Source organism: Coregonus lavaretus (assembly GCF_964263955.1).
Source record: "Coregonus lavaretus genome assembly, chromosome: 5".
NCBI lineage: Eukaryota > Metazoa > Chordata > Actinopteri > Salmoniformes > Salmonidae > Coregonus > Coregonus lavaretus.
In genome coordinates this window covers 11,370,631-11,513,652 of record NC_139992.1, presented here as the reverse complement: position 1 = coordinate 11,513,652, position 143,022 = coordinate 11,370,631, and the positions used below count along the sequence as shown (strand labels likewise).

Genomic DNA, 143,022 nt, shown 5'->3' with positions numbered 1-143,022 from the left:
TCCAAAACTATTGAGCGTGCCGTCTCTAGCCAACTCTCTTGCTATCTATCTCAGAATGATCTTCTTGATCCAAACCAGTCAGGTTTCAAGACTGGTCATTCAACTGAGACTGCTCTTCTCTGTGTCACGGAGGCTCTCCGCACTGCTAAAGCTAACTCTCTCTCCTCTGCTCTTGTCCTTCTAGACCTGTCTGCTGCCTTTGATACTGTGAACCATCAGAACCTCCTCTCCACCCTCTCCGAGCTGGGCATCTCCGGCGCGGCTCACTCTTGGATTGCGTCCTACCTGACCGGTCGCTCCTACCAAGTGGCATGGCGAGAAGCTGTCTCCGCACCACGTGCTCTCACCACTGGTATCCCCCAGGGCTCAGTTCTAGGCCCTCTCCTATTCTCGCTATACACCAAGTCACTTGGCTCTGTCATATCCTCACATGGCCTCTCCTATCATTGCTACACAGACGACACACAACTAATCTTCTCCTTTCCTCCTTCTGATAACCAGGTGGCGAATTCGCATATCTGCATGTCTGGCAGACATATCAGTATGGATGACGGATCACCACCTCAAGCTGAACCTTGGCAAGACGGAGCTGCTCTTCCTCCCGGGGAAGGACTGCCCGTTCCATGATCTTGCCATCACGGTTGACAACTCCGTTGTGTCCTCCTCCCAGAGTGCGAAGAGCCTTGGCGTGACCCTGGACAACACCCTGTCGTTCTCCGCTAACATCAAGGCGGTGACCCGATCCTGTAGGTTCATGCTCTACAACATTTGGAGAGTACGACCCTGCCTTACACAGGAAGCGGCACAGGTCCTAATCCAGGAACTTGTCATCTCCCGTCTGGATTACTGCAACTCGCTGTTGGCTGGGCTCCCTGCCTGTGCCATTAAACCCCTACAACTCATCCAGAATGCCGCAGCCCGTCTGGTGTTCAACCTTCCCAAGTTCTCTCACGTCACCCCGCTCCTCCGCACACTCCACTGGCTTCCAGTTGAAGCTCACATCTGCTACAAGACCATGGTGCTTGCTTACGGAGCTGTGAGGGGAACGGCACCTCCGTACCTTCAGGCTCTGATCAGTCCCTACACCCAAACGAGGGCATTGCATTCATCCACCTCTGGCCTGCTGGCTCCCCTACCTCTGCGGAAGCACAGTTCCCGCTCAGCCCAGTCAAAACTGTTTGCTGCTCTGGCACCCCAATGGTGGAACAAGCTCCCTCACGATGCCTGGACAGCGGAGTCACTCACCACCTTCCGGAGACATTTGAAACCCCACCTCTTTAAGGAATACCTGGGATAGGATAAAGTAATCCTTCTACCCCCCCAAAAAAAAAAATTATATATATATATATATATATACTTGTAAAGTGGTTATCCCACTGGCTATAAGGTGAATGCACCAATTTGTAAGTCGCTCTGGATAAGAGCGTCTGCTAAATGACGTAAATGTAAATGTAAAGCACCGCCAGCAATTCAAAAGTGACCAAAACATCAGCCAGGAAGCATAGGAACTGAGAAGTGGTCTGTGATCACCACCTGCAAAACCAGTCCTTTATTGGGGGTGTCTTGCTAATTGCCTATAATTTCCACCTGTTGTCTATTCCATTTGCACAACAGTATGTGAAATGTATTGTCAATCAGTGTTGCTTCCTAAGTGGACAGTTTGATTTCACAGAAGTGTGATTGACTTGGAGTTACATTGTGTTGTTTAAGTGTTCCCTTTATTTTTTTGAGCAGTGTACTTATTATGGACACAGTATGCTTACATTATTAGTTATCTTGTTGTTATTAGTTGTTGTTAGTTGTTATTAGTCCCATCCTTCAACTCCATTCAACACCACCCATCTATCTCTTAACACCATCCATATTGGATTTCTATTTGCCATATATTTGTACTGTGATGCTTTACAAAAATTCTGAACCTTTCTATTCTCATTGTTTCTACAGATTGTAAATTGAAACTAAACATTTTTGCTAAAAGTATTATTATATTATTGATAAATTGACTATAACTTTTCAGATCACCCAGTAATGATATCTGCAGAGTTAGCTCCAGGTAAATATTGCAATCCTTTAGCCATTCCTGGACCTGTGTCCAAAAACAAGCTACAAATGGACAGTACCAAAACAAATGATCTAATGATTCTGTCTCTTCGCAGCAAAATCTGCAGAGCTGGGAAGATTGTATCCCCCATATAAATAACATTCTATTGGTAGCAAGAATTTTATATAATAATTTAAATTGAAAAATTATAAGTTTTGAATCCGCCATCGTTTTGCGTATCAGTTCATAAACACTATGCCATGGGATCGGTACGTCAAAATCTCTTCCCAACTATTTTGCAATCTATATGGGACGGCTGTCAATCATTTTGTCCTTAAATGAAACTGGTATACTTTTTTATTTATCACAGTTTTCTTTAACCAATTATGTTCTTCAATGCAGGGCCGACAGACAAGTTCCTTACATTTTCCCACTTCCACTTTCCTCTTCCATTTTTGCGGTAATGCTGCAATTATTTGGTTGTAATTTTGGGTAGAGCAGACATTTCCATATGTTTTTTAATGAATTTATTTGCAAATTATGGTGGAAAATAAGTATTTGGTCAATAACAAAGGTTTCTCAATACTTTGTTATATACCCTTTGTTGGCAATGACACAGGTCAAACGTTTTCTGTACGTCTTCACAAGGTTTTCACACACTGTTGCTGGTATTTTGGCCCATTCCTCCATGCAGATCTCCTCTAGAGCAGTGATGTTTTGGGGCTGTCGCTGGGCAACACAGACTTTCAACTCCCTCCAAAGATTTTCTATGGGGTTGAGATCTGGAGACTGGCTAGGCCACTCCAGGACCTTGAAATGCTTCTTACGAAGCCACTGCTTCGTTGCCCGGGCGGTGTGTTTGGGATCATTGTCATGCTGAAAGACCCAGCCACGTTTCATCTTCAATGCCCTTGCTGATGGAAGGAGGTTTTCACTCAAAATCTCACAATACATGGCCCCATTCATTCTTTCCTTTACATGGATCAGTCGTCCTGGTCCCTTTGCAGAAAAACAGCCCCAAAGCATGATGTTTCCACCCCCATGCTTCACAGTAGGTATGGTGTTCTTTGGATGCAACTCAGCATTCTTTGTCCTCCAAACACGACGAGTTGCGTTTTTACCAAAAAGTTCTATTTTGGTTTCATCTGACCATATGACATTCTCCCAATCCTCTTCTGGATCATCCAAATGCACTCTAGCAAACTTCAGACGGGCCTGGACATGTACTGGCTTAAGCAGGGGGACACGTCTGGCACTGCAGGATTTGAGTCCCTGGTGGCGTAGTGTGTTACTGATGGTAGGCTTTGTTACTTTGGTCCCAGCTCTCTGCAGGTCATTCACTAGGTCCCCCGTGTGGTTCTGGGATTTTTGCTCACCAATCTTGTGATCATTTTGACCCCACGGGGTGAGATCTTGCGTGGAACCCCAGATCGAGGGAGATTATCAGTGGTCTTGTATGTCTTCCATTTCGTAATAATTGCTCCCACAGTTGATTTCTTCAAACCAAGCTGCTTACCTATTGCAGATTCAGTCTTCCCAGCCTGGTGCAGGTCTACAATTTTGTTTCTGGTGTCCTTTGACAGCTCTTTGGTCTTGGCCATAGTGGAGTTTGGAGTGTGACTGTTTGAGGTTGTGGACAGGTGTCTTTTATACTGATAACAAGTTCAAACAGGTGCCATTAATACAGGTAACGAGTGGAGGACAGAGGAGCCTCTTAAAGAAGAAGTTACAGGTCTTTGAGAGCCAGAAATCTTGCTTGTTTGTAGGTGACCAAATACTTATTTTCCACCATAATTTGCAAATAAATTCATTAAAAATCCTACAATGTGATTTTCTGGAGAAAAAAAATCTCAATTTGTCTGTCATAGTTGACGTGTACTATGATGAAAATTACAGGCCTCTCTCATCTTTTTAAGTGGGAGAACTTGCACAATTGGTGGCTGACTAAATACTTTTTTTCCCCACTGTACATTATATAATTCCTATATGTCTCACCCATATAAGCTGCCCAGTGCAAGGCACGGCCATCTTTCTTATCGAAGGCATTGATGTTGGCTCCCTTAGCCAGTAGCAGGTTAACCATCTGAAATAGAGGGGAGAAAGAGAGTGAAACAAAAGAGAGCGGGAAGGAGGAAGGAGGGAGGGAGGAGGAAAGAGGGAGGAGGGAGGGAGGAGGAGGGAGGGAGGAGGAAGGAGGGAGGGAGGAGGAAGGGAGGAGGGAGGAGGAAGGGAGGAGGGAGGAGGAAGGGAGGAGGAAGGAGGGAGGGAGGAGGAAAGAGGGAGGAGGAAGGAGGGAGGATGGAGGAAGGAGGGAGGAGGAAGGGAGGAGGGAGGAGGAAGGGAGGAGGGAGGAGGAAGGGAGGAGGAAGGAGGGAGGAGGGAGGAGGAAGGGAGGAGGGAGGAGGAAGGAGGGAGGAGGAAGGAGGGAGGGAGGAGGAAGGGAGGAGGAAGGAGGGAGGAGGGAGGAGGAAGGGAGGAGGGAGGAGGGAGGAGGGAGGAGGGAGGAGGGAGGAGGGAGGATGGAGGGAGGAGGAAGTGTGTGAGCGTTGTGTGTCAGTCTCAGCAAGCAGCCGGTGGTGACTCAGGTGTGTGTGTGTATGTGCGTGCGTCCATCGTAGGGGCCAAGTGTGGGCGAGGCTCTTTATATAAGCATTCTAAATACGACGTCAATCTGACTAGTGTTTAAGCTAAAACAACAATTATTCCAGTATATGCCTGTATGACTTTACATCTACCACCTATCATGACGCTTGTGTTGGAGTGTTTATTTCTGGACACAACAATATTTTAATACAGTTGTCATCCCTCACTAGTGTACCTAGGTGATAGTCTCAGTAAGGGTTGATTTGGGACTGAGCATGTGAGTGTCAGGGTCAATTGCATTTCCAATTTCGAATTGGAATTTCAGTTCACTTCCTGAATTGGTCCTGGGCCTAACGGGGTAGATGTATGGATGTAAATAAGAGATGTAAATAAGAGATGTGACCCCGTCACCTGTAGTACCTCAGTGTGCCCGTTGAGGGCGGCGTGGTGCAGGGCAGTGCGCCCCCCGCGGTCTGACACGTTGACGCTGCTCAGCAGGGGGATGATGACCTCAGCGCAGCGCAGGGCCTTGTTGGCCGCGGCAACGTGAAGCGGCGTCTGCCAGTTCTTATCCCGCGCGTTCACGTCAGCAGAGTGACGAATCAGCACACGAACCGCCTCCTGAAGAGCAGTGTGTTAAAACAGCACGAGACACGTGTGAGGAGAGTAGAGACTGTGTGTGTGTGTGTGTGTGTGTGTGTGTGTGTGTGTGTGTGTGTGTGTGTGTGTGTGTGTTTGTAGGAAACGTGTGTAAGCAGCATAGACAGAAGAACATGTGTACAGGAAATGCCTCTAAACACTCATGAATGTACAGGTAACTTCCAAAATAAAGGAAACACCAATATAAAGTGTCTTAACAGGGCGCTGGGCCACAAGCCGCCAGAACAGCTTCAATGCGCTTTGGCATAGATTCTACAAGTGTCTGGAACTCTATTGGATGGATGCGACACCATTCTTCCACAAGAAATTCCATCATTTGGTGTTTTATTAATGGTGGTGGAAAACTCTGTCTCAGGCGCCGCTCCAGAATCTCCCATAAGTGTTCAATTGGGTTGAGATCTGGAGACTGAGACGGCCATGGCATATTGTTTACATTGTTTTCATGCTCATCAAACCATTCAGTGACCCCTCGTGCCCTGTGGACAGGGGATTGCCATCCACTCCCATCAGGATAGAAATGATTCACCATAGGTTGAAGGACCCTCAGAATGTCTGTGTATTTACTGGCGTTTACCTTGCCCTCTAAGTGGTTAAGTAGATTAGATTAGAGATTAGATTGAGTTTATTAGTCACATGTACAGGGATGCAGATGTAACTGCAGGGTACAGTGAAAATCTTATGCACAGTGCTGGTCAAAATATGGATAGTAACAATAATAATAATAATAATAATATATACACATTTGCAACTGTAGCAATGGTAAATGACCGTTGGGTGGTGGGGGTAGGGGAAGAGTTGGTTGGGGAACGTCCATAGGGGGAGCAGCAGGGGGGGAAGTGAGAAGTGGATGGAACAGTAATAAAAAAGGAAGTCCGGGGGGCAGGGGGACAGGGGGAGCAGATAGCTAGCTGCCTAGTGGCTATTCAGCAGCCTGGGTCTGGGGGAAGAAGCTATTGGCCTGTCTTCCAGTTATCGCCCTGATGCTCCTGTACTGCCTGCATCGGAGTGAAGGAAGCGGGGAGAACAGGCCATGGCTCGTGTGGCTCAGGTCCCTGATGATCTTCTTGGCCTTCCTGCGACACCTGGTGGAGGGCAGGCAGTGTGCACCCATAGGTGCGCTCGGCCGAGCGCACCATCCTCTGTAGCGCCTTGAGGTCTGCGACGGTGGAGTTGACGTACCAGGCCATGATGCAGCCCGACAGTATGCTCTCGATGGTGCTCCTGTAGAACACTGTGAGGGCCCTCTTGGACAGGCCGAATTTCTTCAGCATCCTGAGGTTGAAGAGTCGCTGACGTGCCTTCTTCACCATGGTGTCCGTGTGGTTTTACCATTTCAGCTTCTTGGAAATGTGAACGCCGAGAAACATGACATTTTTGACCATCTCCCCGTTGATGAGGATGTGGTAGGCGAATTGGAGAGGGTCGAGTGTGTCGGGGAGGGAGGAGGTGTTGTGGTCTTTGACTAGCCTCTCGAAGCACTTCATGATGACGGAGGTGAGTACTATGGGACGGTAGTCATTCAGTTCAGTTACTTTCCCTTTCTTGGGCACGGGGATGATAGTGGACACCTTGAAGCAGGCGGGGATAACGGTCTGAGCTAGAGAGAGATTGAAAATGTCAGAAAACACAACAGCCAGCTGGTCTGCACATGCTCTGAGGGCGCGGCTAGGGATGCCGTCTGGGCCAGCAGCCTTGCGAGAGTTAACAAGTTTGAATTACTTACATACAGTCGATCCTAAGCTATTCTAGTTTGAATCCAGGGGACTGACACAAGGTATTGTGTTGGCTGTGTTGACAGATTGCTATGGCTCTGTTAGGGGTCTGGTTCTGTGTTCAATGCTGTGTGCTACTGCCACTGCATTCCTAACTGACTGGCACTCAGAGCAGAGAGTGGTGGACGATGGTCAGACTGGTGATTATAGCTGAGTGTGCTCTCCTCTCAGCTCCTCTCCTCTCAGCTCCTCTCCTCTCAGCTCCTCTCCTCTCAGCTCCTCTCCTCTCAGCTCCTCTCCTCTCCTCTCAGCTCCTCTCCTCTCAGCTCCTCTCCTCTCAGCTCCTCTCCTCTCAGCTCCTCTCCTCTCAGCTCCTCTCCTCTCAGCTCCTCTCCTCTCCTCTCAGCTCTTCTCCTCTCAGCTTCTCTCCTCTCAGCTTCTCTCCTCTCAGCTTCTCCCCTCTCAGCTTCTCTCCTCTGCTCTCCTCTCAGCTCCTCTCCTCTCAAATCCTCTCCTCTCCTCGCCTCTCCTCTGCTCTCCTGTGCTCTCCTATGCTCTCCTCGCCTGTCTTCTCCTCTCAGCTCCTCTGCTCTCCTCTCCTCTCCTCTGCTCTCCTCTCCTGTCCTCTGCTCTCCTCTCCTGTCCTCTGCTCTCCTCTCCTGTCCTCTCCTGTCCTCTCCTCTCAGTTCCTCGCTTCTCCTCTCAGCTCCTCTCCTCTCCTGTCCTCTCCTCTGCTCTACTCTCCTCGCCTCTGCTCTCTTCTCCTCGCCTCTGCTCTACACCCTCTCCTCGCCTCTCCTCTCCTCGTCTCGCCTGTCCTCTCCTCGCCTGTCCTCTCCTCTCCTGTCCTCTCCTCACCTGTCCTCTCCTCACCTCGCCTGTCCTCGCCTCGCCTGTCCTCGCCTCGCCTGTCCTCTCCTCGCCCGTCCTCTCCTCTCCTGTCCTCTCCTCGCCCGTCCTCTCCTCTCCCGTCCTCTCCTCTCCCTGCCTGTCCTCTCCTCTCCTTGCCTGTCCTCTCCTCGCCTGTCCTGTCCTCTCCTCGCCCGTCCTCTCCTCTCCTCGCCCGTCCTCTCCTGTCCTCTCCTCGCCCGTCCTCTCCTGTCCTCTCCTCGCCTGTCCTCTCCTCGCCTCGCTGTCCTCTCCTCGCCTGTCCTCTCATCTCCTCGCCCGTCCTCTCCTCTCCTCGCCCGTCCTCTCCTCTCCTCGCCTGTCCTCGCCTCGCCTGTCCTCTCCTCGCCTGTCCTCTCCTCTCCTGTCCTCTCCTCGCCTGTCCTCTACTCGCCTGTCCTCTCCTCTCCTCGCCGTCCTCTCCTCGCCTGTTCTCTCCTCTCCTCGCCTGTCCTCTCCTCGCCTGTCCTCTCCTCGCCCGTCCTCTCCTCGCCCATCCTCTCCTCGCCTGTCCTCTCCTCGCCTCTCCTCGCCTGTCCTCTCCTCTCCTCGCCCGTCCTCTCCTCTCCTCTCCTCGCCTGTCCTCTCCTCGCCTCGCCGTCCTCGCCTGTCCTCTCCTCTCCTCGCCTGTCCTCTCCTCGCCTGTCCTCTCCTCGCCCGTCCTCTCCCCTCCTCGCCCGTCCTCTCCCCTCCTCGCCTGTCCTCTCCTCGCCTCGCCTGTCCTCTCCTCGCCTCGCCTGTCCTCTCCTCGCCTGTCCTCTCCTCTCCTCGCCTGTCCTCTCCTCGCCTGACCTTTCCTCGCCTGTCCTCTCCTCGCCTGACCTTTCCTCGCCTGTCCTCTCCTCTCCTGTCCTCTCCTCTCCTCGCCTGTCCTCTCCTTGCCTGTCCTCTCCTCGCCCGTCCTCTCCTCTCCTCGCCTGTCCTCTCCTCGCCTCTCCTCGCCTGTCCTCTCCTCGCCTGTCCTCTCCTCTCCTCGCCTCGCCTGACCTCTCCTCGCCTGACCTTTCCTCGCCTGACCTCTCCTCTCCTCGCCTGTCCTTTCCTCTCCTCGCCTGTCCTCTCCTCTCCTGTCCTGTCCTCTCCTGTCCTCTCCTCGCCTGTCCTCTCCTGTCCTCTCCTTCCCTCGCCTGTCCTCCCCTCGCCTGTCCTCTCCTCTCCTGTCCTCTCCTCTCCTGTCCTCTCTTCGCCTGACCTCTCATCTCCTCGCCTGTCCTCTCCTCTCCTGTCCTTTCCTCTCCTCGCCTGTCCTCTCCTGTCCTGACCTCTCCTCTCCTGTCCTCTCCTCGCCTGTCCTCTACTCGCCCGTCCTCTCCTCGCCCGTCCTCTCCTCTCCTCGCCCGTCCTCTCCTCTCCTGTCCTCTCCTCTGCTCTACTCTCCTCGCCTCTGCTCTCTTCTCCTCGCCTCTGCTCTACAACCTCTCCTCGCCTCTCCTCTCCTCGTCTCGCCTGTCCTCTCCTCGCCTGTCCTCTCCTCTCCTGTCCTCTCCTCACCTGTCCTCTCCTCACCTGTCCTCTCCTCGCCTCGCCTGTCCTCGCCTGTCCTCTCCTCGCCCGTCCTCTCCTCTCCTGTCCTCTCCTCGCCCGTCCTCTCCTCTCCCGTCCTCTCCTCTCCCTGCCTGTCCTCTCCTCTCCTTGCCTGTCCTCTCCTCGCCTGTCCTGTCCTCTCCTCGCCCGTCCTCTCCTCTCCTCGCCCGTCCTCTCCTCTCCTCGCCCGTCCTCTCCTGTCCTCTCCTCGCCTGTCCTCTCCTCGCCTCGCTGTCCTCTCCTCGCCTGTCCTCTCATCTCCTCGCCCGTCCTCTCCTCTCCTCGCCCGTCCTCTCCTCTCCTCGCCTGTCCTCGCCTCGCCTGTCCTCTCCTCTCCTGTCCTCTCCTCGCCTGTCCTCTACTCGCCTGTCCTCTCCTCTCCTCGCCGTCCTCTCCTCGCCTGTTCTCTCCTCTCCTCGCCTGTCCTCTCCTCGCCTGTCCTCTCCTCGCCCGTCTTCTCCTCGCCCATCCTCTCCTCGCCTGTCCTCTCCTCGCCTCTCCTCGCCTGTCCTCTCCTCTCCTCGCCCGTCCTCTCCTCTCCTCTCCTCGCCTGTCCTCTCCTCGCCTCGCCGTCCTCGCCTGTCCTCTCCTCTCCTCGCCTGTCCTCTCCTCGCCCGTCCTCTCCCCTCCTCGCCCGTCCTCTCCTCTCCTCGCCTCTCCTCGCCTGTCCTCTCCTTGCCTCGCCTGTCCTCTCCTCGCCTCGCCTGTCCTCTCCTCGCCTGTCCTCTCCTCTCCTCGCCTGTCCTCTCCTCGCCTGACCTTTCCTCGCCTGTCCTCTCCTCGCCTGACCTTTCCTCGCCTGTCCTCTCCTCTCCTGTCCTCTCCTCTCCTCGCCTGTCCTCTCCTTGCCTGTCCTCTCCTCGCCCGTCCTCTCCTCTCCTCGCCTGTCCTCTCCTCGCCTCGCCTGTCCTCTCCTCGCCTGTCCTCTCCTCTCCTCGCCTCGCCTGACCTCTCCTCGCCTGACCTTTCCTCGCCTGACCTCTCCTCTCCTCGCCTGTCCTTTCCTCTCCTCGCCTGTCCTCTCCTCTCCTGTCCTGTCCTCTCCTGTCCTGTCCTCTCCTCGCCTGTCCTCTCCTGTCCTCTCCTTCCCTCGCCTGTCCTCCCCTCGCCTGTCCTCTCCTCACCTGTCCTCTCCTCTCCTGTCCTCTCCTCGCCTGACCTCTCCTCTCCTCGCCTGTCCTCTCCTCTCCTGTCCTTTCCTCTCCTCGCCTGTCCTCTCCTGTCCTGACCTCTCCTCTCCTGTCCTCTCCTCGCCTGTCCTCTCCTCGCCCGTCCTCTCCTCGCCCGTCCTCTCCTCTCCTCGCCCGTCCTCTCCTCTCCAAGCCTGTCCTCTCCTCTCCTTGCCTGTCCTCTCCTTGCCTGTCCTCTCCTCGCCTGTCCTCTCCTCGCCCGTCCTCTCCTCGCCCGTCCTCTCCTCTCCTCGCCCGTCCTCTCCTCTCCAAGCCTGTCCTCTCCTCTCCTTGCCTGTCCTCTCCTTGCCTGTCCTCTCCTCGCCTGTCCTCTCCTCGCCTGTCCTCTCCTCGCCTGTCCTCTCCTCGCCTGTCCTCTCCTCTCCTCGCCTGTCCTCCCCTTGCCTGTCCTCTCCTCGCCTGTCCTCTCCTCTCCTTTCCCATCCTCTCCTCGCCTGTCCTCTCCTCGCCTGTCCTCTCCTCTCCTCGCCTGGCCTCTCCTCGCCTGTCCTCCCCTCGCCTGTCCTCTCCTCGCCTGTCCTCTCCTCGCCTGTCCTCTCCTCGCCTGTCCTCTCCTCACCTTTCCTCGCCTGACCTCTCCTCTCCTCGCCTGTCCTTTCCTCTCCTGTCCTCTCCTGTCCTGTCCTCTCCTCGCCTGTCCTCTCCTCGCCTGTCCTCTCCTTCCCTCGCCTGTCCTCTCCTCGCCTGTCCTCTCCTCTCCTCTCCTGTCCTCTCCTCGCCTCGCCTGACCTTTCCTCGCCTGTCCTCTCCTCGCCTCGCTGTCCTCTCCTCGCCTGTCCTCTCATCTCCTCGCCTGTCCTCACCTCGCCTGTCCTATCCTCTCCTTGCCTGTCCTCTCCTTGCCTGTCCTCCCCTCTCCTTGCCTGTCCTCTCCTCGCCTGTCCTCTCCTCTCCTTTCCCATCCTCTCCTCGCCTGTCCTCTCCTCGCCTGTCCTCTCCTCGCCTGTCCTCTCCTCTCCTCGCCTGTCCTCCCCTTGCCTGTCCTCTCCTCGCCTGTCCTCTCCTCACCCGTCCTCTCCTCTCCTCGCCTGTCCTCTCCTCGCCTCTCCTCGCCTGTCCTCTCCTCGCCTGTCCTCTCCTCGCCTGTCCTCTCCTCGCCTGTCCTCTCCTCGCCTGACCTTTCCTCGCCTGACCTCTTCTCTCCTCGCCTGACCTCTTCTCTCCTCGCCTGTCCTGTCCTCTCCTGTCCTCTCCTCGCCTGTCCTCTCCTCGCCTGTCCTCTCCTTCCCTCGCCTGTCCTCTCCTCTCCTGTCCTCTCCTCGCCTCGCCTTTCCTCGCCTGACCTCTCCTCTCCTTGCCTGTCCTCTCCTCGCCTGTCCTTTCCTCTCCTCGCCTGTCCTCTCCTCTCCTGTCCTCGCCTGTCCTCTCCTCGCCTGTCCTCTCCTCGCCTGTCCTCTCCTTGCCTGTCCTCTCCTCTCCTGTCCTCTCCTCTCCTCGCCTGACCTTTCCTCGCCTGACCTCTCCTCTCCTCGCCTGTCCTCTCCTCGCCTGTCCTTTCCTCTCCTCGCCTGTCCTCTCCTGTCCTCTCCTCTCCTTGCCTCTCCTGTCCTGTCCTCTCCTTCCCTCGCCTGTCCTCGCCTGACCTCTCCTCTCCTTGCCTGTCCTCTCCTCGCCTGTCCTTTCCTCTCCTCGCCTGTCCTCTCCTCTCCTCTCCTGTCCTCTCCTCTCCTGTCCTCTCCTCGCCTGTCCTCTCCTCGCCTCGCCTGTCCTCTCCTTGCCTCGCCTGTCCTCTACTCTCCTGTCCTCTCCTCGCCTCGCCTGACCTTTCCTCGCCTGACCTCTCCTCTCCTCGCCTGTCCTCTCCTCGCCTGTCCTTTCCTCTCCTCGCCTGTCCTCTCCTCTCCTTGCCTCTCCTGTCCTGTCCTCTCCTTCCCTCGCCTGACCTCTCCTCGCCTGTCCTCTCCTCTCCTGTCCTCTCCTGTCCTGTCCTCTCCTCTCCTCGCCTGTCCTCTCCTGTCCTGTCCTGTCCTCTCCTCTCCTTGCCTCTCCGCCACAGATCATAATGGTATTTTTAGGCAGTTTAGCTTCTTACCACCTGTGTCTCAGCATGAGGCCCTAAGAATGTGTCGCCATGCTGTTTGCTGCCTGTCACTGTGCGGCATGAGGTGTGTGTGTGTGTGTGTGTGTGTGTGTGTGTGTGTGTGTGTGTGTGTGTGTGTCAGGGCCACAGTATGCATGAGTAGATCCTGTGCAGTGTGTGTGTATCAACTGACCCACCTCACTACAGGATGCCACCGCGCGGTGGAGAGGGGTAAGCCACATATTGTCTTTGGCGTTGACCCGTGCCCCTAGAGAGAGATGGAGAGAGAGAGTGAGAGAGGGATAGATGGAGAGGAGAAAGAGGGATAGATAGATGGAGAGAGAGACAGAGAGAGAGGAAAATGGAGGAAGAGAGAGAGAGACAGGGAGAGAGATGGAGAGAAGGAGAGAGAGTAAAGGAAAGATCTTGGAGCCACATTGTCCAAACAATCTGTGATAAAAGCTACTTTCTACTCCATCAATTTAAACTGTATTCTGTTATTATAGCTAAGGCTGTAAAGCAGGGGATAGAGTGTGAAGAGAAAGACGGGGGGAGGAGGTTGGTTTACCGGAGAGGATGAGAAGCTCAGTGATCTCAGCATCACCCAGGAAGGCTGCAGCGTGGAGCGGGGTGCGCTTCTCTGCATCCTGACGGAGAGAGAGAGATGGAGAGAGAGATGGAGAGAGAGAGTTTGCCACATGTGCCGAATACAACAGGTGTAGACATTACCGTGAAATGCTTACTTACAGCCCTTAACCAACAATGCATTTATTTTTAATTAAAAAGTAAAATAAAACAACAAGAACAAAAGTGTTGAGAAAAAAAGAGCAGAAGTAAAATAAAATAACCGTAGGGAGGCTATATACAGGGGGGTACCGGTGCAGAGTCAATGTGCGGGGGCACCGGCTAGTTGAGGTAGTTGAGGTAATATGTACATGTGGGAGTTAAAGTGACTATGCATAAATAATTAACAGAGTAGCAGCAGCGTAAAAAGATGGGGTGGGGGTGGGGGTGGGGGGGCAGTGCAAATAGTCAGGGTAGCCATGATTATCTGTTCAGGAGTCTTATGGCTTGGGGGTAGAAGCTGTTGAGGAGCCTTTTGGACCTAGACTTGGCACTCCGGTACCGCTTGCTGTGCGGTAGCAGAGAGAACAGTCTATGACTAGGGTGGCTGGAGTCTTTGACAATTTTGAGGGCCTTCCTCTGACACCGCCTGGTATAGAGGTCCTGGATGGCAGGAAGCTTGGCCCCTGATGTACTGGGCCGTACGCACTACCCTCTGTAGTGCCTTGCGGTCGGAGGCCGAGCAGTTGCCATACCAGGCGGTGATGCAACCAGTCAGGATGCTCTCGATGGTGCAGCTGTATAACTTTTTCAGGATCTGAGGACCCATGCCAAATCTTTTCAGTCTCCTGAGGGGGAATAGGCTTTGTCGTGCCCTCTTCACGACTGTCTTGGTGTGTTTGGACCATGATAGTTCGTTGGTGATGTGGACACCAAGGAACTTGAAGCTCTCAACCTGTTCCACTACAGCCCTGTCGATGAGAATGGGGGCGTGCTCAGTCCTATTTTTTTTCCTGTAGTTCACAATCATCTCCTTTGTCTTGGTCACGTTGAGGGAGAGGTTGTTATCCTGGCACCACACGGCCAGGTCTCTGACCTCCTCCCTATAGGCTGTCTCATCGTTGTCGGTGATCAGGCCTACCACTGTTGTGTTGTCGGCAAACTTAATGATGGTGTTGGAGTCTTACCTGGCCATGCAGTCATGGGTGAACAGGGAGTACAGGAGGGGACTGAGCACGCACCCCTGAGGGGCACCCGTGTTGAGCATCAGCGTGGCAGATGTGTTGTTACCTACCCATACCACCTGGGGGCGGCCCGTCAGGAAGTCGAGGATCCAGTTGCAGAGGGAGGTGTTTAATCCCAGGGTCCTTAGCTTAGTGATGAGCTTTGAGGGCACTATGGTGTTGAACGCTGAGCTGTAGTCAATGAATAGCATTCTCACGTAGGTGTTCCTCTTGTCCAGGTGGGAAAGGGCAGTGTGGAGTGCAATAGAGATTGCATCATCTGTGGATCTGTTGGGGCGGTATGCAAATTGGAGTGGGTCTAGGGTTTCTGGGATAATGGTGTTAATGTGAGCCATGACCAGCCTTTCAAAGCACTTCATGGTTACAAACGTCAGTGCTACGGGTTGGTAGTCATTTAGGAAGGTTATCTTAGTGTCCTTGGGCACGGGGACTATGGTGGTCTGCTTGAAACATGTTGGTATTACAGACTCAGTCAGAGACATGTTGAAAATGTCAGTGAAAACACTTGCCAGTTGGTCAGCACATGCTCGGAGTACACGTCCTGGTAATCCGTCTGGCCCTGCGGCCTTGTGAATATTGACCTGTTTAAAAGTCTTACTCACATCGGCTACGGAGAGCGTGATCACATAGTCATCCGGAACAGCTGGTGCTCTCATGCATGCTTCAGTGTTGCTTGCCTCGAAGCGAGCATAGAAGTGGTTTAGCTCGTCTGGTAGGCTTGTGTTACTGGGCAGCTCGCGGCTGTGCTTCCCTTTGTAGTCTGTAATAGTTTTCAAGCCCTGCCACATCTGATGAGCGTCAGAGCCGGTGTAGTACGATTCAATCTTAGTCCTGTATTGACTCTTTGCCTGTTTGATGGTTCGTCGGAGGGCATAGCGGGATTTCTTATAAGCGTCCGGGTTAGAGTCCCGCTCCTTGAAAGCGGCAGCTCTACCCTTTAGCTCAGTGCGGATGTTGCCTGTAATCCATGGCTTCTGGTTGGGGTATGTACGTACGGTCACTGTGGGGACGACGTCATCGATGCATTTATTGATGAAGCCAGTGACTGATGTGGTGTACTCCTCAATGCTATCTGAAGAATCCCGGAACATGTTCCAGTCTGTGCTAGCAAAACATTCCTGTAGCTTAGCATCTGCGTCATCTTTTTTATTAACCGAGTCACTGGTGCTTCCTGCTTTAGCTTTTGCTTATAAGCAGGAATCAGGAGGATAGAGTAATGGTCAGATTTGCCAAATGGAGGGCGAGGGAGAGCTTTGTATGCGTCTCTGTGTGTGGAGTAAAGGTGGTCTAGAGTTTTTTTTCCTCTGGTTGCACATTTAACATGCTGGTAGAAATTAGTAGAACGGATTTAAGTTTCCCTGCATTAAAGTCCCCGGCCACTAGGAGCGCTGCCTCTGGATGAGCGTTTTCCTGTTTACTTATATCCTTATACAGCTCATTGAGTGCAATCTTAATGCCAGCATTGGTTTGTGGTGGTAAATAGACAGCTATGAAAAATATAGATGAAAACTCTCTTGGTAAATAGTGTGGTCTACAGCTTATCATAAGATACTCTACCTCAGGTGAGCAAAACCTCGAGACTTCCTTAGTATTTGATTTTGTGCACCAGATGTTGTTTACAAATATACACAGACCGCCACCCCTTGTCTTACCGGAGTCAGCCGTTCTATCTTGCCGATGTAGCGTATATCCCGTCAGCTGTATGTTGTCCATGTCATCGTTCAGCCACGACTCGGTGAAACATAAGATATTACAGTTTTTAATGTCCCGTTGGTAGGATAACCGTAATCTTAGGTAATCTAATTTATTCTCAAATGATTGAACATTGGCTAATAGGATTGATGGAAGAGGCAGTTTACTCGCTCGCCGTCGGATCCTTACAAGGCACCCCGACCTACGTCCACGATATCTCTGTCTCTTTCTCCTGCGAATGACGTGGATTTGGGCCTTGTCGGGTGTCTGTAGGATAACCTTTGCGTCTGACTCGTTGAAGAAAAAATATTCTTCCAATACGAGGTGAGTAATCGCTGTCCTGATATCCAGAAGCTTTTTTTGTTATAAGAGACGATGGCAGAAACATTATGTACAGAATAAATTACAAATAACGCGAAAAAACACACATAATAGTACAATTGGTTAGAGGGCTGTAAAACGGCAGCCATCTTCTCCGGCACCATCAGTTTAACGTTGTGAACAGAGTGCCCCATGGTGGCGTTGGGGTTATGGTATGGGCAGGCATAAGCTACGGACAGCGAACACAATTGTATTTTCTCTATAGCAATTTGAATGCACAGAAATACCGTGATGAGATCCTGAGGCCCATTGTGAGGCCCATTTTTTAAAAGATATCTGTGACCAACAGATGCATATCTGTATTCCCAGTCATGTGAAATCCATGGATTAGGGCCGAATGAATTTATTTCAATTGACTGATTTCCTCATATGAACTGTAACTCAGTAAAATATTTGAAATTGTTGCATGATGCGTTTATATTTTTGTTCAGTATACAATGGCGAGGGAAACACTGCCAGAGGCAATGGATAGGACAGTTAGCTCAGAGTGGACACAGAGCTGGCCTAGCAGAGAAGAGGCTCTAACAGTCAGTATCCTATGGGATGAGCTAATCTAATGGCTACTGGCTGTGTTACAGCGCTGTGCCAAAACATCCATTGTCCTGGTGGCCACTTGCCAGTTAGCACACAAAACAACTCCTCAAATCCATCTGGCCCAGCCCTCCACTGCCTCTCAAACAAAAAAACACATCTAAACTGGACAAAGACAGAGTTGTCGTTGTAGTGCCTCTGATAGCAGCCAACAGTCCGTAGAGGAGACTAAATACCCAGAGAAGAGAATGAAGGTTGGAAACAGCCTATGTCCTGTCCTGCTGGAGCCGCTAAGAATATCTCTGTGCTGTTGTAAATAAACATAGGTTTGACCTTTTGCCCATACTGACCCCTGGGCCTTGGCCCACACAGGAAGTGCACAGAGAGAGGAAATAGTAGGGCTGTTTTATTCAGCATTCCCTCTGCTCTGGAGCATGGAGGTACGGTGAATGTCTAGTGGTCTTACCAGAGCGTTGATGTCTTCTGATTTGTAGATGAGCATGCGTATCTCCTCAGGGTCTCCATTGAAGATGGCCTGAACCAGAGGAGGCTGAGACAGAGAGAGGAGAAAGGGTCAGAGCCTGGGGTCGTTCACTAATCCTCCTCTATAGACCCTGGGGTCGTTCACTAATCCTCCTCTATAGACCCTGGGGTCATTCACTAATCCTCCTCTATAGACCCTGGGGTCGTTCACTAATCCTCCTCTATAAACCCTGGGGTCGTTCACTAATCCTCCTCTATAGATCCAAGGTCGTTCACTAATCCTCCTCTATAGATCCAAGGTCGTTCACTAATCCTCCTCTATAGATCCAAGGTCGTTCACTAATCCTCCTCTATAGATTTTACATTTTAGTCATTTAGCAGACGCTCTTATCCAGAGCGACTTACAGTTAGTGAGTGCATACATTTTTTTTTTATATATATATTTTTTTTTTTTCATACTGGCCCCCCGTGGGAATCGAACCCACAACCCTGTTGTTGCAAACGCCATGCTCTACCAACTGAGCTACATCCCTGCTGGCCATTCCCTCCCCTACCCTGGACGACGCTGGGCCAATTGTGCGCCGCCAAACCACCCGGTCACGGCCAGCTACGACAGAGCCTGGATTCGAACCAGGATCTCTAGTGGCACAGCTAGCACTGCGATGCAGTGCCTTAGACCACTGCGCCACTCGGGAGGTATATATCGATCCAAGGTCGTTCACTAATCCTCCTCTATAGATCCAAGGTCGTTCACTAATCCTCCTCTATAGATCCAAGGTCGTTCACTAATCCTACATAATAGAACAGTAAAGGAAACCTTCATTGCTCTCAGATGACATTCAAACATCAGCACAAGTGGATACATGTCTCAAACAGAAGCAGGGCTAATGCAAGTCTCCCTAAATACTGATCAAGTCTATCTTCAATATGTGTCTAAACAATCACCCTGAAATAAATCTCAAGGTATCAGATTTATCAGCTGTATGTGTGTTAACAAGGAAAGAGGAGGAAAGAGGGGAGAGGTCCTTCACATGGAATTAGAGCATTGCCAGCATTAGCAGCTGTGTGACCCTTCACTCTGCTTAAAAAAGCTGGAGAAGTGAGTGACTGAGTGAGACTCACTGTAGGCCTACATCTGGTATAGGCCTAGTGGTGTAGTTAAGACTGTTGTGGATTTAATAAGACAACTGTATGAGGTTATTTACAGAGGGAAATAAAGTCCTCCAACTCTACAAGGGAACAGCACAGCAGCATATAAACATTAATCTTAGTCTCGTGTAGTGAGTGAAGTCACAGTGCTCTCTCCAGTCTCTCTCGCAGACCTAAATAAAGGTCCCGGACATCGCTGGCATGCAGGCACAAACTTTCTTTGTCAATCAGTACTAGGCTTTAGATCAGCAGGCTCAGTCAGCTTTCTGAGAAACACACTGGACTGACTGACTGACTGGATACGACATGGGGGTAGACAGGCCGACTATAATGAGTCTGGTCATGTCCACGTTCCAATACTTCTAAAATGGATCCTTCCTCCCTTTCAGTTTTTGATAGGTGATAGCAATGTAATGGAAACTCTGCCTTCCTTTATCCAAGAACACCCAGATCAGCGATTACCTCACAGAAGGGAGAAAAGAAGGGTGCCTTCTAAAAGTATTTGAACAGGACCTACCTAGCCCCAAGTCTTTGTGACAGACAAGGGGAGACATGATTCTGAGAGCGAGAGACTGGGGTCATGGCTAGAAGAGATACAGCTTTTGTCAAATTAATGTCAAAAGTTGACATTTTTGGCATTTCTAGCTAACCCTAACACTTTTCCTAACCTTAACCTAATTCTCTTAACCTGCTGCGTAAGTTCTCCTAACCTGCTACAAAAAGTCAAATTTGACAAAAGCTGTATCCAATCAAGTCACAACCACAGACTGGTCCCATATGGAAGCTGCTTCTGGGTGCTGCAGAGCAGTGGCCCCTGACTATCATCATGTGATGATGACTGACAGGAAAATTGTTTCCACAGCCTGTCAGTTACATACAACATAAAATTCAATGATGACAGAGAGGAAGACAATTGAGTCAGAGCCCTGACTGACTGAGCCCTATGCACCACAGAGTCAGGCCAGAACATGTTGCTGCTTCTGAACTTCCTGTCCCTCCTCCAACTTACCGCCTCACTTCCTGTTACACTCTGTCACCTTCTCAGAGTTTACACGCAGAGGAAGCCTAGCTCAGACAACATTTTCAGTTCTGCTTGTGGGCCACACACACACACTGACTAATCCTACATTCTGCAAAATCCTACACACAAAATCAAATCAAATCAAATTCTTTGTCACATGCGCCTTACAGTGAAATGCTAACTTACACGCCCTTAACCAAAAACACAGTTTTAAGAAAAATAAGTGTTAAGTAAAAAATAGATAAGTAAAAAAATAGATATAATAATAATTGAAGAGCAGCAGTAAAATAACAGTACCGAGCTATATTGTAGCGGGTGATGTTGAACGGAGTCAGGCGCAGGAGAGGAAATCACGGAATGAATGGTTTATTCAAATAAACAGAGGTACGCAGCTATGCGTAATATACACCAGCACTGGGGAAGACAAAGCACATGGGTGAATATCCCGGCAATACACAATACAAATCCAGCTCCACCGAGCTACATATCCTCTACAATGAACAATAACACACAAAGACATGGGGGCAGAGGGAACACTTATACAGGTACTGATGAGGGGATATGAACCAGGTGTGTGTAATAAACAAGACAAAACAAATGGAATGATGAGATGAGGAGCGGCAGTAGAAGGCCGGTGACGACGAACACCGAAGCCTGCCCGAACAAGGAGAGGAGGCAGCCTCGGAGGAAGTCGTGACATATATACAGGGGGTACCGGTACAGAGTCAACGTGCGGGGGCACAGGTTAGTTGAGGTAATTGATGTAATATGTACATGTACATGTAGGTAGAGTTATTAAAGTGACTATACATAGATAATAAACAGAGTAGCAGCAGTGTAAAAGACGGGGGGGAGGACAATGCAAATAGTCCGGGTAGCCATTTGATTAGCTGTTCAGGTGTCTTATGGCTTGGGGGTAGAAGCTGTTAAGAAGCCTTTTGGACCTAGACTTGGCGCTCCGGTACCGCTTGCCGTACTGTAGCAGAGAGAACAGTCTATGACTAGCGTGGCTGGAGTCTTTGACAATGTTTAGGGCCTTCCTCTGACACCATCTGGTATAGAGGTCCTGGATGGCAGGAAGCTTGGCCCCAGTGATGTACTGGGCCGTACGCACTACCCTCTGTAGTGCCTTGCGGTCGGAGGCTGAGCAGTTGCCATACCAGGCAGTGATGCAACCAATCAGGATGCTCTCGATGGTGCAGCTGTATAACTTTTTGAGGATCTGAGGGTCATTGCCAAATCTTTTCAGTCCCCTGAGGGGGAATAGGCTTTGTCGTGCCCTCTTCACGACTGTCTTGGTGTGTTTGGACCATGATAGTTTGTTGGTGATGTGGACACCAAGGAACTTGAAGCTCTCAACCTGCTCCACTACAGCCCTGTCGATGAGAATGGGGGCGTGCTCGGTTCTCTTATTTTTCCTGTAGTCCACAATCATCTCCTTTGTCTTGATCACTTTGAGGGAGAGGTTGTTATCCTGGCACCACATGGCCAGGTCTCTGACCTCCTCCCTATAGGCCGTCTCATCGTTGTCGGTGATCAGGCCTACCACTGTTGTGTCGTCGGCAAACTTAATGATGGTGTTGGAGTCGTGCCTGGCCATGCAGTCATGGGTGAACATTGAGTACAGGAGGAGACTGAGCACGCACCCCTGAGGGGCCCCCGTGTTGAGGATCAGCGTGGCAGATGTGTTGTTACCTACCCTTACCACCTGGGGGCGGCCCGTCAGGAAGTCCAGGATCCAGTTGCAGAGGGAGGTGTTTAATCCCAGGGTCCTTAGCTTAGTGATGAGCTTAGAGGGCACTATGGTGTTGAACGCTGAGCTGTATTCAATGAATAGCATTCTCACGTAGGTGTTCCTTTTGTCCAGGTAGGAAAGGGCAGTGTGGAGTGCAATAGAGAATGCATCATCTGTGGATCTGTTGGGGCGGTATGCAAATTGGAGTGGGTCTAGGGTTTCTGGGATAATGGTGTTGATGTGAGCCATGACCAGCCTTTCAAAGCACTTCATGGCTACAGACGTGAGTGCTACGGGTCGGTAGTCATTTAGGCAGGTTACCTTTGTGTTCTTGGGCACAGGGACTATGGTGGTTTGCTTGAAACATGTTGGTATTACAGACTCAGTCAGGGACAGGTTGAAAATGTCAGTGAAGACACTTGCCAGTTGGTCAGCGCATGCTCGGAGTACACGTCCTGGTAATCCGTCTGGCCCTGCGGCCTTGTGAATGTTGACCTGTTTAAAGGTCAACAGGTAGCTCAGTTGGTGTAGCTCAGTTGGTAGAGCATGGCGCTTGCAATGCCAGGGTTGTGGGTTCGATTCCCATGGGGGGCCAGTATGAAAAAATGTATGCACTCACTAACTGTAAGTCGCTCTGGATAAGAGCGTCTGCCAAATTACTAAAAATGTAAAAATGTCTTACTCACATCAGCTACAGAGAGCGTGATCACACAGTTGTCCGGAACAGCTGATGCTCTCATGCATGCTTCAGTGTTGCTTGCCTCGAAGCGAGCATAGAAGTAATTTAGCTCGTCTGGTAGGCTTGTGACACTGGGCAGCTCGCGGCTGTGCTTCCCTTTGTAGTCTGGTGGGAAGCACTAGCTGGTGTAGTACGATTCAATCTTAGGCCCTAAAGCCTAACGACAGTTTAACTACAGTCTAACTACAGTCTCTCCACGTCCCAGTTTTTCCATGGAGATCTAAACAGCCACAGTGGTCACTCTGCTGGAGGAGCAGTGATTTATGGGAATGGGGCACACAGATTGATTGAATCCTCCACACAGATTGATTGAATCCTCCACACAGATTGATTGAATCCTCCACACAGATTGATTGAATCCTCCATACAGATTGATTGAATCCTCCACACAGATTGATTGAATCCTCCACACAGATTGATTGAATCCTCCACACAGATTGATTGAATCCTCCACACAGATTGATCCAGAATGTTTTCCCGCCTTTTGCCACGAGCTGTTCTCTCCCTTACCATCGGCAGAAGGTATCAGAGCATGAGGTCTGATACTAACAGGCTCAGAGACAGTTTCTATCTAAAAGCCACTTGTACTGGACTGACCACCTGCTCGGATTCTCAGCACCTTAACACACATGCACTCACTCGTGCACACACCCACACAGACACACACACATATATACATTCATGCTACACACACATCACAACTGCAGTTTCCAGACTCTTATTATACTGCTCAGTTTATACACTGCCCCCCATCCCCCCCCCCCCTTCCCCAATACATGTGTAAATATTGGACTATAAATTGTGCCTTCCTGTATTATATTGATGCTAAAATGTTTATTCTATTCTACTGAGCCATTTACTTCTTATCTTTTTTATTTCTTATTGTTGTTGCATTGTTGAGAATAACCTGCAAGTAAGCATTTCATTGGACAGTGTATACCATGTGTATCCTGTACATACGACTAATAAAACCGTTTTAGCATTGCCAGCGCCATTGAGGACTTGCACCATTTTTAAGTAGTCAACTGGGTGGGACTTCCTATGGGTTAAGGAAGGATCACATGATTCCATCCAGGTCATCAGGAGGGATCAGCCAATGAATTATGCTTCTGAGCAAACATTCCATAACTGCAGGTGGCAGTAAATTGCCAACCTTGGCTTTATACCCATTTAAAACAACACACTCCAGGTGGTAGCATGCACCCTTTCAGTTTGTTTACCAACTCATAGAAGTAGTAGAAGAAGAAAATGGACTACTTCAAAATGGAGATGGCCTTAATGTCGCTGCCCGTGCACTCACATATGCCATAATGGGACAGTTACAAAGAAGAGTCCTCTATCATTCTCTATGATGTGGCCAGTTCACAGTCACACGAGAACTTACATTTTACATTTTAGTCATTTAGCAGACGCTCTTATCCAGAGCGACTTACAGTTAGTGAGTGCATACATTTTCATACTTTTTTTATACTGGCAAAGTTTAAGAGAAGAGCTGTGCCTTTAAAACAGAGAGGTTTTTTGCTATCTCTTTCAAGTCCTCACACACACACACATACAAAAACAGCTGGCATCACCTACTGGTCACAATGCTGCTGTCTGTCACTCTTTGTAATTGCAATGGGGACTTGGGGAACAGTGCTACCAAGCGTGGGGGGAGGGAAGAAGAGAGGAGGGGTCCTGGCTATAAGTGAGCAGCCGTCCTGAATGAGGAGATTCCCCAAACCACACCACCCCTCCAGGCAAAACAAAAATCTCTAACACTGAGCCCATTGTTGCCACGGCACAGGCACAGCACACTACCCTCATGTTCCTCCCTCGCCCTGACTCCAAACGCCAATGAATGTTCTCAAACGATCCTTTGTCCAATAGGAGAGTGGCAGCTTCCTTGTCTACATTTAGAACACCATTAGGGTCAGCATCTTAAATCAACTAGTCCTGTCTCAAAGGGTCCCAATGGAACCAAGAGGGGCCCCCAGAATTTGACAAAACAAATGGATGTCCCCCCCCCCCACCCATCTCTCTCTGTTCTGCCCTCATCCTACACAAACTTCCTGTATCTGATAAAAACTCTGTTTTCATTCTTTGAACTGCAAACAACACATGCAATCATGTCACACACACATTTTGGGCTTTGGATTTTCCTTCCATAAGGATGGTGAATATAATAGCTGCATTGGTATTGATACCCGAGGGTACAGAACAGATCTGAATCTCCACCCCCACAGCACAGCTCCAAAATTAGAAGCTGCTGATGCCGATGATGTCCCACTATAAATTCATTTCAGAAATAAAACTATAGGGCGCGTGACTGTGTTTTTCTCAAACCCTTACTGTCGGCGGTGAGAGAGAAAATAGATATGTGTGTGTGTGTGTGTGTGTGTGTGTGTGTGTGTGTGTGTGTGTGTGTGTGTGTGTGTCAGTAAACGCACGGGTCGTGTGTGCGTCACCTGTTAAGGACATATTGCAATCTTGACACGGGAAGGTCAGCAGCATTCAAATAAATAAAAACATAATAAGAAAACTGAAAAGACAACATATCATGTCATGAGCATCCTTCAGCCCCCGCTTCCGAACAAACCCACACACCAACGCACACACACTGTGATGAGGTGTGAATGAAGGAGTCAGGCGCAGGAGGATAAAACACAGAAGTCCAGAGTTTATTCCGTTTACATAAATAAAACGTTACCCAGCGTCAATACGAAACTATCACAAGGGAAATATTCCACCTTGGCAATAACAAATGGAAGAGTAGCTTAACCGAGCTACTCACTCTCACAATGAAACAATCACTCACAAAGACAAGGGGAACAGAGGGAACTAGACTAGGCTAGACAATCTGGACCCTTTCTTTCTAAAACTAGCCGCCGAAATTGTCGCAACCCCTATTACTAGCCTGTTCAACCTCTCTTTCGTAACGTCTGAGATCCCCAGAGATTGGAAAGCTGCCGCGGTCATCCCCCTCTTCAAAGGGGGTGACACTCTAGATCCAAACTGTTACAGACCTATATCCATCCTGCCCTGCCTTTCGAAAGTTTTTGAAAGCCAAGTTAACAAACAGATCACCGACCATTTCGAATCCCACCGTACCTTCTCCGCTATGCAATCCGGTTTCCAAGCTGGTCATGGGTGCACTTCAGCCACGCTCAAGGTCCTAAACGATATTATAACCGCGATCGATAATAGACAGTACTGTGCAGCCGTTTTCATTGACCTGGCCAAGGCTTTCGACTCTGTCAACCACCGCATTCTTATTGGCAGACTAAATAGCCTTGGTTTCTCAAATGACTGCCTCGCCTGGTTCACCAACTACTTCTCAGATAGAGTTAAATGTGTCAAATCGGAGGGCCTGTTGTCTGGACCTATGGCAGTCTCTATGGGGGTGCCACAGGGTTCAATTCTTGGGCCGACTCTTTTCTCTGTGTATATCAATGATGTCGCTCTTGCTGCTGGTGACTCTCAGATCCACCTCTACGCAGACGACACCATTTTGTATACATCTGGCCCTTCATTGGACACTGTGTTAACAAACCTCCAAACGAGCTTCAATGCCATACAACACTCCTTCAGTAGCCTCCAACTGCTCTTAAACACTAGTAAAACTAAATGCATGCTCTTCAATCGAACGGTGCTGGCACCCGCCCACCCGACTAGAATCACTACTCTCGACGGGTCTGACCTAGAGTATGTGGACAACTACAAATACCTAGGTGTCTGGTTAGACTGAAAACTCTCCTTCCAGACTCACATTAAGAATCTCCAATCCAAAGTTACATCTAGAATCGGTTTCCTATTTCGCAACAAAGCCTCCTTCACTCATGCTGCCAAACATGCCCTCGTAAAACTGACTATCCTACCGATCCTTGACTTCGGCGATGTCATTTACAAAATAGCCTCCAACACTCTACTCAGCAAATTGGATGTAGTCTATCACAGTGCCATCCGTTTTGTCTCCAAAGCCCCATATACTACCCACCACTGTGACCTGTACGCTCTTGTTGGCTGGTCCTCACTACATATTCGTCGCCAAACCCACTGGCTCCAGGCCATCTATAAATCACTGCTAGGCAAATCCCCGCCTTATCTTAGCTCATTGGTCACCATAGCAACACCCACCCGTAGTATGCGCTCCAGCAGGTATATCTCACTGGTCATTCCCAAAGCCAACACCTCCTTTGGCCGCCATTCCTTCCAGTTCTCTGCTGCCAATGACTGGAACAAATTGCAAAAATCTCTGAAGCTGGAGACTCTTATCTCCCTCACTAACTTTAAGCATCAGTTGTCAGAGCACCTTACCGATCACTGCACCTGTACACAGCCCATCTGAAATTAGCCCACCCAACTACCTCATCCCTATATTGTTATTTATTTTGCTCATTTGCACCCCAGTATCTCTATTTGCACATCATCTCTTGCACATCTATAATTCCAGTGTTAATACTAATTGTAATTATTTTGCACTATAGCCTATTTATTGCCTTACCTCCATAACTTGCTACATTTGCACACACTGTATATATATTTTCTGTTGTATTTTTGACTTTATGTTTTGTTTTACCCCATATGTAACTCTGTGTTGTTGTTTTTATCGCACTGCTTTGCTTTATCTTGGCCAGGTCGCAGTTGTAAATGAGAACTTGTTCTCAACTGGCTTACCTAGTTAAATAAAGGTGAAATAAATAAATAAATAAAAATTATACACATACTAATTAGGGGAACGAGCACCAGGTGTGTGTGATTGACAAGACAAGACATTACAAGTGGAGTGATGAGAATGGGATCGGCAGTAGCTAGTAAGCCGGTGACGACGAACGCCAAAACCTGCCCGAACAAGGAGGGGAGGCATCCTCTGCGGAAGTCCTGACACACACGCATACTTCCAGACGAACAACCCCATGGGGATCCAGTAAGAAGAAAAATGAAGAAAAGGAGGATGTCAAGACCTAATAACTTCCTGTCTCTTCCCTTCTCTGGAACACAGAGGAACACAGATGACTAAATGATTCAAATGTATTAGACTGGACAACACTCACTGGACCGTACAGGGTCACTCACTGGACCGTACAGGGTCACTCACTGGACCGTACAGGGTCACTCACAAGGTCACTCACTGGACCGTACAGGGTCACTCACTGGACCGTACAGGGTCACTCACTGGACCGTACAGGGTCACTCACAAGGTCACTCACTGGACCGTACAGGGTCACTCACTGGACCGTACAGGGTCACTCACTGGATAGTACAGGGTCACTCACTGGATAGTACAGGGTCACTCACTGGACCGTACAGGGTCACTCACTGGACCGTACAGGGTCACTCACAAGGTCACTCACTGGACCGTACAGGGTCACTCACTGGACCGTACAGGGTCACTCACTGGACCGTACAGGGTCACTCACAAGGTCACTCACTGGACCGTACAGGGTCACTCACTGGACCGTACAGGGTCACTCACTGGATAGTACAGGGTCACTCACTGGATAGTACAGGGTCACTCACTGGACCGTACAGGGTCACTCACTGGACCGTACAGGGTCACTCACTGGACCGTACAGGGTCACTCACTGGATAGTACAGGGTCACTCACTGGACCGTACAGGGTCACTCACTGGATAGTACAGGGTCACTCACTGGACCGTACAGGGTCACTCACTGGACCGTACAGGGTCACTCACTGGACCGTACAGGGTCACTCACTGGACAGTACACACATAGAGCCATACACTTGTATAATCTCTCTGCAAACATACACGTCCGTTACAACCTGTGCTAACTCAAACAACCCACTGAGAATAACCAATGCTGGTTTGAGAGCACACACAGTGGTGCCTTCCTCACATAGGCTTAAGTCAGATGTACAGGCGAGATAGGCCCTCGGATCACTTCCTGCAACTGCTGTTCTACACAGTTCCGACTGGGCTGATCTATAGATAAAGGCCTGGGATAAGGGACAGAGGAAGGACAAACAGCAGCAGCATTAGCATTCGGTCTCACAGACAATACTGAGCCTCTGTATCCCTATGTGGCCTGGAGTTTTTCCTCACCATGTAATTTACCGACCCTATAGGCAACAGTGACTACGGTCTGGTTTCAATTATGAACTATTTTGCCATAGAGGAACTACGTCGCTGCCTACATCACTACTTTATCTGCTAGGGAAAAAATACAAAATAGAGCTAGCAAGATGGAGATCATGGAGGTTATTTCGCAAGTGGCTAGCTTGCATCAACTACCTTCACTAAAACCACTGCAAAGATTTTGCCCGCAAACTTTGGTTTTGAATCGCGACGTTCTGGCATGTCTGCCTCGTGATTCGTTGGGAGAGTTGTCTATCTGAAGAGGACCCACCCCTGAACAATTTATTTTCCATTATCAAAGTCGCCAAAAGAGTCCATCATTGAAACCAGACAATAGTCACTGTTGCCAGGGTCGGGTTTTAGGGACTGGTCAGGTCATGTGTTCAAGATGAACTCCAAGCCCAACAAGACTGGACTGAGTGAGGACTCAGAGGACCCCTGTACTGTAGCTGTTGTCATTATTGTCTGCTTGACCCTGTTACTCAGCACCTTTGGAACAAAAACCATCTCAGATATGTGTGTGGTGCAGCGATACGCCATCCCATCTGGTTTGCGCTTAGTCCCACTATCATTTGTTTTTCAACAGGACAATGACCCAAATCATACCTTCAGGCTGTGTAAGGGCTATTTGACCAAGAAGGAGAGTGATGGAGTGCTGCATCAGATGACATGTAGCTCAGTTGGTAGAGCATGGCACTTGCAACGCCAGGGTTGTGGGTTCGATTCCCACGGGGGGCCAGTATGAAAAATGTTTTCACTCACTAACTGTAAATTGCTTTGGATAAGAGCGTCTGCTAAAATGTAAAATGTGACAGCAACATTGCATTGTGGTCAATGGCTGCAAAAAGATAGTCCCATGCTCTGATGGTGAAGTTTGACGTTGGTGACACAAATAGGTCATTTTGCTCAACATCCTATACTCTTCTCGCTGACTACAATTTAGGAAGAGAGAAATTAGGAACTTGACTAGACAAGCCCAAAATGCAGAACACATTCTTTTGACAAAAAGAATGCACCAGTAAAAACTTCACAGATCATAACAGGTGCCGACAGCAACATAATTCATGGAGACGATAATGGAATTCACAGCTGAATTCCGGTGGCACGTGGCGGTGACTCCACCGGGGTATAGCTTGCAGAAGAGCCATCAGAATGTCAATCCGAATCCGTTGCCCTAATTTTAAAACGGTAAGGAGAACAAAGAACAAGGGAAATACTGCAAATGCAACAACAAAATGCGATAACACACACCGCCCAATTTCATTCACAGCGCGAGATGCCCGGCACACCTCCTCGCTCGCGTAGCGAACCGCAGCTGTTCCTCTGGGCACCAGAAAAACAATTTCCTCTCACTTGCCAGCGATGCATGAAAATAATTTCTCAATTATGTAACGTTTACAAAAACATTATGCTTGCCCGAGACCTACTTGGGCATTTATTTATATCAACAAAGTAGCCACTATCGCAATGCATAATGAGGAAAGCTTATAGACTATCTACATATAACGTTAAGGAAATATGAATTATTTGTAAAATTGGCATAGCTACCTGTTCGACGAGTTTTAGAACAGCCATAATAATCTCGATCAGTTTGGTCAGCACATCAACACACTCCCTCGAATATCAGATCATGCAATTATCTTGGAATAATACTGCAGTTCAAAATCTGCTATTTTTCCTCTTGTAGTCACTCTTTGTTGATGCAGCAGTCAGGGAAGTGAATCGTGCATCAATAATGTTTCATTTTCTGATGCAACGCAGAACCTGTCAGGGCCCGGGCTGTATCACGGCCCCATGGCCTGCTCCACTGACACTATCTGCGGCGAGGGGGAGTCGCGTCAGCCGCCGCCACAGTGTGTGAAGGGAGGAGCGGAAGAAGGAAAAGCTTCTCCAGCTCTACCGACTGATGTAAACAATCCGCATTTACAGCTTCTGCACGGGGGAATTTCTCTTTAAATTACCAAACACTCCTTTCTCACTTTGCAGCTCCGAAAATCTTCCTGTGTATGTAAAACGGGTAAACTGAGATTGCACAGGAAAATCAAGCCTCTCGCTCTCCTCCACTCAGATACAGAATTTGAGGAGAGTCATCGCCGATTGTCAGCGCCAACGCTCGGTAGAGCGCTCCCTCTGCTGCCCTCATGTGGCTAGAATAGGAAAAACAACTATTTGGAGTAAAGTCAGAGATGGGTTTGTAAATTGCTTTGGTAAATGTTCAGTGGCCTACAGATGCACTACAGGTGAATTACCTACAATTGTAGATATATGAATTTGTAACAAACAGGTTCGTTTCTTATCATCAATCTGAAATGCCCTTATGTCTTTATGCCTTCATCTCTGTGTACAGTATCAACATATCTGTTTACTGTTGCCTCTCTCTCTCTCTTTCTCAACACCCACACACCACCTTTCGCACTGTCAGCAGGTTCAGGAAGATGCATTCCTGAGTTTATTGTGTTTTGGAGCACAAACAGGAAATGTGTCTCCGAATCAGTCATTACCATTCTAGGTCTGGATGGTTAGAGAGAATCAAATAACTCTTCAAAAGGTTACTGGAGATTGGAACTTTGGCACAGAACTATATGGAGCACGATACATCTCATTATTGTTGCATCTCTGATTTCCTGTTGACAAAATCATACAACCCGTCTCCACCCCTATATAGCCAGCCACACCAGAAAACATTTCTGGTAACATTTATAGATAAAGGTAACATTTATACATAATGATAACATTTATAGATAAAGGTAACATTTATAGATAAAGGTAACATTTATACATAAAGATAACATTTATAGATAAAGGTAACATTTATACATAAAGGTAACACCAATAATGTGCATACAATATAAACTCTTTCCATGACATAGACTGACCAGGTGAATCCAGGTGAAAGCTATGATCCCTTATTGATGTTACTTGTTCAATCCACTTCAATCAATGTGGATGAAGGGGAGGAGACAGGTTAAATAATAATTGTTAAGCCTTGAGACAATTGAGATATGGATTGTGTATGTATGCCATTCAGAGGGTGAATGGGCAAGACAAAAGATTTGAGTGCCTTTGAACAGGGTATGGTATCAGGTGCCAGGCGCACCCGGTTTGTGTCAAGAACTGCAACACTGCTGGGTTTTTCACGCTCAACAGTTTCCTGCATGTATCAAGAATGGTCCACCCCACCCAAAGGACATCCAGCCAACTTGACACAACTGTGGGAAGCATTGGAGTCAACATGGGCCAGCATCCCTGTAGAACGCTTTCGACACCTTATAGAGTCCATGCCCCGACGAATTGAGGGCTGTTCCGAGGGCAAAAGCCGTGGGTGCAACTCAATATTAGGAAGCTGTCCTTAATGTTTTGTACACTCAGTGTATTTTTCTCCCTAAATTGCCATTTCTGTCTGCATTCTACTGTCTGTATGAGATAGTGTCTGCCTGCCTCCCTGTCTCTGTTGATAAGGGCAAGCAGAGGTCACAGCCATATGGCTGAATGGAAGGCCAGTTAGGCTGCAGCTCAGTGGCTCAGCCCAGCCTTCCCATTCAGAAAGATCCCAGATTCCAGCAGCCAACACCACAGTATGACTACACTCGCTCCAGGGCTTCTTTCTCAACCCCCTACTACCTCCCTACAATGGAAACCCTCCCCCACCACTCACATATACAGTTGAAGTCGGAAGTTTACATACACCTTGCCAAATACATTTAAACTAAGTTTTAAAAAATTCCTGACATTTAATCCTAATAAAAATTCCCTGTCTTAGGTCAGTTAGGATCACCACTTTATTTTAAGAATGTGAAATGTTTTATTTCTTTCATCACATTACCACTGGGTCAGAAGTTTACATACACTCAATTAGTATTTGGTAGCATTGCCTTTAAATTGTTTAACTTGGGTCAAATGTTTCGGGTAGCCTTCCACAAGCTTCCCACAATAAGTTGGGTGAATTTTGGCCCATTCCTCCTGACAGAGCTGGTGTAACTGAGTCAGGTTTGTAGGCCTCCTTGCTCGCACACGCTTTTTCAGTTCTGCCCACACATTTTCTAAAGGATTGAGGTCAGGGCTTTGTGATGGCCACTCCAATACATTGACTTTGTTGTCCTTAAGCCATTTTGTCACAACTTTGGAAGTATGCTTGGGGTCATTGTCCATTTGGACGACCCAATTGCGACCAAGCTTTAACTTCCTGAATGATGTCTTGAGATGTTGCTTCAATATATCCACATAATTTTCCTTCCTCATGATGCCATCTATTTTGTGAAGTGCACCAGTCCCTCCTGCAGCAAAGCACCCCCACAGCATGATGCTGCCACCCCCGTGCTTCACGGTTGGGATGGTGTTCTTCGGCTTGCAAGCGTCCCCCTTTTTCCTCCAAACATAACGATGGTCATTATGGCCAAACAGTTCTATTTTTGTTTCATCAGACCAGAGGACATTTCTCCAAAAAGTACGATCTTTGTCCCCATGTGCAGTTGCAAACCATAGTCTGACTTTTTTATGGCGGTTTTGGAGCAGTGGCTTCTTCCTTGCTGAGCGGCCTTTCAGGTTATGTCATAATAATAAAATAATAATATGCCATTTAGCAGACGCTTTTATCCAAAGCGACTTACAGTCATGTGCGCATAAATTTTTACGTATGGGTGGTCCCGGGGATCGAACCCACTACCCTGGCGTTACAAGCGCCATGCTCTACCAATTGAGCTACAGAGGACCACATATGTCGATATAGGACTCGTTTTACTGTGGATATAGATACTTTTGTACCCGTTTCCTCCAGCATCTTCACAAGGTCCTTTGCTGTTGTTCTGGGATTGATTTGCACTTTTCGCACCAAAGTACGTTAATCTCTAGGAGATAGAATGCGTCTCCTTCCTGAGCGGAATGACGGCTGCGTGGTCCTATGGTGTTTATACTTGCGTACTATTGTTTGTACAGATGAACGTGGTACCTTCAGGCGTTTGGAAATTGTTCCCAAGGATGAACCAGACTTGTGGAGGTCTACAATTTTTTTTCGGAGGTCTTGGCTGATTTCTTTTGATTTTTCCATGATGTCAAGCGAAGAGGCACTGAGTTTGAAGGTAGGCCTTGAAATACATCCACAGGTACACCTCCAATTGACTCAAATGATGTCAATTAGCCTATCAGAAGCTTCTAAAGCCATGACATCATTTTCTGGAATTTTCCAAGCTGTTTAAAGGCACAGTCAACTTAGTGTATGTAAACTTCTGACCCACTGGAATTGTGATACAGTGAGTTATAAGTGAAATAATCTGTCTGTAAACAATTGTTGGAAAAATTACTTGTGTCATGCACAAAGTAGATGTCCTAATCGACTTGCCAAAACTATAGTTTGTTAACAAGACATTTGTGGAGTGGTTGAAAAACAAGTTTTAATGAATCCAACCTGTGTATGTAAACTTCCGACTTCAACTGTATACACTATACGCCGTAGGAGCAGTAGAGGCCCATGCATGCGCTGCATTTGACCCAGTTTCCAGGCAGACAGACTCCACCATGTTCATTGCTCGCTCAGCTCTCTGATATATTCTGACACTCTTGAGGACGGTGTGTGTGTGTGTGTGTGTGTGTGTGGACGTGTTTAACTATTCTTGTGGGGACCAGAAGTCCCCACAAGAATAGTAAACTAACAAAAATTTGACCAACTGGGGACATTTTGTTAGTCCCCACAAGGTTAAATGCTATTTCTAGAGGGTTTAGGGTTAAGGTTAGAATTAGTTAGAATTACGTTAAGGGTTAAGGTTAGGAGCTAGAGTTAGGTTTAGGGTTAAGATTAGGTTTTTGGGTTAAGGTTAGGGTTAAGGTTAGGGTAAGAGTACGGGTTAGGGTTAGGTTTAGCGTTAGTGAAAATAAGATTTTGAATGGGACTGAATTGTGTGTCCCCACAAGGTTAGCTGTACAAGACTGTGCGTGTTTGTGTGTGTGTGTGTGTGTGAGAGTGAGAGAGAGAGAAGAGAGCTGAGCTCTGAGTTCCTCTTATCAGGGTTGGATGGGAAACTACCTGGGTCACTCTGGGCGCTGGTCTCCCAGTTCAAGGACCGCACTCTATGAAATGGTCTTCATGAAGTGTTGGAGCTCCTCCTTGGTGATTACAATTGGTTGACTATAGCCATGTTTGCCAGGCTTTTAGTGGCATGAAGGCACAGCATGGCATGGGGACAGGTCTAGGTCGACTACCTTGCTCCACTGGCATTAACCCAAACTATGAGTAGCAGTGGAGGCTCCTGAGGGGAGTATGACTTATAGTAATGGAACGGAGCAAATGGAATGGCATCAAACACCTGGAAACCATGTGTTTGCTGTATCTGATACTATTCCACTCCAGCCATTACCACATGCCCATCCTCCACAATTAAGGTGCCACCAACCTGCTGTGACGAGTAGGCTTTTTACATTTTTAACCCTTATTTTACCAGGTAAATTGACTGAGACATGTTCTCATTTACAGCAACGACCTGGGGAGAAAAGGGATGAATGAGCCAATAGGAAGCTAGGGATGATTAGGTGGCCATGATGGTATGAGGGCCCGATTGGGAATTTAGCCAGGACACAGGGGTCAAAGCCCCCTACTGTTACGGTAAGTGCCATGGGATCTTTAGTGACCAGAGTCAGGACACCCTATTAACGTTCCATCCGAAAGATGGCACCTTACACAGAGCAATGACCCCAATCACTGCCCTGGGGCATTGGGATATTTTTTTGGGACCAGAGGAATGAGCCTCCTACTGGCCCTCAAACACTTTGAGCAGTATCTGGTTTCCCATCCAGGGACCAACCCTGCTTAGCTTCAGAGGCAAGCTAACAGTGGGATTCAGGGTGGTATGCTGCAGAATAAGCTGACTAAGTAGCCTATGTAACACTGACCTGTATATGAAGGAAAGTTTGCGCCTTATTGAATTACATCATCAGACCTTAAGATCTGTGGGAGTTCTGTTTACGGGACTCCCTAAAAACATGTCACTCTGATACAACTACGAGACTTTTCCTAGCAGGTTAGGAGAGCATTTCCACAACCCTAACCCTTTTCCTAACCTTAACCTAATTCTCCTAACCTGCTAGGAAAAAGTCACTTCCAGTCATAGCTGTATCAAAGTGGCGTATTTTAGGAAATCACTTCTGTTTAGATACATGAGTAAGCTCCTCTGGCGTGAACCCAAGGAAGCCGGAGGGTATCCCACATAGACATATAGGGCCTATTTCGTGGATACAGATTAAGCCTAGTCCTGAACTAAAAAGCATGTTCTATAGAAGTTCTCAATTTAAAGTGCTTTTTAGTACTAATAAATAATATAGTTTCAGCCCAATAAGGGCCTTGCCCTTGGTTCTCTCCCACCCCACTGTCTCTAGCCCAAACACACCTGCACACGTTCTTCCCCAGAACCAACATACAGCCAACTTTATGGAAGAATGGACAGTAAGCATTAATTTCCATGTCAACAGCACAGGGCTAGCTACCCAGAGCGCTCCTTCTCCTTGGTCTACTGTTTGTCTCAGCAGGATGGCAGACCTGATAATGGAACAAAAGGGGTTGGTTTCCTTTTATTAATATTTCTGAACAAGCGGTAGGCTTTGAACAATAACGTAGTGGCATTTCTGGGTGAAATATACATTTCAGTCATTTAGTACACTTATGCAGAGACGTACAGGAGAAACTAGGGTTCAGTGCCTTGCTCAAGGGAACAGATATATTTTTCACCTAGTCGCCGTGGTGATTCGAACCAGCGACCGAATCGCTGGCCCAACACTCTTAACCTCTAGGCTATCTGCCGAAACATAGCTCATTTGGTGTGGTTGATATTCTACGCCTGCTTGTGTACATTTAACTGCAGTAAAAACATTCATTAATGTAAGCCTAGTGCCTGTGGAACATCAGGTTGTGACATGAAACAAGAAAGGTGGCAAATGTGATACGTATGGAATTGGAATCTGGAGAATGCTGGTATGTTCCCACATATTCCACCAAGGAGTTATTCTGCCCCTAAGCTTCCAGCTATAGGGGGAAAGATGGTACCTTCCATAGACTGCTTTCATTTAGCATATTATATTATCACTCCTATGAGAAGATATGTCTCATGCTTTATTTTGACCAACTCAAAATAAAGCACAGGTGGACAAAGTTAATTTTATACACAAACGTTTATTTAGTCAAATAAAGCAACATTCTGATAAGAACAGAGGGGTGATCACTGATAGGTGAGCAGAGGATTGAGAAGGAACGGCCGTTACAGATGCCGGTACACAGAAACCATGACTATTTTAAAGAGCTTCAAAACTCACCATTCGTTAACATGGCTAACTTAGATCCTGCACTTCACTGTATGTCTGTCATTCCTTATGGAAATGATTATTATAAAATAAACAAAACATACAAGGTCTAAGAAATTGTTCAGTTTCATATTTTTTTCTCCCTAATCAAAGTTTTTATTTGATTTAAAATGAATCTTGTTGGACACACCCACTACAAAGACAGAGGCGCTAAATAATAAAAAAAAATGGACCAAGTCCTATCTATACACCAAGAGAGATAGGACGAAGAGTGGACAGAGAGAAGAGATAGCTGAAAGAGAGGAGAGGGAAAGGGGAGGAGATCGGCAGAGAGAGAGTGAACAGAGAGATAGAGTGAACAGAGAAAGAGCGTGAACAGAGAGATAAAGAGAGCATGAACAGAGAGAGAGCGTGAACAGAGAGAAAGAGAGCGTGAACAGAGAGAGAAAGAGAGAGCGTGAACAGAGAGAGCGTCAACAGAGAGAGCGTCAACAGAGAGAGAAAGAGAGAGCGTGAACAGAGAGAGAAAAGAGAGCAGAATCACAGGAAGTACTCCAGCTCATAGCGGAGGTAAGGGTTCTTCTCGTCGTTGTAGACGTGGGGGTAGTGAGCGATCAGAGCATCCTGGGAACCGATGTAGATAGAGTTGTAGATCTTCCAGTAGACGTCTCGGACCTTCCTGGCTGGGTGGAAGAGACCCTAGAGAGGAAACAGGGTTAGAGAGCATTATCAACTCAATGGCTGCACTTACAGTGCTACTATCATTATAGTTTATTTGTTTAGTAATTTTTGGTTGAGGGGGTTACAGGTACATTATCCATTTAAATTTTTTGTTTATAAAACATGTACCCGTAGGCTGCCACTCAACAACAAAAAACAGTAAGAAATATATACAGAGTTTAATAATTAACAGGAAAATAAAACAAAAAAAAGTGGTCCTCCACCCCCAACCTCCCATCCCCCCAACCCCACCCAGCCAACATGTCTCCACCCCCAACCTCCCATCCCATCCCATTCCCCCAAAGCTACCCAGCCAACATGTTCCCACCAACCCCCCGGAAACCATGTTTTCCACCCCTACCCACCCTTGCTACTAGGTTTGTTGCTTTTACTAAATACACTACATGACCAAAAGTACGTGGACAACTGCTCGTCGAACATCTCATTCCAAAATCATGGGCATTAATATGGAGTTGGTCCCCCCGTTGCTGCTATAACAGCCTCCACTCTTCTGGGAAGGCTTTCCACTAGATGTTGGAACATTGCTGCGTGGACTTGCTTCCATTCAGCCACAAGAGCATTAGTGAGGTCAGGCACTGATGTTGGGCGATTAGGCCTGGCTCGCATTCGGCGTTCCAATTCATCCCAAAGGTGTTCGATGGGGTTGAGGTCAGGGCTCTGTACAGGCCAGTCAAGTTCTTCCACACCGATCTCGACAAACCATATGGACCTCGCTTTGTGCACAGGGGCATTGTCATGCTGAAACAGGAAAGGGCCTTCCCCAAACTGTTGCAAGCACAGAATCGTCTAGAACGTCATTGTATGCTGTAGCGTTAAGATTTCCCTTCACTGGAACTAAGGGGCCTAGCCCGAACCATGAAAAACAGCCCCAGACCATTATTCCAAACTTTACAGTTGGCACTATGCATTCGGGCAGGTAGCATTCTCCTGGCATCTGCCAAACCAGATTCGTCCGTCGGACTGCCAGATGGTGAACCTTGATTCATCACGCCAGAGAACGCGTTTCCACTGCTCCAGAGTCCAATGGCGGCATTTACACCACTCCAGCCGACGCTTGGCATTGCACATGGTGATTTTAGGCTTGTGTTGCGGCTGCTCGGCCATGGAAACCCATTTCATGAATCTCCCGACAAACAGTTATTGTGCTGATGTTGCTTCCAGAGGCAGTTTGGAACTTGGTAGTGAGTGTTGCAACTGAGGACAGATTATTTTTACGTGCTATGCACTTCAGCACTCGGCGATACCGTTCTGTGAGCTTGTATGGCCTACCACTTTGCGGCTGAGCCGTTGTTGCTCCTAGACGTTTACACTTCACAATAACAGCACTTCCAGTTGACTGGGGCAGCTCTAGCAGTGCAGAAATTTGATGAACTGACTTGTTGGAAAGGATGCCTATGACAGTGCCACGTTGAAAGTCACAGAGCTCTTCAGTAAGGCCATTCTACTGCTAATATTTGTCTATTGCGATTGCATGGCTGTGTGCCCAATTTTATACACCGGTCAGCAACGGGTGTGGCTTAAATAGCCAAATCCACAATCTTGAAGGGGTGTCCACATACTTTTTTATAGATAGTGTATCCACCGCAGCTTGTTCATGGACTTCATAAAGGTATGTTGCTGTTGATAGTGATAACTTACCACATTTGCATCACTTTCTGGACATTTTATGTCAATTCTCAACACTCAGCTATTCTAGAATGAGCCTAGTCATTCTATCTAGTAGCAGATAGTAGTCAATCTGCTACCTGTCGGTCAGAGCAAGGAGATCAGTGATGTAGTAGCAGTCAGGTTTACCTGCAGGCAATACTGCAGCATGCGGCAGGGGCCGATTGCCACCCTGAGGCCCTCCAGGGCCCCCATGACAGCCTGGATCACATGGGGCGACGTCTCAAACACGTTGGGCCACACGTAGTTCAACAAGTGGTTAAGGGAGTCCTCACAGCCGAAGCCGTAGACGCCCAGGGACATGTGTTGCACCACGGCACTGGCAGTCTGTCTGTGGACCAGGTCTCTGCAAGGAAGAGAGAGAGGAGAACCAGGGTTACCATGGGGCCAGTCAAAAGGTGCAAAGAATGAGGTGGGGTCTACTATATATTCTAATTCTGTGGAGGAAATCCACAATGACAATGAATGACACTTGACTTTTCCTTTGTAACCAACAGGTGCAGGGTGAGAACAGAAATTAACAATGTCAGATCTGCCTGTTCTCATGTTGGTGTCCATCTAGTGAAGTACTAGCCCTGATCTGACCACGGACCGGTCGAACAGGCAAGAATGGTTCGCAGTTATATTACAGCACATTCAACCGAGTGATCCCTAACTGTTACGGACAGCAGCACCAATGGCTAAGTACTGATCTTGGTCAGGATAGTGTGGCCATGTAGCTCGATGCATTTACAATACTTGGGAAATGTTATGTTTTTGGTTTAGTGACTACAGGGTTACTGTGACTTTAGTCAGCCCACCAGACTGATTGTTAGTTCCAATGTTTGGTCCTCTCACCTGTCCATCAGCGCGTCCTCCAGCAGGGGCGTGACAGCGTAGATGTAGTCCTTGCCCATCTCCCCGATGTACTCAAACAGGAAGGACAGGGACTTGAGCACGCCGTTCTGCACGTTGAGCTCGGGCACGCGGTACTCGTTCATGAGGGCGGGGAGCACGGTGAAGGGAGAACAGGTCTCAGCCACGATGGCGATGGCTACGGTGGTACACACTCTGTTCTGCCGTTCCTGAACCTTCAGGTTGTTAAGTAGTGTGGCCAGCACATCATGGGGTCTGGAGGGGTGGAGAGGTCAATAGGTCAATGATAGGCTAAATATATACTGGTTACCATGACAGTAACAGGTGAAGTATCACCAAGCATCATTATAATACAACTTTATTGAACCAACATTTTTCATGGATGCTCAGAAAACCATACACTCTCCTAAACATAAACCCTAATAAATGTGCACTAATGGAGATCAACAACTCTTGAGAGAAGTATTGGGCAGTAGCCAGAGACAGGACTCACCCGATAGCTTTGGCGATGTATCCGAAGGTGTTGACGGTGGCTCTGCGGATGGCCTTTTTGTGGGCCTTGAGGAGCTCCAGCAGCTCAAAGCAAATACGCATCCACTCCCTGGCAGACACGTACTCAGCACCCCTACACACACAATTACAACATGGTTGATGAAACATCTACTATTTTATCAAATGTTTCCACATATGCTTAGGAGTCAAATATTGGAATATACTAGTGAATGTGTGAGTCAAAGATTGACACAGATTCACACTAATGTAGTCCAATCTTTCAGAGTGTGTGTGTGTGTGATTGCTTTGCTACAGACGTACCTGTCAGCAATCCTGCCAACCAGGTCAATACAGTTCTCCTGCACCTTCTCATGTCTGTTCTTCAGGATGGGCGTCAGCCGAGGCAGCAGGTCTTTGATTGGTGGAGTCATCTTGTGCATGCCTGAGTGACAGGACAGACAACCAATCAGCTCTCTAGATGCATATCACCAAGTCTTAACACATCTACTACCATAACTTAATCATAACCACGCTTATAGCGTTACTGCTGTTAAACCAGCCCAATCCTTGTTCTTCACTGAACTCAACTAACACAATTCATTCACAGGCATTTCTCTACCCACTGGAGCGCTTTCTCAAAATATTTCAGCCCGTCTCAGGGAGTGAGAGGGCTAAATTAGTGGGCTGAGAGTGTATGGAGCTATAAGACAGAGATTGGATAGAATTTAGGAAAATAAAACTAATGTCTTTTCATTTGTAACCAGTGTGTGCAGGGCGAGAGCAGAAATGAACTGGATGTCAGATCTGCCAGTTCTCATGTTGGTGTCCATCTAGCAAAGTACTAGCCCTGATCTGACCAAGGATCGGTCGAACAGGCGAGAATGATTCACAGACATGTGACCCAGGGCCAAAGGGTCATCAACCTTAGTGTCAACATGCTATTGGTCAGAAGACAGGGAGTTGTAGTAGTGAGAGGGTAACGGTTACGTACCAATGACGTTGACGATGGCCTTGAGAGCACCAAGGATGCTTCCCAGTACTTCAGGATACTCTTCTCCTAGATACTCGTATAACACAACTCCCAGGTGACCCATCAGCTTCTCCTGTGGAGCGAGATAGAGGTTAGAAAGTAAATCAGCTTCTCCTGTTGAGGGGAGGGGGGAGAGAGAGGTTTAGAAAGGGAATCAGCTTCTCCTGTTGAGGGGAGGGGGGAGAGAGAGGTTTAGAAAGGGAATCAGCTTCTCCTGTTGAGGGGGGAGAGAGAGGTTTAGAAAGGGAATCAGCTTCTCCTGTTGAGGGGGGAGAGAGAGGTTTAGAAAGGGAATCAGCTTCTCCTGTTGAGGGGGGAGAGAGAGGTTTAGAAAGGAAATCAGCTTCTCCTGTTGAGGGGGGAGAGAGAGGTTTAGAAAGGGAATCAGCTTCTCCTGTTGAGAGGAGGGGGGAGAGAGAGGTTTAGAAAGGGAATCAGCTTCTCCTGTTGAGGGGGGGGTTTAGAAAGGAAAGGGAAACTCTCTATATGACTCAGTCAGTGAAGGTGATATCATTGCAGTGAGTGAGTATTTCAGTGAGTGCGTGAGTGTGCGAGTATGAGAGAGAGAGAGGGAGTGTATATGTGCAATACGAGTGTGTCGGGTGTGTGTGTGTATGTGCGTGCGTAAAGTGTGTGTTGGGAAGACTAACCTCCTGGCAGGTCTTCATGACCACGGCGGTACGGGAGATGAGGTCAGCAGCCTGCTGGCGGACCTTGGCGGACTTGTTGTTGAGACGCCACAGCACCGTACCACAGATCTGAGGCAGGTAGGGCTTCACCCTCTTCCCCAGGGCATTCACCACCGTGCCAAACCCATTCAGCATCACAGAGTCCTACAGGGGTCAGAGGTCAACTCCTACAGTCAGTCATATTCTACACAGGTAGGCTAATGATGGACTGAGAGTGTCTGCATCCAAAATGTCATCTTATTCCCTATATAGCGCACTACATTTGACCAAGGCCCAAAGGGCTCTGGTTTAAAGGGAATAAGGCACAGTTATCCATTCAAATCAATATGAATCTCCCATCAAGCCTCAGATTACCATAAATCCACACTGCTGTTCAGACAGGGATAACTTGTTTCATCACAGGCTTTTCCCAACGTTATACCCTGGGCCAGCTTCAGTAGGTTTCCCAAAAGCATCTTAAGGCTAAGTTAATCGTTAGAACCATCGTAGGAGCATCGTTAAATCACGGAGCTGTTTCCCAAAACCATCGTAATTAACGTTGCACTTGAAAACGCTCGCAATCTAACACCTGCCTCACACCCCTTGTAGAACAGCTAAGTGCGTCATTCGATACTTTCTGCCTTCCCATGTCACTTCATACACAGAAGATCTCCGCTAAACATAGAATCACATTGTTTATCAGTCTCTGAACGCTGGTAACATCAGAACAAAGTTGCCTACAAATACAAAGTTGCCAATGTCTTCGCAATTGATACAAACAAGTGACATGGTCTATAAAAAGATGACTGCATTAAAATAAACAGTAGGCTATAGATCTGTCAATCATATTGAAATACATTTCATGTTCAATCAATTGAGTTCTATTTTGCTACTTGCAGACAAGATTGTCTGTAATTTGTGTGAATATATTTCATGATGTGTAGCCTAACGTGCCAATTTGTATTGGGTAAGCGTTATAATAAGCCACCTTAATATTTGCAGCCATAGGTGATAATATCTCTCTAGGTGCTGATCCATTGTCAGTATTGTGAAATAATTATAATGTTAAGGTAAGATTTTAACTGAGAAAGCTGATCCGAGAACAGCACTGCCTTTCTTCCATTCCTATCAATATCGACACATACTCCGACACACTTAGCAACTGTTCTCTCTGCGTAGTGTTTTGGGAAATGCATGTTACATCTTAGGCCATTGTAGAAAAGATGCATTGTTTAAACACTCGTAAGCCGAAGTTCCATCGCTATGGGGAAATCGGGCCCTGGAACGTTGTAGATAGAGATGTTATGAGCCGACATGATTCCTTATTCTACATAACCCACTTCTATCTCAATGTTCCACAACATTGTTCTTTGCTGAACATGCCCCTGGTCTCCACCCCGTGGTCTCCCCCCCGTGGTCTCCCCCCCGTGGTCTCCACCCCGTGGTCTCCCCCCCGTGGTCTCCACCCTGTGGTCTCACCTCCGTGGTCTGTTCCTGGAAGGCGTACAGTATGCCGTCGATCAGCTGCTCCTCCAGCTTGTGGTCGATGTCAGCAGCTCCCAGGTTCCCCATGATCTTCTCTATGGTCTCCATCACCATCTTCCTGTATTGCTCTGCCTCGTCCTTCAGGTCATCTACGATACGAGAGATTATCTCTGCCGCACCCACCTTGTTGGCCAGCTCCACTGTTGTGTCCACCAGCTTGAGGATGGGCAGACATACAGGGAAGAGGTTAGTTCACAGACATCACCCAAAACACACCAGTCATTAATTAAGTATGACCGGATTTTAATGTTAGTCAGAAATTGCATTTGTTTGTATTTTACCAGTTTGCCCCATTGAGGCTAAAATATGTTTATTTTTCTTGTCATAAATTAAGACTTCTACTGATTTATGCTTGGTAAAACATTTACTATTGGTCTGTAATCAACCCATTGAATATAAGGGATATGCTTGGAGTCGTTCCCGTTTGAGCTACGTCTGTACGTACCTGTCTGTAGTTGCGTCTGTCCAGGGCCATCCTGTGTTGCCAGAAGTGCTTGAAGAAAGGGGGCAGGATCTCTGTCTTGATGTAGTTGGCCTCCACACCGTCAGTACCACAGCACTGTTTCACCACCTGGAAGAGAGGGGGAACAATGGGGGTTAGAAACAGGGCACACAAACACCAATTCAGTTTTAAGTGTAATAGCTAGCATCTACAACTTATTTTCATTATGGAAATGTCACCAACGGGTGCAGGGTGAGAACAGAAATTAACTGGATGTCAGATCTGCTAGTTCTCATGTTGGTGTCCATCTAGCGAAGTACTAGCCCTGATCTGACCACTGACAGGTCCAACAGGCGATAATTAGTCTCGTACACACACACACAGGCTCCCTCACCTTGAGCACGATCTTCTTCATCTCCTCGTCAGGGGACTGGAACTCTCTGATGAGGATCAACATGACCTCTCTGGTGTAGTAGTTAGCATACTCAGCATCCATCAGAGGGATCAGGTAGCCAATGGCCTTCAGGAACGCAGCCAGACCCTGGACACAAGAGGGGAGAGGTAAGAGTTAACTCAGTTACTGTATCCATACGATTTTGCTGTTTTAAAGCTAGTTTCCTGCAATTCAAAACGTTTTGCCATTGTGCTAAAAGAAAATTGGCTTATGCCGTGTTCTTACGCCATCGGAGTGACTCAAACATAACATAACGTTTAAGTTCACACTGAAAACGTTTAAGGATCCCACACTTTTTTTCTTCTATATTTGTTTTTATTATAATGTACACCTTGTTTTTGTGAGTAGCGGCCACGATTGAATGACTATAGGGGAAACACTGGTATCTATACAGGCAAGATCCCGGGCTTACGGCAAGATCCTGAAATGAAGTTGTATTGTGATGTCAAGTAAACATGTTAGTATTAACCTGTTAACTGTTTTGGGAATGTAACCAACGGGTGTTTGTACCTGTAAACTGTTTTGGGAATGTAACCAACGGGTGTTTGTACCTGTTAACTGTTTTGGGAATGTAACCAACGGGTGTTTGTACCTGTTAACTGTTTTGGGAATGTAACCAACGGGTGTTTGTACCTGTTAACTGTTTTGGGAATGTAACCAACGGGTGTTTGTACCTGTTAACTGTTTTGGGAATGTAACCAACGGGTGTTTGTACCTGTTAACTGTTTTGGGAATGTAACCAACGGGTGTTTGTACCTGTTAACTGTTTTGGGAATGTAACCAACGGGTGTTTGTACCTGTAAACTGTTTTGGGAATGTAACCAACGGGTGTTTGTACCTGTTAACTGTTTTGGGAATGTAACCAACGGGTGTTTGTACCTGTTAACTGTTTTGGGAATGTAACCAACGGGTGTTTGTACCTGTTAACTGTTTTGGGAATGTAACCAACGGGTGTTTGTACCTGTTAACTGTTTTGGGAATGTAACCAACGGGTGTTTGTACCTGTTAACTGTTTTGGGAATGTAACCAACGGGTGTTTGTACCTGTTAACTGTTTTGGGAATGTAACCAACGGGTGTTTGTACCTGTTAACTGTTTTGGGAATGTAACCAACGGGTGTTTGTACCTGTTAACTGTTTTGGGAATGTAACCAACGGGTGCAGGGTGAGAACAGAAGTGAAATGGATGTCAGATCTGCCAGTTCTCATGTTGGTGTCCATCTAGTGAAGTACTAGCCCTGATCTGACCACTGATAGGTCCAACAGGAGAGAATGATTCGCAGGCATGTGACAAAGCAATGTGTCCTCACCTTTCCTCTGTGCTGTCTGATACCCTTCCACAGGGGTTTGAGTACAGAGTCAAAGGACTCGATACCGTAGGGCGTGGCAGCCTCAGCCAGGGCAGCGATGGCCAGGGCACTGATGGTCCGTACCTTCTGCTGCTCATCCACCAGACCTGAGGGGGGCAGACACAGTAGAGGTCAGTATGAGATCATCATATTTTATCCTTATTGGTAAAGTGTATTGTGACCACGTGTGAAATGCACTTTAAAATAAACAACCCTCGCACTCTAGATACTTGTAAACTAAACTACGCTTGAGTCAAATACACTAGTCACTCCTAAATATAACAACTGTACTATTACTAGAAAACTAAACTACCCCCTCAGGTCCCATACCATGTCAGGCAGTGTCGCCCTCTACTCACCATGCTCGATGATCTCCACCAGACTCCTCAGATGGGGTAGGATGGCACAGCCCATGAGGATGGCGATCTGCTGGACAATCTTGATGCCCGTGTGGCGGGCCTGCCATGACTTCTTGCTCTTACACACAGCCTTGAGGAAGGGCAGCAGGGAGGGGATACCCAGAGCGGACGCTACGACAGCGAAAGCTCTAGCTGTTGTATTTCTGACGTATTCGTCCATGTTGTCAATATCAGGTCTCATAGTGGAGATCATAGTGGCCAGGCCGGCAGCCTAGAGAGGGAGGGAGGGAAAGAGGGAGACGGAGGAAAAGAGAGGGAGATAGAGAGGGAGGGTAAGAGATAGAGAGGGAGGGTAAGAGATGGAAGAAATCAACTAAGATGAATAGGTGTTTATGATACTGCTTGATTAGACACCATAAGTATCATTTTCTAATGTGATTTCAGATCAAATTGTATTAGCTACTTGCTTTAGGAATGTGACCAACGGGTGCAGGGTGAGAACAGAAATGAACTGGATGTCAGATCGGCTAGTTCTCGTGCTGGTTTTTCATATAGCGAAGTACTAGCCCTGATCTGACCACGGATCGGTCGAACAGGCGAGAATGATTCGCAGGCATATTACCCAACTGTGGTGGGTGTGTGAGTACATTATAGGGCTGGAAGTGGGGCTCACCTTGGCCAAGTTAGAGATGATCTCTCTACCCTCCACTCTGGCGTAGTAATCTTCATCAATCAGCAGCGGCTCAATCACCACCAGGATCTGGGGAACAGATAGTCAATTAGTGAGGGCCAACCTCGGCACAGGAGACATATTGTATCCCGAGTCAGCGAGTTCCTCGCTCTCTCACACACACACACACACACACACCTTGTGTACGTATGGGCGGACCAGGTCGTCCAGCTTGTAGAGGATGCGGTCGATGACCTTGACCAGCAGGTGGCGCTCCTGGTCCTCCAGGGTAGGAGACATGAGCAGGGGTAGGATCTGGTTGAACAGGGGCCCTGCTCCAAACTCCCTCGCCTTGTCTGTGATCTGACGCAGGGCAGCCTGAGGAGAGCCGCAAGAGGGTTAGACTGGACCATTGACTTTTCAGTGGTGAGAGTTACACAACAAAAGGAAGATGGAGTTAAGACTATAGAGATAAAAGGTAACACTAGATAGGCCTATGTCAAACCTTCATAACTCAAGACTGTTCTGATAATGGCAGCCATCTTGGTCAGAGAAAAGTTCCATTTAATTCTGTGATGACTGTTGGCAGCTGGTCTCACCTTTCTCATGGGAGGTGTTCCGTTCTTGATCTTCAGCAGCAGTTTCATGATCTTACGCTCCTTCTGTTCCTCTGGGCTAAGAGTGGACTCATCCACCTCAACCAGCAGCTTGTCAAAGTACTGGATGTCGTCTGGTTTGAGGAAGGGCAGGTTCCCACTGGGCTGGTCATTGATCTGCTTCATGGAACGGTCCTCCTGCTGCATATGGAAGCCTGTCATGCCCCCCATGGGGGTGGGGGTGGCCGACAGCTTCCGGGCTGGGGTACGGATGGGCACGTAGCCTGCTGGTGGGGGAAGGACCTGTGGAGGGAGGTGGAGGATGAGATGTTAGTATTGTTCATTTATCATACTTTAGTGATTAACTCATTTACTTCAGTTCCTTTCACTCTATTTCTGTAATGGATTGAGCCCTTCTCGGACAAATGCCTCGATGTCTTCAACTGAAGAGACACGCTGCTGTGGGGAACCAAACCCAGAGACACAGAACGTGACCCTGGCTCACCGAAGACCATTTAATCACTTTATATAGATACCGCATTTGATGTGACAAGTGACAGTTGAGCTCTATTTCTCCATTGTGCTGGGGAGGGTGTGTCCTCTACCTTGTATCCCTCTGGGAACATGGCATCCAGCTCCTCGTCTGTGAGTGGTCGGTTCCTCTCGTCTATCTCTCTCTCCCAACGCCACGCCTGCAGCTGCTCTGGGGTCATGCTCATCAGGTGACCTGACAGGATAGGAAACACATGCATAATGGAAAACATGCCTCAATAACCCTAGTATCACCACTTAGTGGGACATTACACTACTTCTATTCCTGCTCATTTATACTACTAGTAAATTAACAACAAGTACATAATATCAATTCACCAACAGTTATCAGTGTTATATGATATTACATTTACATTTTAGTCATTTAGCAGACGCTCTTATCCAGAGTGAGTGCATACATTATTTTTTTTATACCCCCTGTGGGAATCGAACCCACAACCCTGGCGTTGCAAACGCCATGCTCTACCAACTGAGCTACATCCCTGCCAGCCATTCCCTCCCCTACCCTGGATGACGCTGGGCCAATTGGGCGCCGCCCCACGGGTCTACCTCTAAGGAATTGAAAACGGGTTTCAAAGGCCTGAGAGGAAGGCTAGGTGATTAACAGTACCTGGAGAGGGAGTGGCCATATTCATGGCAGGGGTTCCGATGGGAGTCTTCCCAGGGGTCATCAGTGGGGTGGAAGAGCCCATCTGGCTGGCGGGTGTCTCGTCCCAACGGGACTTCCTTTTACTGGCCCCCGGGGTGGGGGTCTCTCCCACTGACTCATCTCCTCGGTCTGTACGGGGGGTCTCGGCCCAACCACTACCATGACCAGGGGTCTCTCTCTCCGTCTTGGGGGTCTCGTCCCATCGGTTTTTGCGCACGCTGCCTGTGGCTCCCCCGTGTCCAGGGGTGGTGTGTCCTGGTGTGTCCCCTCTGCCTGGCGTGGCTGCTCCAGCTGGGGTGTGGCTAGGGGTGGGGTCCCACATTCGGGTGCTGGGGGTGGCCCCTGGTGTCTCGCTGCCCTTGTTCCTTCCGGGGGTCTCGTCCCAGCGGCTGTTGGAGGGGGTGTGGCCAGGGGTGTGTCCTGGGGTCTGCTGCATGTGTAGTGGTGGGGGGGAGTCCGGGGATAAAGGGCTCAGTGAGTTCTCAAGTACAGAAATGTAAACTGGAGAAGCATGGTTGAGTTCCTTTGTTCCACTAGGATCTTAAAAGGCATATTTGAAGCCTAGGCAAGACAAATAAACTGCCCCAAAAACACTTGGTTCTATATCATTTGCTGATTGAACACCAGACCAAACTAAATAATTGTAAGGATACAAACTGGATCTGATCAACTAAGATAATACATTTACATTTTAGTCATTTAGCAGACGCTCTTATCCAGAGCGACTTACAGGAGCAATTAGGGTTAAGTGCCTTGCTAATACATTTTACCTCAGCAGCCTGGTCGGCCTGGTCCCAGCTGGACATCTTCTTAGGTGTGCCGGCGTTGCTGGGGGTTCCCGATTGGTCCTGTTTCTCGGCTGTCTGGTCCCATCGGCGTTTACGCTTGGCGGCGGCGGCAGCAGCAGCAGCCTGGGAGGCAGCAGAGCCGTTGACAGCCTTCAGGTCTCCTGTCTTGGCCTTCTCTGCCATCTGCTGACGGATCTCTTTCTGCACAGAGTGAGAGCAGGGAGAGTGAGAAAACCAACCAAAGGATAAACAACAGGGGAAAGTTTCCCGTGGGATTTGTAGGAATTAAGTCTATTGTAGGCAACGATACACCACACTGAACGATACAACCACATAATAAAATTGTATTTATTATAAACTGGGTGGTTCGAGCCCTGAATTCTGATTGTCTGAAAGCCATGGTATATCAGACCATATACCACAGGTATGACAAAACATTACTTTTTACTCTTGTAATTACATTGGTAACCAGTTTATAATAGCAATAAGGCACCTCAGGGGTTTGTGGGTTACAGACAATATACCACGGTTAAGGGCTGTATCCAGGCACTCCGCGTTGCGTCTTGCATAAGAACAGCTATTAGCCGTGGTATATTGGCCATATACCACACCCCCTTGGGCCTTATTGCTTAATTATATCCTTTATGGACACACAACAATCAGAAACATAACCTCAAGACAAAGCTATGCCCTTGGTCTAAACCAGTGTTTCCCAACCCTGGTCCTCCAGTACCCCCAACAGTACACATTTTTGTTGTAGCCCTGGACAAACACACCTCATTCAATTCATTGAGGACTTGATGATTAGTTGACAAGTTGAATCATGTGTGCTGGTCCGGGGCTACAATAAAGATGTGTACTGTTGGGGCTACTCGAGGACCACAAAGGGGGTTTATGTGGTCTGTCTTACCTCCTCTTTGGTCAGGTGCTGCTCCTTCATGACGTCCATGTACGACCTGGACTGCAGCTTGGGGTCCGGCGTTTTGCCCCCTGCGCGAAAGAGCACCAACAAGACACAGGGCAGCCGATTAGAACACGCCCCAGGACCCGGCTTCATAACACAGACAGCAAGCACAACACAGCCAACTCAGCTAGGCCCTCACTTCTTCTTTAGAAACATTTACTGTTTTAGTTCCTTAAGCTGAATCACATCAAGACAACCCTAGATACACAACATACAGACAGTCCTCTCTTGCTTGCCTTACATACAAACATAACTGTCTAAAAACAAACAAACAGGCAGATACATTGAGAAACAGCTGAGGTTGTTTTGTCTTTCTTTTAAGGAGATAACAGGAGAGGATAAAGCCATCACTGATGCAGGAGTCCTGGGCTGTGCTCTCCAGAATACGTACACTTTCAGTGCCAAGGGTCCTTCTGCAGTCAGACTTCAACCGGCAGAAAAGAAGCCTAGAAAATGTCTCTTTACCATTAGTAACACTTTGGAAAAGGGTTGGAACTCACACACATAAGCATACCACCTGTGATTTGTTTTTTTTACGTCACAAAAGAAAAATCCTCCTGGGGCTCAAAATTCTAATGAAAAAAGTAATAAAAATATCCCCCAGATTGCGAATTATTGATAGCATTTTAAGAAAATGAAGTCAAGATTTTTAAACCAAATCAAGGAATGTTCTGTGAGATAAATGTGCAGCTACTTTATGTAACCCAGGGCAGGGAGAGTATATATATATAAATATATATATGTAGTTACACGTATACCTGAGGGGCAGTGGAGGCAACTATTAGATCCATACGATCAATATCTTAGTTTCAGAGGGAACAGGCCACCTGCTACTGAGCAGCCGCTAGTTTGAATTGGGATTCGATTGCTATTCCAACTTCGTAAATGTAGATCTTGACTTCCTTTTTAGAAAAATATGTTTAAAAATATATATATATATATTATGAATTACAAAATAAATCTAAAGCAAAAGACCACCATAAAATGGCTGAGGTTTCAATTTAATTCTATTAAAATAAGTATTTGGTAGAAAACAAAATAAAAGGATGTTGGGGTAGAGGTTTGTTGAGGAATAGCTGCTTTTCCCCCCCCACCCAGACAGACAACCAGCCAGCGGACCCTGACAAAACTGACAAGCGCACGCTTCTGTCTGTTCACCATAACCTACACAGGATGAGTTGCTGCACCCTTAAGAGAGTGCAGTACAGGACTGGCAAAGCAGTACTGCTGTAGGAGAGAAATTAAGGACAGTTAGTATGGGCCTGTGGAATTGCGGCACACAGATTTCTTGATATGTTTCTATTTTACAAAGATGTGAAATAGAAATATATTTACACAACATTTTTGTATATGACAGAGCTTGCTACATGCAGGCTTGATACAGCCCTACCCCCAAACTACATTGAGGACAATTAAATCTCAGACAGATACGTGTGCTTCAGCCACTACAGGCAAATTGTTGCATTGCAAATAAATTGTTGCAATGTGTAAATAAACATACTGTAAACTTAATCTACAAGGTATGTGTTTAGTTAATCAAATGCTTAATGGCTAGTCAAGCTGTATTCTGAGAAATAGGCCATCCTTGGTTAAACTGACAGGCTATTCAGTTCATTCTAACTAACAAAAGTTTAAGCTGACAAGACAAACAAGCCGTAGCCAGGTTTAGGCTTTGAGAAATGTGAATATATGTAAGTGACGGCTCCTTAACCTGTGAGAGGTAAGGGACAAAACCGGAGCCAAAGCCCTTTGGCCAAGGATTATACCGTCACTGTAATTCACTCTATTACTCAGACCCCTGGAGCCCAGGTTAAGATCCCTGACCAGACTTGAACTAAATGTCATTTAAATGGGCTTGAAATCTGAGACCATGACTCACTAGTGTTGATGACACAACTGCACTACAGTTTGTGTGTGTAAGTCTCATAATTTACTATGTCCTGATCTCTTCTAATGGAACTTCCCCAACCCCTAGAAGTCTGACAAGCCAACAGTGGTGGCGACTGACCATAAGCCTGAACAATGATACTGTAGTGGAGTGAAGGGCCACATGGAAGAAAGGGGTGGTCCAATAGCATTGCTTATTACGAGTGTTCTTGTTTTACACAGGAATACTTGGAAGCCTCAGCTCTGTACCCAGGTGTTCTGCCAACTGGGGGCTTTCCTTGACTGGGAGCCAAGCTTCAGACAACCAGCACATTTCTGGCTTCTGGCTGCCTCGTGATGGGGTGGTTTGTGGGTAAAGGGGCACAGCAGGGTGTGGCACAATGCATGAGCAGGTGAATCACCCCAAGGATAAGCATCAAATCACACACATTTTAATTTTTTGCTACTCTCATTACCCAATACCTTTCTTTAGATTAAGACACAGTTCTTTCCGCCATCAGTACATGAGATAGATAGCCACATGGGTCTGTTAACCCTTCGAGACACGCACAGCCTACCTGCCACCCATGTAGTTAGGTACAAAAGTCTGTAACCAAGACAATGTCCAACCACCTCTCCCTAAAACATATGGAACCCCTTACTGGAAGAAGTTGTATTTCATACAACTTAATCCTCAGCTGTTTACAACTATTCTCCTTTTCGAGGGGGAAAAAATATTTTATCTGGCATGCAGACCGTTTGCCCCAAAAGCAAAGAGATTTTATTGAGACAAAATTATGAGTGATAAAAGGCGCAGTGACAAGACAACCAACCGCCCTCGGGCCAGAAAAGTTTACCAAGGGAAGGTCTTAGTCTGGGGAGCAAGCTGTTGCACAGTGCTCGAAGGGCTAAGCAGCGAGAGGTGGGTTGGAACCCTTGAAAGGCATCCATGGGATCATGGCAGTTACAGTATAACACATAACATACATCAGGGGAGGACACTATGGAGAGAACATGGAGGGGTGAAATTTACCGTCTGCAAAGGGGTCAAGTCGCTCCGGAGAGATGATCATCTGTCGTCGTCTGGCCTTGTACTCGTCTTCACGCTCTGCAATCTTCGCGGGCCGGTGTTCGGCGAACGGGTCGTACTGAGAGGAGAGAGAACACAGCATGTTACAAAACATGTCATCATGGCAAACATTACAGAGTATGATAAGTAACCATTGTAAAAATGTTGTCTATGATAAGATATGAGCAGGATAATTATGCAAATCCAAAACATTAGCACTAAGATTTGGTAAAAGGTTTTCTGTCAGGTTTGAACTGCAAAGTAGAATTCTACAGGAAGAGAAGAAGATGGTGTTGCTAACCTGTTCATCTGACTGTGGTATTGCATTGAGTATAGCCACCGGAGCGTGATATCCCGGTTTCTTCTGTCCAAGCAGACTCGTCGATGAGTCCTCCTCATCATCCTGAAAATAAGAGCGAGACAAGAGTCTGGTCAAGCCTAGCCATTTAAGGCAGACTCTCCCAGCTCGCAGACAACAAGACATACTGGAGTAGTCAACTCCATGAAAAATCTGACAGTGGAATAGCTGATGTCTGACCCCTAGGAAGAGGATGTCAGTGTTGCAGATGACGTGCAACACTTTTTCAAAGTTACAAAGAAAACATGCATCATTACATCACAGCACAGGATTTGACATCAGCACTTACATCCTCCTGTTCATTGGCAGCTATGGAGGTGACATATCCAGCGAAGCGGCTGTCACTGCCACCGTAGATCTCCTGGTCGTAGTATCCAGTGGAGTCCAGGCCCACACCCTGATCTCCTCCCTCCTCCACCAGGGCAGCTTTCATGCCCTGGATCTCCAGGATCTGGGCCTCAATGTCTGGGGGGCAAGGGGGAAGAACAACAGTCAGTGACCATATGGGTATGTTGAAAAATATGTACAAAAACATCACCAAAGATTCGTTTCAATTGGAGCGGAATCAGCCAGTGCCCTAGCTTGCCAACGACTAGATAAACCGTAGTTAGCAACCTACAGAATGTCCAGCAAAGTTAGTTAGCTGCGTTCAGGGGCGGTGTGTTCAATAGGGCGATATGGGCGACGCACTGCCAAACGGGAAAAGGAAGGGATTTTTTTTCTAATCAATTATATCACGGCAACAGTAGTTATCAGTGTTGTAATCTAGACGTCTGATCTGCCACAGTGCCACTAAATGTCCAATCAGGCTAAAGTCGTGCTTCAAATGCCCCCCCCCCTTTTGGGGCGATTTCAGTCAGGTTGAAAATCGCCCAGAAGTCTGTCATAGACTCCCATGTAAAATCTATTTTTTTCAAATATCAGAGCTTTCAATACAATCTCTATGGGTTTCTGAGGGCTTGCACTTACGCGCTTTCGTCATACGTAACATAACCATGAACGTAACTAAGAAAAGAGCGGGTAGCCTCATCAATCAATTCACGTACTACTATCAAGATGGCTATAGCGTTCAGTGCAACTCGATTGTCTCTTTGAAATAAGTTACTTTTTGTCGGCGAACAAATGAAGATAAATTGGCAACGAAACAATTAGGACCTCCCAGACCAAATTTAATAATTCAACAGGTTTCTACTAAAGGGGGGAAGTCCTACACCCGAGGATTTTCCAAAAATTGGTACGAACGAAAAACCTGGCTAGCAGGCTGCGATGTAGCTAATGCAGTCTTCTGCTACCCCCTGCTTACTCTTTCACCCTGAAGGCGGCACGGCAGACAGCACCGCTTGGACAGCGACTGGTGTGTAACGGACATGCACCATCTTTCAGGAAAGATTAAGAAACATGAGCTGTCAAAGACCCACATGGATAGCTGTTCCCACTCAACTGGATGAGGGATACAGGCTAGCTGTCCGCCGCCACCACTATGAGGTTAGTGTTGATAATCACAAGTTTACTGGAGAACTGAAACTGACAAGGCTGACAAGATAGGACCCTTTTGTCCATTGTTATTGGATAGGAACAGAACTTATAACCAGCTCCTGACCTAAATAGATCTTAGCACAACATTTTACTCAACATATCATATTCCATATTCACTATAACAAATATATTTACTACGACATTAGCAAGAACCGCCACATCCTCAGCCGGCTAATCCAGTGTGTGAAGTTTTGCGGAGTGTTTGAGTTAGCTTTGCGAGGCAAAGATGAAACTGAGGGCTCCACCAACCCTGGTAAGCCAACACTTTTGAGATCAGTCAATAAATGCTTCTGGTATTGACTTATATGCTGCCCCTGTCTTCATGTTGTTGCTGGACATATCTTTTTTAAAATGTGTGTAGGTCACCTAAATCATCAGAAAAATTGCCCCCCCTGAGAATTTTTTCAGGAGCCGCCACTGGCTGCGTTAGGTATTTAGTTAGCATTACCTTCAACGCCATCTTTGCTAGGTAGCTTTTACAACAGCAGTGTGACGCTGTTAAATCAATATATCTAGCCATATCAATATCATATAGCAAGTTACGTATATCTACACAAACATCCGATAAATAGTATAAATGAATAGCATAATATATATATATATTGTTAAGGCAATCATGCTTATTGAAATTCTGTATTATCTAGGTTAGCTAGCTTTGTAGTTAGCGGGGCGCCATTATCTATTATGCGCCCGGCCTCGTTGCGTCTGGATTGTCAACATCATGTCACGAATGAAAATAGATCTAAAACATGTAGCTAGCTTCTAAACAATGGATGCATTTTGGTCGTATATTTATTATGATCCCGACGTACGAAAAATTAGGTTATAATAGCCACTTAAAACACTTTGTAAATAAATAATCTTACCTTCATGTGTTTTGGCGATCTTCGCCATTTTGGTGTTTCAGTAAGACTGAAACCGGAAGTCAGAATTGATTAATATCCGTTCAGCAAAAACAGATGTGCACGCATGTGTAAATCAGAAATAATTTACATTTCTATCTAAACATCGCAGTCCCCAGTTGCTTGAGAGGGACATATCTGAGGGTTTTAAACTTAAATTAAAATACAAAACGCCCTAAAATTATACTGTTTGGCTATCAGAAAACAGTAAATTGTGATATAGTGAATAAACTAACCAATTCATTGAGTTTGAAATCAAAGTAGCACTTTAAGGGAACTGTTTATAAATGCATGCTGAAAATCCAATCATGTAAACCACCATAGAATAGATTATATATTTTATTGATCTATTATAAATAAACACACACCAGGCTGGGAGTAGCACAAGGTCAGCTGAAGCGCCCCTGGAGCAGATTAAGTGCCCTGCTCAGGGGCATATTAGTGGTACCTGAGATATTGATACAAATGACCCTGGCATACTTACATACATTGGTTTGTTGAAGTTGCTCTAGAAACTAGCTTAAATTATAAATAACCATTTTCTAATTATATTTTTCATTCAGTCAATATGCTTGCCCAGATATGTCATAAGCATTACAAGAACCATGCTATGGGGAAGAACTAGCGGCAAGGGATGAAAATATACAGTGACAGTTTTGACACACTATTTGATCCTAAACAGAGAGTACACAGTGTCAGAATTCCTGACCACTGTGACTGACCCAAAATTATGGAAAGCTTTGACTATGTACAGACTCAGTGAGCATAACCTTGCCATTGAGAGAGGCCGCCGTAGGCAGACTTGGCTCTCAAGAGAAGACAGGCTATGTGCACACTGCCTACAAAATGAGGTGGAAACTGAGCTGCACTTCCTAGCCTCCTGCCAAATGTATGGCCATATTAGAGACACATATTTCTCTCAGATTACACAGACCCACAAAGAATTTGAAAACAAATCCAATTTTGATAAACTCCCATATCTATTGGGTGAAATACCACAGTGTGCCATCACAGCAGCAAGATTTGTGACGTGTTGCCACAAGAAAAAGGCAACCAGTGAAGAACAAACACCATTGTAAATACAACCCATATTTCTGTTTATTTATTTTCCCTTTTGTACTTTAACTATTTGCACATTGTTACAACACTGTATATAGCCATAATATGACATTTGAAATGTCTCTATTCCTTTGGAACGTTTGTGAGTGTAATGTTTACTGTTTATTTCTGATTGTTTATTTCACTTTTGTTTATTATCCATTTCACTTGCTTTGGCAATGTAAACATATGTTTCCCATGCCAATAAAGCAATTTGAATTGAACTGAGAGAGAGAGAGAGAGAGAGAGAGAGAGAACTCTGCTTAACATTGTGTCCTTTCAACAAATTTAGCTCTAACCTTTCAGAGCCAACTATGCACTGTAGGTCGATCAAGTCAAGGCAACTCAATCCCACATCTCGTGACATTTGTGCGCACGCACTCCCAGCACAATGCAAAAAACACAGGTCAACAGTTTTAGGGTGACGGATGTATACAGTGACCAATGAAAACTCTTAACAGATAACTATTGTCCAATCATAGCGCTAGTTAGAGAAGGCGCGTCCACGAAGGAGTAAGGCACTGCTGCGGGAGATGTAGCTAGCGGCTGAAAGAAGCAGAAAAGAGATCATCGCAGTGAAGATGGCAAGAGGTATCCGGGGACTGAGGAGAGCGGTACTAGAATGTATTAAACAGTTACCCGTCACAGCTAGCCGAGAAACACCTGAAAGGATTGGCGTAAGGTAACTGCTGTTCATGTTTTATGTACAATTGTAAAACATGAAAACTTGCAAATTACTTTTTTTTTTTTTTTACCATAAAAAGTGCTAGCATTAGCCTACCTACAGTTCGCATTTTTCTCGATGAAGCTAAAGTTCGCTAGCAGCTTGTTTGCTTACCTTGTCTCAGCTGCTTTGTGTCAAGCCGGTCAATGGGATTTTCTGGCTCATAAACTAACTTTAGCAAACAACTTTAGTTAGCTAACAGATTCTTATAGCTAGCCAAACATGTCCTTTTAGCTAACTGTTTTGACAACTAATTAGGGCTGCTGCCTGATTGCTAAACGTTAGCTATGGCAGGGTTTCATCATGGCTACTCGGGACACAGTGGGCCCTGGGCATGTGAGGTGGGTTACAAGTTCTGAGAATACCTCTATAATCACACACTTTATTTGTAATAGTTGGTGGAAGATTTGGGTCATGGGAGGATGGTCAATTTCTCATTTGGTTCTCGAACTGAAAACACCGACAGGTGTTCTTGAAAGCATTGTAGTTGAGGTTTGCTACAGTTTGTGCAAATTGTTATTTTATCAATGGCATGTTTACTTTTGGAAGGCTTGTTGGCTAGACTGTCTACTACCTCCTAGTATCAGTCAGTGCCTGGCTGTCTCTGCCTCTGGCTGAAATGGTTAACATGTCAAAGGCATTCATCCAGTTAGCTAAGTGGCTGAAGTTATAGAGATAAGTCTGGACAACTTCCATATCGCCAGCTACCTGTGGTACGCAATCTGTCTTTGGACATTATCTGGGGCTTAACGCCTCGATCACACCGACAGTGTGATTTTGCAAAATGGTACACGGCATCATATGGATATGTGTGCAACAAAAGTTCAACATTCACCTTATGCTACCATTTTATGTCAAGCCTCGATCACACCAAGTGTTTTTGTGCAACATTTTAAGCAGTATCATCTGGATATGTGTTCAACATTCACCTTCTGTTACCATTTCTGTCAAGCCGTCTTCGCATACAGTTTGACTCATACGTTCGATAAATCCAACATATGTAGCACACAGAACGCACTGCAACGCAATGCTGCAAGTCAAATGCAGCGTTCCATCTGAAACGAATGTACTTCTGGTGTACCAAAATGCAATAACACTGTCGGTGTGATCGAGGCATAAAGATGCACTATGCAGCAATCGCTCCGTCATTTCCTGGTGGCTAAAATTCTAATCGTTGCCTAATTTAAGTTTGTGACAGAACAAGAATCATTGTACCATCCTAACCAGCTGTGAAATATATTTTCAATAACCAAAAATATTGTATTTTCAGCTGTGTGAAGCAGGTGTACAAAACCGAAAGTAAAAGGTGCAAAAACGAAACTTGATCATAGGAAGTATAGAAATATTGCTCATAGAACAGATCTACACTTAGATGTGCTTTCAATTAGAATGACAGATCTATAACTCACATTTCTATGGGAGTTTGGTTGGTCACCCAAAAAGTTACATATTGCAGCTTTAAGGGGCTACAGGTTTTCTTTGTTTGCCTGGCTCTCACATGCATGTGTTAGGTCACTGCCACTTACACCTCAATCACACCTTCAGTGTCATTGCGCAAAAAGTTAAACATTTACCTTCTGCTACCATTTCTGTTAAGCCATCTACGCATACAGTTTGACGCATACATTCGATAAATCCAACGTATGCACTGCAACTGCCTCTGCAACGCAATGCTGCAAGGCAACCGCAGCGTTCCATTGGAAAATAATGTACTTCTTGTGTACGAAAATGCAATGACGCTGTTGGTGTGATCGAGGCGGTAGGCACTGCCTAGCGTTTGAAACCAAACTCCTAGTTGCACTCCTCACTATGCCAGGAGGATGTTTAGGAAGGTGCTAAATAGTTTATAATTGCACTGGGTCTTAGGAGTTCCCATTCAAAAACACACTGCATCTGCGCAGTAGGCTAATTCAGTAGGTGCTCTTAATCTGACTATCAGTGTCTTAAAATCCTATGTGGATTGAAGTTAATTGAACTCACAATTTTATAATTCCTCACACCATTCAGTGCTACACAAAATAACAACATCACGCTGCAAAGTGACATAATACCCGATCTGGTGGTGATAATAACTGTACTGTAGTCCAATCATGCCTCCCCAATGCCGGCCTCCAGGGACGTTGTGTCCCCATGTGTCAATCACCAGCCAGGTGCAGCGGTGGCTAAGCTGCTGGCACCTGGCAGATGGCCATCATCTGTTTCTGTCAGGGACACAGCTGCCACCACAAGCATGTTCTCCACTGACGCTCCTCTCTCCTCAGCCAGACAGAATGCAGCTATCATGGCTTTCACTATGATCCCACCGGCTCCTACTATTCAGTTATTTGGGATTTACAGCATTTCATTTGATTCAGTTGTCCAATTGTTGTGTGTATTGGTGTGCATATTGCCTTTCATTGGAATTAAACCACTGTTTGAATAGTCCTAGGTGTGTGTTGAGGTTGTCCTCTGAGTCAGACAGAGATTCCCTAAGGGGCAAAGGTGTTTTCTGACTCAGTCTTTTTTGCAAGTTTAAAAAAAAGTTTTTATTTTCCTGGGGACTGGTTTCAACCACATTAGCACAGAGTGAGAAAGTAGGCTATGGTTGTCACTGGGGCAGCAGCAGTTGCAGGTGTGCTCACCGTGCAGAATTCAGTGTGATTGCTTACTGAACTGGATCTCAACTGAAAATGTGACAAACCTGGAGGACCCTGTGTCTTTCTCAGCTTCAAGCCTCTGTAGCTGACAATCCTTTCTTTGGGCTAGTCACATAGAGGGGAAATCCGACCCTAGTTAAGCGGGCGTAAATGGAATGTAGCTAATTTTCTTTGTTATGCACTTTTCTCTCTGCCTATTCTGACCTTGAACTTAAACATGAGAATAGCATGCTATAGACCTGCTATTCGTTGGGGGTGGAGATCGAATAAATTAGGGTGTGTCTACAGATACGCTGTATTCTGACCTTGACTCAATTCCACCACCTTTACGTGCGATGAATAAGGTCGAGCAACCTGTCGGTTCCAAGTGGAACAAATAACCCCATTCTCCTGTACTGTAATTTACAACTTGATAAGAGGTAAAGGAGTAAGCAGTTCGGATAAGGGGATTGTAAATATAAATGACAATTGTTTTAGATCTATTTTACCTTATGGTCGCTGGAGACAAATGTGAAACCAGTCACATGGCAGCAAACTGAAGCATATCAACACATCACCTTTTCCACAGTGAAGTTTAAGAAATGTTGGCCTTATAACTTGGGATGAAATTTGGAGACATTTACATTTTAGTCATTTAGCAGACGCTCTTATCCAGAGCGACTTACAGTTAGTGAGTGCATACATTTTTTTTTCATACTGGTCCCCCGTGGGAAACGAACCCACAACCCTGGTGTTGAAAACGCCATGCTCTACCAACTGAGCTACACGGGACTACAAGCTATAGGTTTCTTTAGCCAAGCGCAAATGATAGTATAGTGCCAAACCTACTGAGTTGATTTATGATTTCTATAATGTTTTAATTATATGCCCAGACTTTTCACTGTATTTTTAGTTTGTTTTACAGAGCAAAATTCCGCAAGTATAGCCAAGGCATGTAGTGGTTGACTTTGCATATTTATAGTTACTGGTAGCTTGTGGAAAGGGATTCAAAGCAGTTGATCTTAGTAACAAACAAACACTACCTGTTTTCACCAGAAAATGTCCTGTTCCTTTTATCCGTTTTTTGCTGTGTGGATGTATTGGCCCCTTCACATGGTTGTTTGTTTTGTAAACGTCTGCAGTGTGAGAACATGAGCTCAGAGACCTCTGATGAACCATTGGCCACTTACATTGATCTTGACATAGTCAGCTTTGATCTAACTTTATTAAAAGCGCACCCTGCAGGCTCTGACAACCTGCAGCAGCCGAGTGTAAAGTTTAGAATCCCGTACATACGCAGAATGTTTGGTTGTTCAGCTATTGGGAAGAGGCATCCAGAGAATTCGGCCATGCAGCCAGTCTGTACATAGGAATTCGACACTTAGTAATTGGCCCCTTAGAAATGATTGTGAATGTGACGCTGAGATGTGACAATCCAGTGTGTCTGGCAAACTGGCAAATGATAGGCCCTTATGTTTTTCTCAGACTCTGACGCACCTCTCTCTCCTTGTTTTGGAACAGATATCTCTCCTCATGTGGGATCCTGATGACGCGGGTGCCACCCCTCCTGGGGGTCATGCCCGGGTCCAGAGTCATCGTGGCCCCCACCCACTCCTTCTTCAACCTGGCTGACACCTTCAACAAGAGGAAGGAGTACTCCGAGAGACGTATCATGGGGTCAGTCACTGTGCCTCCTCCTTGAAATCAGACCTGCCTCTGCCTGGGTTCAAATACTGTTTGAAATCTACTTTAGCCTACCTGGAATGCCAGGTGGTCATGGTTTGGGAGTTTTCTATTGGTTCCATTGCAACAGGCAAGTTCACTGGAGCACAGACAAAGTAGCCTATTTGAAATTATTTCAAATAGTATTTAAACCCAAGTCTGCCTCCTAGAAATGAATATAGATACTCTGGTTTCTCAATGTATTATCTGTCCTGCTCCCGCCAATGACTCTCTCACGTATCCAGTGAAGGTCATAATCACTAAATCTTACGCTATTTAAAGCAACCCACTCTGTGTCCAGGCTAGTTGCCAGGCTGTGATGTAATGATTGGGTGGGAAATTGCAATAGTCTGACTGGCTGAATTTAGTTAGTCCCCGGGCCAGTTGATACATGGGGGCAGAGAATGTCAATCATCACTGTTAAGTACGTCTTCTTCTGTTGACAACCTCCACCTACATTACAAATAGAATTTAACTTAAGGTCAGAGTTTGGAGGACTATTGGGTTATATGGGACTCTTTCCTCCTTCCTCTGTTAGAGATGTTGACCCAGGCCTCTTCTCTTTGTCAGGTACTCTATGTTGGAGATGTATGAAGTGGTAGCTGGGGTGGAGAACTACCTTCATTTCGTTCCCTGGTGTAAGAAGTCTGACGTGGTGTTCCGGCGCTCAGGATTCTGCAAGGCCAAGCTGACCGTGGGCTTCCCCCCTGTAGTGGAGAACTACACCTCGTTGGTCACCACAGTGCGCCCCCACCTGGTCAAGGTAAGGCACTGCATGTAATGTCTGGTATCTCCCACCACTACTGTATCTGCAGTGAGGGTACCTGGATAGGTATAAGGTGAGCAGCTGTGATGTAGATGGACACCGGGTATGTTCCAGGCTGTCTTAATTGCAGTTGCGTTGAATAGATCAGCTGTCACATCGTCTGGAGAAGTGTTTAGCATCTCAGGAACTACATAAATATTATATAGCTATCTTATGAGATTCGTAGCGCGCCTTTTAATAAAGACGAGCTGGAATGCAGCCACTGTGGTTATATCAGCAGTCTGACCTGTGTGTTGACCCCCAGGCTGCCTGTTCAGACGGTAAGCTCTTCAACCACCTGGAGACGGTGTGGCGCTTCAGCCCTGGCCTCCCTGGCTACCCTCGCACCTGCACTGTTGACTTCTCTGTAAGTACCTCAACGCACTGCACTGTGGGTGTACAGGTGTGGGTGTCATGGTTTGTGTATCTTATGTGTGTCCATATACGGTTCAAGTCGGAAGTTTACATACACAGGTTGGAGTCATTAAAACTCGTTTTTCAATTTCTCCACAAATGTCTTGTTAACAAACTATAGTTTTGGCAAGTCGGTTAGGACATCTACTTTGTGCATGACACAAGTAATTTTTCCAACAATTGTTTACAGACAGATTATTTCACTTATAAATCACTATCACAATTCCAGAGGGTCAGAAGTTTACATACACTAAGTTGACTGTGCCTTTTTAAACAGCTTGGAAAATTCCAGAAAATAATGTCATGGCTTTAGAAGCTTCTGATAGGCTAATTGACATAATTTGAGTCAATTGGAGGTGTACCTGTGGATGTATTTCAAGGCCTACCTTCAAACTCAGTGCCTCTGCTTGACATCATGGGAAAATCAAAAGAAATCAGCCAAGACCTCAGAAAAACAATTGTAGACCTCCACAAGTCTGGTTCATCCTTGGGAGCAATTTCCAAACGCCTGAAGGTACCACATTCATCTGTACAAACAATAGTACGCAAGTATAAACTCCATGGGGCCACGCAGCCATCATACCGCTCAGGAAGGAGACGCGTTCTGTCTCCTAGAGATTTTAACGTACTTTGGTGCGAAAAGTGCAAATCAATCCCAGAACAACAGCAAAGGACCTTGTGAAGATGCTGGAGGAAACGGGTACAAAAGTATCTATATCCACAGTAAAACGAGTCCTATATCGACATAACCTGAAAGGCCACTCAGCAAGGAAGAAGCCACTGCTCCAAAACCGCCATAAAAAAGCCAGACTACGGTTTGCAACTGCACATGGGGACAAAGATCATACTTTTTGGAAAAATGTCCTCTGGTCTGATGAAACAAAAATAGAACTGTTTGGCCATAATGACCATCGTTATGTTTGGAGGAAAAAGGGTGTGGCTTGCAAGCCGAAGAACACCATCCCAACCGTAAAGCACGGGGGTGGCAGCATCATGCTGTGGGGGTGCTTTGCTGCAGGAGGGACTGGTGCACTTCACAAAATAGATGGCATCATGAGGAAGGAAAATTATGTGGATATATTGAAGCAACATCTCAAGACATCAGTCAGGAAGTTAAAGCTTGGTCGCAAATGGGTCTTCCAAATGGACAATGACCCCAAGCATACTTCCAAAGTTGTGGCAAAATGGCTTAAGGACAACAAAGGCAAGGTATTGGAGTGGCCATCACAAAGCCCTGACTTCAATCCTATAGAAAATCTGTGGGCAGAACTGAAAAAGCGTTTGCGAGCAAGGAGGCCTACAAACCTGACTCAGTTACACCAGCTCTGTCAGGAGGAATGGGCCAAAATTCACCCAACTTATTGTGGGAATCTTGTGGAAGGCTATCCGAAACATTTAACCCAAGTTAAACAATTTAAAGGCAATGCTACCAAATACTAATTGAGTGTATGTAAACTTCTGGTACTGTGATGAAAGAAATAAAAGCTGAAATAAATCATTCTCTCTACTATTATTCTGACATTTCACATTCTTAAAATAAAGTGGTGATCCTAACTGACCTAAGACAGGGAATCTTTACTAGGATTAAATGTCAGGAATTGTGAAAAACTGAGGTTAAATGTATTTGGCTAAGGTGTATGTAAACTTCCGACTTCAACTGTATGTGTCTGCTTAAGAGCTAGCTATCTATTTCTGCTATCTTTGGCACAGTTTTTCTCACACACATGCATGTATACAATATCATATGTCTAGATCACTTTCTCACCCAAACTCCCACTCTCCGTCTCTCCTCTCTCCAGATCTCCTTTGAGTTCCGCTCCCTGCTGCATTCCCAGCTGGCCACGGTTTTCTTTGACGAGGTGGTGAAGCAGAACGTGTCCGCATTTGAGAGGCGGGCCGGTAAACTGTACGGAGCACAGACCATGATCCCCAGAGAGCTCATGTTTCATGAGGTCCACCACACGTAGCGCGCCCCAACGAGTCATCATCTTTCTACACACAGTCACACACACACAGTCAGCAATGGCAGGGAGAGCGAGAGGGGGGGAAGAGGGAGTGAAGGGAGGCGGGAGGAGAGAAGAGGTTATGTGCCTGAACGCTGCAGTACCTTATCAGAACACGACCAATGATTTTATTCCCATTAACTGCTTGTGGCTGGATTCTGTCCCCCTCCCTACCCCCAAAATACCCTACTCCTCTCCTCAAACATACATCACTCTTCCTCCCCCCAATACCACCATGGTCTCCTCCCGGTGACCCCCTCAACCCAAAGAAACCATCAGCACCTCTGGCCAGTAGGCACGCCCCATAGCTTAGTGCTGTCCCCATGCGGTGGGCACAGGTCAAGACAGGGCTTATAATAGCCATCTTGTGGAGATCTCTTCTGCTAGTGAAAGGCTGTGTGTAAGGTACTATGGTAGGGAGATCAGGGGAAAGGGACTGGGCTTCTTATGTCCTGATCAGGCCAAGAGGTTGTGAAGGCCCATCCAAGATATGACACGTGCATTACGTTATTCTAACAAACCTATCACTTAACATACATTATAAACTGGGTGGTTTGAGCCCTGAATGCTGATTTGGCTGAAGTGACAAAGCATTTATTTTTACTGCTCTAATTACGTTGGTAACCAGTTTATAAAAGCAATAAGGCTCCTCTGGGGTTTGTGGTATATGGCTAATATTTCACGGCTAAGGGCTGTATCCAGGCACTCCGCGTTGCGTCGTCCCTAAGAACAGCCCTTAACCGTGGTATATTGGCCATATACCACACCCCCTCACGCTTTATTGCTTAAGTAGCCTAATGCTAGGTTGTCATGTGGATAAGATGGAGGCTGGGGTATCAAAGGATCAGCTTGTACATCAGAATGTTTTCACGAAAAAGGGACAGAAGCAGGTTTGTCACTGTCCTTGAATGAAGTGTGAGCACTTGGAAGATCGATGTTTCCTAAAGGAATGTCGCAACACTGCTGAGCAGGTGTATACATACTGCCATGCCTACCGACACACCTGTTCAAGAGGTGCTGTGTTGCAACAATGTTACTGGGGACAGTTCTGCTGCACCCCATATAGCACCTTGTTCTCTAATGACCATGGGAGCCATGTTGTTTAGCAGAGTTCGGTTATGGCACTTGCTTTTAAAGTGTGCAATATCATAACGCGTTTGGTTTTTAAATGCAGCTACTTTTTCGCTAGAGATATCAACTGTTTAAAAGGGCCCAGACTGGCTAGGCAGGGGACAGGGTTGTCCACTCTGGCTAAACTGTCTGTCTGCGTCTGAAATGGCACCCTATTCCCTATACAATGTACCCATAGGGCTCTGGTCAAAAGTAGTTCACTATATGTACTACGTTTGACCAAAAGTAGTACACTATAAAGGGAATAAGGTACCATTTTGGATGCAGCTTGTGTCTGCCAGTCAGAATACTTGCTGTCACAGTGAGGTATCTCACTTTTACACCTTTCACCCAGTGGCTTTTGACCTGGTCCTAGTGGCATCATATTTATATTTTGTTCTATAACCTTATGCATTCTACTCATATAATGATATTTATGAAGATGATTATAAGAACGCGTGTACATATTGTTTTAAGACCACAGATGAGAAAAGAGTGCACACTGAACTTGCTGACATAACTATAATTTCTGTTATGTTTTGGGGATTGGGTTTTATAGTGCATACGGAGGTGTTTCAATGAGTGTCAAATGGGTGAAGATGTATCGACTGCATGGTTTATAAACTATTTTTATATTTTAAGAAGTCTGAGTGGTTTTTGTGTGTGGAGTTCAAATTGCACAGTTAATGTATACTCCTGAACATTTAATGGGGAAGTCAGTTTCGGCGCTATGTGCCTTCCTCAGGTTTGGAATAGTCAACATCTGGTTGGTTTCAACTGGTTCACGAACTTCATAGGCTCATGGTTGGTTGACCATTGGACAAAATAGAGGGAATCATGAGAGCGGTAAAAATATAACTTACATTAAGTTATGGGAGTTGGTTATGACTCCTGCTGGACAAATACAGAACCACATGCACAAGAGGAAACAATTGTCCTAAGGACAGAAATGCTGTAACAAAATACCATAACGACATATGGCCCTTTTTGAGCCAAGATACTGATACTACATATTTAACAGGACAGCACATAGACTAGGGCTCTCCAACCCTGTTCCTAGAGAGCTACCCTCATGTACATTTTTACTCCAACACCAGTTGTAACTAACCTGATTTATCAACTAGCTAATTATTAGAATCAGGTGCGCTAGATAAGGGTTGGAGTGAGAACCTACAGGACGGTAGTACTCCAGGAACAGGGTTGGCGAGCCCTGACATGGACGATCACCATTGACGTAGTTAATTATTTAGTTCAGGGCTGCCCAACCTTCTTCCTGGAGATCTACCGTCCTGTGGGTTCAGACCAACCCTAATTTAACACACCCGATTCTACTTATTAGCTGCTCAACAAGACCTTAACTAGTTGAATCAGATATGCTAAATTAGGGTTGGACTGAACCTACAGGACAATAGATCTCCAGGAAGAGGGTTGGGCAGCCCTGATTGTTTTCTGTCAGAATTCCAGTTCAGTATGTCTGGCATCGTACTTTGAAATCAGCAGATATTCTGAAGTTTTGTTAATAGAAAAGCACAATACTCTTCTTCCTTCAGAACATTTGATTTTATTAAATAACTGTCTACATTGTACAAAACACGAATGATCACGGTTGGTTGTTTGCAAAGAAATAATGTACTGGAGGAAAAAGTGTATCATTGTGAAGTAGCACAGCGTAACACTTCTTAAAACACACGGTAGTTTGTAGCACCGATAGAACACAGTAAATACATGTAGGCTAAACATCAATGAGCAGTAAGTACAAATCCAGTCATGAGGACATCAATGGGTTTCACATTAACTTGTGACTTGGACCTTCACTGGCCCAAACTGCTGTAACTAGTCCAACCAACCCAAGCCGTCAACCTCTAACTGCCCCCTCCCTCTGCTAGAAAGACATTCAGCTATTTTAATGCACATTAGCAGTCCACTCCGCTAAATTACTAGTAAACGAGGCACTCTTATCCAATCATAAAGGTCGTGTTTCTTAGTATAAGGTATATAGAATTCATCTTTCAGTTCTAGAATATTTGAGTATTGAAATCAGACACACCAAAAGAAAGCTCATGCTCAGCAAGAATTATTTTATTTGTATTAACTCAACTGAAAAGGTTAGTTCCTCCCAACATTACGTGGGTGAAACAGGACAAAACGGATTAAAAAAAACAAATTAACAATGTTACGACAAATTGACAGTGGCATTTCTGCCCAAGTTTCCTTTCTCCAGCAAACCCCCATATATATATATACACTGTGTTATATCTGCCTTATCTTTAACTTCAGGAAGTTACAGTAGTACAAACACTTCCATTTGATAGAATTATCAATACCAGCATTGCATTCGCATCTTTCATAATCGACAGTGAATATTCTGCATGTTGCTGATGGATGATGAGACGGCCATGTTTGTGAGGTAAACTGGGGGGGGGGGGGGGGGCATCATCGGGGCAGACTGGGGTTTATCAGAGCCTCAGTCAGATGAGTAGAGGGACGGAGAGAGGCTGAGCAAGGACAGGCTGGTCTGGTCATTCAGAGGGGGAGAGAGGCTGAGCGAGGACAGGCTGGTCTGGTCTTCCAGAGGGTGGAGGGGAGACAATCAGCAGAAATAGTGTGGTTCATCCATTTGCAGCTCCAACAAAACTCACGGCCAGTCAGTTTGGGCAAGTCTGGGGGTTGGAGGAACAATTTGCCCCCGAGCCCCACGCTGCCATTAAGTCTGTACAGCGCTTTGAGGTGGGCCTTAGAACATGCCACCACCCATTCCTCCCATGCCTCCCATTCCACCCATGCCTCCTGGCGTGCCACCCTCTTTCTCATCCTTGGGCAGCTCTGTGACCACACACTCAGCGGTGGAGAGCAGGGATGCAACACCTGCAGCATCCATTAGTGCAGTCCTCACCACCTGTAGGGGGAGACAGACTCAGTCCTTGTTGTAATACTGACATACACCAGGAGGGAGCAAGAGCACTTTAGTATCAGCCATTTTCTGTCTACGCAACTTCAGTCTAGCCAAAGCATACACCGTAATGCAAGTAGAAAACCTTATTGCAGCAATTAATTAATCTTGTATGAATTCAAATTCATTTAACTTTGCCAACATTAGTGCTGTACATTTCCCATCACTATAAAATGAACCAGTCTTCATATTTTTGGTATGCTGGGTGAATGACAGCGAAATGACAGTGTAGTGCCGAGCTGAAGCATGCATACCTTGGTGGGGTCGATGATACCCTTCTCTACCATGTTGACGTACTCTCCCTCCATGGCATCATAGCCGATCTCCCCCGCGGCCTGAAGGATCTTCTCTACCACTAGAGAGCCCTCCACACCAGCGTTCTTAGCAATTGTCATGGCTGGCACACGCAGGGCTCGTCTGATGATGTCAATTCCTATAGAGAGGAAGCGATATACCAAGTTAAGCTACAATACTTATCTGCCCAAAAGGAAAATGGAACATATCCCGCCACTCCCATGTGACCAGATGAAAACCTTTTGGCATGTTAGGTAAAGATCAAGAATAGGAACTCTACTTACCAATCTTCTGGTCAGCGTTGATGGGCACAAGGGCATCCAGTGCAGGGATTGAGCGCAGCAGGGCACAGCCACCCCCGGGCACGATGCCCTCCTCCACAGCGGCCCTGGTGGCATTCAGGGCGTCGGTCACACGGTCCTTCTTCTCATTCACCTCCACATCACTCGTTCCTCCCACCTGAAACAAAACAGTCAGTGGGTGACACTTTCTCTTTCATGCATGGTGGATACAGAAGCAAATGTAAATCCTATCTCAGAGTAGGAATCTCCTAATGTCAACTCATCCTACCTTATTTATTTTTGTATTTTTGCTCCATACACAAAGCTTATACATATAAACAACTTAGACGCACAAACTACATTTCATCTGCCCAGACCGACATGCATTATTGTTTGCCACTTGGCCTTAAATTGTTTCCATTTATTTTTCCCAGTCGCCCATGCCACAAATCATTAGATTTTTCCATTGTGTTAATGATGGCGGATTGACTGATTTCCAAGTTTTTAGTATACGTTTTATCAAAATGAGTGATGAAGTGAATCGCCAGCCCATTGGGTATAGTCTAGGTTTATTTCATAAGGCTGGACAAAACTTTGACAATATTCAGGGACATTAAAAAGGACTAAACAAATGTAATGAAATCATACTGCCATCTATCCCTTTTCTTAAGATCTCCCTCTTCAATCATGTCCCCCTCCATACAGCCCCCCCTTCTCCTCTGACCTTGAGCACAGCCACTCCGTCAGACAGCTTGGCCAGCCTCTCGCTGAGCTTCTCCTTCTCGTAGTCGCTGGTGGTGTTCTCCAGCTGCTCAGCGATCTGAGCCTGCCTCTTCTCGATGGACGCCGTGTCTCCCTTCCCCTTCAGCAGCATGGTGTCGTCCTTGGTCACTGACACCTCGCCCACCTGGCCAAAGTCATGGGCCTGGATGTCCTCCAGGGCAATGCCCACCGCCTCGTCACCAAACACCTGAGGAAGAGCGAGGAGGGATCTCAGTAAAGGAAGGGCAGGATTCGAACAGGTAGTCATTGGCCTTGATAGAATATTTCAAAATGGCGTCCATCTTTCAAGAGAGGGATGGAGGGTGCACTTTACCATGATTAGAACAGGGCCATTCCGTCCCGAGCTAAACCCTTAACCATGGGATAAGCAAGACTATGCAACATTTCTAGTCATTGATTGGTGAATCACACCAGTGCAGAAGTGTCTGAAACCAAGCGTCCCTGCCTGCCGTGGGATGCTGACAGACAGGGATAGTAGGAGACATGTTTCTGTGTGCAGGGGGAACGACAGAACAGCACTGAACAAGCTGTACTGTAACTTATCCTGCTTTCCCCTAGTCCTTTTCCCAAGTAGTGATTGACTGATAGAAGTATGGGTGGTTACAGTGTAAAGTGTTCTTACAGTAGAAATGGATTGATGTCCGTATAGGGTGATTAGTGTAAAGTGTGCTTACAGTGCCACCGGTGGCGACGGCAATGTCGTGCAGCTGGGCCTTCCTGTTGTCTCCAAAGCCTGGGGCCTTGACTGCCACCACCTGTAGTCCCACCTTCAGCCTAAAGACAGAGTAGAGGTTAATATAACACACTCAAACTGACACCACCCAGCATCTACACATAGAAAGAGGGCAGGAATAACAACATTGTCTTCAGCTTTATTTTGAGGTTGACTCTTCAGTTATAAATAAATACCCAGAGCTGAATGATGTTGGAGTTATATATCAGTGTAGGCATGTGAGCTGGTTGTGTCCCATTGGCCCAGGTGCTCAGTCAGTGTTGGAAAGGTCCTTAAAACAGGTCCTTAACCTCAAGGGTGTTTACTGGTTAAATAAAGGACAGACTGGCCTGTTGAGGACAAGGGCCTCTATTCACAAAAAGTCTGAGCAGGATTGCTTATCTAGGATCATGTCCCTCTGTGCATAGAATTATGATCTAAAATCCCAAACTGATCCCAGATCAGAACTGCTACTCTGAGACACAGGGTGCTAAAGGAACAAGGAACTGACCTGTTGAGAACCAGGGTGCTGAGGGCCTCTCCGTCCACGTCCTCGGCCACGATGACCAGAGGTTTGCGGTGCTGGTTGGCCAATTCCAGGGCAGGGACGATGCTCTGGACAGTAGAGATCTTCTTCTCACTCAGCAACACATAGGCATCCTGGAACTCACACTTCTGGCCTGAGGGGCAGAGATGAGGGAGAAAGGTCATGTAAAAGCTCCAAAATGGCCATATGTGGAGCACCAAGATCATAAAAATCCATTATATCTGTAGAGTATCTTTTCATCTTAAAGCCCCAAAATAGCTGGGCTTGGTGGTGGGGTCATGGCAGAGACGGGACCTTACCTTTGGCTGAGTTGATGAAGTAAGGGGAGATGTATCCTCGGTCGAACTTCAGCCCCTCAATGATCTCCAGCTCATCATGCAGGGTTTTGCCATCCTTGACAGTGATGACTCCCTTGCGGCCCACTTTCTTCATGGCATTGGAGATGATGGTGCCGATCTCCACGTCTCCATTAGCAGAGATGGTGGCCACCTAGCAGACAGAACACAGATCATTGAAAACTTGACATTCACCATCAAAAAGGATATAATATAAATATTGCATCCATCGCTATTAAATCATTATTTGAATTTATGAGAATATTGACTTATTTGATCAATCCATATTCTTAACACAATTGGTTACCTGGGCAATCTCCTCAGGTGTGGTGACTGGCTTAGACATTCTCTTCAGCTCAGCAATGACGGTCTCCACAGCCAGCATGACGCCCCGGCGGATCTCCACAGGGTTAGCTCCTTTACTGATGGTGTCAAAGCCCTCCTTGGCGATGGCTCTGGCCAGCACAGTGGCGGTGGTGGTGCCATCTCCTGCTTCCTCGTTAGTATTGTTGGCCACATCCTGGACCAGCTTGGCACCGATGTTCTGGTACTTGCACTTCAGGTCGATGGCCTTGGCTACAGTGACGCCGTCCTTGGTCACCTTGGGGCTGCCCCAGCTCTGCTCAATGATGACTGTACGACCCTGCAGGGATGCGGCAAAGGATACAGCTCAAAACACTTGTAACACTTGTGTTCAGTTGTTCCTGGCCGAACCGGCACCTGGAACAAGACACACCGTGGTGCACAGGGTTCTTTGGGCATAAATAAGATTCAAATAAAAAGTGGAACAATAATTAATTGGTTATACTTAGCAATTTCATACATCCCACAAAATCTGGGTGAAATTTAAATCTTACAGAATTGTATATATTTTATTTGGCACCCCAATACCAGAAGGTGTAGTCATAGCAACGCCCTCCTCCTACCTTGGGTCCCATGGTGACGGCGACAGCATCAGCCAGCAGATCCACTCCCTTCAGCATCATGGCCCGAGCATCGGCTCCAAACTTGACGTCCTTGGCATAGGCTCGGGTGAGGTGGGGGGCCAGGGCCCTGCAGACTGGCCTCATCTGTCTCATCACTGTGGGTAGACGCAGCATCTCTGGAGGGGTGGGGGGCCGATAAAGAAAAAAATTGAAATGACATAGGGCCCACAATTACCAATCATTCATTCAGTCACAGAGCAGCCAATGCACTTTATTTAATACATCATAGTCAACTCAAATAACATGTGTCTTGTATCAACAGCTGTTGGCTCTCTTGTCTTCATTTTAATATACAGTTAAATTGTTGGTAATATCTCAAAGTAGCAAACAAGAGTCCATATTTGCCCTGTAACAAATGAACCTTCTGGATCATTCCTAAGACACCTTCTACCCCCTCCCCCGGCCCATATGTCACATAATGACAATGTCTGGAAGTGACAAAACAAGCTATACAGTACAACCTATTGGCCGTTCATGGTACAGCAAGAATTAATAAATGAATGATGGTATACCCATGATGAAATACCCCTGAAAATCTCAAGGACAAAAAGGACATGAGCAAGACCACAAGCAAATGTGTTTGAAGTCGCTCTGGATAAGAGAGTCTGCTAAATGACGAAAATGTAAATCTCGCAGAAAGAAAGAAAATATCAATCTTATTTAGTAGATCATGATAGTCTCAAAGGGAACACGTCAAAAGGACGGAATCTGAATAAACTGTCACAGTAGTCTATCATAAATTAGCCTACATGTTGGCAGAATTTATTGGTCTATGTAACCCAAATCAAGGGCTGAGGACAACATTATGCACATTTCTCAAGGTCCTGAGAACAAGTAGCATAAAGAGGGTACTTTAGCGACCTGATTCCATTTCCAGCACGCTATTGCACTGGGTTGTGCATCTCTGATTACAAATTAATAATCTGAGACGTTCATTTGGAATCGTTAATTATTTCTGTGATGGTGCGTTTGCTGAAATTTGCTACATCGTGACTGATAAATGTCTCGAACCGGTCTTCTCCTGATTCTCCCCACGTGTGCTCAGGTCATGCGTCACAAGGTCAAAATCGCACAGCCTACGGCGTTTGCGCAGTAAATGCCTTACCTCAATGAATGAACTACTGAAGGAATTAAAAGTGTACTTGTACTAAAAATGCCCAGCACAAGCATTATTTGTCAAATAAAGTTACATACGACAAACATTTATATTGCAGCCCCGAGGTAGCCATTTACTAGCTATTCCAAATTGATTTTGGATAGGCATTTAGAAAAAAGGATGTTGACACAAGACTGGGACTGCGTTCATGTTTCACGCCTGTATGTAGTTTTATATAATTCTGACTGAGAAAAATGCAGATTGAGTGAACTTTCTTTTTTTCTAGATAGGTTTAGTAATCTTTTGGAATTAGGCCTAGTTGTGATGGTGACCAAATATATTTTAGGGATAGTTAGCATGTCATGATGACATGAGTCAACGTTAACGTAAATTTTTTAGCCATCTATCATTATTGAATTAAGAATAGAGCAGATGACAATATCTAAATGAACGTGAAAACAATTAACATTAGCTATGCAAGAACCAATGCATTAACTAACTAGCTCAAATCAAAAGCTGTAATATTAGCTAGCTAGCTACCAATTCAACTTACCAAATAGATCGACTTATGGAAAGTACTGGAGTAATGACAGACAAGTAGCGTTGCAATAATGACCAGTGCCTGATATTCAGGGCCATTAGGATGTAAATTACCATTACCAACTAGCATGGCTACTTATTTGACTGTCCTTGCTGGAGAGGCTTGAAAATACTAACGATGCTAGCAAAAGCATGACGATTGAGACAGTTAATTATGCTGTTTAGATTGATGCGCATCAAGCTCTACAAAGATTTATAAAGACATAATAGTACTTACTTGTTGTTTGAATGATTTTAGGGTGGCACAATTTGGTCGTCTGAAGAAGACGGAATGATATAGCGTAGAGAAGAACGGCCAGAGGTGTGGTGCAATCGAACTTCAGAGAGACAGCGCTGCACATGGCCTTTTGCATCCGGGTTATTTACTGGTCCGCCCCAAAACATGCATAGTAGAAATATAAATTAAATTTGCTGAAATTGGGTGAAGTTTTGTATCATATGTATTTTATTTTAAATGAATGGGCTATCTATGTGCATGCATAAGGTAAATGCTTTTTATTTGGTGAGTTTATAGTGTAAAAAAATGCACTTGTCACTGTAATGCTCGTTCCTGGGCACCCAGATTCCAGAACGCGCTATTAAGAGAAAAAAGAGGGGTCAAAGTTGTCACATTGTGCAACATTGCTGCGAATTGCAATCACATGAAAACTCATGAAGCATTAGTTATAATTTCATCATAACTGTCCCGACGAGTTCCCCCTGCACAACTGTGTTAATTTTATGTTTGCACGTGTTATGACTTGCTTTTTGCGTTATGGAATATTCTGGAACTTAAACTGTCCAGGAACCGTGAAGTAAGGACATTTGAAGACACGCATGCGCGTCCAAGTTCTCGATATTTCCTCACGTGGAGAGATTCCCCTTCCGCTTGTCAGATCCACATTCAAGAAGAAATCGGGGCTCAACATCACAAGGTCTCAACGACTACCACTTAAAAATGGTAAGACATTCTTTCTCAAAACATTGTCACATAGCTCAAATATAATTTAGGATGTTTAACATTCTATCACCAACAAAGTTGGCTAGCTAGCTAGTAGCTAGCATACCGAGTTTCATAACGTTAGCTAACTAGCTAGCTTGCTAACTATGCTTTGTTTTCTCTCAGACAAGGTCAGACAAATGATGCTATTTTCAGTGTTCGCACAAATAATCGAGCTTGCTAACTACCACTGCAAGAATACAGGATGAGATGAGTTCGGCAGGTTCACACTGTTTTTCAGGCAATGTCAAGCGAGCTTCCATGCATAATTGTGCCAAAGCAGATCGTTAACAGTTAGTTAGACACCACTTGAACCATTCAATCTCCAATCGTTGGTTATTGGAGAAAATATACATCTGAAGTTGGTACTGCTAACGAACTAGCTTTGTACTTTGAATGAAGTGATGTGAAGCATATTTTGCCAAAACTAATCCGAGGCCGCATGCTGATGATCCTTTGTGCACATAGGCATCTGGTATACATTTTTTAAATCTCATTTTTAAATTGTATTATTTGACCTATTCTATGTTTTTTGTAGTTCATTGTCGTTGTCCTTGCACAACGACGAAATGAAATACCGGCTCCTTATCAACCACTTCTGGGTTACGTTGTTTCACAGACGTAGTGACCCCATGTGCAACTGCGTCAGAACATTTTCATTTGGTCCGTGCTATCCGGAATCCTTGGGACGTCCCTACCCCTCATTGAAGTTGACATTTTAAAGGTTAGGTGAGTTTAGGTTAGGGACGTCCAGGATGGCACTGACCATTTTCATTTGCCTATTCATTTCCCAAACTCGCTTGTTTAAACATTTCAGACTAGTCTATTTGCTACGTTCACTTAACATTTACATTTACGTCATTTAGCAGACGCTCTTATCCAGAGCGACTTACAAATTGGTGCATTCACCCTATAACCAGTGGGATAACCACTTTACAATTATTATTATTATTATTATTTTTTTTTTAAGAGGGGGGGGGGGGGGGTAGAAGGATTACTTTATCCTATCCCAGGTATTCCTTAAAGAGGGGGTAACTTAACTTTAGTATGCAACACAATTCTACTTTGGAATACTGCCCATTATTTAAAAAAATTTTTTTAGTCATTTAGCAGACGCTCTTATCCAGAGCGACTTACAGTTAGTGAGTGCATAAAATTTTTTTTCTTCATACTTTATCCTAAATATGATAGATTGAGGGATCTGAACCATCAGACAAATCATTTACTGAAGAACAGACCTTGAATGTTATCTCTGGAGGTCTGGGTCCTTGAGACCTAGAATAACTAGACCTCACAAAGCCTTGGTCGCCATGCGGGGGGGGGAGTCACTTGCTGACTTGTTCTGGAATTTACTCCAACATTCCCGCCATGATTAGTCTAGAAGTGTATCTGTGGGTCAGGGTTCTGTCCTTCACTGAGATCATGGTAAACATTGACAGTGCAGCACCCATCATCCCCACTGGCCCCCCTAAAGAGTCAACAGCCTAGAGAACCACTGTCTCTCCCCTGTTTCAGAGATGCCCTTCACTCAAGGTCAGAGGTACATTTGCTAGCAGACTGGCAGCTGGTGTTGCAAATCTTCTCTGTTGTGGCTCCTAAGCTCCTTGCATTATGCTGGCCACAGAGAGAACCCACACTATACTTTCAGTAGTCTTAGTTTATGCTTGAAGATCGTCCTACATCAGAAATCGAACAACCGCTTTCTTTATGCTTTTCATTAGTGAATACAAAGAGTTTCTTTGTTGCCTTTGGCAGGGTCTACTTGACAAATTGCATGGACACTGCTAGTTATCAAGGTCCATCCCGATTTATATCCCTCCCCCACTCTAATGTAATGAACCCTCTGATTTCCTGTTGCCGTTACAGAGGTCCGTAGAGGACAGTACCTCTAACCTGTAGTAAGTAGGTTTATGAATACCTAGTTGGTAACTTGACCAAACTTACCAAACCAAGAACTCTTGGAAGACACCAAAGGTTTTTCAATGTACATAGTCCACCAAAATGTCCTTAATTTCAGTGGAAGATGGCTACAACACATTTCCTTTTGGCTATTTAAGGGGCTGCGGTGTTGGGCCCCTCCTGCTTTTGTTACTCAAGTCTTTATCAGTTCACACAATGGATCTCAGGCTCCACCTGGTGGCTATTTGAGGGTATGACCATTGCATGCCAAGCACTCACTGTAGAAGAGTCCAAAACTCTTGTCTCAAACTCCAATGAGCTATGTAGCTAAAATCAGTTTCAATTTTAATTTTTTTTGCAGTTAGATTGCAATGTTTTGTTGTACATTGTCTCTGTCAAATAAAATACTTCCCCTTCATCTTATAGGCTTTCAGGAAATTCCTTCCCATGTTTGACCGGGTGCTGGTGGAGCGTCTGGCTGCAGAGACTATGTCGAAGGGGGGCATTATGCTGCCAGAGAAGGCCCAGGGCAAGGTGCTACAGGCCACAGTGGTGGCAGTGGGACCAGGCTCCACCAACCAGGTAACTTACTGCTCCTGTTTCACTCTCTCCGGCTAATCAATAGCTTATCTCTGAGCTGTCGAACTAACTGGCTTGTCTGTCTGCTGTGCAGTTAATCAGATTTCACAATGCCGGGAGATTAGAAGTGTTTAACTTCAGGGACCACATTGATACAATATAGCACATTTTTTATGTGAGAGCTTGCTGCTCTGGCTTGTGTCCATAGAGATAGATAGAGGACTCATCTTTATAGATGTGCCATTATAGCGTGTGACAGCATGTGCAGCGCCATTGGAGCTACAACCCATAGGAATCCCCACCCAGTTGACTACTTTAAAATGGCGGAAGCGTGGTGGAAGCCTTCAATGGCGCTGCCCATGCTAAAACGGCTTTTGGCCACTAGAGGCTTCTTATCATTCTCTATGGTTGTGTCTAACGGTGTTGTCTACTGATCTCATTCAGAAAGGATATCTGACACCCATGAGTGTCAAAATTGGAGAGAAGGTCCTTCTGCCAGAGTACGGAGGAACTAAAGTCAACCTGGAAGACAAGGTATGTCTAGAAATGTTATATTATCTATGTAATGAAAAATGTATATCATACTTATCTAATATATAATTAAAAAATATAATGATTAGTTGGAGGAGTAATCTACATGTTCATTAATTACAATAATTATGACCACAGTAAAAGCAATTGATTCTTCTAATTGTCTTTCAATTTCTACATACATTTGTTTTTCAGGAATACTTCCTGTTCCGTGATGCTGACATCCTTGGCAAATATGTAGAATAGTCCTTTTCGCTGTGTAACCCCCATTCATTCTAATAGAGAAGGTTGACTCGTTTAGTTTTTCTTTTTTATGTTATTCAATTGTAAATAATTCTGATCATGTTTTGTTACAATAATAAAGTGAACTATTGAATCTAGATGTGCCTCTTTCATACTCCTCCCAAGCAGATATTCTATGAAAATAGGATTTTATATGTGCAAGTGGGGACTCTTCATATTGAGGAGTGAGTTTCACAGATCCCCCATATGCTACACTCAGAATAAGACAAGTTGAATATACATATGAACTTTCCACAAATCAGATTTGCATAAGATTTTGATTAAGTACCAGTTGATTAGGAACTGGTTTTGGTAAATGAAACACGAGCAATGGACATTAGACCGGTGGAAATCTGTCCTTTGGTCTGGAGTCCAAATTTGATATTTTTGGTTCCAACCGCCGTGTCTTTGTGAGACGCAGTGTAGGTGAACGGATGATATCCGCATGTGTATTTCCCACCGTGAAGAATGGGGTTGAGGTGTGACGGTGTGGGGATGCTTTGCTGGGTGCTTTTTTTTTTTTTTTTTCTAGGCACACTTAACCAGCATGGCTACCACAGCATTCTGCAGCTATACGCCATCCCATCTGGTTTGGGCTTAGTGGGACTATAATTTGTTTTTCAACAGGACAATGACTACACTCAATACCCCATAATGACAAAGCAAAAATAGGTTTTTAGAAATGTTTGCACATTTATTAAAAACAAAAAACATAAGTATTCAGACCCTTTACTATGAGACTCGAAATTGAGCTCAGGTGCATCCTGTTTCCATTGATCATCCTTGAGCTGTTTCTACAACTTGATTGGAGTCCACCTGTTGTAAATTCAATTGATTGGACATGATTTGGAAAGGCACACACCTGTCTATATAAGGTCCCACAGTTGACAGTGCAGCTCAGGGCTAAAACAAAGCCATGAGGTCGAAGAAATTGTCCGTAGAGTTCCGAGACAGGATTGTGTCGAGGCATAGATCTGGGGAAGGGTAGCAAAACATTTATACAGCATTGAAGGTCCCCAAGAACACATTGGCCTCCATCATTCTTAAATGGAAGAAGTTTGGGACCACCAAGACTCTTCCTAGAGCTGGCCGCCCGGCCAAACTGAGCATTCGGGTGAGAAGGGCCTTGGCCAGGGAGGTGACCAAGAACCTGATGGTCATAATGACAGAGCTCCAGAGTTCCTCTGTGGAGATGGGAGAACCTTCCAGAAGGACAACCATCTCTGCAGCACTCCACCAATCAGGCCTTTATGGTAGAGTGACCAGATGGAAGGCACTCCTCAGTTAAAGGCACATGACAGCCTGCTTGGAGTTTGCCAAAAGGCACCTAAAGACTCTCAGACCATGAGAAACAAGATTTTCTGGTCTGATGAAAGCAAGATTGAACTCTTTGGCCTGAATGCCAAGCGTCACGTATGGAGGAAACTTGGCACCATACCTACGGTGAAGCATGGTGGTGGCAGCGTCATGCTGTATGGATGTTTTTTAGCGGCAGGGACTGGGAGACTAGTCAGGATTGAGGCAAAGATGAATGAAGCAAAGTACAGAGAGAACCTTGATGAAAACCTGCTTCAGAGCGCTCAGGACCTCAGACTGGGGTGAAGGTTCACCTTCCAACAGGACAACTACCCTAAGCACACAGCCAAGACAACGCAGGAGTGGCTTTGGGACAAGTCTCTGAAAGTCCTTGAGTGGCTCAGCCAGAGCCCGGACTTGAACCTGATCGAACATCTCTGGAGAGACCTGAAAATAGCTGTGCAGCAACGCTCCCCATCCAACCTGAAAAAGCTTGAGAGGATCTGCAGAGAAGAATGGGAGAAACTCCCCAAATACAGGTGTGCCAAGCTTGTAGCATCATACCCAAGAAGACTCGAGGCTGTAATCGCTGCCAAAGGTGCTTCAACAAAGTACTGAGTTAAGGGTCTGAATACTTATGTAAATGTGATATTTCAGTTTTGAATTGTAATAAATTAGCAAAAATGTATACACAACTATTTTTGCTTTGTCATTATGGGGTATTGTGTGTCGATTGGGGGGGGGGTCTATTACATCATTTTTAGAATAAGGCTGTAACCTAACAAAATGTGGAAAAAGTCGAGGGGTCTGAATACTTTCCGAAGGCACTATCTCTGGCGGAATGTCCACTGCTTGGTAGCCTTGCAACTCCCTGTCCCCGCTCCTGATACAGTGAATCCGTCACACACAAGTCAGTGCATTTGTGCCTCATATGCATCCGGGCATTCTGTCGAGATGGTCATGGCGGAGGGTACTGCAGTTCTGAGGAGGAATCGGCCTGGAACCAAGGCGAAGGTATGTTTCCACAAATCGGAATACGATTGCATATGGTAAAGAGACCAACGGTGACCACGGTGGTCTTGCAGGAACAGTGCATTTCATTCAGATTTCGGGTTTTGAGTCGTTTCTCTGTACGGTTAACTCGGAGTTGTCTTCCGAAAAACAGGAAGAGTCGGGCTTGCAACTGGGTAACGTTAGCTAGCGTTAGCTAACTTGGCAAGCTAAAATGTACCACAGATAATTAGAAACTTGCTAGCTAGTTAGACTTAAAACAAAAATATGGACACCATCTGAAAACCACTTTATTGTTGCTAGCTAGCTAGTAACTAGCTAGCTAATCTAGTTTACGTTAGCTAGATATCTAAGTTGGCTAATAGCTGTAATTGTTGACATATTATCTAGCTACAGTAGCTAGCTACCGTTAGTAATTGTTAGCGAGCTATTTTGACATAAAAAAATATATATATATATATTTCACCTTTATTTAACCAGGTAAGCCAGTTGAGAACAAGTTCTCATTTACAACTGCGACCTGGCCAAGATAAAGCAAAGCAGTGCGATAAAAACAACAACACAGACTTACATACGGGGTAAAACAAAACATAAAGTCAAAAAATACAACAGAAAATATATATACAGTGTGTGCAAATGTAGCAAGTTATGGAGGTAAGGCAATAAATAGGCTATAGTGCAAAATAATTACAATTAGTATTAACACTGGAATGCTAGATGTGCAAGAGATTATGTGCAAATAGAGATACTGGGGTGCAAAATAGCAAAAATAAATAACAATATAGGGATGAGGTAGTTGGGTGGGCTAATTTCAGATGGGCTGTGTACAGGTGCAGTGATCGGTAAGGTGCTCTGACAACTGATGCTTAAAGTTAGTGAGGGAGAGAAGAGTCTCCAGCTTCAGAGATTTTTGCAATTCGTTCCAGTCATTGGCAGCAGAGAACTGGAAGGAATGGCGGCCAAAGGAGGTGTTGGCTTTGGGGATGACCAGTGAGATATACCTGCTGGAGTGCAGACTACGGGTGGGTGCTGCTATAGTGACCAATGAGCTAAGATAAGGCGGGATTTGCCTAGCATTGATTTATAGATGGCCTGGAGCCAGTGGGTTTGACGACGAACATGTAGTGAGGACCAGCCAACAAGAGCGTACAGGTCACAGTGGTGGGTAGTGTATGGGGCTTTGGAGACAAAACGGATGGCACTGTGATAGACTACATCCAATTTGCTGAGTAGAGTGTTGGAGGCCATTTTGTAAATGACATCGCCGAAGTCAAGGATCGGTAGGATTGTCAGTTTTACGAGGGCATGTTTGGCAGCATGAGTGAAGGAGGCTTTGTTGCGAAATAGGAAGCCGATTCTAGATTTAACTTTGGATTGGAGATTCTTAATGTGAGTCTGGAAGGAGAGTTTACAGTCTAACCAGACACCTAGGTATTTGTAGTTGTCCACATACTCTAGGTCAGACCCGTCGAGAGTAGTGATTCTAGTCGGGTGGGCGGGTGCCAGCAGCGTTTGATTGAAGAGCATGCATTTAGTTTTACTAGTGTTTAAGAGCAGTTGGAGGCTACTGAAGGAGTGTTGTATGGCATTGAAGCTCGTTTGGAGGTTTGTTAACACAGTGTCCAATGAAGGGCCAGATGTATACAAAATGGTGTCGTCTGCGTAGAGGTGGATCTGAGAGTCACCAGCAGCAAGAGCGACATCATTGATATACACAGAGAAAAGAGTCGGCCCAAGAATTAAACCCTGTGGCACCCCCATAGAGACTGCCATAGGTCCAGACAACAGGCCCTCCGATTTGACACATTGAACTCTATCTGAGAAGTAGTTGGTGAACCAGGCGAGGCAGTCATTTGAGAAACCAAGGCTATTTAGTCTGCCAATAAGAATGCGGTGGTTGACCGAGTCGAAAGCCTTGGCCAGGTCGATGAAGACGGCTGCACAGTACTGTCTATTATCGTTCACGGTTATAATATCGTTTAGGACCTTGAGCGTGGCTGAAGTGCACAGGTCCAGATTTTGGGGGGGGCATGGGTAAGTTTCAGCTGAGGGTGCATAGTTGGTGGCCGGGGTAGTGGTAGCCAGGTGGAAAGCATGGCCAGCCGTAGCAAAATGCTTGTTGAAATTCTCGATTATTGTAGATTTATCGGTGGTGATAGTGTTTCCTAGCCTCAGTGCAGTGGGCAGCTGGGAGGAAGTGCTCTTATTCTCCATGGACTTTACAGTGTCCAAAAACTTTTTGGAGTTAGTGCTACAGGATGCAAATTTCTGTTTGAAAAAGTTAGCCTTTGCTTTCCTAACTGCTTGTGTATATTGGTTCCTAACTTCCCTGAAAAGTTGCATATCGCGGGGGCTATTTGATGCTAATGCAGTACGCCACAGGATGTTTTTGTGCTGGTCAAGGGCAGTCAAGTCTGAGGAGAACCAGGGGCTAAATCTGTTCTTAGTTCTGTATTTTTTGAATGGGGCATGTTTATTTAAGATTGAGAGGAAATTACTTTTAAAGAACAACCAGGCATCCTCTACTGACGGAATGAGATCTATATCCATCCAGGATACCTGGGCCAGGTCAATTAGGAAGGCCTGCTCGCTAAAGTGTTTTAGGGAGAGTTTGACAGTGATGAGGGGTGGTCGTTTGACCGCGTACCCGTTACGGACGCAGGCAATAAGGCAGTGATCGCTGAGATCCTGGTTGAAGACAGCGGAGGTGTATTTAGAGGGTAAGTTAGTCAGGATGATATCTATGAGGGTACCCATGTTTATGGATTTAGGGTTGTACCTGGTTGGTTCGTTGATAGTTTGTGTGAGATTGAGGGCATCTAGTTTGGATTGTAGGATGGCCGGGGTGTTAAGCATATCCCAATTTAGGTCACCAAGCAGTACGAACTCTGAGGATAAATGGGGGGCAATCAATTCACATATGGTGTCCAGGGCACAGCTGGGGGCTGAGGGGGGTCTGTAGCAAGCGGCAACAGTGAGAGACTTATTTCTGGAAAGGTGGATTTTTAGAAGTAGAAACTCAAACTGTTTGGGCACAGACCTGGATAGTATAATAGAGCTCTGCAGGCTATCTCTACAGTAGATTGCAACTCCACCCCCTTTGGCAGTTCTATCTAGACGGAAAATGTCATAGTTGGGGATGGAAATGTCAGAATTTTTGGTGGCCTTCCTAAGCCAGGATTCAGACACTGCTAGAACATCAGGGTTGGCGGAGTGTGCTAACGCAGTGAATAACTCAAACTTAGGAAGTAGACTTCTGATATTAACATGCAAGAAACCAAGGCTTTTGCGATTACAGAAGTCAACAAATGATAGCGCCTGGGGAGTAGGAGTGATACTGAGGGCTGCAGGGCCTGGGTTAGCCTCTACATCACTAGAGGAACAGAGGAGGACTAGAATAAGGATACGGCTAAAGGCTTTAAGAACTGGTCTTCTAGTGCGTTGGGTACATAGAATAAAGGGGGCAGATTTCCGGGCGTTGTAGAAAAGATTCAGGGCATTATGTACAGACAAGGATATGGAAGGATATGAGTAAAGTGGAGGTAAACCTAAGCGTTGGGTAACAATGAAAGAGATAGCATCACTGGAGGCACTGATTGAGTCGGTCTCCGCGTGTATGGGGGGTGAGACAAAGGAGCTATCTAAGACAGGTTTAGCTGGGCTGGGGGATCTACAGTGAAATAGTACAATTAGAAATAACCGAAACAGCAATAAGCAAACCATATTGACATGGGAGAGAGGCATAAAGCAATCACAGGTGTAATTTGAGAGAGCTAAGACAACAGCTGGTAATGACGACACAGTTTGGGCTGAGGCTAAACATAAACAGGATGCGGTACCGTAAAAAGGAACAGTCCAGCAGGCATCAGTTGTATAGCTGAGTTATCATAAGGTCCGGTGAACAGCAATAGGATAGTTCGGAGGTAGATCGGGGGCTGCTAAAGCACTAGCGAGCAAGAGGCCACGGCTAGCGTGTGCTAGCGGGCCGGGGCTAGCAGATGGATAACTGTTCATGGCTAACTGTTCATTTTTTTAGTCATTTTAGCAGACGCTCTTATCCAGAGTGACTTAAAGTTAGTCAGTGCATACATTTTTTTCATACTGGTTCATGACCTGTAGTCTAAAGCTACTGTACTTTAGCTAGCTGGCTAACGTCATATTATTTTCCATCAACTAGCTATCAACCCAAGTAACGGTAATTGTTTGTGTAATTATACTAATACGTGTCCAATGTCACTAGCTAGCTAGCTAACCAGTAACTAATGTAGCTAGCTATATACAGTATATATATTTTTATATTAGGATCCCCATTACTACTCTTCCTGGGGTCCATACAGATTTAAAATAATTAAGTAGCTACATCACAACAAAACGCAACAGGCTACTTCATTAATAAAACAATAGATCATGCAATACATTATTACTCTATTACAAATGTATAATATACAACAGTAAGATGAGGGAGGACACTATTTTTATGAGCATGGCCTTTATTTCTATTACAGCATATTGGATGACTGCCATTCATATTCCATTCACCCAGCTCAATGTAACATCGATAGGTTTAGCTAGGTTACTACACAATATACTTGGATTTTCCCTATACCCATCATGAGGTTGCTACAACCTAGACTATGAATGAAAGTTTACAACAGGTGCACAGGTCGAGATGATAAAAATTGGAGTAATCAAGGTGACAGACAGTGACACATTTAATATCGCCTTGCACACTCTTGTCTGTATCTAGCTGATCTAGGGTCTAATCATTAGTCCAACAGTTGCAAATGAGAGTTTCTATTCAACAAATTCAGGTGTATTCATCCCCGTTTCGTTGTATTTGCTTCCGTTTTAAGAAACGTTTTTCAACAGAATCGGCAGAATGAATACACCCCTGATCACATTCGAACACAGTTCACATTCATAGCAGCCACATACAAACAGCATTATCACTTTGTAGTGCATTTACGTGCGCTCCTCTCGCATTTTCCCTTCGCTTGTGGACTTCAGTGCACAACAAATCAGCTGTCTGTGACCAGGCGAAAAACCTTTCCAAGCCAAACCTTCATATCATAATCGCTAACCGCTGCACACAGCCTACATCGTTGTCACCATATTAGCTAACGTCATAGTCAAGAAAGCTACTAGAACTAACGCTTTAGTAAACCCGCTACAATCATGCAGTACAGTGTACAGTCAGCAAGCAGTTTAGCAGTTACACCAGCGGGCCCTGGACTGGTGTCAATAAATTCATAAACCAAAAGCTTACCTTGACTTGGAAGAGTTCCGGTGTTGGATAGCCATAGCCAGCTAGCTAACATAGCATCCCTCTCTGTTTGAGCTGGGTGTTTTGAGTAGGCAAAACTACTAGCTAGCTGCATTCACTAGCTAAGAAAGTGAAACAAATACAACAAGAAATATAGCTACCTCTCTCCTTGCGTCTCCTTCATTTTTGAAGAAATTAATTTGTTCAAAACTGTTCAACTATTGTCTTTCTCTCTCTTTGAGTCAACTACTCACCACATTTTATGCACTGCAGTGCTAGCTAGATAGGTTGGAGGACGTCCGGAAGTTGTCATAATTACTGTATAAGTCTATGGAAGGTGGTGAGAACCATGAGCCTCCTAGGTTTTGTATTGAAGTCAATGTACCCAGAGGAGGACAGAAACTAGCTGTCCTCCAGCAACACCATGGTGCTACCCTACAGAGTGCTGATGAGGCTACTGTAGACCTTCAAAGCAAAACAGTGTGTTTTAATCAATTATTTGGTGACATGAATATGTTTCAAGTTTTAATGTCAAAAGCACAGCGAAATTCCTTTCTTACAAACTATTTAGTATTGTTTGATCAACAATTCTTAATGTAAAAAAAATCAAATGAAACTCCCCCTCCACTGAGGAGCCTCCACTGATATACAATTATTATTACAATGTGTGTGTTAGCGTGTCTGCTGTGAGGTGTTGTTTTATCAGTTTTTTAAATCTGATTTTACTGCACGCTTACTTGATGTGGAAGAGTTCCATGTAGTCATCGCTCTATGTAGTATTGTGTGTTTCCTAGAGTCTGTTCTGGACTTGGGTAATGTGAAGAGACCGTCTGTCTAGTTAGATGAAATATGAAAGGCTGAGAGGTGACACTATTTTGCCCTTTGAGCCATAGCCACACATGCACTGAATATGATTATCCCTCCCTCTCTCACTGCAGGATTTCTACAACTGGCCGGATGAATCCTTTGAGGAGATGGACAGCACGCTGGCTGTACAACAGGTGTGGTTGAGTTAGCTAGTGGGGAATAACTGTGGAGTCCATTTTGAGCTTCAAATTAGCCTTAAGTGTTATGATTGCAGAATGCTGTTCATAGCTGTCAAGTGCCAAGCCTGACGGTGACAAGCTCTACCTTATTTTAAGATGGCTGCCTGCTGCCCTATAAACCTACTGTTAGGTTCTAAACGAACCGAGTAAAACTCACGGACGATTGTTAAAGCTCAAACCAAGTTTATTCTCCCAAAGGGTCAAACAGCTGCATAAGACAAAAAACATATTCACACAAGCACTGGTATTTAACCCTTCCTATGCGGAGTCTCCTCCTCACACATATGGTCAGCCAATACATCTGTTGCCAGCCAGAACTTTAGTGGTGACTGTTCTTTCTCACTTCATCTGACCTGACCTTAGCCCGCATTCCTCAATCCTCCCCACTCATAGCTGTCCTGTTGACTTGTACCAGTCTGTGGCCCCCCTCCTTCCCATAGGATCCCTGATGTCTAACAATAACATGTTCTGACAGTATGTACACATCCTATATTCCTCTCTCTCCCTCTGTGACATGATTAAGGATGTTTGAAGTTTATAGGTCAGAACCCATCACTACAAAGCATCTCATCTATTAATGGTTGACTAGTGTGATCATTGTCACCCATGTCAGAAGCTATTTATTTTAGCTAGCAAGGGGATGATGGCAAGATGTTCTGATCACTAACCTCAGTGCCTCCCCTGTCCCTTGTTCAGTACATTCAGCAGAACATCCGGTCAGACTGCTCCAGTATCGATAAGATCCTGGAGCCACCAGAGGGACAGGACGAGGGGGTGTGGAAGTATGAGCACCTCAGGTACAGTAGCTGCACTTCACACTAGACTCTGCACTACACACTAGACTCTGCACTACACACTAGACTCTGCACTACACACTCTAGACTCTGCACTACACACTCTAGACTCTGCACCACACACTCTAGACTCTGCACTACTCACTCTTGACTCTGCACCATCCACTCTTGACTCTGCACCACCCACTCTTGACTCTGCACCACCCACTCTTGACTCTGCACCACCCACTCTTGACTCTGCACTACTCACTCTAGACTCTCCACCACCCACTCTTGACTCTGCACTACTCACTCTAGACTCTGCACCACCCACTCTTGACTCTGCACCACTCACTCTAGACTCTGCACTACTCACTCTAGACTCTGCACCACCCACTCTTGACTCTGCACTACTCACTCTAGACTCTGCACCACCCACTCTAGACTCTGCACCACCCGCTCTTGACTCTGCACTACACACTCTAGACTCTGCACCACCCACTCTTGACTCTGCACCACCCACTCTTGACTCTGCACCACCCACTCTTGACTCTGCACCACCCACTCTTGACTCTGCACTACTCACTCTAGACTCTGCACTACCCACTCTTGACTCTTCACCACCCACTCTAGACTCTGCACCACCCACTCTTGACTCTGCACTACTCACTCTTGACTCTGCACCACCCACTCTTGACTCTGCACCACCCACTCTTGACTCTGCACTTCTCACTCTTGACTCTGCACTACACACACTACACTGAGATCAAAAACCTTACTCCGTGTGGGTGTGTTGACTCAGTCTGTGTCTACTGTTCTCCCATCTGATACAGGCAATTTTGTCTGGAGCTGAATGGACTAGCTGTGAAACTGCAGAGTGAGTGCCACCCAGAGACCTGCACCCAGATGACCGCCACAGAACAGTGGATCTTCCTGTGTGCTGCACACAAGACCCCCAAAGAGGTCTGTTACTAAAATCAGAATTCAGAACGTCTTGAAGAACGGTTGGGCCTTAATGGTCATGTACTCTCATAATCTCCACCCGGCACTGCCAGAAGAAGACTGGCCACCCCTCAGAGCCAGGTTCCTCTCTAGGTTTCTTCCTAGGTTCCTGCCTTTTCTAGGGAGTTTTTCCTACCCACTGTGCTTCTACATCTGCATTGCTTGATCTTTGGGGTTTTAGGCTCAGTTTCTGTATAGGACTTTATGACAACTGCTGATGTAAAAAGGGCTTTATAAAATACATTTGATTGAATTCAATTCACATTTTTCAGCCCAGCCTGCAATGCATTATATTTAAGTTGCCTGTGCTTGGGTCCACAGTGCCCTGCCATTGACTACACCAGGCACACGCTGGACGGAGCTGCCTGCCTTCTCAACAGCAACAAATATTTCCCCAGCCGGTGAGTACACACACACACACACACTCTATGTAAAGGAGTACTTTGGTTCCCCACTCATGCGCTTTCAATCTTCCCTCCCCAGTGTGAGCATCAAGGAGTCCTCAGTGGCCAAGCTAGGCTCTGTGTGTCGCCGGATCTATAGGATATTCTCCCATGCTTACTTCCACCATCGCCAGATATTTGACAAGTATGAGGTAAGTTGAAGGTTCACACTTCCAAAATAGACTTGGCAGTGAGGTATGATTTGGGCTCCTCATACAAATGGAAAATGACAGTAAAGCTTCACTGGGACATTCATTGCTTTTTTGCTTGTTTGAATTAGAAAATATAATGCACTTACCCACACCAGATGTGCAACAGATTGAGCAGGAATTGATGAGAATGATTACCAACTCTTTTATTCTCCGTATGTGGCCAACCAGCTATGGTCATATTCCATTTTGTAGTAGTCCCATATTCAGACAACAGGTGGCACTACAGACCTAGACAATAGGGAAACACTGAACTGATACTGTATGTTGTCGTTACTAGAGCTGAATAGAGTCTGGGACCTGGGCATATCCATAATGGTCACTTCATGGTCTACTGAACTCATGCTCAGTGGAGTTCACCCATGTGATGACTCCAAGCAGACCAAAGCTATGGCTCTACATACAACGGTTAGTTCTGATCCTTGATGCTTATTAGCTGCGTTCCAGACATGATTTACTTCATGACAAATCACGGCTGTGACAGGCTCTATAGTAAATGGTCAGTCAGCCTCTAAACTCAGACCTCAGACTTCATCCTCTGGTTTCTCCTCTGTGTTTAGTGTCTAGGGGTAGAGGCTAGAGGTTGTTTCTGGACCAGGCCCAACTCATCCTCTGGTTTCTCCTCTGTGTTTAGTGTCTAGGGGTAGAGGCTAGAGGTTGTTTCTGGACCAGGCCCAACTCATCCTCTGGTTTCTCCTCTGTGTTTAGTGTCTAGGGGTAGAGGCTAGAGGTTGTTTCTGGACCAGGCCCAACTCATCCTCTGGTTTCTCCTCTGTGTTTAGTGCCTAGGGGTAGAGGCTAGAGGTTGTTTCTGGACCAGGCCCAACTCATCCTCTGGTTTCTCCTCTGTGTTTAGTGTCTAGGGGTAGAGGCTAGAGGTTGTTTCTGGACCAGGCCCAACTCATCCTCTGGTTTCTCCTCTGTGTTTAGTGCCTAGGGCTAGAGGCTAGAGGTTGTTTCTGGACCAGGCCCAACTCATCCTCTGGTTTCTCCTCTGTGTTTAGTGTCTAGGGGTAGAGGCTAGAGGTTGTTTCTGGACCAGGCCCAACTCATCCTCTGGTTTCTCCTCTGTGTTTAGTGCCTAGGGCTAGAGGCTAGAGGTTGTTTCTGGACCAGGCCCAACTCATCCTCTGGTTTCTCCTCTTTGTTAAGTGTCTAGGGGTAGAGGCTAGAGGTTGTTTCTGGACCAGGCCCAACTCATCCTCTGGTTTCTCCTCTGTGTTTAGTGTCTAGGGGTAGAGGCTAGAGGTTGTTACTGGACCAGGCCCAACTCTCATCCTCTGGTTTCTCCTCTTTCCTTCCCTGTAGAACGAGACGTTCCTGTGCCATCGGTTCACGCGCTTCGTGATGAAGTACAACCTGATGTCCAAGGACAACCTGATTGTACCTATCTTGGAGGAGGAGGTCCAGAACGCCTCAGCTGGGGAGAGCGAGGCCTGAGAGGAGAGCTGCACACAGGAGACCAGACGGGAGTTCAAATACTAGAGTCAAATACTGCTTGATTGAGCTTGCCTGTTGCAATGAAACCAATGAGAGTCCCACAAGTGCAAACCCCGCCCACCTGGCACTCCAGGCAGGCTATAGCAAACGCTCAAAGTATTTGAAAAGCTACAGTCTCTCACTACTCTGTAGGGGAACGTTGCTTTAACCTTTGGAGCAGCTGGATTTACAAAAGCTACATTAAACCATAATACAGTTGGGGAAAAAAGTATTTAGTCAGCCACCAATTGTGCAAGTTCTCCCACTTAAAAAGATGAGAGAGGCCTGTAATTTGCATCATAGGTACACGTCAACTATGACATACAAAATGAGAAAAAAATATCCAGAAAATCACATTGTAGGATTTGTAATGAATTTATTTGCAAATTATGGTGGAAAATAAGTATTTGGTCAATAACAAAAGTTTCTCAATACTTTGTTATATACCCTTTGTTGGCAATGACACAGGTCAATGTTTTCTGTAAGTCTTCAGAAGGTTTTCACACACTGTTGCTGGTATTTTGGCCCATTCCTCCATGCAGATCTCCTCTAGAGCAGTGATGTTTTGGGGCTGTCGCTGGGCAACACAGACTTTCAACTCCCTCCAAAGATTTTCTATGGGGTTGAGATCTGGAGACTGGCTAGGCCACTCCAGGACCTTGAAATGCTTCTTACGAAGCCACTCCTTCGTTGCCCGGGCGGTGTGTTTGGGATCATTGTCATGCTGAAAGACCCAGCCACGTTTAATCTTCAATGCCCTTGCTGATGGAAGGAGGTTTTCACTCAAAATCTCACGATACATGGCCCCATTCATTCTTTCCTTTACACAGATCAGTCGTCCTGGTCCCTTTGCAGAAAAACAGCCCCAAAGCATGATGTTTCCACCCCCATGCTTCACAGTAGGTATGGTGTTCTTTGGATGCAACTCAGCATTCTTTGTCCTCCAAACACGACGAGTTGAGTTTTTACCAAAAAGTTCTATTTTGGTTTCATCTGACCATATGACATTCTCCCAATCCTCTTCTGGATCATCCAAATGCACTCTAGCAAACTTCAGACGGGCCTGGACATGTACTGGCTTAAGCAGGGGGACACATCTGGCACTGCAGGATTTGAGTCCCTGGCGGCGTAGTGTGTTACTGATGGTAGGCTTTGTTACTTTGGTCCCACCTCTCTGCAGGTCATTCAATAGGTCCCCCCGTGTGGTTCTGGGATTTTTGCTCACCGTTCTTGTGATCATTTTGACCCCACGGGGTTACAGGTCTGTGAGAGCCAGAAATCTTGCTTGTTTGTAGGTGACCAAATACTTATTTTCCACCATAATTTGCAAATAAATTCATTAAAAATCCTACAATGTGATTTTCTGGAATTTTTTCTCTCAATTTGTCTGTCATAGTTGACATGTACCTATGATGAAAATTACAGGCCTCTCTCATCTTTTTAAGTGGGAGAACTTGCACAATTGGTGGCTGACTAAATACTTTTTTCCCCCACCGTATGTGTTGATGACAAAGGCACACCTTTATGGTCTTCCAGTATATTACCCCTGCTGTCCCATGTCATTGTCCGCCCCCCCCCTATCAGGTCTTTGCTGGTGCTTCACCTTTGCTTTATCTCTCCCTGTTGCTTTTGTTCTCTCACTGAATTCGAAATAGACTCCTTGCCACTCCTGTAGATCTGAGAGGCTTGGATAGGTGGAAAAATATGCAGACATTTCCACGAAACCCATTGAAAGGCAAGATGAAGCTATGACCATAATGCTTATCTGTATCCACTCCTCAAGTTTACAGGTGTGCCTAGGGTTTAGAGGTTAGGGGTCCATTTGTGGTTCAGAATCCCTCTATGCTTGTGTTGCTCTGAGTACACACCACCTTCACCCTTTACCCTCCCTCCCCCTCATCCTTAAGTTATTTTGTGGGAGGAGTCTTGTCGATCCGCCCAACTTTTTATTTTCCTTTAAAGAACTACATTTTGTTACTGTGGACATTTCCATGTCTTAATAAAAAAGGACTATTACCGTTTTCTTGTTGACCCAAAAAACTATCCCTTTGTATAATTTGGCCTCATCTGGTATGACTTAATTTTTAAATGCAGCTTGTAAAAGTAATGGGAATATTTGAGAGGTTTACACCTCTCAACACCTGGATGAAGAAGGTTAAGGTGGCAGATGTGAGTGTGGGGCCACCGCTGGAACTGTCAAGAATGAACTTGTCCTGTCCATGGCCTCTATTCCATTTAGCCTAGCTGCCAAGTGCTTAAAAGTAAATAATTGGTCAGTAAATGTGAGGAAATCATGGCCAGTGTTTTTCTAAAGCGGAGAATACAACTGGACACAGAGGAACGAGGAGAAATAGCTGTTTAATAAAATATCAACACCGATGACAAAAGGAAGCAAAATATTACAAATTCTCAAATGAAAACACTGCAACTGGTAAATAATACTGATTTGTTTTGCCATCCCCAAAACAAGGGGACTCATAAACTTGTATTCTGTGTAACTAAAAAGGTCCATCTCTAGTGATACTTTTTGTTAACATCTACAATATGTACATCATCATGGTGTTCTCTTATACAACAAACCCTTTGTTGTTTCACTTTAATAGTATTATAAAACAAATGTCACAGTCATCTCCCTTAGTAACACAATAGGGCTTTTGTCTGAAGAACTGAGGAAAGGAATCATCACTGGGCAGAATGAAACAATTGAGGCCTGATAACCAGTACCATGTGGCTATGATAAAATAACTACCAGCTATTTCTTATGACACAATAGGTGCAGGAATAGAATAGGTCCTGATGCCAATGAATAAAAAATATTTAAAAATACAGATCAATGAACAACAGACTTGAGCACAAAAACATGGGGACACGTTGTTCCAACATCCAGGTGTGTCGTTGGTCACAGAGTTCAGTCCAGTGGTCTGTGTGTGTCTACATGGAAGGTACTTCCTGGTTCCCCTGGTCACTGTGGAGATGTCCTGCGCTTTGTGCTAGTCACAGTTATGTGTGAATGCATGTTCTTTCTCATATGAAAAGGTGGTGTGTGAACGATGTGATGTGTGAATCTGGATTTATACGTGCGTATTTGTGATGGTATGAACAAAAGTGTCTCAACATCAGTGAATATAGACGGCTTGCTTTTCCCAACAAAATTTATAAAAATGGAAATAACACCATCTCAAAATGGTAAATATGGCTTCATAATAAAAAAAAAACAGAAAGTGCCAAGTTTTGCTTTCTAATCTATGGTCTTCTTGGTTATGGAAGCGATTAGAGGGATAGATGGGGAATGTATATCATCTGTGTGTGTGTGTCCATTTCAGGGGTCACATGCAGGTGACCTCTGCCGCCCCGTCGTCGTGCTCGAAGCCCCCCTCCTCTAGGTGGGACAGGGCGCTGGGGTACCCCCCTCCGAAAACAGGGAACCCCCCGATACCCCCAGCGGTGGGGGACAGCTCCACAGTGGGGGGTGTTAGGGGGCCGCCCACACCTTGACTCACAGAGCGAGTGGACACGTCCCTCTGAATGGACCCCGCCTGGGAGAGGACAGAGAGGGGAGGATCAGAGAGGAAGAGGCTAGCATGTCCCTGTAACGGTGACTTTTCAATGCAGTAACGCTAAACATTGTGCATATAGTCAGAGGTCATAAAAATATATTGTAAAAGCAACACGCATATCTAATGCAGCACAGATGTGTGTAATGGCAACTAGCCCTCACTTCAGAATTAGACGTTCATCCATGTTTCTCAAACGTCAAATTTTAAAGTTGCGTGTTTAAGGTTAAGTTTAGGCATGATAGTGTAGCAATTTAATACAATTCATTGATTTGTATGATACTGCTACATCTCACTTTGCTTTCATTTTCCACTTCCCTTTATCATAAAAACGTCCACAGGGGAGCAGTATTGTCACAAATAGCAGCTTTCCTGTTGTAGTATTTCGTTCTAAATGAAACCAAGCCCTCACATGGTTCCTCTGTGGTATTGAAGAGGTCTTGATTGGTCTCTGTAGGAACACCACCTGCTTGGTTGCCAGGTTACCATCACTAGACAAACACACACAACATTACAAGAGTTTATGAAGGAAAACAGTCATATAAGGCATGATGACCCGGGCTACAAAATTGACACCTTTGTTCTGAGAAGGACCATCAGGCAACACACAAAACATTAAAGTGCCATGTCAGGTTCATCCCTTGAGTGCATCAATGAGTACAGAGACTTGAGCCAAGACTGGTCCAACAACATTAATATCAAAATCTCCATCAATGATGTGTGTTACCGGTCATGGCGGATGATATGTGTGGGCAGGACACAGGTGAGCAGCCAGCCGAACTCAGCCAGTGTGTGAAGGAGTGGCCCATAATCGGTCTTCACATCAGAACCCTACACAGCACAACAATGTCGTCACACACTGGATAGAGGTAATCGTTGAATGTTTTCTACAGTTGTTTAATCATCTTCTAGTGTTACGATTAGGGTTGTTGGCACACATTAAGTCACATGTGAATGAGGTCATTCACCACCACTAGTTGTTTGAGCTCTGTTTTACTTTCACACGCGTACAGATGCTAATCTCTCTCCCCGCCCCCACACACACACAGACATGATGGTAATCTCTCCACACACAGACATAATGCTAATCTCTCCCCCCACACACAATGCTAATCTCTCCACACACACACAATGCTAATCTCTCTCCCCCACCCACACAGACAGAATGCTAATCTCTCTCCCCCCCACACAGACAGAATGCTAATCTCTTCCCCCCCACCACACACATACAATGCTAATCTCTCTCCCCCCCACACAGACATGATGCTAATCTCTCTCCCCCCCACACACAGACATGATGCTAATCTCCCCCCCACACACACACAGACATGATGCTAATCTTTCCCCCACACACACAAACATGATGGTAATCTCTCCACACACAGACATAATGCTAATCTCCCCCCCCCCCACACACAATGCTAATCTCCCCCCCACACACAATGCTAATCTCTCCACACACACACAGACATGATGCTAATCTCTCCCCCCCACCACACACATACAATGCTAATCTCTCTCCCCCACACACAGACATGATGCTAATCTCTCCCCCACACACACAGACATGATGCTAATCTCCCCCCCCCCCACACACACACATAATGCTAATCTCTCCCCCACACACACAGACATAATGCTAATCCCTCCCCCCCACACAGACATAATGCTAATCTCTCCCCCACACACATAGACAAGATGCTAATCTCTCCCCCACACACACAGACAACATGCTAATCTCTCTTCACCCCCCCAAACACAGACATAATGCTAATCTCTCCCCCCCACACACAGACATGATGCTAATATCTCCCCCACACACACAGACATGATGCTAATCTCTCCCCCCCACACACATGATGCTAATCTCTCCCCCACACACACAGACATGATGCTAATCGCTCCCCCCCACACACACAGACATAATGCTAATCTCTCCCCCACACACAGACATAATGCTAATCTCTCCCCCACACACACAGACATGATGCTAATCTCTACCCCCCACACACAGACATAATGTTAATATCTCCCCCCACACACAGACATGATGCTAATATCTCCACCACACACACAGACGTGATGCTAATATCTCCCCCCACACACAGACATGATGCTAATATCTCCCCCCCACACACAGACGTAATGCTAATCCCCCCCACACACAATGCTAATCTCTCCCCACACACACAAACATAATGATAATATCTCCCCCCCACACACAGACGTAATGCTAATCCCCCCCACACACAATGCTAATCTCTCCCCACACACACAAACATAATGATAATCTCTCCCCCCCACACACAGACATAATGCTAATCTCTCCCCCCACACACAGACATAATGCTAATCTCTCCCCCCCACACACATACATAATGCTAATCTCTCCCCCCCACACACAGACGTAATGCTAATCCCCCCCACACACAATGCTAATCTCTCCCCACACACACAAACATAATGCTAATCTCTCCCCCCCACACACAGACATAATGCTAATCTCTCCCCCCCACACACAAACATAATGCTAATCTCTCTCTCCCCCCCACACACAAACATAATGCTAATCTCTCTCTCCCCCCACACAGACATAATGCTAATCTCTCCCCCCCACACACAGACATAATGCTAATCTCTCCCCCCACACACAGACATAATGCTAATCTCTCCCCCCCACACACAGACGTAATGCTAATCCCCCCACACACAATGCTAATCTCTCCCCACACACACAAACATAATGCTAATCGCTCTCTCCCCACACACACACAGACATAATGCTAACCTCTCTCTCCCCACACACACACAGACGTAATGCTAACCTCTCTCTCCCCACACACACAGACATAATGCTAACCTCTCTCTCCCCACACACACAGACGTAATCCTAACCTCTCTCTCCCCCACACACACACAGACGTAATGCTAACCTCTCTCTCCCCACACACACACAGACATAATGCTAATCTCTCTCTCCCCACACACACACAGACATAATGCTAATCTCTCCCCCCCACACACATACATAATGCTAATCTCTCCCCCCCACACACAGACATGATGCTAATCTCTCCCCCCCACACACAGACATGATGCTAATCTCTCCCCCCCACACACAGACATGATGCTAATCTCTCCCCCCCACACACAGACATGATGCTAATCTCTCCCCCCACACACAGACATGATGCTAATCTCTCCCCCCCACACACAGACATAATGCTAATCTTTCCCCCCACACTCAGACATAATGCTAATCTCTCCCCCCCACACACAGACATAATGCTAATCTCTCCCCCCCACACACAGACGTAATGCTAATCTCTCCCCCCCACACACAGACATAATGCTAATCCCCCCCACACACAATGCTAATCTCTCCCCACACACACAAACATAATGCTAATCTCTCTCTCCCCACACACACACAGACGTAATGCTAACCTCTCTCCCCCCCAACACACACAGACATAATGCTAACCTCTCTCTCACCACACACACAGACATAATGCTAACCTCTCTCTCCCCCACACACACACACAGACGTAATGCTAACCTCTCTCTCCCCACACACACACAGACATAATGCTAACCTCTCTCTCCCCACACACACATACGTAATGCTAACCTATCTCTCCCCACACACACACAGACGTAATGCTAACCTCTCTCTCCCCACACACACACAAGACGTAATGCTAACCTCTCTCTCTCCACACACACACAGACGTAATGCTAACTTCTCTCTCCCCCCACACACACAGACGTAATGCTAACCTCTCTCTCCTTACAGGATCTTCTCTAGGGAATACCTACTGCAACACATTCACCTGTCCTCACTGGCTGACACTCACACACTCAGGTAAGACATAACGCATGCACACACACGGCTCTCTTACCTCGATGACGGTCCACTGCTCCACTACGATAGTGTCGTTGGCAGGAGGGGCAGTACTTCTCTCTTCATAGACAAACAGCCCCTCTAGGGACCTGGGCACGGGCTCACCTGACAACACAACACAACACAACACACACACACACACACATAGACAGACCATCAGTCAGCAAACTATACTGAACAAAAATATAAATGCAACATGAAACAATTTCCAAGATTTTACTGAGTTACAGTTCATATAAGGAAATCAGTCAGTTTAAATAAATAAATTAGGCCCTAATCTATGGATTTCACATTACATTTACATTTACATTTTAGTCATTTAGCAGACGCTCGACTTACAGTGACTGGGAATACAGATATGCATATGTTGGTCACAGATACCTTTAAAAAAAAAGTAGGGGCATGGATCAGAAAGCCAGTCAGTATCTGGTGTGACCACCATTTGCCTCATACAGCGCTACACATCTCCTGCATAGAGTTGATCAGGCTGTTGATTGTGGCCTGTGGAATGTTGTCCCACTCCTCTTCAGAGGCTGTGCGAAGTTGCTGGATATTGGTGGGAACTGGAACACGCTGTCGTACACATCAATCCAGAGCATCCCAAACATGCTCAATGGGTGACATGTCTGGTGAGTATGCAGGCCATGGAAAAACTGGGCCATTTTCAGCTTCCAGGAATTGTGTACAGATCCTTGCGACATGGGGCTGTGCATTATCATGCTGAAACATGAGGTGATGGCGGCGGATAAATGGCACGACAATGGACCTCAGGATCTCGTCACGGTATCTCTGTGCATTCAAATTGCCATCGATAAAATGCAATTGTGTTCATTGTCCGTAGCTTATGCCTGCCCATACCATTACCCCACCGGCACCATGGGGCACTCTGTTCACAACGTTGACATCAGCAAACCGCTCGCCCACACGACGCCATACAAGTCGTCTGCGGATGTGAGGCCGGTTGGACGTACTGCCAAATTGTCTAAAACGAATTTGGAGGCGTCTTATGTTAGAGAAATTACCATGATATTCTCTGGCAACAGCTCTGGTGGACATTCCTACAGTCAAATCAAATCACATTTTTATTTGTCACATGCACCGAATACAACAACCGTGAAATAATAATATAATAATATTCCATTTAGCAGACGCTTTAATCCAAAGCGACTTACAGTCATGTGTGCATACATTTTTACGTATGGGTGGTCCCGGGGATCGAACCCACTACCCTGGCGTTACAAGCACCATGCTCTACCAATTTAGCTACAGAGGACCACCAATGCTTACCCTTAACCAACAATGCTGTTAAGAAAATAAGAGTTAAGAAAATATTTCCTAAATAAACTAAAGTAAAAAAAGACATACAATAAAAATAACAAGGCTATATACACAGGGTACCGGTACCGAGTCAATGTGCGGGGTTACAGGTTAGTCGAGGTAATTGAGGTAATATGTACATGTAGGTAGGGACATGTAACTATGCATTGATAATAAACAGCGAGTAGCAGCAGTGTGTGGGGGTCAATGCAAATAGTCTGGGTAGCCATTTGATTAATTGTTCAGCAGTCTAATGGCTTGGGGAGTAGAAGCTGTTAAGGAGCCTTTTGGACCTAGACTTGGTGCTGCGGTACCGTGCGGTAGCAGAGAGAACAGTCTATGACTTGGGTGGCTGGAGTCTGAGAATTTTTAGGGCCTTCCTCTGACACCGCCTAGTATAGAGGTCCTGGATGGCAGGAAGCTTGGCCCCAGTGATGTACTGGGCCATACGCAATACCCTCTGTAGCACCTTACGGTCAGATGCCGAGCAGTTGCCATACCAGGCAGTGATGCAACCGGTCAGTAGGCTCTCGATGGTGCAGCTGTATAACTTTTTGAGGATCTGGGGACCCATGCTAAATCTTTTCAGTCTCCAGAGGGGGAATAGGCGTTGTCGTGCCCTCTTCACGACTGTCTTAGTGTGTTTGGACCATGATAGTTTGTTGGTGATGTGGACACCAAGGAACTTGAAGCTCTCTACCGCTCCACTACAGCCCTGCCGATGTGAATGGGGGCGTGTTTTCGGCCCTCCTTTTCCTGTAGTCCACGATCAGCTCCTTTTTCTTGCTCACGTTGTTGTCCTGGCACCACACTGCCAGGTCTCTGACCACCTCCCTATAGGCTGTCTCATCGTTGTCGGTGATCAGGCCTACCACTTTTGTGTCATCAGCAAACTTAATGATGGTGTTGGAGTCGTGCTTGGCCATGCAGTCATGGGTAAATAAGCAGTACAGGAGGGGACTAAGCACATACCCCTGAGAGGCCCCAGTGTTGAGGATCAGCGTGGCAGATGTGTTGTTGCCTACCCTTACCACCTGGGGGCGGCCCGTCAGGAAGTCCAGGATCCAGTTGCAGAGAGAGGTGTTTAGTCCCAGGGTCCTTAGCTTAGTGATGAGCTTTGAGGACACTATGGTGTTGAACGCTGAGCTGTAGTCAATGAACAGCATTCTCACATTTCCCACCTGTCACATTTGTTAAGCTGGGAAAGGGCAGTGTGGAGTGCAATTGAGATTGCATCATCTGTGGATCTGTTGGGGCGGTATGTGAATTGGAGTGGGTCTAGGGTTTCCGGGATGATGGTGTTGATGTGAGCCATGACCAGCTTTTCAAAGCACTTCATGGCTACAGACATGAGTGCTACAGGTCGGTAGTCATTTAGGCAGGTTACCTTGGCGTTCTTGGGCACAGGGACTATGGTGGTCTGCTTGAAACATGTAGGTATTACAGACACGGTCAGGGAGAGGTTGAATGTTGACCTGTTTAAAGGTCTTGCTCACATCGTCTATGGAGAGTGTGATCACACAGTCGTCCGGAACAGCTGGTGCTCTCATGCATGCTTCTGTGTTACTTGCCTCGAAGCGAGCATAAAAGGCATTTAGCCCGTCTGGTCACTAGGCAGCTCGCGGCTGGGTTTCCCTTTGAAGTAATAGTTTGCAAGCCCTGCCACATCCAACAATCATCAGAGCCGGTGTAGTAGGATTCAATCTTAGTCCTGTATTGATGCTTTACCTGTTTGATGGGTTGTCTGAGGGCATAGCGGAATTAATAACTGCACGCTCCCTCAAAATTTGAGACATCTGTGGCACCTGTGTAATGATCATGCTGTTTAATAGCTTCTTGATATGCCACACCTGTCAGGTGGATGGATTATCTTGGCAAAGGAGAAATGCTCACTAACAGGGACGTAAACACATTTGTGCACAACATTTGAGAGAAATAAGCTTTTTGTGCTTTTATTTCAGCTCATGAAACATGGGACCAACACTTTACTTGTTGCGTTTACATTTTTGTTCAGTGTATCAACACACAATGCATATCAACCAGAAAACATTAAATCATATATAAGCTATGAGTTACACGAATGCAATCGGTGGACAGACGTGCATCACCAGATACCTTAACATAGCTGCTGAACTGCAATGTGAACAATGCTCTACATGAGGCAGTGAATTCTAGTCAGTACTGAAAGTATGTCATTGGAATGACAATGAGGTAGTTAAAGACATGAAGCAATAGGCTGTGTGTGAGAGAGCGACAGACCCCCGTGTGCTATATTCTCAGGCCCCAGATGTCTACAAATTATGTGGATTTTATGCTGCCAGTCTATGGCGGAACAGGAAGCCAGGTTGGGAAGAGAGCTCCAAATATAGCCACAGTGGGAGAAGAGGGAGGGAGAGGAGGAAGAAGATGAGGAGGCCTTACAACTCCTAAGCAAGATGTCACTGATGTACATTAATCTTACATCCACCTTAGAAGTCTCTCTATATCTTTGTATTTGACAGTACCTTTGGGTGTGTCCCAGTACACAAACGAGTCCACCAATGACCAGCCTTTACGGTAGTAGGCTGCAGTCAGCTCCAGCCAATCGGCCTCCAGCCCGCTGACCATTTGACCCTTCCTGGAAACGCGCATGGACAGCGCCCCCTGGTGGTACTGGCAGGCCAGAGCGTCCAGCGGAGCACAGCCTGGTGCCCACGAGTGGAAAAACACCAGCAACCTCAGGTCTGAGAGAGAGGGGGAGGAGGGAGACAGGGGGAGGAGGGAGAGATGGAGGGGGGGGGGGGGGGAGAGGGAGAGAGAGAGAGTCAGTTCAATCTGCCAGTTCTAGCCATCACGGAGGAGAAGAAAGAAGATGCAGAGATAAAACACATTCAATGAGGTTATGGGAACTATAACGAACTCAACTTGCTCTGCTTAGGACAAAGACATGTCAGTCTGTATGGTTGTCTCTGTAGTGAGGAGTTGTGCCCTGCTTGGTGGGTGAGGGTTATCTCTGACAGATAGCCCTGGGGCAGGAAAGGCCACACAACACAGAGTTCAACTGAACTACACTGACATCACAACCCACATGTCAACATTGTTCAGGGGAGGAGACAGATGAGGAGAGAAGTAGTCTCACATTGCCATCCTTCCAAGTCATGAGAAAGTGGAAGCCTGAGAGCTGAGGAAAGATGAGAACAGAAAAGAGGAGGAGAGGAAAGACAAGAAGAGGAAAGGAAAGGAAAGGAGAGAAGAGAAGAGGAAAGGAGAGAAGAGGAAAGGAAAGGAGAGAAGAGGAAAGGAAAGGAAAGGAATGGAAAGGAGAGGAAAGGAGAGAAGAGGAGACACGGGACGAGAAGAGGAAAGGAAAGGAGAGAAGAGGAGAGAAGAGGAAAGGAGAGAAGAGGAAAGGAAAGGAAAGGAGAGGAAAGGAGAGAAGAGGAAAGGAGAGAAGAGGAAAGGAAAGGAAAGGAGAGGAAAGGAGACACGGGACGAGAAAAGGAAAGAAAACAAGAATCTCACCAGGGCTGTAGGTAGGGCTGTGCTCCTCCAGGTCTCTGTCTCCATCTCCAGGAGGGGTACATGGAGGGGTGCGTGGGAGGGATCGGCAGCCCCTCCTGGGGCTAGGCACCTTACCGTTACTGCCCCCTCCTCCAGCCTGCTGGAGCACCGAGCCCACAAACCTCACGCCCCCCCGGGCACTACTGTTCACCCTGTCAATGAGTGCTCTAACAGTGTCCACCGTCAGGGACTCTCCTGGGATAGGCCACTCCTCCACCCTCAACACCGGAACACTGTGACACATGGACACCGCCTGCTTGCTAGGAGACAGAGAAGAGAGGAGAGAACATAAAATAAAATAAATGAAAAGAGACAGATATTCAGTCAGGTTCAAACTGTTAATCACTGATTATCACAAGCGGCATACAGGTCATTCATTCGTCATTCATGTGTTTTGACTGTTAGCTACTCTGGTGGCTGTAAAGATCTGTATGGATTAGTTTGGTAAATGGTATCACGCTACTGAGCCCTATCCAGCTGGAGAGTTCATACTTGATTTGTTTTTGTCAATGTTTGCACAAAACTTATAAATCATTAATGAGATGACGACTACTTTCTAAGCATTACATAAAGGATAAACAACCATACCAAATAGGTAGTGTATATACTGTAGTATATACATATTAAAATAAAACACCTTTATATTTTAATTATATTAATTAAATATAATAATATTACAGGTATGACAATAACACAGGGGGCACCATGTGTGAGGCTCTGCAACCCTATTGAGAGATATGTTGTTGTCAGGGTACATTTCTACCCAATGGCAGCCCCTGAAGCTGAGAGCCCCCCAAAACATCCTCTCCAGGAGTCACCCCCCGCCCTTCCTTCTTAAACAGCAGTCTGACCTCCCACTGACTTTGCATTCAATATGCAGCTACATCTATCATTCATATATTTCCCAGGTTGGCTGGGATAAGTCTGGGTGGCTTGTTTCAATGCTGAGCTCAGATACATTAAGGGATGGTGGGGGGTTAAGGCGTCAGCATGCTTCAGTTCGGCTGGCGGCTAGCAAACCGAACGAGTGTGCTCGCATACTCCCTTCGCTTGAAAAATGAGAAAAAAGTGGCAATAGTACTGTTTGTCCATTTTGAGACGCCGTAACCAGTATACACTTCCCCAAAATAGCCAGAATTAACCTGAGATAACTCAAGAAATCTGTCATAAATGTTTACCCTTTTGCCGAGGAGATCTTAGTCGCGCAATTTGACATCTAACTAAGATGTTTGGTGCAGTTTTCTCAATGAAAGAATTTGCATGAAAACGAGTCAATTAACACTGAATGACAACAAATATTTTATTGGAGAAATCCTACTGTTGACCAATCACCGACAAAGAAGCGTAGACTTCGGCTCCGAACTTCAGCTTGCCTCCAGAAAATAATGTGTGTCCCCGAACAGCTGAAAAAACCCTCACCGATGTCCAAAACTAACAAAAATGTCACCATAATATATGCACGAACTCTTCCGAACTGTTTCGTCTGGGAAGCATGTGGACACCTTTAGGGGTTGTTGTGACGACTTAGGCCTAGACACAGATTTCAGGTCAGTCTGTGTTTTACCTTCCTAATGGTTCAAACTGATTCTAGAAATGGGGCAATTTCTACCTGGAGAAGCAGCTCCTGTGTGTGTGTGTGTCTGGTACCTGGGTCGTGGTCGGGCGAGTATGGCTCGGTAAAGCAGGCTGAAGGGCAGGGAGCGTGTACGTCCAACAGAAAGGATGATGGGATGCAGGGTGGTGAGGACATAGCCCTGGGTATAATAGGGTTGCAGGGCCTGGGGCAGCTCACACAGAGTGGATACATACTGTACCGTGGGGCGACTACCTGGAGGGGGAGAGGAGAGGAGACAGATGAACAGAAAGGATGACATTTACATTTTTTGTAATTTAGCAGACGCTCTTATCCAGAGCGACTTACAGTTAGTGAGTGCATGCATTATTTTTTTATTTTTTCATACTGGCCCCCGTGGGAATCAAACCCACAACCCTGGCGTTGCAAGCGCCATGCTCTACCAACTGAGCTACATCCCTGCCGGCCATTCCCTCCCCTACCCTGGATGACGCTGGGCCAATTGTGCACCGCCCCATGGGTCTCCCGGTTGCGGCCGGCTACGACAGAGCCTGGATTCGAACCAGGATCTCTAGTGGCACAGCTAGCACTGCGATGCAGTGCCTTAGACCACTGCGCCACTCGGGAGGTCAAGTGGCAAGGAGAGGAGGAAAGAAGAAAGAGAGAAGGAGGAGGAAAGAGGAACAGAGTGAGTCAATAAAATCACAAGCAACAGAAACTAGAGGAATGAGAAGTAGAGGCCAGCAGCAGGACATCCTTCTTCCTCTGTCTGAAGATTAACCCCAGAGGAGTCCCAGTCCTGAACTGACCTGACCACCAATCAGATCTTCTCCTATGTCTGTCTGTCTGTTTATAATCTCTTTAGCAGGCCCATTCTGTTCCCTAGTCACTCCCAGAGGAGATAGAGAGTGGAGAGAAGATCAGTCTGGAGAGACGGGACTGTCCCATAACATTTACGTCATTTAGCACACACTCTTATCCAGAGCGACTTACAAATTGGTGCATTCAACTTATGATCAACTGAAGGTAAGGAGGTGCCGTTCCCCTCACAGCTCCGTAGGCAAGCACCATGGTCTTGTAGTAGATGCAAGCCTAAACTGGAAGCCAGTGGAGTGTGCGGAGGAGTGGGGTGACATGAGAGAACTTGGGAAGGTTGAACACCAGACGGGCTGCAGCGTTCTGGATAAGTTGTAGGGGTTTAATGGCACAGGCAGGGAGCCCAGCCGGCAGGGAGCCCAGCCAACAGCGAGTTGCAGTAATCCAGACGGGAGATGACAAGTGCCTGGATTAGGACCTGTGCTGCTTTCTGTGTAAGGTATGGTCGTACTCTGCGAATGTTGTAGAGCATGAACCTGCAGGATCGGGTCACCGCTTTGATGTTAGCGGAGAACGACAGGGTGTTGTCCAGGGTCACGCCAAGGTTCTTTGCACTCTGGGAGGAGGACACAATGGAGCTGTCAACCGTGATGGAGAGAATAGGAGAGGGCCTAGAACTGAGCCCTGGCGGACACCAGTGGTGAGAGCACGTGGTGCGGAGACAGATTCTCGCCACGCCACCTGGTAGGAGAGACCTGTCAGGTAGGACGCAATCCAAGAGTGAGCAGCGCCGGAGATGCCCAACTCGGAGAGGAGGATCTGATGGTTCACAGTATCAAAGGCAGCAGATAGGTATAGAAAGATAAGAGCAGAGGAGAGAGAGTTAGCTTTAGCAGTGCGGAGAGCTTCCGTGACACAGAGAAGAGCAGTCTCAGTTGAATGACCAGTCTTGAAACCTGACTGGTTTGGATCAAGAAGGTCATTCTGAGAGAGATAGCAGTAGAGTTGGCTAGAGACGGCACGCTCAAGAGTTTTGGAGAGAAAAGAAAGAAGGGATACTGGTCTGTAGTTGTTGACATCGGAGGGATCGAGTGTAGGTTTTTTGAGGAGGGGTATAACTCTCGCTCTCTTGAAGATGGAAGGGACATGGCCAGCGGTCAAGGATGAGTTCATGAGCGAGATGAGGTAAGGGAGAAGGTCTCCGGAAATGGTCTGGAGAAGAGAGGAGGGGATAGGGTCAAGCGGGCAGGTTGCTGGGCCGTCACAAGTCGCAAGATTTCATCTGGAGAGAGAGGGGAGAAAGAAGTCAAAGCATAGGGTAGGGCAGTGTGAGCAGGACCAGCGGTGACATTTGACTTAATAAATGAGGATCGGATGTTGTCAACCTTCTTTTCAAAATGGTTGACGAAGTCATCCACAGAGAGGGAGGGGGAGGAGGAGGAGGAGGATTCAGCAGGGAGGAGAAGGTGGCAAAGAGCTTCCTAGGGTTAGAGGCAGAGGCTTGACATTTAGAGTGGTAAAAAGTGGCTTTAGCAGCAGAAACAGAGGAAGAGAATGTAGGGAGTGGAGGAGGGAGTGAAAAGATGACAGGTCCGCAGGGAGTCTAGTTTTCCTCCATTTCCGCTCAGCTGCCCGGAACCCTCTTCTGTGAGCTCGCAATGAGTCATCAAGCCATGGAGCAGGAGGGGAGGACCGAGCCGGCCGGGAGGATAGGGGACATAGAGAGTCAAAAGATGCAGAAAGGGAGGAGAGGAGGGTTGAGGAGGCAGAATCAGGAGATCGGAGGGAGAAGGATTTAGCAGAGGGAAGAGATGATAGGATGGAAGAGGAGAGAGTAGCGGGAGAGAGAGCGCGAAGGTTGCGACGGCACATTACCATCTGAGTAGGGGCAGAGTGAGTAGTGTTGGAGGAGAGCGAGAGAGAAAAGGATACAAAGTAGTGGTCGGAGACTTGGAGGGGAGTTGCAGTGAGATTAGTAGAACAACAGCATCTAGTAAAGACGAGGTCAAGCGTATTGCCTGCCTTGTGAGTAGGGGGGGGGGGGGGGGGGGGGGGGGGGGGGGGGGGGGGTGAGAGGGTGAGGTCAAAAGAGGAAAGGAGTGGAAAAAAGGAGGCAGCGAGAAATGAGTCAAAGGCAGACTTGGGAGGTTAAAGTCACCCAGAACTGTGAGGGGTGAGCCATCCTCAGGAAAGGAATTTATCAAGGCGTCAAGCTCACTGATGAACTCTCCAAGGGAACCTGGAGGGCGATAAATGATAAGGATGTTAAGCTTGAATGGGCTAGTGACTGTGACAGCATGGAATTCAAATGAGGAGATAGATGGGTCAGGGGGAAAGAGAGAATGTCCACTTGGGAGAGATGAGGATACCTGTGCCACCGCCGCGCTGACCAGATGCTCTCGGGGTATGCGTACACACACCTGTTCTGAAAGGCCCCAGAGTCTGCAACACCACTAAGCAAGGGGCACCACCAAGCAAGCAACACCATGAAGACCAAGGAGCTCTCCAAACAGGTCAGTTGTGGAGAAGTACAGATCAGGGTTGAGTTATAAAAAAAATATCAGAAACTTTGAACATCCCACATAGCACCATTAAATACATTATTTAAAAAATTATAAGAATATGGCACCACAACAAACCTGCCAAGAGACGGCTGCCCACCAAAACTCATGGACCAGGCAAGGAGGGCATTAATCAGAGAGGCAACAAAGAGACCAAAGATAACCCTGAAGGAGCTTCAAAGCTCCACAGCGGAGATTGGAGTATCTGTCCATAGGACCACTTTAAGCCGTACACTCCACAGAGCTGGGCTTTACGGAAGAGTGGCCAGAAAAAAAATAAGCAAACACATTTGGTGTTCGCCAAAAGGCATGTGGGAGACTCCCCAAACATATGGAAGAAGGTACTCTGGTCAGATGAGACTAAAATTGAGCTTCTTGGCCATCAAGGAAAATGCTATGTCTGGCGCAAACCCAACACCTCTCATCACCCTGAGAACACCATCCCCACAGTGAAGCATGGTGGTGGCAGCATCATGCTGTGGAAATGTTTTTCATCGGCAGGGACTGGGAAACTGGTCAGAATTTAAGGAATGATGGATGGCGCTAAATACAGGGAAATTCTTGAGGGAAACCTGTTTCAGTCTTCCAGAGATTTGAGACTGGGATGGAGGTTCACCTTCCAGCAGGATAATGACCCTAAGCATACTGCTAAGGCAACACTCAAGTGGTTTAAGGGGAAACATTTAAATGTCTTGGAATGGCCTAGTCAAAGCCCAGACCTCAATCCAACTGAGAATCTGTGGTATGACTTAAAGATTGCTGTACACCAGCGGAACCCATCCAACTTGAAGGAGCTGAAGCAGTTTTGCCTTGAAGAATGGGCAAAACTCCCAGTGGCTAGATGTGCCAAGCTTATAGAGACATACCCCAATATCCTTGCAGCTGTAATTGCTGCAAAAGGTGGCTCTACAAAGTATTGACTTTGGGGGGTGAATAGTTATGCACGCTCAAGTTTTCAGTTTTTTTGTTTTATTTCTTGTTTCTTTCACAATAAAAAAGAATGTGCATATTCATAGTGGTAGACATGATGTGTAAATCAAATGATACAAACCCCCCAAAAATCAATTTTAATTCCAGGTTGTAAGGCAACAAAATAGGAAAAATGCCAAGGGGGTGAACACTTTCGCAAGCCACTGTAAAAGCCTGTGCGTGATGACATAGTGCACATAAAAATAACTTTGGCCATTCAATTCCCATGTACCGAGTGAAAAATACAAGTTAAATGGGTTTCCATAGTATTTTCAACTTTACTGATAGTTTCGTCACAAAAACTGTTTAGTTATATAGCAAATGTGCACATGCTCTCTAGCCAACAGCTCGCAGATACAGTGCAGGAAGGCTACCTACATTATGATATTATTATGGATAAGAGCGATATTATTCTTCAAACGGCAGCTAAGCATCGATCATCTTGTCACCAGAATAAGACCCTTGATATTTATTGGAAAGGAGCATCAAGCTCATGACCTTGCACATTCACCACCCTGTGAAGTTCATAATTTATTGAATCTGTATCCTAATAAACTGCACGCTTTCCCGAGTCGTAGTGGGAGGACCACACAACATACCATCGCGTGACTCCAAGTTACTTCAATATGATGGTTATTTTATCAATATTTGCGCTTAAAGGCGTTTCCACCGCCATTTCTCTCATAATTAATTTTACAGACACAAAAAGATCCTACCTTGTCGAACAAACAAATTGTCTGTCGGCATTTATAAAATTGTACCGGCATTTCCTGTTTCCATCAGCCCGGTCGTGACTTTTTTCGTCAGGTAATTTATCCGCATGAAATGGTTGGATGGAAACGTGGTTAGTCTCACATTTCAACAACACAACATTTCGCCAACCTTTCTCATAGAGTGCAGCTTATGGTTCCAAAACAAGACACATTCCCAGCTTCCTCTTGCTATGCTGATCAGACAGACAGACATCTGTTCCTCCAGTGCTTTCCCTTCCACCACTAACCCGAACAACTAACCCAGGGCAGGCCCCACCACCATGGAACCACCACACACTGTGCTATATATACACACTGTATATAGCTCCTGCTCCAGCTGTGGAAGTGTGTCCAATGTGGTGGTGCTTAACTTACATTGGTTAGCTAATTTTTGAACTGGAGCCATGTTTTGCTGATAAATTAAGGCTGGCATTGGCACTTTGTTTTTCGATTGGTTTGCAGTGTTGCATCGAGTTTGGTGTCTCTTGCATTGATAAATTAGTGTTGGCTGTTTGTGCTGCTGGATTGTTGTTTATGTGGTGTGGTTGTTGTTTAGAAGTTGGTTCTTGTCAGTGATGAGGGGGCGTTGTGTTGATAATATGTGAGGTGTAATCTAGTGGAGTTGTTTTCTCACGGGTCTGTCTGGAGAGCTATAGAACTACCATACTTCCTGTGTCCACAAAGAGGGGCTGTTCACAGGGCCTGGCTCTGTGCCACACACACACACACGAGTGCAAGTAAACACAATCAAACTCAAGCATGCATGCAAGCGCACAAAAACACAACACCAAATCAGACGGCCCATTCTTGGACATAAAAACACACTCAACACATTCCAACAGACTGAACAAACACACAAAATTCACTCACACTCAAAACTCACTCACACACACACACCTCTGAGACTGAGATAACAGCTTGTTACGGACGTTTCTTCCATGTGAATTTGGCAGGGCCTGGCTGAATTTGGCAACGGTTAAAACAGAAAGATCCTGGCAAGTCCAGATCACAGTGAAATCTCTAGACGAGTGGGTGGCCAGGGAAGCAGTGAAAGGGAAGCTTTTGAGCGGGCGATGTCTCTGTCATCTCACCGGGTGTGTGTGTGTGGCGGGTCCCACCTGAGCTCTAGAGTAAGGAGAGTGACTCTTCGACCAATAGCTCCCTAGAGGAGCTCAATGCCGGGCTATTCATTCAGTTTCCAGTGTCACTAACACACACGTATGTCTCTCTGGCCGGGGCGCTTTTGTCGCTCTCTGTCTCCCTTCTTAAAGCCCCCTCACACCCCCTTCCATCCCCACAGCTCACCCCTGAAAACATACACACTGAGCCCTCTGTTCTCCACTGTGTGTGAGAAAAAGAGAGAAGAGGGGGAGCACAGGAGGGGAGAAGAGAGAGGGGGCGAATGTGGAAAGAAGGAGACAAGAAAATGGGGAGAAATGAGAGGGGGAAGGAGAAGGACTGAGATACCAAGTGTGATGCAAAAAAAAGGGGGGTTTACAGAAAGATTTTATGAGCCAGAAAGCTTGTGTGTGTGAGAAAGAAGGATAAGAAAGCTGACAAAAGTAGAAAAGAGAGTGAGAAGAGAAGGAATTAGGGTAAAAGGACACTAAAAGAAAATAGAAAAAAAAAAGAGAGAAAGTGATGCTCGATTGATTCCCTCAGAAAGTATTCACACCCCTTGACTTTCTCCACATTTTGCTGTGTTATAAGGTGGGATAAAAATGGATTCATTGTCTTTTTTTTTGTCAACGATCTACACAAAATACTTCGGAATGTCAAAGTGGAAGAACAATTCTAACAATTTTTTTAAATGAAAAAAAAACACTAATGTATCTTGATTACAATACTTCTGTAAATGAGATATTTCAGTATTTCATTTTCAATAAATGTGTAAACATTTCTAAAAACATGTTTTCACTGTCATTATGTGGTATTGTGTGTAGATGGGTGAGAAAATTCAGGCTGTAACAAAACAAAATATGGAATAAGTCAAGGGGTATGAATACTTTCTGAAGGCACTGTAGCTTTGCACTGCATCGCAGTGCTAGCTGTGCCACTAGAGATACTGGTTCGAATCCAGGCTCTGTCGTAGCCGGCCGCGACCGGGAGACCCATGGGGCGGCGCACAATTGGCCCAGCGTCGTCCAGGGTAGGGGAGGGAATGGCCGGCAGGGGATGTAGCTCAGTTGGTAGAGCATGGCGTTTGCAACGCCAGGGTTGTGGGTTCGATAAAATAATGTATGCACTAACTGTAAGTCGCTCTGGATAAGAGCGTCTGCTAAAATGACTAAAATGTAAATGTAAAATGTAGCTGCGTTGTTGCTTAAATGCGATTGGCTGTGGTCTTGGTGGTGGCATACAGCCTGGGAGACAGGGCTGCCTGTCAGGCATCGTTCAGGGCTTAAATGCCCCATAAGGGCTTAGATGCCCCAAGAGGGCTTAGCTCAAGGTAAGGGAAAAGGCCTCTTTTTTGGACAAAATAACATGGGAACATATTGCCAATGGGCAAAACATACAGACAATTAAAAATACCACTCAAATGCCGGCATTTGAGCTTGCTAACAGTCTAACTTATAAACTGAAAGCATGATGTTAGCATTAAATGTACCATCCCTTATTGTAACAATCAATAAAAACATTTTGTTATGTCGTGATCATGACATAAATAAGTTCTGATCGACTTAATGAGGGATTTTTTGTATTCATATGTCCTCTCTGGACTTCCATATTATGTAGCCACCACTATGCTTGGAAATATGGAGTGGTACTCAGTAATGTGTTGTATTGGATTTGTCCCAAACATAACACTTTGTATTCAGGACAAAAAGTTAATTGCTTTGCCACATTTGTTGCAGTATTACTTTAGTGCCTTATTGCAAACAGGATGCATGTTTTGGAATATTTTTATTCTGTACAGGCTACCTTCTTTTCACTCTGTCAATTAGGTTAGTATTGTGGAGTAACTACAATGTTGTTGATCCAGCCTCAGTTTTCTCCCATCACAGCCAATAAACTCTGTAACTGTTTTAAAGCCACCATTGGCCTCATGGTGAAATCCCTGAGTGGTTTCCTTCCTCTCTGGCATCTGAGTTAGGAAGGACGCCTGTATCTGTAAGAAAGCTAAATCAAGCTACTTTTTAAGCTCTTTCTCTGACTCTTCTCTATCACTTGCCTTGGCAGGTTCTGTCTGACTCTGGCGTCATAACTGAGAAGAATGGGAGAAGTGATGCTTTTAATCATCATTTTATCTTGGGAGGCTTTTTATTTGAGAGAAACAGTGGTTTAATTGCCCCTGTGTATTGATGCACCATCCAAAGTGTAATTAATAACTTCACCTTGCTCAAAGGGAAATTCAATGTCTGCTTTTTTTCTTTTTACCCATCTATCAATAGGTGTCCTTCATAATTCCACTTTGACATTATGGGGTATTGTGTGTAGGTCAGTGACAAAAAAACTCAATTTAATCCATTTTAAATTCAGGCTGTAACAACAAAATGTGGGGAGAAAAACCAAGGGGTGTGAATACTTTCTGAAGGCACTGTACTACAGGAATACAGGAGATAAACATTAAAGCGGAGAGCGAGTGTGATACTGTCGATCTCATAGCAAAGAGGAAAGAGTAATCTTAATATGATTATCAAGGCACTTGACCTACTAATGTATCCATCTCTGCTAGCAGATCATTACATTAGCTAAACAGTACACCGTTCTGCCTATCAGGGTCCCTCGAGTTCACTGGAAACTCAATTGAGCCGAGCAGAATTGATTCTTCACAGTGTTGAACCATATCACAACGCCAGCCAGGTCGGCTGAGTACCACTGACCTTGTAGTCTCCTCCAAACTTAAAGAGCAACTGCCCCTAAAAACCAACTTCTCGTTTACAAAACAGCCTGTGGCATCGATATGAGTCATTCTACTGTCAAAATTTACTACAAAGTGTAAATAGAATAATTTTGGTCATAAAGTCAGTCTCGTCCAAAACTTTGTTTTGTGAGACTTGTGGTCATGACTGCGTCACAATGTAAATTAAGGTTAGGTTTGTTTCAATCCTGCCCACATGCCCACAGCTGGCAGCACACAAGTAATCATCAATTCGGAGTGCAGCTGCATGCGAACCAATCGTAATACCCGTGGTAAATGTGGGTTGACTTTGGATATCCATATGGAGCTAGTTAGGTACCATCGGTAAATTACACAATGTACATGTGACAATATGTAAAACATTCTAATAGCTCCAAATTTCAATGATTTAAAAACCTCTAACTATACATTTTTGAAATGAATATACAAATATTGAAAGCATTTAATTAGAAAACTAAAAGGTAAGTCCCATTTATTGATGGTCCCCAACTAGCCCCAGAGAGAGGCTATCCGAAGTCAAACCAATTTGGCCACCTTCGCATACAGCCGGCTGAAGCTAATTGGAAAATAATTTGTCTAACTCATCCAACCTGAAGAAAGAAAGAAAAGAAAGAAGATGGAGAGAGATAACTGTTTAAATGCTCTTGGTTTGACTACCAGACAACAGAAAGACAAAGAAAACAGTTATCAGCTGAACATAACAGTATGCCAGTGGAAGGGAGGTCAGTAGCAGGTGACCCAACTGTAGTTTGTGACTATTATTATTTCCCATTGTAGCCAATTCAGTTGCAGCAATTCAGTTTTTTTGGTAATTCTACGTTTTAATCACGTAATAATTCATAAAGAAAATGTATATCAGTAAAATCACGATAACCATTTGGTTGGTCTACCATTACTTGTTACTTCTGTGAACTTTCATTATCCTCCATCCTCATGATAGAGAGAATCACAAAATAGTTTAAAGATGTGGGTTTTTGGTAGCGTAATTACAAGGCACAAGGGCACCATTTCTTAAACTTACAGAAGGTAAACAATTTATCCTAAACTAAATAGAAGTGTTAATATTAGTTGGCAAGTGCCATTACATCAACATTGTTGTGTTTTTATTTATTTCTGATACGTTTTAAGACTTTTTCTGGTATATCTTTTCTAAGACCACCTTTCCATCTGTTTATCCAGAAATCAAAGCCTTTACTTATGCCTAATTGTTTTAAATGGAAAATGGTTTAAAAATGTATCTATGCCTTCAGTTCCCAAAGATATGCTCATAGTGTTAATTTGACACCCAATTTGATATGCTTCTGGGTAAATCCATTTGAATTCAATCATTTTTTCACAGCACCGTTTTTGATTTGAACGAAACCTTCCTTACATACAGTATTTGCCCATTGTAGAAGTGCTTAGAAAGTGACTTTTTAAACCTGAATGCCTAAACATTCAAGAGGTGGTCCTCTGTAGCTCAGTTGGTAGAGCACGGCGCTTGTAATACCAGGGTAGTGGGTTCGATCCCCGGGACCACCCATACACAAAAATGTATGCACGCATGACTGTAAGTCGCTTTGGATAAAAGCGTCTGCTAAATGGCATATTATTATTATTATTATTATAATTATAATAATAAAGGTGCTCGAAGTTGACCCATTTTGCATACCCCACCATACCATGAGACATCCATGTCGTCATCACTGGAAAACAAACGGTTGAGATTGATATCATTTAAAAATGTACAAACACGGTTGTCAAACATTTGTTTAATTTTACTTTTTTAATAAACATACCTTAACATCAATTATCTAAAAAGGCGTAAACTCCAATTGTTTCGCTTTTTGTGTTGTGCCTGCCATCGGTTCAGACAAAAAATGCTCCTGAATACAGGGTGGGTTTCATGTTTTGGCTGATACATGTACTAAAATGGGAATACAATTGACATTTCAACTTTCAAATGGTACCACAAAGATGGTTGGAGGTCCACACATCTGAGAATGTTGACTTGAATGGGAATATCTGTTGTTTTAAATTATACTGTCAATCCTCCAAACGAAATCTATTGAAATCATATAAATATAGATAATGGAATAGATATTACCATTTAAGTTGACATTCGACGGTGGGTGGATCGGCATCCATCTTTGTGGTAGTAATAAGAAGTAAGAATGTCAATTTAATTTAAATATCAATGGTGTAACATCTAAATTGCAGTGGTCTGAAGGATAGGTCCATTCTATAAATTATATTTCTATGATTGACATGACACCCACCCTGTATTCAAATCAAATCAAATTTTATTGGTCACATGCGCTGAATACAACAGGTGCAGACATTACAGTGAAATACTTACTTACAGCCCTTAACCAACAGTGCATTTATTTTAAACAAAAAAAGTAAGAATAAAACAACAACAAAAAAGTGTTGAGAAAAAAAGAGCAGAAGTAAAATAAAGTGACAGTAGGGAGGCTATATATACAGTAAAATAAAGTGACAGTAGGGAGGCTATATATACAGGGGGGTACCGTTGCATAGTCAATGTGCGGGGGCACCGGCTAGTTGAGGTAGTTGAGGTAATATGTACATGTGGGTAGAGTTAAAGTGACTATGCATAAATACTTAACAGAGTAGCAGCAGCGTAAAAAGGATGGGGTGGGGGGGCAGTGCAAATATTCCGGGTAGCCATGATTAGCTGTTCAGGAGTCTTATGGCTTGGGGGTAGAAGCTGTTGAGAAGTCTTTTGGACCTAGACTTGGCACTCCGGTACCGCTTGCCGTGCGGTAGCAGAGAGAACAGTCTATGACTAGGGTGGCTGGAGTCTTTGACAATTTTGAGGGCCTTCCTCTGACACCGCCTGGTATAGAGGTCCTGGATGGCAGGGAGCTTTGCCCCAGTGATGTACTGGGCCGTACGCACTACCCTCTGTAGTGCCTTGCGGTCAGAGGCCAAGCAGTTGCCATACCAGGCGGTGATGCAACCAGTCAGGATGCTCTCGATGGTGCAGCTGTATAATTTTTTGAGGATCTGAGGACCCATGCCAAATCTTTTTAGTCTCCTGAGGGGGAATAGGCTTTGTCGTGCCCTCTTCACGACTGTCTTGGTGTGTTTGGACCATGATAGTTCGTTGGTGATGTGGACACCAAGGAACTTGAAGCTCTCAACCTGTTCCACTACAGCCCCGTCGATGAGAATGGGGGCGTGCTCAGTCCTCTTTTTTTTCCTGTAGTCCACAATCATCTCCTTTGTCTTGGTCACGTTGAGGGAGAGGTTGTTGTCCTGGCACCACACGGCCAGATCTCTGACCTCCTCCCTATAGGCTGTCTCATCGTTGTCGGTGATCAGGCCTACCACTGTTGTGTCGTCGGCAAACTTAATGATGGTGTTGGAGTCGTGCCTGGCCATGCAGTCATGGGTGAACAGAGAGTACAGGAGGGGACTGAGCACGCACCCCTGAGGGGCCCCCGTGTTGAGGATCAGTGTGGCAGATGTGTTGTTACCTACCCTTACCACCTGGGGGCGGCCCGTCAGGAAGTCCAGGATCCAGTTGCAGAGGGAGGTGTTTAGTCCCAGGATCCTTAGCTTAGTGATAAGCTTAGAGGGCACTATGGTGTTGAATGCTGAGCTGTAGTCAATGAATAGCATTCTCACGTAGGTGTTCCTCTTGTCCAGGTGGGAAAGGGCAGTGTGGAGTGCGATAGAGATTGCATCATCTGTGGATCTGTTGGGGCGGTATGCAAATTGGAGTGGGTCTAGGGTTTCTGGGATTATGCTGTTGATGTGAGCATGTTGTGTCTCAACCGATGGTGGGCACAACAATAAAAAAAATCAGATTATGTGAAAATAGGGTCTAAGCTATAATATATGTGAATATGAAAAAAATCTGAGTTCACACGTTTTTAGATAATTTCTTTTAAAAGGTAAAGAAATGTAAATGTCTATTAAAATATTATTTTATAGAAATTATAAAATAGTTTGACAACGCTGTTTGTGATTGAATTCAAAATGGATTCAAATCCAACTTCACGTTGGTACTCATGGGAAATCCAAGTTTAGAGGTAACCAACCTTGGACTTTAGTCATACTATTTTAGGATACCAGGATGGGTGGATCCACTCATCCTTAAATCCTTTCATTTATCCTTCAATCCCATCCAACTACAGTATTTAATGAATACATCTGTCCAGACACCTTAATCTACAAATCCTTAATGTACATCTATCCTCCAACCTAATATATCTATCCATCCATCCAACCAGCCCCTTCCTCATATCCCTTCATCCCACACTCAGCCCAGTAGAGCCCATGTGGATCAACAGTGTGATGCCCACTCTGCCCCTCTCTTCACGGGCTGCCATCCAACCTCACTCTGCCCCTCTCTTCACGGGCTGCCATCCAACCTCTGTCCTGGGTCCAGCTGAGTGCTACAGCTCTCCCCCATCCCTCCCTCCTTCCTACCACACTGACTGCACTGCGGGGCTGAACTAATCAGCTTGTGAGGCTTTAGCCATTAGTCACTTTGATGTGCTGCCCCTGGCCTCTGCTTCCGCCACAGGCAGGAGTAATGGAGTTTTAAAAGGAGGCCAAGCTACTGGGCTGAGCTGCTACTGGGCTGAGCTGCTACTGGGCTGCAGGGTGGGGGTGTGCAGGGAATGGGAGGGGCAGCCAGCGAAGGGCTGGCGAGCCCAGGTTAGAGAGACGGACGTGTGTGTGACACTGGAGGCTGGATGAATAGCCTGGCATTGAGTTCCTCTAGGGAGCTATTGGTCGAAGTGTCACTGTCCTTACTCTAGAGCTCAGGTGGGACCCACCACACACACGGTGAGATGACAGAGACACCGCGAGCTCAAAAGCTTCCCTTTCACCGCTTCCCTGGCCACCCACTCGTCTAAAGATTTCACTGTGATCTGGTCTTGCCAGGATCTTTCTGTTTTAAACCGTAGTCAAATTCAAGCTGTTATTATCTGTTATCTTAGTCTAAGGTGTTTGTGTTGGTTTTGAGTGAGAGTGTGTTTTGTGTGTAAATATATGATATGTTTGTTCAGTCTGTTGGAATGTGATGAGCGTGTTATGATGTCAGAGCATGGGCCGTCTGATTTTGAGTTTGAGTTTTTGTGCGCTTGCATGCATGCTTTACTGTGATGTTGTTTACTTGCACTCGTGTGTGTCAGAAATGTTTCCTTATTTCAAGGAGAACTGAGGGAGAGGAGAGGGAACATGTCGTGGGTTCTAACTAATCCCCAATCATCAGGCAGGTCCAGTGTTGATGTTAATACTAAAGCTAAATCCCACTAGTTTGGCCTAAGGCCCAGAACAACAATGAAACAGATCCAAGGTGGGTGATTAAGGACGTTAGTTCTAATCTTTATTCATCTGTTTGGCTCTGCCTCACACTGAAACATCTGTCTCAGAGGCTCTGCAGCAGAGAACATTCTAATCAGTCAGCCTGTCTATCTATCCAGTGGAATGCACTGGTACTGGAAGTCATGGGAGTCACTTGGCCTGGTACTGGAAGTCATGGGAGTCACTTGGCCTGGTACCGGAGGTCATGGGAGTCACAGCCAGACACGCAATACATAAAGGCATGAAAAGCAGTAGGCACAGCAGTCCTTTTTACTATTGATTGACATAGCAGAGAGAGAGAGAGAGAGATATATTCTGGTGATGTGCTGTCTGCTTTGCCTCGGAGACATCTGCAGGCCAGGTGCTCCTCACTTGGGAATGGAGCTCAGTCACTTTCAGGGTTATGTATGCTCCAAAACAGACCCTCAGGACGTCTATTATACATATTCTTTCTCTCTCCAGTCACTGCTCCTCATTTCAATAACATACTCAAGCATGCTTTGTGATCATTTTAAGAAAAAACCCAGAGGTATTTAGGGTTGAACTTGACAACAAGTACCACAGTCTTATTATGTACAGTGGGGAAAAAAAGTATTTAGTCAGCCACCAATTGTGCAAGTTCTCCCACTTAAAAAGATGAGGGAGGCCTGTAATTTTCATCATAGGTACACATCAACTATGACAGACAAAATGAGAAAAAATATTCCAGAAAATCACATTGTAGGATTTTTAATGAATTTATTTGCAAATTATGGTGGAAAATAAGTATTTGGTCAATATCAAAAGTTTCTCAATACTTTGTTATATACCCTTTGTTGGCAATGACACAGGTCAAACGTTTTCTGTAAGTCTTCACAAGGTTTTCACACACTGTTGCTGGTATTTTGGCCCATTCCTCCATGCAGATCTCCTCTAGAGCAGTGATGTTTTGGGGCTGTCGCTGGGCAACACGGACTTTCAACTCCCTCCAAAGATTTTCTATGGGGTTGAGATCTGGAGACTCCAGGACCTTGAAATGCTTCTTACGAAGCCACTCCTTCGTTGCCCGGGTGGTGTGTTTGGGATCATTGTCATGCTGAAAGACCCAGCCACGTTTCATCTTCAATGCCCTTGCTGATGGAAGGAGGTTTTCACTCAAAATCTCACGATACATGGCCCCATTCATTTTTCCTTTACACGGATCAGTCGTCCTGGTCCCTTTGCAGAAAAACAGCCCCAAAGTATGATGTTTTCACTCCCATGCTTCACAGTAGGTATGGTGTTCTTTGGATGCAACTCAGCATTCTTTGTCCTCCAAACACGACAAGTTGAGTTTTTACCAAAAAGTTCTATTTTGGTTTCATCTGACCATATGACTTTCTCCCAATCCTCTTCTGGATGCACTCTAGCAAACTTCAGACGGGCCTGGACATGTACTGGCTTAAGCAGGGGGACACGTCTAGCACTGCAGGATTTGAGTCCCTGGCGGCGTAGTGTGTTACTGATGGTAGGCTTTGTTACTTTGGTCCCAGCTCTCTGCAGGTCATTCACTAGGTCCCCCCGTGTGGTTCTGGGATTTTTGCTCACCGTTCTTGTGATCATTTTGACCCCACGGGGTGAGATCTTGCGTGGAGCCCCAGATCGAGGGAGATTATCAGTGGTCTTGTATGTCTTCCATTTCCTAATAATTGCTCCCACAGTTGATTTCTTCAAACCAAGCTGCTTACCTATTGCAGATTCAGTCTTCCCAGCCTGGTGCAGGTCTACAATTTTGTTTCTGGTGTCCTTTGACAGCTCTTTGGTCTTGGCCATAGTGGAGTTTGGAGTGTGACTGTTTGAGGTTGTGGACAGGTGTCTTTTATACTGATAACAAGTTCAAACAGGTGCCATTAATACAGGTAACGAGTGGAGGACAGAGGAGCCACTTAAAGAAGAAGTTACTGGTCTGTGAGAGCCAGAAATCTTGCTTGTTTGTAGGTGACCAAATACTTATTTTCCACCATAATTTGCAAATAAATTCATAAAAAATCCTACAATGTGATTTTCTGGAATTTTTTTCTCTCATTTTGTCTGTCATATTTGACGTGTACCTATGCTGAAAATTACAGGCCTCTCTCATCTTTTTAAGTGGGAGAACTTGCACAATTGGTGGCTGACTAAATACTTTTTTCCCCCACTGTACATAGTACACTACCGGTCAAAAGTTTTAGAACACCTATCATTCAAGGGTTTTTCTTTATTTTTACTGTTTTCCACATTGTAGACATCAAAACTGTGAAATAACACACATGGAATCATGTAGTAACCAAAAAAGTGTTAAACAAATCAAAATATATTTTATATTTGAGATTTTTCAAATAGCCACCCTTTGCCTTGATGACAGCTTTGCACACTCTTGGCATTCTCTCAACCAGCTTCACCTGGAATGCTTTTCCAACAGTCTTGAAGGAGTTCCCACATATGCTGAGCACTTGTTGGCTGCTTTTCCTTCACTCTGCCGCCCGACTCATCCCAAACCATCTCAATTTGGTTGAGGTTGGGGGAATGTGGAGGCCAGGTCCTCATGATAACCAGTTTCATCATAGCACTTGATGTTTTTTGCGACTGCACTTGAAGAAACTTTCAACGTTTTTGACATTTTCCGGATTGACTGACCTTCATGTCTTAAAATAATGATGGACTGTTGTTTCTCTTTGCTTATTTGAGCTGTTCTGGCCATAATATGGACTTGGTCTTTTACCAAATAGGGCTATCTTCTGAATACCCCCCTACTTTGTCACAACCCAACTGATTGGCTCAAATGCATTAAATTAACTTTTAAGAAGGCACACCTGTTATTTGAAATGCATTCTAGGTGACTACCTCATGCAGCTGGTTGAGAGAATGCAAAGAGTGTGCAATGCTGTCATCAGGGCAAAGGGGGGCTATTTGAAGAATCTCAAATATAAAATATATTTTGATTTGTTTAACACTGTTTTGGTTACTACATGATTCCATATGTGTTATTCCATAGTTTTGATGTCTTCACTATTATTCTACAATGTAGAAAATAGTTTAAAAAATAAAGAAAAACCCTTGAATTTTTGGTGTTGTAAAACTTGACTGGTAGTGTAGTACTAGACATATCATTTGATATTTACAATAAGCAGTACAGTATTTCAATAAAGTCTATGAGGCCATGTTTTTATGTTTTGTTCTTTACCAGGATTTCGGTATATACAAAAATGAATTTAGGCAATGTCCAGGACCGAGTTTAGGAAACCCTGTATTATGGGATGGCATTGAACACCATTATTTGGGTTCAACACCATTGTATCGATTCTACCAGACACGTCGTTATAAACCAACAACACTCAATCCAAAAGGACACCAGCCACTGTTCACATGGTCGGCTAACTTAATCATTATTTCCCTTCAAAATAGGTCATGGGCACAACATCAGGCAGCCTGGGTTTCCAAAGCTCCTCATGTGGTAGGGATTACACTAAAAATGTATTCTGTCTAACGAAGGCTGTTGTGGCAGTTCCAGATGATCATCTATCATATTCTAATGTGGTGGCAGGTGTCTGCAGAAGTTACTGTATCGTTCATCCCACATGGATGCGCGCACGCGAAAAGAAAATATCCTGACCTATTTCTCTGGTTGATAAAATTACAGCGGTTGCTAGGAGAACAGAGAGCAGCCACAGGAATCAGGATACACACGTGTAGTTCGTTCCAATTAGGATCAGCCCAAAGAAAGACGCTTGTATTTGAAAAGCAAATCTTCAATTTGTAAGACAATGTTTGAAAACCAAAAGCCATACATTGTCAAAATGGGGACAAGACTTTAAAGTAACCCAGGTTATTTCAGAAGAAAATAGTAATTCATGTTTTTCTTTGTTTTCTTGCATTCAGTTAGTGTATCCTAGTCAATATCTAAAGAAATATTGTTTAGAATAAATCCAAAGTAGCCCATTTTGTTTTATCACTGAATGTGAGACGATATCCTAATGCATACCTTCCAAACTGAAGTCCAGTAACACATACTCGTAAACGGTGTCTGTTTTGGTCTCCACTTGCGGTCTCTTCAGAGTGGAGTAGATCTTCCCCGGGCTACTGTCCTCCGGGTCTTCCAGTTTCCTCAACCCGCAGCCCATAGTGCCGTGACGGGATATCCAGCTCACATTAACCGGGCACCGTGACGGGAAGAGTCCGCTCCGCTATTAGCCTACAAACAGAGCTTTGCTCTTGCTATAAAGTTAACGGGATTGCTCCATCCCGGGTGGGTTGACGCTATTAATCCGTTTGGCGTTGTCCCCGGATAATCACTGTTATAGGCAACCAAATAACAATTAAAAATATGAAATTTTATGGTGAGAATAATATTTTCTGTAAATAGTTATTTTTCAACGCACCGTGCGCCTAAAGCGTGTAGCTCTCGCTCCCTCTTTCTTTGGAGAAAAACACACGGAAAAAGTTACAATAATTGAGAACTCCTCCACCACCGCGCGTGAGCGACTACTTTGTTGCAAACGTCGATTTATTGGCAACAAATCCACTTTTAGTTTTCTTTCCGCCTATCAAATGATATCATTTATACCATCCACTTAAAAAAACGAGAGTGATTTTAGCAAAGCCAAATAATAAACGTGTGAGTGATTCAGGAAAGCCAAAAGCGTGGCTGCTCGCAGGAGGGACAAAATGGGAGGACCGAAGGCGAGGAGGTGATTTGGGCAGCATGATTGGCTGTATTTTAATGGCTGCTTGGTTTATTTGCTAAATAAATATATTTCTGTAGGCTATAGATGTAGCACACTGGGCACAGACGTCAGTTCAACGTCTATTTTATTTATTTAGGCTAACATAAATTCAACATGAAATCAACAAAACAATGTCACTATGACAATGGATTTAGGTTAAAGGTTGGTTGAAAACAAGACGAAACTCTCTTACCTTGATCACTTTTTGCAAATCCAATCAGTTTTCCACATTGATTCAACATCATCACATTACATTTTTTGGTTGAAATACACACGTTGATTCAACCAGTTTTTGCCTAGTGGAGCCTAGGGCTGTTGGGCTGTTGGCTACTGTTTTTGTTATTTCTCTATAAGTCTATAGAGAAAAACCTTTGCATGTTCTCTATGAAGTTGTTGTATGTAATGAGGCCATACCAGTAGATCATTTTGAGTGCCTTGCTATGATTCAAAGCCACTGGTGATCACTAAAGTTCGAAGAATGTGAATGAAACCTGTGACCAAGGCATGACTTCACCTGCTCAAAGATTTATAGACCAAATAGTTTATTTCACCTGCCCAGTAATTTTCATTATGACATTGTCTCTAGTTCAAGGAAGATCATGGTATGTCTGTATAGTTGACAGTCAATCTATCGATCCAGCTTTTCACTACTTGTCAACAATGAATTGGAGGACCCTTATGACTCCATTGAAAAGCTCTGAGGGAGAGGTTATTCAGAGTGGTGGGCGTATTGTCCATTGTCCATATCAATTGAAGCTGTTTTACCAATGGAAAAGGATTTCCATTAGATTAATAAATTATATTACGTTATATCCCTATCACTAGACATCAAATCAAAATCAAATGTATTGGTCACATACACATGGTTAGCAGATGTTATTGCGAGTGTAGCGAAATGCTTGTGCTTCTAGTTCCGACAGTGCAGCAATATCTAGCAAGTAATACCTAACAGTTCCACAACAAATATCTAATACACACAAATCTAAGTAAAGGAATGGAATAAGAATATATAAATATATGGATGAGCAATGTCATTGTCAGAGCAGCATAGGCTAAGATGCAATAGATAGTATAGAATACAGTATATACATATGAGATGGGTAATGCAAGATATGTAAACGTTATTAAAGTGGCATTATTAAAGTGACTAGTGTTCCATTTATTAAAGTGGCCAGTGATTTTCAAGTCTGTATGTAGGCAGCAGCCTCTGTGTTAGTGATGGCTGTTTAACAGTCTGATGGCCTTGAGATAGAAGCTGTTTTTCAGTCTCTTGGTCCCAGCTTTGATGTACCTGTACTGAACTCGCCTTCTGGATGATAGTGGAGTGAACAGGCAGTGGCTCGGGTGGTAGTTGTCCTTGATTATCTTTTTGGCCTTCCTGTGACATCGGGTGCTGTAGGTGTCCTGGAGTGCAGGTAGTTTGCCCCCGGTGATGCGTTGTGCAGATCGCACCACCCTCTGGAGAGACCTGCGGTTGCGGGCGGTGCAGTTGCCGTACCAGGCGGTGATACAGCCCGACAGGATGCTCTCAATTGTGCATCTGTAAAGGTTTGTGAGGGTTTTAGGTGACAGGCCAAATTTCTTCAGCCTCCTGAGGTTGAAGAGACACTGTTGCGCCTTCTTCACCACACTGTCTGTGTGGGTGGACCATTTCAGTTTGTCAGTGATATGTACGCTGAGGAACTTAAAACTTTCCACCTTCTCCACTGCTGTCCCGTCGATGTGGATAGGGGGGTACTCCCTCTGCTGTTTCCTGAAGTCCACAATCATCTCCTTCGTTTTGTTGACGTTTCCTGACACCACACTCCGAGAGCCCTCACCTCCTCCCTGTAGGCTGTCTCATCGTTGTTGGTAATCAAGCCTACTACTGTTGTGTCGTCTGCAAACTTGATGATTGAGTTGGAGGCGTGCATGGCTACGCAGTCATGCGTGAACAGGGAGTACAGGAGGGGGCTGGGCACACACCCTTGTTGAGGATCAGCGAAGTGCAGGTGTTGTTTCTTACCTTCACCACCTGGGGGCGGCCCGTCAGGAAGTCCAGGACCCAATTGCACAGGGCGGGGTTGAGACCCAGGGCCTCAAGCTTAATGATGAGCTTGGAGGGTACTATGGTGTTGAAGGCTGAGCTATAGTCAATGAACAGCATTCTTACATAGGTATTCCTTTTGTCCAGATGGGATAGGGCGGTGTGCAGTGTGATGGCGATTGCATCGTCTGTGGACCTATTGGGGCAGTAAGCCAATTGAAGTGGGCCTAGGGTGACAGGTAAGGTGGAGGTGATATGATCCTTGACTAGTCTCTCAACGCACTTCATGATGAGTGCTACGGGGCGATAGTCATTTAGTTCAGTTACCTTTTCATTCTTAGGTACAGGAACAATGGTGGCCACCTTGAAGCTTGTGGGGACAGCAGACTGGGATAGGGAGAGATCGAATATGTCCGTAAACACACCAGCTAGCTGGTCTGCGCATGCTCTGAGGACGCGGCTAGGAATGCCGTCTGGGCCGGCAGCCTTGCGAGGGTTAACACGTTTAAATGTCTTACTCACGTCGTGTGTGGGAACTAGTCACAATGAGTAATATGCATATGAACACAATTGGCTCAAATTAAGTCTGTGTGTGTGTGTGTTCTCTCTCTTTTTTTCTCTGTCTATCTCTCTCTCTTTTTCTCTCTCTCACACACACACACACACAAACTGTGTGAGACATGCATCTGATTGAGGAATGGTAACTGGGATCATTGAAGCAGCTGAAAGCGAGCCAGTATGAAAGCTGTAGGTCCTTATGGGGTAAAGCACCAGCACCAGGTGTTGACTGGTTCACACTGATCATCCTCAGATCCAAATCAATGCACTCCTGATTGCAGCATCTGCCATGTTAGAAGGAGCCTCCAGGAAAGTCATGACCTGGTGAATCTGTACGTCTTCTGATTTCATTGCCGTCACAGGCAAAAAAAATGAGGAAACATTGATTAAGAAGGTGCTTATGGTTATTGTTTTGTAGTATATTGATAGCTCTTGGTAAGACTTTGCTCTCACTTGACTCTCAACAATGAAAACATGAAAGCATGTCACAGAGACCTTCTTGATGGAGCGGAAGGTTATTATCCTTCTACAAGCACTTTGTCAGAATTTACAGATGGAAGGAAAGAAAGGAATGATGTTGCCAAATTGAGGTAATAAGAGGAAGAACGCTAAGAAAAAACAACACAAATCCTTGAACACAAGAAGAGAATGAAGATAATTATTATCCCTTTGCCTGGAAACTGTCAGAAAGATGGCTAACCAGACACTGAGCTGGACCGACCAGAATGATGAAGAAGGAGAAGAAGAAGGAGAAGAGACGAGGCAGCAAGCTGGCTGTTAATCTACACAGTATCCAATGGTCTCTACTACACTGTTACAACAGAGTTAAAACAGTCATGGACAAAACTATATACAGTACAGTTGGAAATTGTAGCTCTTATGTACTTTATTCAATCAAGGTTGTCACAAGAGGCTATACTGTATTTGTCCAGGGAACAGTAGCCATTGATTCCCTAGAAGGGGTGCCAGTCCGGTTTTGTAACAGCCAGATGACAGCAGCGATACTTGGACAGAAACAGACCGTCACCCTGGCTAGCCAGTAGTCATTTTCATTTACGTCTCAGTCAAATGATTTGCACACCACATGCTACATGTCTTTTGTGGTCTGGAGGAATGTTCAAAAATAATCTCAGTGGAAAAAGACTGAAGACTCGGTGTGCATCCCAAATAGCACCCTATTCCCTATATAGTGCATTACTTTTGACCAGAGCTCTTATGGGCCATGGTCAAAAGTCATGCACTACATAGGGAATATGGTGTTATTTGGGAATCAGACTGGGACTTTCAGACAGGAAACCACTGTCATTCTAGAGCCCAGGCCAGGCCAGAGCAGAGGACAGTGAGAAGGAAGCCAGGTCCTTCTTTAAACACTGTATATGTCAGTACATTAAACACCCATGACCTAAACAATACTTATTCTCTTCTCCTGCCAGGCTGAAGGGCTGGTTGCTGGCATACATCATATGCACATATCTGAGTGAAAAGAAACTCCTCTGCTCCAAATGCGTGTTCTCTTTCACATACACCGTACTGTATGACCTAATCAGAGTTGTCCCTGACCATATGACCTAATCAGAGTTGTCCCTGCACATCGACTCGGTACTGGTACTCCCTGTATATAGCCATGTTATTACCTCATACTCCTGCACATCTACTCAGTACTGGTACTCCCTGTATATAGCCATGTTATTACCTCATACTCCTGCACATCTACTCGGTACTGGTACTTCCTGTTTATAGCCATGTGACTTTTACTCGTTATTCGTTATTCACTGTGTATTTATTCCTCATGTCACTATATATATATATATATATATATATATATATATATATATATATATACAGTGAGGGAAAAAAGTATTTGATCCCCTGCTGATTTTGTACGTTTGCCTACTGACAAAGAAATGATCAGTCTATAATTTTAATGGTAGGTTTATTTGAACAGTGAGAGACAGAATAACAACAAAAAAATCCAGAAAAACGCATGTCAAAAATGTTATAAATTGATTTGCATTTTAATGAGGGAAATAATTATTTGACCCCCTCTCAATCAGAAAGATTTCTGGCTCCCAGGTGTCTTTTATACAGGTAACAAGCTGAGATTAGGAGCACACTCTTAAAGGGAGTGCTCCTAATCTCAGCTTGTTACCTGTATAAAAGACACCTGTCCACAGAAGCAATAAATCAATCAGATTCCAAACTCTCCACCATGGCCAAGACCAAAGAGCTCTCCAATGATGTCAGGGACAAGATTGTAGACCTACACAAGGCTGGAATGGGCTACAAGACCATCGCCAAGCAGCTTGGTGAGAAGGTGACAACAGTTGGTGCGATTATTCACAAATGGAAGAAACACAAAATAACTGTCAATCTCCCTCGGCCTGGGGCTCCATGCAAGATCTCACCTCGTGGAGTTGCAATGATCATGAGAACGGTGAGGAATCAGCCCAGAACTACACAGGAGGATCTTGTCAATGATAATGATCTCAAAGCAGCTGGGACCATAGTCACCAAGAAAACAATTGGTAACACACTACGCCGTGAAGGACTGAAATCCTGCAGCGCCCGCAAGGTCCCCCTGCTCAAGAAAACACATATACATGCCCGTCTGAAGTTTGCCAATTAACATCTGAATGATTCAGAGGAGTGAAAGTGTTGTGGTCAGATGAGACCAAAATGGAGCTCTTTGGCATCAACTCAACTCGCCGTGTTTGGAGGAGGAGGAATGCTGCCTATGACCCCAAGAACACCATCCCCACCGTCAAACATGGAGGTGGAAACATTATCCTTTGGGGGTGTTTTTCTGCTAAGGGGACAGGACAACTTCACTGCATCAAAGGGACGATGGACGGGGCCATGTACCGTCAAATCTTGGGTGAGAACCTCCTTCCCTCAGTCAGGGCATTGAACATGGGTCGTGGATGGGTATTCCAGCACGACAATGACCCAAAACACACGGCCAAGGCAACAAAGGACTGGCTCAAGAAGAAGCACATTAAGGTCCTGGAGTGGCCTAGCCAGTCTCCAGACCTTAATCCCATAGAAAATCTGTGGAGGGAGCTGAAGGTTCGAGTTGCCAAACGTCAGCCTCAAAACCTTAATGACTTGGAGAAGATCTGCAAAGAGGAGTGGGACAAAATCCCTCCTGAGATATGTGCAAACCTGGTGGCCAACTACAAGAAACTTCTGACCTCTGTGATTGCCAACAAGGGTTTTGCCACCAAGTACTAAGTCATGTTTTGCAGAGGGGTCAAATACTTATTTCCCTCATTAAAATGCAAATCAATTTATAAAATTTTTGACATACGTTTTTCTGGATGTTTTTGTTATTATTCTGTCTCTCACTGTTCAAATAAACCTACCATTAAAATTATAGACTGATCATTTCTTTGTCAGTGGGCAAACGTACAAAATCAGCAGGGGATCAAATACTTTTTCCCCTCACTGTATATATATATATATATATATACACACACATACACTACAGTTCAAAAGTTTGGGGTCACTTAGAAATGTCCTTGTTTTCGAAAAGAAAAGCAATTTTTTTGTCCATTAAAATAACATCAAATTGATCAGAAATACAGTGTAGATATTGTTAATGTTGTAAATGGCAATTGTAGCTGGAAACTGCTAATTTTTAATGGATATCTACATAGGCGTACAGAGGCCCATTATCAGCAACCATCAGTCCTGTGTTCCAATGGCACGTTGTGTTTGCTAATCCAAGTTTATCATTTTAAAAGGCTAATTGTTCATTCGAAAATCCTTTTGCAATTATGTTAGCACAGCTGAAAACTGTTGTGCTGATTAAAGAAGCAATACAACTGGCCTTCTTGAGACTAGTTGAGTATCTGGAGCATCAGCAATTGTGGGCCTCTGTACGCCTATGTAGATATTCCATTAAAAATCAGCCGTTTCCAGCTACAATAGCCATTTACAACATTAACAATGTCTACACTGTATTTCTGATCAATTTGATGTTATTTTAATGGACAAGGACATTTCTAAGTGACCCAAAACTTTTGAACGGTAGTGTATATATTTATTTTTGTATCTTTAACTCTGCATTGTTGGAAAAGGACCCGTAAGTTAGCATGTAACAAATAACAATGTATTTGATTTGTAATGTTGTGTGTGTTAATATGGTGTTTGATTGTGTGTGTGTGTGTGTGTGTGTGTGTGTGTGTGTGTGTGTGTGTGTGTGTGTGTGTGTGTGTGTGTGTGTGTGTGTGTGTGTGTGTGTGTGTGTGTGTGTGTGTGTGGATGTGTTTAATTATTCTTGTGGGGACCAGAAGTCCCCACAAAAATAGTAAACAAACAAACATTTGACCAACTGGGGACATTTTGTTGGTCCCCACATGGTCAAATGCTATTTCTAGGGGGTTTAGGGTTAAGGTTAGAATTAGTGTTAGGGTTAGAATTAGGGTTAGGGTTAGGAGCTAGGGTTAGTTTTAGGGTTAGGGTTAGGGTTAGGTTTTTGGGTTAAGATTAAGGTTAGGGTTAGGGAAAATAGGATTTTGAATGGGACTGAATTGTGTGTTCCCACAAGGTTAGCTTTACAAGATTGTGTGTGTGTGTGTGTGTGTGTGTGTGTGTGTGTGTGCGTGTGTGCGTTTGTGTGTGAAAGCATTAGTCTGTGCCTGTTGTCTACTAAGCATGTGATAAATACAATTTGATTTGATTTGTAATGTTGTGTCTGTGTGTTAATATGGTGTTTGTGTGTGTGTGTGTGTGTGTGTGTGTGTGGTGTGTGACAGATGGACATGCAAGTGTGTCAGAGAGAGAGTGTGTGCGTGTGAGAGAGGGAAACCCTGTATGTTGTTGCTCAAGGGCAACATCGTTACTGGTTTGATTAGATGGGGAATGTTGCCACCTAGTGTCCAAAAATGTTATATTTCACAGCTTCATGAATGCGATGGACATACACCGAGTATACAAAACATTAAGAACACCTGCTCTTTCCATGACATAGACTGAGCAGGTGAATCCAGGTGAAAGCTATGATACCTTATTGATTTAATTTGCAAATCCACTTCAAACAGTGTAGATGAAGGGGAGGAGACAGTTTAAATAAGTATTTTTAAGCCTTGAGACAATTGAGACATGGATTGTGTATGTGTGCCATTCAGAGGGTGAATGGGCAAGTCAAAAGATTGAAGTGCCTTTGAACGGGGTATGGTAGTAGGTGCCAGGTGCACTGGTTTATGTCAAGAACTCCAACACTGCTGGGTTTTTCAAGCTCAACAGTTTCCCATGTGTATCAAGAATGGTCGACTACCAAAAATAAAATCCAGCCAACTTCACACAACTGTTAGAAGCATCGGAGTCAACATGGGCCAGCATCTGGAATGCTTTTCGGGGGGGGGGGGGGGGGGGGGGCACAACTCAATATTAGGAAGGTGTTCCTAATATTTGGTATACTCAGTGTATTTAACACTATTGCGGTCGATCACATGTCCATGTTCCAAATTGAACTTCTACGTGGTTCTATCAATAAAAATGGCAGGATCGCGGGTTCAGTCTCAGTGCTAGGCACTCTAACCCTATCCCAAACCTTAACCACTCGGAATTAATGCCTAAACTTAACGGTCAAGTTTTTTATATTTTGACCCTATCCCAAACCTTAACCCTTCCCTACTTTCACTTCACCTATAGACGTTTATTCCCCCCCTGGACAAACGTGGAATACTGAAGTGAGACCGTGAGATCTTGTTGCAGAGGAACAAAACAATCCTCCAGAATACAGACCACATTAGGCCTAAAAATTATGTCTATCTATGGTTAAGAATGAATGGAAAAAACGATGACGTTTTGGTGGGGGAAACACATTCTGTACTGCGTGCAGACTGCGCTAGAGTATAGTGAGTGGTTTGGAGAGTAGGTGTGAGTCTACCGGTCATCATGCCCTAGCACAGAATGGGTCAGAGAGATAGAAAGAGACGAGAGGGAGAGAGAGCGAGAATAACAGAGGGATGTGGAATAACAGAGGGATGTGGAATAACAGAATGCTGTGGAATAACAGAGGGATGTGGAATAACAGAGGGATGTGGAATAACAGAGGGATGTGGAATAACAGAAGGATGTGGAATAACAGAAGGATGTGGAATAACAGAAGGATGTGGAATAACAGAGGGATGTGGAATAACAGAGGGATGTGGAATAACAGAGGGATGTGGAATAACAGAGGGATATCGCATCTGCTGCTTTCCTCCACTCCCTATTACAGTAACAGAGGAGGAGGAGGAGGATGGAAAGAGCTATGGGAGAAATATGAAAAGATGATAGAGATAAGGCAGGAAATAGTGAAACAGACGTCATCAGTTATAGCCTCTGCTTGCTATGGACCCAATGGCCTTACACATCTCAACACCTGCTGTACAGCCAGACACTCCCCAAGACCCCTGAGGTACAGCAATGCACACAGAGACACACACTCCACTCCCTCACACACCTGCCCTGTTTCACATACACACACACATGCACTAGCACATACACACATACAAGCGTGCGCACACACGCACACACACAAAAATGCAGTAGGGGTGAAGGATAGGTCAATTTTTTGAGCTGTGAAAAAAAAATTTTTACTGTCCTGACATTGAAAGATATATCCCGTTTTGAACAAGCATCTGCTAATGCTTGAACAGAATCAGGTAGCAGAACGAAACTCTTTCAATTGGCAGATAAACTGTGACTAATAACCTGGATAATCGGAATAATCTGAGTTTACAGTAACAATCCTTCAAACTGCTGATCCTCTTAAATCCCGGTAGGATCTGTCTATCAATAGGTTTGCATCTCACCCTTTACTCCATCCATAGATTACTCACATATCATCAAAAGCGCCACTGAGGGGCTTTGAAAATATACACAAAGCACACCATTATATTTGTTTATTTGTTTTCCTTTCATGTGGTTACTATACCATATGGCCTTGAGTAAAAAAAAAAAGAGTTTTTAAAAGCCAATAAAACAGTCACAATCATCTTAAGAACTAATATTCAGAAGTTTTCAAGTTACAAAAAGTGTGTGTATGTGTTGTTCAGCGTTTATAAATGTACAGTACTGAAATATAATATTTGTTTAACATGTTTGTATAAAGCCATTTGAATTGGCACGCGGATATTGAATGTCCAACTCGGGAATTTGTCCTAGCCGTGACAGCGATGGAAAACACCAGGACTGGCCACCCAGAAGAGAGGATTTTTGTTGACTGTCTTTGCCAAAACTCTCAGTTGAGCGTTCTCAGTCCTCCAAAGTCACTAATGGCAAACAAGAGAATGTGAAATAAACCTTTCCAAAATGTGGCTATAACAGAATTCTCAGATTAGAACAAAGGGCATTGGCCCTGGTCGAACGTAGTGCACTACATAGGGAATAGGGTGCCATTTGGGATGCACACCTAGTCTACTACAGAGAGGTTAAGAGGATGAATAAAGGAGTGTGTACAGTGCCTTGCAAAAGTATTCATCCCCCTTGGTGTTTTTCCTATTTTGTTGCATTGCAACCTGTAATTTAAATGGATTTTTATTTGGATTTCATGTAATGGACATACACAAAATAGTCCAAATTGGGGAAGTGAAATGAAAAAAAGAACTCTGTCGAAAAAATGCGAAAAAATAAATAACGGAAAAGTGGTGCGTGTATATGTATTCACCCCCGTTGCTATGAAGCCCCTAAATAAGATCTGGTGCAACCAATTACCTTCAGAAGTCACATAATTAGTTCAATGAAGTCCACCTGTGTGCAAGCTAAGTGTCACATGATCTGTCACATGATCTCAGTATATATACACCTGTTCTGAAAGGCCCCAGAGTCTGCAACACCACTAAGCAAACGGCACCATGAAGACCAAGGAGCTCTCCAAACAGGTCAGGGACAAAGTTGTGGAGAAGTACAGATCAGAGTTGGGTTATAAAAGAATATCCGAAACTTTGAACATCTCACGGAGCACCATTAAATCTATTATACATTTTTTAAAAGTATATGGCACCACAACAAACCTGCCAAGAGAGGGCCGCCCACCAAAACTCACCGACCAGGCAAGGAGGGCATTAATCAGAGAGGCAACAAAGATACCAAAGATAACTCTGAAGAAGCTGCAAAGCTCCACAGCGGAGATTGGAGTATCTGTCCATAGGACCACTTTAACCCGTACACTCCACAGAGCTGGGCTTTACTGAAGAGTGGCCAGAAAAAAAGCCATTACTTAAAGAAAAAAATAGGCATATGGGAGACTCCCCAAACATATGGAAGAAGGTACTCTGGTCAGATGAGACTAAAATTTTGCTTTTTAGCCATCAAGGAAAACGCTATGTCTGGCGCAAACCCATCACCTCTCATCATCCCGAGAAGCATGGTGGTGGCAGCATCATGCTGTGGGATGTTTTTCATTGGCAGGTACTGGGAAACTGGTCAGAATTGAAGGAATGATGGATGGCGCTAAATACAGGGAAATTATTGAGGGAAACCTGTTTCAGTCTTCCAGAGATTTGAGACTGGGACGGAGGTTCACCTTCCAGCAGGACAATGACCCTAAGCATACTGCTAAAGCAACACTCGAGTGGTTTTATGGGAAACATTTAAATGTCTTGGAATGGCCTAGTCAAAGCCCAGACCTCAATCCAACTGAGAATCTGTGGTATGACTTAAAGATTGATGTACACCAGCGGAACCCATCCAACTTGAAGGAGCTGGAGCAGTTTGCCTTGAAGAATGGGCAAAAATCCCAGTGGCTAGATGTGCCAAGCTTATAGAGACATACCCCAAGAGACTTGCAGCTGTAATTGCTGCAAAAGGTGTCTCTACAAAGTATTGACTTTGGGGGGGGTGAATAGTTATGCATGCTCAAGGTTTCCGTTTTTTTGTATTATTTCTTGTTTTTTTCACACAAAAACATATTTTGCATTTTCAAAGTGTTAGGCATGTTGTGTAAATCAAATGATACAAACCCCCCCAAAAATCAGTTTTAATTCCAGGTTGTAAGGCAACAAAATAGGAAAAATGCCAAGGGGGGTGAATACTTTCGCAAGTATGTGACTGTATCTATTCAAATCTGGGCCTGTGTGTTTCAGTTATAAAGTGTTTATGTCTAACTAGTACAGTGTGCACGTCTGTGTTGGAGTGAGAGGCGTGTGTGTTTATTAGTGGTGTGTGTGTGTGTGTGTGTGTATATTAGTGGTGTGTGTGTGTGTGTGTGTATTAGTGGTGTGTGTGTGTGTGTGTGTATATTAGTGGTGTGTGTGTGTGTGTGTGTGTATATTAGTGGTGTGTGTGTGTGTGTGTGTATTAGTGGTGTGTGTGTGTGTGTGTGTGTGTGTGTATTAGTGGTGTGTGTGTGTGTGTGTGTGTGTGTATATTAGTGGTGTGTGTTCGTGTGTGTGTGTTTGTATTAGTGGTGTGTGTGTGTGTGTGTATATATTAGTGGTGTGTGTGTGTGTGTGTGTGCGTATATTAGTGGTGTGTGTGTACGTGTGTGTGTAGTCAGTCAAGGAGCAGAGTGTGTTCAAGATGAACTGTTCCTTGGCACCAGGGGCGCAATTTTCACTGTCCCCCCCCCCCCCCCCCACATTCTGTAATTGCACTTTTGTCCCCCCCAGTTTTATTATTGGAATGTGATACAAAACTAGGCAACGGTGTGCTTTAGGACCGAGCAGTCGGGTAGGCTGTTCACAGTGTTTTATTATGTCCTCCCCACTTCTAAAACCAAAGTTGCACCCCTGCTTGGCACCAACAAGGAGGGAGACAGCAGACCAATTCACAGGCCCAGGCTGGCCATCCACACACACACACACACACACACACACACATGACTTGCTCACATACACTCACACACACACACAGCACTGAGCCTTCAGAATGCACCCCCACCATACTGATCTCTCTCTATTCTTTCACACCAGCATGACACATAACATGAAGGCAACAGTTTCACCATGGTTAGGCTATACAGAGAGTTGAACGTCAGTTGGACTGCTCTCAGTGCCCTCTGAAGCGATTCAATCTCTCTAACTTCATGGTGTCATTGGTGCCTTATGGACCTGTAATATACGTTATTATAGACAGTGTAAAACTAATGGGATTAAGATAACATATTATAAGAATATATATTCATTTAAGTGCTATTTGGTTTTTCACACAGAGAAACACGTGCAATACCTCGTGTCTATTGGTTTGGCCCATAAGGAGAGATGATAGACTTATGGAAAATAGTCCATATTTGTCCTCCAATGAATGGATTTGAGTCAAAAAGCCAACCACGACAAGAATCTCTATTTTCCAAGAATGGTCTTGTTCACTTGCAGAGTTTATGTAGCGTGGATATCAGCAGCGAGGTGCAAGGGGTGGACTCAAGCGTTAATTACCCGAACCGCCTGTCTACGTACATCCCATAGCGCACCCACGTGCCACATCTCAACTCCTGGCTAGACACCTTCAATAAAGAATAAGAAGCAAATGAGCTTTTAACAAGCTCACACCTACCTGCAAACTATTCCACCTCAACGAAACGGACACATGAACTATTGCTCAAGACTAATTTGGCGCGTGCGTGTCAACAGGCGAGACCAATTGATAGGCGTATACTTCTTCAATCTATGAAGGTGCTCAGTTCAATCATAGCTCTCCATTTAAAATACGAAGAGTACAAATATGCCTACTATACACTAAACAAAAATATAAACGCAACATGTAAAATGTTGGTCCCATGTTTCATGAGCTGAAATAAAATATCCCAGAAATGTTCCATACTCACAAAAAGCTTATTTCTCTCAAATGTTGTGCACAAATTTGTTTACATCCCTGTTAGTGAGAATGTTGTCCTTTGCCAAGATAATCCATCCACCTGACAGGTGTGGCATATCAAGAAGCTGATTAAACAGCATGATCATTACACAGGTGCACCTTGTGCTGGGGACAATAAAAGGCCACTCTTAAATGTGCAGTTTTGTCACACAACACAATGCCACAGATGTCTGAAGTTTTGAAGGAGCGTGCAATTGGCATGCTGACTGCAGAAATGTCCAACAGAGCTGTTGCCAGGTAATTGAATGTTAATTTCTCTACCAGAAGCCGCCTCCAACTTTGTTTTAGAGAATTTGGCAGTGCGTCCAACCGGCCTCACAACCGCATACCACATGTATGGCGTGGTGTGGGTGAGCGGTTTGCTGATGTCAACGTTGTGAACAGAGTGCCCCATGGTGGCGGTGGGGTTATGGTATGGGCAGGCATAAGCTATGGACAACGAACACAATTGCATTTTATCGATGGAAATTTGAATGCACAGAGATACCGTGACGAGAGCCTGAGGCCCATTGTCGTGCCATTCATCCACCGCCATCACCTCATGTTTCAGCATGATAATGCAAGGCCCCATGTCGCAAGGATCTGTACACTCAGTTGGAGGGATGTAGCTCAGTTGATAGAGCATGGCGTTCGCAACGCCAGGGTTGTGGGTTTGATTCCCACAGGGGGCCAGTATAAAAATAAAAAAAATGATTCACTAACTGTAAGTCGCTCTGGATAAGAGCGTCTGCTAAATGACTAAAATGTAAAATGTAAAAATGTACACAATTCCTGGAAGCTCTTCCATGGCCTGCATACTCACCAGGCATGTCACCCATTGAGCATTTTTGGGATGCTCTGGATCGACGTGTAAGACAGCGTGTTCCAGTTCAATTCTATGCGAAGGAGCTGTATCACGCTCCTACCTTCTTTTTAAGGTCTCTGTGACCAACAAATGCATATCTGTATTCCCAGTCATGTGAAATCCATAGATTAGGGCCTAATTTATTTATTTCAATTGACTGATTTCCTTCTATGAACTGTAATTCAGTAAAAAATTGAAGTTGTTGCATATTGCGTTTATATTGTTGTTCAGTACATTATTTTTTAAAACATTTTAGTCATTTAGCAGATGCGCTTATCCAGAGCGACTTACAGTTAGTGAATGCATACATGTTTATTTATTTATTTTTCATACTGGCCCCCTGTGGGAAACGAACCCACATCCCTGCCGGCCAAATCCTCCCCTACCTTGGACGACGCTGGACCAATTGTGCGCTGCCCATGGGTCTCCCGGTTGCGGCCGGCTGCGACAGAGCCTGGACTCGAACCAGGATCTCTAGTGGCACACACAGCTAGCACTGCGATGCAGTGCCTTAGACCACTGCGCCACTTGCCCCCTCTACTTGCCACATTTGAAAAATTTCCAACACTCTCCCGGCCTCCATAATCACCTTGCCTCTGTGTGAAAGAGCAAAATATCATTATCTGATGATCCCATATATCCAGTGGAAACTTTAAAAAAAAACATCTGTCTGTCCCGAGCTCACTGGCGCGGGAAACTCTGAGGGCCCGGAATAGGCTAGTTGATTTAATGTTGCAAGTTCACTAGCGACAAATTCGGGCCAGACCCCTTCAGAGATAGCTCAAGTCAAGATAGAAAGGGAGGCAGACAGGTGGAGTAGACAGATTAATGCAATTGAAAGAACCTGCATTTTCTTATATGAAAAAAAAGAAAGATGAATTTTACCCCCTTTTTCATGATATCCAATTGCGATCTTGTCTCATCGCTGCAACTCCCAAACAGGCTCGGGAGAGACAAAGGTTGAGTCATGCGTCCTCCGAAATATGACCCGCCTAACTGCTGTTCTTAACACCCACCCACCAGCTGCACCAATGTGTCGGAGGAAACACTGTTCAACTAACGACCAAAGTCAGCCTGCAGGCGCCCAGCCCGCCACTAGAGTGTGATGAGCCAAGTAAAGCCCCCGCCCCAACCCTCCCCTAACCCGGAAGACGCTGGGCCAATTGTGCATCGCCCTATGGGACTCCCGGTCAGTTGTGACACAGCCTGGGTTCGAACCCAGGTCTGTAGTGACACCTCAAGCACTGCGATGCAGTGCCTTAGACCACTGCGCCACTCGGGAGGCCAGAACCTGAATTTTCAACAGGATATTTTCTATTTTTATTTGTTGGCTTTAGGCTTATATATTTTACTTAGTTGAGATGGAAGTTATAGGCCTACTGCTGCATTAGCCTATAGGCTATCTCTGAGTTAATGGCGCTCATTTCTTTAACCGCCAATGGATCACAGTGTATCAATGTGTCCATTTGGCAGAGGCTGGTGCTCTCCATTAGTTGAATTTTTAAAAATGATTAACCAGGTGACATTGATTTTAAGAAACAAAAACGTTATTATTGAAATGAAACTGTGAAAATGCGCATAGGCTATGAAAATAATAATAACTGGCACTCAGATCGGTAGAAATGCTAGGATAAATTGTGAGCTTACCCAAACTTGAAACTCACCTGCTGCCTATGGTCTTTACTAAAACACCCATAAAATAAATGTGTGCATGCACTCAGGGCCTGTTCTAGCCTTTTGGGGGCCCAAAGCAACATTTTTGCAGTTTTAAAACTAATTTCCTGCAATTCTACACATGTTGCAATGACTTATGCCATGTTAATATGATATCTGAGGGAGAATGACTAACAAATCAATGGGGGCCCCCTGGAGGTCAGGGCCTCTGGGCACGTGCCCTGTGTGCCCGGTTGGTATTCGGCCATTATTGCTACAAGTTTAAATAGCTGTCTAGACTAACTACCAATCTAAAAATTGTTAGTTGACATGGCTAATTGAGTGACTGTCAGTGACTGACATAACAAGAGAAAAACTGCTGATCCACAAGCAAATTTCGAAATTGCACCTGCTGTATCCTACTATTCTTACTCTCAATAGTTAGTTAAGACCTGACTGAGTTTTTTGGGGTCGGGCCCCCTTAGTGGCCAGGGGCCCTAAGCGACCGCTTATGTCGCTTATGCCTGGAACCGGCCCTGCATGCAGCATGCAGACATAGGAGGTCCCGTGAAAAAAACTTGCCCCCCTATGGAAATAAAATGCCCGTGCAACTGATTCGTTCTAGTGTCAGCCCTGGATGTGTCACTCTCTAGTGAGTCCCCCCTGTCTTTACTTGGAATCTGCTGCCCCTATCCCTCTCCTCGCGACGAGAACATCTGGAACGCTTCCAAAATGAGGCGTTCCAGAGCCCGCGACTTCTGACTCCACCTATCCTGCTTTGTTTTGTCATCTGCGTGCGTTTTGGAGCTACGAGTGCCAAATACCCGTGCGTATTGGTTGCTTGGCGCGTCAATCATGATTTCTAAAATAACTGGGAGGAGCAGGGCCAGAAAGAGGTGGGGAGGACTAGAGGCGGCGCAACTGTCAGTTGTGTTCCGAATTGTCGTCAAAATTGGTTGCAGACTCGTCTAAAGTGTTTAGCAGTTCAGTGTACTTTGAGATCTTAATGGATGTACGGACCTATGGGAGATAAATCTTATTCTCCCCATAACAACATATATCACAGCGTAAAGTTGACTGCCTTGCACTTTGGTAACTGTGTCGGTGACTGTTGGATGGTAAGGTAGACAGCTTCTTTGAGCAGGAAGGTTAGGCTACCCTGGGAGCTAAATACCTGTGTTGTTTTAAGGATTTTTATGCGAAGTTTCTTCTTCCCAATGTTAATCTATCATTGAGTGTGAGTTAGCATCGTTGGAAGCATTCGAGACTGCTGCCAATCTGTGAGGTTGGGACTTGTTGCGTGAAAAACACGTCCGCCGGGAATAGTATTTTAGGGTTAACCCTTTTTTTAAACCAATTTGCATTCAAGTCGGTGCGTGTCAGTGGTGTTTTGATTTCACAACGGGACACATTTTCGAGTGTCTGGTGGGTGGGTGTTCCCCAATCGTCTGATTCTAGCCCATACAGTATACAAGTTAGGTCAACTTTGTGGAAACTGGAGAGCGAACATGAGACTGGATGTGATGGACTTTAGGCGTAATTAAAGAAATTTAAGTAATTACCTAGGCCTACCCAACTGCCGGACCGGAGCGGCTCTAATGGTCTAACGGAACCGCCCGAGGCCAGATGAGCGCTGGAGTATTTTTGGAAAGGCGAAGCAGACCCCTCCATAGCCTACCCCTGCACTTATGTAAATAAATGGCACCCATAAACAACCAACGACCAACGCAAACTCACTCCGAGGCAATACGTCGAATTTAGTGATTTCCTATAGCCTGTAACTTGAACTTGGGCTTCTGTTGAGAAGATGTCGGAGCAAGAGCGCTATGGGGACGGGCTGTGCGACGATGGAGCTCCAGAGATCATCCCGACGAGAGCGTCCAGGGCGGGCAGGCGGAGCGGAGTCATCCTCCCCGGCCAGGACAACGATACAGTCCTGGAGGCAGTGAGGGCAGCCCCCCGCAGGAGCAGCATCATCAAGGTAAGAGATTCGTTTCTTGAAGTGATTGTTGAGGCTACATGAAATGATGACACTGGCTAAATCTATCTGATCGATTTAGGTTAACAGATCTGTTTCACACAAGCACATGCTTTTACCTGAGCCATTTGTTTACCTTAGTTCACCCGAAAAAAACTAATAGCCAGTCTTCAAATTAAAAGGCCATCGGCTAATACAGTGGTTCCCAACCTATTTTGGTTACTCTACCACCAACTGAATTTTGAAGTAGGATAGGCTACAGCGGGTTGTGATTACATTTGCGTGCGAACATGAACAAGCACCAGACAAATGCCAATACTCTTCAGAGACTGTCTCA

The 143,022-nt window shown here is 45.5% G+C and overlaps 6 protein-coding genes across 14 annotated transcripts in view; 2 read left to right on the top strand and 4 right to left on the bottom strand.

The window, feature by feature from the left end:
- LOC311129571 (serine/threonine-protein phosphatase 6 regulatory ankyrin repeat subunit C-like) overlaps positions 1-29,809 on the bottom strand; it is a gene marked incomplete at both ends in the record, with an annotated part of 66,098 nt that extends 36,289 nt beyond the window's left edge. Inside the window, 6 exons of the mRNA XM_084161909.1 lie at positions 4,037-4,124; positions 5,045-5,245; positions 12,816-12,886; positions 13,187-13,265; positions 17,497-17,580; positions 29,783-29,809. Coding sequence (XP_084018035.1) covers positions 4,037-4,124; positions 5,045-5,245; positions 12,816-12,886; positions 13,187-13,265; positions 17,497-17,580; positions 29,783-29,809 — 550 coding nt within the window. The remainder of the gene's footprint in view (positions 1-4,036; positions 4,125-5,044; positions 5,246-12,815; positions 12,887-13,186; positions 13,266-17,496; positions 17,581-29,782) is intronic.
- A 6,557-nt stretch (positions 29,810-36,366) lies between these two features.
- LOC311129570 (splicing factor 3B subunit 1) lies at positions 36,367-56,074 on the bottom strand. 4 transcript variants are annotated; one of them, XM_084161905.1, is made up of 23 exons: positions 56,027-56,074; positions 53,914-54,089; positions 53,568-53,669; positions 53,231-53,345; positions 50,278-50,357; positions 49,350-49,568; positions 48,541-49,009; positions 47,984-48,105; positions 47,382-47,681; positions 46,981-47,160; positions 46,786-46,872; positions 46,113-46,383; positions 45,715-45,860; positions 44,347-44,493; positions 43,956-44,081; positions 43,445-43,666; positions 41,948-42,130; positions 41,259-41,370; positions 40,589-40,709; positions 40,269-40,400; positions 39,758-40,030; positions 39,050-39,266; positions 36,367-37,213 (listed from the first exon to the last, which is right to left on the bottom strand). In XM_084161905.1, exons 1-23 carry the CDS (start codon positions 56,052-56,054, stop codon positions 37,055-37,057), a joined length of 3,987 nt encoding a protein of 1,328 aa, XP_084018031.1. In that variant the 5' UTR covers positions 56,055-56,074; the 3' UTR covers positions 36,367-37,054. The 4 variants fall into 4 exon arrangements, with proteins under 4 accessions (XP_084018031.1, XP_084018032.1, XP_084018033.1 ...); XM_084161906.1 differs by having other exon boundaries at positions 48,541-49,006; XM_084161907.1 differs by lacking the exons at positions 53,231-53,345; positions 53,568-53,669; positions 53,914-54,089; positions 56,027-56,074 and adding an exon at positions 50,723-53,198.
- Positions 56,075-57,695: 1,621 nt separating this feature from the next.
- Positions 57,696-67,216, top strand: LOC311129577 (coenzyme Q-binding protein COQ10 homolog B, mitochondrial-like). Its single transcript, XM_084161917.1, has 5 exons — positions 57,696-57,842; positions 62,021-62,176; positions 62,792-62,984; positions 63,292-63,393; positions 65,240-67,216. The coding sequence occupies exons 1-5, from the start codon at positions 57,742-57,744 to the stop codon at positions 65,405-65,407; spliced, it is 720 nt and encodes a 239-aa protein (XP_084018043.1). The 5' UTR covers positions 57,696-57,741; the 3' UTR covers positions 65,408-67,216.
- A 1,395-nt stretch (positions 67,217-68,611) lies between these two features.
- Positions 68,612-75,463, bottom strand: LOC311129573 (60 kDa heat shock protein, mitochondrial-like). The gene is made up of 10 exons (XM_084161911.1): positions 75,355-75,463; positions 73,382-73,557; positions 72,763-73,098; positions 72,420-72,609; positions 72,085-72,253; positions 71,536-71,635; positions 70,803-71,048; positions 70,082-70,256; positions 69,758-69,936; positions 68,612-69,449 (listed from the first exon to the last, which is right to left on the bottom strand). Exons 2-10 carry the CDS (start codon positions 73,553-73,555, stop codon positions 69,288-69,290), a joined length of 1,731 nt encoding a protein of 576 aa, XP_084018037.1. The 5' UTR covers positions 73,556-73,557; positions 75,355-75,463; the 3' UTR covers positions 68,612-69,287.
- A 279-nt stretch (positions 75,464-75,742) lies between these two features.
- On the top strand, positions 75,743-95,074 carry LOC311129578 (MOB-like protein phocein). 4 transcript variants are annotated; one of them, XM_084161920.1, is made up of 8 exons: positions 75,845-76,077; positions 78,442-78,597; positions 87,916-87,978; positions 88,720-88,820; positions 89,630-89,759; positions 90,120-90,199; positions 90,282-90,393; positions 91,759-93,961. In XM_084161920.1, the coding sequence occupies exons 1-8, from the start codon at positions 76,075-76,077 to the stop codon at positions 91,888-91,890; spliced, it is 777 nt and encodes a 258-aa protein (XP_084018046.1). In that variant the 5' UTR covers positions 75,845-76,074; the 3' UTR covers positions 91,891-93,961. The 4 variants fall into 4 exon arrangements, 3 of the variants coding, with proteins under 3 accessions (XP_084018044.1, XP_084018046.1, XP_084018045.1); XR_014613293.1 differs by lacking the exons at positions 75,845-76,077; positions 78,442-78,597 and adding an exon at positions 81,639-81,717 and having other exon boundaries at positions 91,759-92,185; positions 93,355-95,074; XM_084161919.1 differs by lacking the exons at positions 75,845-76,077; positions 78,442-78,597 and adding an exon at positions 81,631-81,717.
- On the bottom strand, positions 94,269-124,735 carry LOC311129574 (raftlin-2-like). 3 transcript variants are annotated; one of them, XM_084161913.1, is made up of 9 exons: positions 124,479-124,735; positions 124,082-124,391; positions 105,892-106,072; positions 104,206-104,504; positions 103,209-103,427; positions 99,386-99,492; positions 96,211-96,314; positions 95,896-95,974; positions 94,269-95,465 (listed from the first exon to the last, which is right to left on the bottom strand). In XM_084161913.1, exons 2-9 carry the CDS (start codon positions 124,218-124,220, stop codon positions 95,256-95,258), a joined length of 1,338 nt encoding a protein of 445 aa, XP_084018039.1. In that variant the 5' UTR covers positions 124,221-124,391; positions 124,479-124,735; the 3' UTR covers positions 94,269-95,255. The 3 variants fall into 3 exon arrangements, with proteins under 3 accessions (XP_084018039.1, XP_084018038.1, XP_084018040.1); XM_084161912.1 differs by having other exon boundaries at positions 124,082-124,735; XM_084161914.1 differs by having other exon boundaries at positions 95,327-95,465; positions 95,780-95,974; positions 124,082-124,735.
- Between the last annotated feature and the right edge of the window lie 18,287 nt (positions 124,736-143,022).

What these genes read in the sequence shown, in the direction of transcription:
- LOC311129570 (XM_084161905.1), bottom strand. Translation starts at nt 56,054, where the DNA reads ATGGCGAAGATCGCCAAAACACATGAAG. An exon ending in AGCACCTGACCAAAGAGGAG is followed by an intron (nt 49,569 to 50,277) that starts GTAAGACAGACC and finishes CACTCTGTGCAG; the next exon opens with AAAGAGATCCGTCAGCAGAT. An exon ending in GGCCATCGTCAACGTCATTG is followed by an intron (nt 40,710 to 41,258) that starts GTACGTAACCGT and finishes CCTGTCACTCAG; the next exon opens with GCATGCACAAGATGACTCCA.
- LOC311129577 (XM_084161917.1), top strand. Translation starts at nt 57,742, where the DNA reads ATGGCAAGAGGTATCCGGGGACTGAGGAGAGCGGTACTAGAATGTATT. An exon ending in TCCGAGAGACGTATCATGGG is followed by an intron (nt 62,177 to 62,791) that starts GTCAGTCACTGT and finishes TCTCTTTGTCAG; the next exon opens with GTACTCTATGTTGGAGATGT. An exon ending in CCTGCACTGTTGACTTCTCT is followed by an intron (nt 63,394 to 65,239) that starts GTAAGTACCTCA and finishes TCCTCTCTCCAG; the next exon opens with ATCTCCTTTGAGTTCCGCTC.
- LOC311129573 (XM_084161911.1), bottom strand. Translation starts at nt 73,555, where the DNA reads ATGCTGCGTCTACCCACAGTGATGAGACAGATGAGGCCAGTCTGCAGG. An exon ending in CTTCATCAACTCAGCCAAAG is followed by an intron (nt 72,254 to 72,419) that starts GTAAGGTCCCGT and finishes TCTGCCCCTCAG; the next exon opens with GCCAGAAGTGTGAGTTCCAG. An exon ending in ACGGAGTGGCTGTGCTCAAG is followed by an intron (nt 70,257 to 70,802) that starts GTCAGAGGAGAA and finishes GTTTTGTTTCAG; the next exon opens with GTGGGAGGAACGAGTGATGT.
- LOC311129578 (XM_084161920.1), top strand. An exon ending in CACACAAGACCCCCAAAGAG is followed by an intron (nt 89,760 to 90,119) that starts GTCTGTTACTAA and finishes TTGGGTCCACAG; the next exon opens with TGCCCTGCCATTGACTACAC. An exon ending in AACAAATATTTCCCCAGCCG is followed by an intron (nt 90,200 to 90,281) that starts GTGAGTACACAC and finishes TTCCCTCCCCAG; the next exon opens with TGTGAGCATCAAGGAGTCCT.
- LOC311129574 (XM_084161912.1), bottom strand. Translation starts at nt 124,220, where the DNA reads ATGGGCTGCGGGTTGAGGAAACTGGAAGACCCGGAGGACAGTAGCCCG. An exon ending in CTCGCCCGACCACGACCCAG is followed by an intron (nt 104,505 to 105,891) that starts GTACCAGACACA and finishes TCTGTCTCCTAG; the next exon opens with CAAGCAGGCGGTGTCCATGT. An exon ending in CATATCATCCGCCATGACCG is followed by an intron (nt 95,975 to 96,210) that starts GTAACACACATC and finishes GTGTTTGTCTAG; the next exon opens with TGATGGTAACCTGGCAACCA.